Source organism: Daucus carota, chromosome 7 (genome assembly GCF_001625215.2).
Source record: "Daucus carota subsp. sativus chromosome 7, DH1 v3.0, whole genome shotgun sequence".
NCBI classification, from domain to species: Eukaryota; Viridiplantae; Streptophyta; class Magnoliopsida; order Apiales; family Apiaceae; genus Daucus; species Daucus carota.
Window position 1 is genome coordinate 31,419,216 of NC_030387.2, and position 115,547 is coordinate 31,534,762.

Genomic DNA, 115,547 nt, shown 5'->3' on the forward strand with positions numbered 1-115,547 from the left:
GATCTGGGAATGTTCCACCCAGGGGGGTAGACAAGGATGGAGAATTTGGCAATTCATCCAAGTTTCCCCCAGAAGCCTGTGAAGGCAATTGACCCTGAATAGGATCAGAAACAACAGTGTTTATCCCTGACATGGACGACAAAGTGTTAGCAACCGTCAATTCTTCAACTGTGTGTGCAACCTCACTGTGCATTGTAATATCATGTGGCTGAGGTGGTGAAGAAATAGACATGTCTGCAGTTGTCTCAGGTTCTATTCTCCTTTCCTGACTAGGAGACAGAGCTGCAGTTTCAGAAACAATCTCCTTATGTGGTGCACTTAAGGCACTTTCTCCCTCTCTCTCAGAAATATGAAGTGGTTGGCTGAGGGGTTGAGAAGTTTCTGCTACAATTGTTTGTGAAGTGGTGCCTTGGTTATGAATTTGGGGGATTTCAAATTCATTGGCACTTGTGATAGGTGGTGAAAGCTGATTGGAATCCAAAAGATTCTGAACCCAATCAGGTGCACTGAAGGACAAGTTGTCAGAGTCAGAAGGGATACCTGACTGTAGCAGTGGATTGTAAGTGTTGGTGAAGAGTTCATCAATATCCACCATCACATCAGCTGCAGTGGTTTGAACAGGAGTATTCACTTCATCCTCAGAATCAGTGGAGTTGTCTTGCAGTGAATCCTCTCCTTCAGATTGAGCATTGTCATCTGAGGATGTCTGTGCATCTTCCACTACCACTTGCTCTTCCATTTGAGAAGTTTGAGTCTCAGGGATATCAGCTTGATGAGATGACTCAGGGACTTCTGCACTTTGTGTTTCAGGGACCTCCTCTTCCTGAATCACTAGATCAGCAACATGTTGAATGTGTGGTGGAGGCAAGTTTTGATTGTTCAGGAATTCTTGCATTGCCTCCGGAAGTACCACATCTTCATTGTTTGTGTAGTTCTGATGATTCTCCAGCATAGATATCACCCTTGTAGTCATGAAAGAGCATATAACATTGTCTATATTTGGATAGACAGCTCTCTCAGCAGGAGTCAGCATTTGATTCAGAACAATCTGAAAGAACCGAGGGTAGAGAAGTACATTTCTGTTCTTTCTTAGAGAGTCCTGAAAAGCTCCCATTATCAGATGCCCCAGATTGATTCTTGTGTTCTGAGCTATTGCAATTCCAATTTCTTGATTGAAAATGGTAATTCCATGGAACCCTCCAGTCTTTGGTGCAAATACATGAGAAATGGAATTAAAGAAGAAATTCCATTCTCTGGGTAAATGCTTGACGTACATCTTTCCTGGAAGATCACCATTCTCCCTCTGGCAGTGAATAGCAAAGAAAAAATTTGTCCTTTCAGCCATGTCTAGAACAGCTTCAAAATTGTCAGTTGGCAGATGGAGTGCATTGTTCAGAGTTTGTTCAGTTATCATCAGTGTTCGTCCCTGAATAACACACTTGAGTCCAAATACCTGTCCTTCATTTACAACAGAAACAGAAGACAGAAAATCTCGAAGTAGAGATTTGTTAAGATAAACTGACTCTGTCATAGCAAATCTAGCAAATGAAAATTCAGACATATATCGAACCCAGCGTCGATAATTCGCTTGCGTAATTAAATTATTATTTTCAACAATTGTGAAATTTGTTTTCGGAATCTCAAAATTTGCAGCCATTTTTAATTAGAATTAAAAATGATTATAAATTTCGTTTCACGAAAAATAACGAACAAATTTCAACTTATGTCATGAAAATAATTAATTAATAACGCTCCGTAAAACCCTAATTCCAAGAATTTCAGATTTCGATGAAATTAAAGTATGTTGTACTTCTTGAAATTCTAAGAATAATGGGATCGGCTTCGCAAATTTTCGACACCTAAAACACTAACAAATTTGTCCAAGAAGTCGAAGAGTTCTTGAAAAAACCCTCTCGAGAAACGACGATGGATCGTTAAAAGATTTATATGAATAGAAAGCTCTCGTAAAGGGGATTCTAAAACAGGTCTCGTAACGAAAAATGGACAAGATTACGGCTGGGTTTTGTTCGATCAAAGGTTCAAGAACTCGGCAGTTGTTTGAATAAAAGAGAGGCTGAAGTTTGTGTGTATATACGCGTGTATGTCCTTGAGAATAAAGAAAAGAAAACTCTAAGTGTTCGTTTATATGTATACAGATGAAGGAGAGGCGCAACTTGGTTATTTACCAAGTTGCCCTCCATACTGAATACAGTGAAAGGCTGGAGGCGCGATTATGGAAAAGACGGAACTACCCCTCATACATAAACCATGTATGAGAGGCGCAACTCCAGTACTTGGAGTTTATTTCCAAGTCTACAGACCAAGTACACACATAGACATGAACAAGGCGCAACTTTTGACTTAAAAAAGTCAAATGTCGCGCTTAGTTCCCCATTCTGTCACTTAGAGACTTTTACCAGAATTCTCTTAGTAGCAGAATACCAACTTATCATTTTAATAGATAAATATTTCGATTAAGTCGAAATAATCTAATAAATTGATAAGAAAAACTCACAATAACTTTAATAGTATTTAACTATTAATAGATAGTTAAAATAAAATTAAAATAATTATGCTGCAAATATTTTAATTAAAATTCAATTAATGGTCAACTTAAAATAATTTGAATTGCTTCAAATCCATTAATCAAATATAATTAAAATATGAATTAAATAAATACTAATATTCATTAATTGAATATAAGCACTTAAATAATTCAAGAAAATTAATTCTAAATATCTACCACTTAGCAATTAATCACATAATCATATAGAATCATGCAAATCATATAAATCATGGCAAATAATTAAAACTAATTATCAGACAATTATGTAAAATACTGGATGCTCTTTGTAAATGCACAAGTCCTGAAAATATGTACATTTTAAAACTTGTGAACTCACGAACAAATTGCAGTTATTTCTTGTCTAATTAATTAGACATATTTAACATCCCAAGTTCACCAACCAGTCTAGAGAAAGTGGATTCGTCTAGTGGTTTAGTGAAGATGTCTGCAATTTGTTGATCAGTAGGTACGAAGTGTAACTCTACTGTTCCATTCATGACATGCTCGCGAAGGAAATGATACCTGATATCAATATGCTTTGTCCTGGAGTGTTGAACAGGATTATTGGCAATGGCAATGGCACTTGTGTTATCACACAGAATCGGAATTTTATCCAACATGAGTCCATAATCTTGTAGTTGATTTCTCATCCACAAGATTTGAGCACAGCAACTCCCAGCAGCTATGTATTCAGCTTCAGCTGTAGACGTAGATACGGAGTGTTGCTTCTTGCTGTACCATGACACCAACCTTCGTCCAAGAAACTGACAGCTTCCTGAAGTACTTTTCCTATCAATCTTACATCCTGCAAAGTCAGAATCTGTATAGCCAATCAGATTAAAACCTGTATCTTTAGGGTACCAAATCCCTAGATTGGGGGTTCCCTTAAGATACCTAAAAATACGCTTAACAGCTATAAGATGTGACTCTTTAGGATCAGCCTGGAATCTAGCACATAAACAAGTTGCGAACATGATATCTGGTCTACTAGCAGTTAAGTATAAGAGAGAGCCAATCATACCTCGATACTTCGTGATGTCAACTGACTTACCAGATTTGTCCTGATCAAGTTTGACAGCAGTTGGCATAGGGGTTTTGGCAGGAGATGCTTCTTCCATTCCATATTTCTTCAGAAGATCCTTGATGTATTTAGATTGGCAGATAAAAATACCGTCAGGCTTCTGAATAACTTGAAGTCCTAGGAAGAAGGACAATTCTCCCATCATGCTCATCTCATACTTGCTCTGCATTAACTTAGCAAATCTCTCGCACAAAAGATCATTAGTAGAACCAAATATAATGTCATCGACATATACTTGTACAAGAATTATATCATCCTTATGCTTTTTATGGAAAAGAGTTTTATCGATGATACCTCTGGTGAAACCATTTTCAAGTAAGAACTTGGAAAGAGTGTCATACCAGGTTCGAGGGGCTTGCTTCAGACCATAGAGTGCTTTGAAGAGAAAGTATACGAAGTCTTCAAATTCCTTGTCTTCAAACCCAAGGGGTTGTTCAACATAAACTTCCTCTTCTAGATCACCATTCAGGAATGCACTTTTCACATCCATCTGATATACTTTGAAGTTGGAGTGTGCAGCAAATGCTAAGAACATCCTGATTGCTTCAAGCCTAGCAACTGGAGCATAGGTTTCATCATAATCAATTCCTTCTTCTTGTGAATAACCTTTTGCAACCAGTCTTGCCTTATTCCTCGTAACAATACCATCTTCATCCAGTTTGTTTCTAAAAACCCATCTAGTGTCAACTATAGATTTTCCTTTAGGTCTTGGCACCAGTTTCCAAACTTTCTGCCTTTCGAATTGATTGAGTTCTTCCTGCATTGCAGATACCCAATCTGGATCACTTAGAGCCTCTTCAACTTTCTTTGGTTCTATCTGAGACAAGAATCCAGCAAAGTTGCATTCATTCTGAGTTGCTCTTCTAGTCTGCACTCCTGTGTCTGGATCACCAATGATTTGTTCAACAGGATGGTCTCTACTCCATACCCTTTGTCTTGGCAGATTCAATCTTGATGATTCACCAAAATCATAGTTGTGTTGAGTGTGATGACTAGTAGATCCACTTTGACTTACTCCCCCTGAGCTGATGTAGATTCTATTTGATGATCCTCCACTTTGACCACTGTGATCATGATGATCATTTGTATTGTTACCAATACTTCCTCCAGATGGTTCAGGATCAGCATTTCCTTCGTTTGTATTAGGTTCCCTTATATCAGCTTCAGGTTGATATTCTCCCAAATAGATGTCTTCTAAATTCTCAAATTCCAGAGAATCAGATTCATTTTCCTTTTGTAGACTTGGGAGTTTGGTATCATCAAATCTTACATTGATGCTTTCAATTAGTTTGTCGTCATTAATCAGATAAACCCTGTAGGCCTTAGACTCCAAAGAATAACCCAGAAATATGCCTTCTTCAGCTTTGGCATCAAACTTTCCCAAATGCTCTTCTTTTAACACAAAGCATTTTGCACCAAACACATGAAAGTAACTCAGTGATGGTTTTCTGTTGGCCATTACTTCATAAGGAGTCTTATCCAAATCCTTGTTAATCAGGGTACGATTTTGAGTGTAGCAAGCAGTGCTTACAGCTTCAGCCCAGAAATAGATTGGAAGTCTTGATTGACTAATCATAGTCCTTGCTGCTTCAATCAAGGTTCTGTTCTTCCTTTCTACGACACCATTTTGTTGTGGAGTCCTTGGAGCTGAATACTGACGAGAGATGCCCTTATCAGTACAGAAGTCATTAAGAACAGCATTACGAAATTCTGTTCCATTATCTGATCTGATTGCCCTTACTGGCAGATTTGCTTCCTTTTCAATCTTCTTGATATGATCAATGATGACGAGTGCTGCTTCATCCTTTGAATGTAAGAATAATACCCATGTGTATTTTGAGTAGTCATCGACGATCACAAGAGCATATCTTTTCCTTGATATAGAAGGAATGTTGACTGGTCCAAACAGATCCATATGAATCAGTTGAAGGGGTGAACCAATATCAGTCATGCCTTTGCTCCTGTGTGATGCTTTCTTTGACTTCCTTTTTTCACATGCATCACAGAGTCCTTCTTGACAGAATTCTTTCTGTGGCAATCCTCTCACAAGTTCCCTTTTGACTAAAGAGTTCATAGTCTTAAAGTTCAAGTGTGAGAGCTTCCGATGCCATAACCAACTATCATCAGCAGAGGCCTTGGTGTAGAAACACTTGACCTCCCCCTTACTTGTTGAGTCTATGTCGGCTATAAACAAACTTGATTTTCTTACACCACGAAGTGTAAGATCCTTGTTCTTTCGGTTCTGGATTAAGCAAACTTCCTTCTGAAAGATTACGTCGTATCCTTTGTCACAGAACTGACTGATACTCAGTAAGTTGTGCTTGAGTCCTTCCACCCGAGAGATATCTTCAATGATGACATTTCCAACTTTCAGCTTACCATATCCCGTTGTAAATCCTTTGCTGTCATCTCCAAAGATTACAATTGGGCCGGTTCTCATCACCACATCTGTGAGCAGGGACTTTTCTCCAGTCATGTGTCTTGAACAACCACTATCAAGAACCCACACAACTTTACTTTTCCTTCCTGTGCCCTGCATTCACAAATGGATTAAACTTTCTTTGGTACCCAGACGTTCTTGGGTCCAGGTGATTTAGTAGAAACAGGATTATCAACAGAAACTAGTTTAACATGTGCTTGTTCAGGGGTGACTGGACTCTTCTCCTTTTTAGTCTTAGCAGAAGTGCTTTTAGACTTGGAGTTGGGAGTTTCCTTCTTCTTAGAAGGACTAGCAGTCTTTGCCACAGGGGCAACAGAAGGTGCAGGCATATTCATATTCATGGTAGATGGTGCAGAAAAAGATGCATTCAACATGGTAAAGCATGCAGACATCATATTCATAGCACATAGCATGCAACCTACTCTACCACATGGCAAATGAACAGCATTCATGTTAACAGTATTAGGCATGCTAGAAACAGAATTATCTACTTTAATCACTTTACATGCATGAGTAAGATGATTAGTAGAATTGCAATTATTACAAACCTTTCTAGCATTAGAATTCCTAGAATTGGTGTTCTTAGGATCTAACTTGCCATTCATGTTGTTCTTCTTTTTGTTGGAACTAGTACTTCCTAATCCAGTTTTATCTGAGTCATCTCTGACATGGGAATTAGAAGGTACATCTTGTGATTCCTGTTTTACTTGAGGCTTAACAACTTCCTCATTTTTCAACTCTTCCTTGATGACAAGGTCTTCTTCTATCAGAGGTTCTGTTTGTGCCATTCTAAAGATAGGGGTCTTGGTGTTCTTCAGAATTTTAGGTATATTTGTTCCTTCAGGAGCATTCTCAGTTCCTGCTGAAACAAATATGCCTTCATTCTCTTTTCTCTTCTTTCTTTTAGCTCTTTCCAAAGAACTATAGTCAAGGCCAATAGCAACCTTCTTATCAACCCTTTGACTATCCAAGATCTCTTTCTGTAGAAAAGCAGAGTTCTGATAGGCCCTAAGCTTAGTTTCTAGGTCAGCAATCTGAGACCTAAGGGACTCCTCAATTTCTGCACTACACTTCTCCTTATTCTCTAGATATTCAATTCTATCTTTAAGGTTAGTGTTCATGAGTTTCTCTAAAGCTAATTCATCTACTCTTTCTTCAAGTTTAGCTATCTTTAGAGAAAGACTACAGTTATCCGATTCTGAAGCTAATAAACTAGTGTGCAAGTTATACATCTCTTGACCTAGTTCATTTATAGTCTTTTTATAATCAGCAGTAGTCATGTCATCAACAGAAATTTCAGGAGATACCTGAGATGGAGATTCCTCGACAGTGTCAGCCATTAATGCAAATGCATAATTGCTCTGGACAGGTTCATCATCAGAATCTGTGTCATCCCAGCTTTTTCCCTCAGCAATGTAAGCCCTTCCTTTGTGCTTGGCCACCATTGCTTCCAACTTAGCTTTTAGCTTCTCATTCTCTTTCTTCAGATCCTCATAAGAATTCTTCTTATCATATGAGTTGCTTCTGACAGGAGCTGCTTTGGGTTTCCTGCACTCTGTTGCAAAGTGTCCTAAGTCATTGCAGTTGTAGCATCTGACCTTGCTCTTGTCGTACATGTTTGGTTTGAAACTGCCAGTACTCTTTGAACCTGACCCTGAGTATCCTCCTTTACCCTGAAACTTGTTTCCTGAAGCTTTCTTGTACCGGGGGTTCTTCCTGAACTTGATATGCTTGAACCTTGTAGCCATATAAGCCATTGACTTATCTTCCAGCTGCTCCAGCTCTTCCTGAGTGTAGAACTCATCCTCCGGTTCTCCAGAAACTTCATCAATTTCAGCTTCCACAATCTCAGTATTGGTAGAAGGACGGTCAGATTTGATGGATGAACAATCACTCTGAGCAACAGTGTGATCGTTGATACCATATTCAACTAATTGTTGATAACCAAAGTATGGTTGATCAGCAATAAGTGCAGTGGTCTTCTGTAAGGCTATACTCTTGGATTCTGTTGATCCACCACCATATATAATCTTTCTTTGTTCAAGTTCCATCTCAAAAGTCTTCAGTTTTCCAAACAGCTTTTCCAAAGTCATAGTTCTGAAGTCGCTTCTTTCCCGGATGGTTTCTGTCTTTACAACTAGATGGGGTGGCATCACAAATGAGAACTTTCTGTTATCTCTTTCTGTGGATAAGTCTTTCCATGCAGAGTGAGTTCATTCAACAACAGCATGAACCTCTCATAGATTTGAGAAATGTTCTCTCCAGGTATTGCCTGAAATGCTTCATATCTGGCAATTAGCATATCGTATCTATTTTCCCTGACTTCTTCAGATCCCTCCATCAATGCCTCAATAGTGTCCCACATCTGCTTTGAAGTTTTCAGACTTAGTATCAGATGTGTCATTGTCTTGGTCATTGATTCAACAATTATGAGTTGCAGATTATGATCATGTGCAACATATTCCTTATCAGTGTCAGTGTATTCACTTTTCTCTTTGGGAACAGACTTCTGTGGAATACGAACACCATTTTCAACAGATTCAGGAATAATCTTCATAGGCACAAATGGACCATTTTCCAGAATCCCAATGAACATGGGATTAGCAACTCTGATGTACAGCAACATCTTCATCTTCCAGTTGTTGTAGTCATCCTTGTCAAATGGAGGTACTTTGATTCCTAACTTGTGTGTCGACATTGTTATCAGATAAAATTACGATTGTACGGACAGCTAGCTTTTCAGATTGGTTACGGATCTCAGATCTGTATATCGATCAGCTAAGCTCTGATACCAATTGTTAGGTCCAATCAGACGTAGAAGGGGGGGTTGAATACGTCGTACCAATTTCTTCGATTTAATTTAATTGCGGATAATCTTTGTTTCAGTCCATGTTAAATCAATCGTAAATAAATAACTCCAGCAAGTCGGGGAATATTCTTATATTAGAAATAATCCTCGGGTGCTACAAATTCCAACACAAGTGTCGGCTGCAGAGACTACAATCACTCTATTACAAACTCTCGATAAATACGATCTTCTAATTTAACTCTCGAGAACGTGTATAGTGTGTGCACTTACAAAGTGTGTAGTTGTTTTCAAATGAAAACATTAAGCTCTATTTATAGGCTTACCAACAACTAACCATGGTTAACGAGTTCGTCCTGGACGACTTGAGTTCGTCCTGGACGGATTCGATTTATGAAAATAAATCTAAGTCTGAATATACACCAAAGTTGCGCCTGAAAATGTTTGGTCAAACATGGCGCCTCCTGTGGTCAAAGGTTGCGCTTGTACAGTGCAACTATGAGTATGTTACTTAGAAAATTAACCAAGTCACATATACTGAAGCTTTGACTTAGTCAAAGGCTGCGCCTTGACTAAGTCAAACTATGCGCCTCAGGGAGAGTTACACAGTGGAATATATGAACTTAGAAAATAAAATCTAAGTTGAGTTGCGCCTTCAAGGGAATAGATGTGAGGCGCAACATTTGACTTTTGGTCAAATGTTGCGCTTCAATCTTCAACATACAGTGTTCTTCAGTTGTACTTGGAGAATTCTTTGGCCATCCAAAGTTGCGCCTAGGATGAGTATTTGAGTCGCAACCTTTGACTTGGTCAAAGGTTGCGCCTTTGATACTCAGTAGTGTATCTTTACTTAGACACAAATCCTTCAGCCTTTGACTAGTCAAAGATGGCGCCATATAGTGTATTGATACACTGTCTTGACTTAGACAAATATTGCCTTATACTCCCATTTGCATTACTTATTAAAATATATATATATATATATATATATATATATATATACATAAAATTAATTGTGTTTAATTAATTACTTGAATTATTTATGTTCAAGTAATTCACAATTAATATATATATATATATATATATATATATATATATATATATATATATATATATATATATATATACATATGTATATTAATAAGTTCTTTGGAGATATCTTGGAGCAGCTCAATTGACTTGATCAATTAATTCGTTGATCGAATCCACTGAATACTTTCGTACGTCCTGACGTCCCGTGCACTAGTCTGGTTCACGAACGACTCGAACTGAAATAATTCCTTGAATCCTTTGCTTGATAATATACTTGATCAGTCATTCCGGGTTAGGTGTTGCTTCGATAAATTTGATTATAAATAATCAAATTAAATATACTGGAATCTTCTGGTCTTTGATACTTGATTTTCAGGCAATCTTGATAGCAGAAACGTTTTGAACTTTATTCTTCACTGAGGCTTGAACATGTAAATGAACTTCTTCCAGTGGACGGATGCTCGTCTCAGATATCTTGATTGTCTTTGTCTGTTCGTATCGAATCTCCAACCTGTAGATTCCTGTATTATACTTACGTATTGTTTCCTGTCTTTTGATGTGTTGAGTTATCGTAATTACATTTACGTTACATTATGCTTTACACAAATGTTCCCGACATACTAACTTAATATTATACAGCACTCTATAATGCCATTCTTAGCATACTGTGATTTTAAAAGAGGCAAAGACAGTTATTGTATGTTGAAAAACATAACAATATAGACTTCATGTAAAATCACATATCTCACCTTACATTAAAATAACAACACACATTATGGAAATCAACCAACTGTACCAAAAATTAATCAAGTATCAGCAGCTAATGCTAAAACAATTTGTAGTTCAATCTTAATACAAATTTGAGTTATCGGTACACGAGAAAAAGCAATAAACTACAAGATAAATCATGTCTAATGCCAAGATCAAATAAAAGGGCAACATAGGCTCGGACTGTAAGCGATGTGAAATACTATAAACCCTAATGACCTAAAGTACATTAGTCTAAAACAACGAAAATTAGATAACAGAGGTGATAAGAGGCTTATACATATGTTCCATATTTTATCAACATATATGAGCTTCTAACTTTGTACTGGGTTTTTTGGCTGGGAAAACACAAGTATGGCAATCGCAAAAGGAACATTGGGGTTTTTGCTGATCAAGCTTTATTACCTGATTAGGTTGTGCTTCCACCATTTTCAAAGCCGATTGCATATCCTACGTAGCTGCTTCGCCGTAATATCGTCTACTTCCCCTTCTTCTTAGTGTATCTAATAGCATGCACAATACCTTTTTTGGACAGACTCTGTTTTTAACCCCCTTAAAACGATTCACCTACTTTAAAACCCTGAAACATGCCATAACTTATGTTTTATCCTTTTTTAGCTATACACTGGATGAAATAGAATTTATTCAATGCTATTAATGTTTTATAAAAAAATACTATTACGGTTCTTGCCGGATAAGAATTAGTCATTTTCTTATTTGCATAACAATGAAAAAATGCTCCAATAAGCTTTGTCTGTATAGTAAGCTACGAAAAATGTAGGCCGAATGCATAAAAAGTGTAAAGGTTTAAAATTTTCCCAAATTTTGGGTATTTCTTCCTGAGGAGTATGACTTTTTACCAAGGTAAATGTGTTTTTGGTTACTACAAACTTAATCAGTTTTGTGTCAGCCTGTGTTTTTTGCCTTTTTTAACATAGGAGACAAGTTTATAACGTGTTGCATTCTTATTTATTACTAGCCTTTAAGCGAAGCACGGGCGACTATATAATTCTTAATTTATTATTTATAATTTAAATTTTAATATTATCTTAATATTATTGATTAATGAATTGGATTTAATTAAATTATATTAATCAACTAATTTTATTTTCTCATGAAAATTTAACTTTTATAATTTATTATTTATATATATATGAGGATATTGATAAAGTTTTTGCCATATAATACAAGATGAGTATTTTTAATATTTAAAATTGTTTAACAATCTTGATATGTTGTAGACTTGTAGACTTCTAGTTCTATAGAAAGAGTACCAAACTAAATAAACACAACCAAACCAAAAATTTGTACGACTACAAATTATACATATGTTGGCTTATTATAATATAGTATAGATTTATTTTCTTTAGGCTGTCACAGAGGACTTAAATACCCCCTAAAAGTTATCTCAGTCCTCAACTTTTTACATGTTTTTCTAAGTACGTAAATTCTACGATATAACTATGCTCTCAAATGGTTTTTTTTAAAGTTGTTTGATGGTCACCATAATTTTTTTAAGCACCTTCTGTGCATAAAATATGTCCTGTGTTTTGTATTTTTTCAGCAATAATAAAGATTATGAATGGCTGGATTATATTATTTTTTTTCGTAAATACGCATAAACTTGATAAATATTAATTTTTTTCGGAAGTATGCAATTTTTTTTTGGGAGCTCGCGTAGCGCGGGCATAATTCCCTAGTAAAATGTTAATTTGTAATAGCTTCATTTTATTTTTTGTGCTAATATGTCAAAAATGGACCAAGTTGGGCGGGTCTAATAACTAGTGCAAGTGCAATTAGATTGATTTTGTAAATATTTAGTCCAGTTTATAGAAAAATGATTCGAAACCAAACTCGTAGAATGTATTTCGGTCTGGAATAATTTGAATCAGATTGACCGATTTAATGAATACCAGAAACAAATAAAACTCAAAAAAAATGATAAGACAAATCTTGCGAGAAGAATATATCACATAATATTTCAATTTCAGTATTAATACAAAAATTGTTAGCCTCACTTAATAATTTTTGTATCAAACACACCGTACAATATAATATACTAATAAATATCGTATTGATATTATATGAAATTAAACCTTTAAATCGGGTTGATTTGAAATAATTAAAACTTATATCCAATCCATTAAAATCTGATTATGTATTTTTAACTAAAATATTTGAAAAAAAATTATTTAGATAGATCGAAATATGTCGGTTTGGATCAGTTTTGCCGGGTCGTATACACCTCTAAGTCCGGACCTAGTCCAGAGGCTGAGCTCAGGAAACTGGCTAGCATTCTACCAGGCCTGCTCAGATTGGTAATGTTATGTAGCGCTGAAGACTTCCTTGATTGGACAACAATATATTCAGATATTCGACACAGTTTGTTAAGTATTCAGATACATACTAAACGTCTCTGCATTAAAATATGTACTCAGATTCAGAAATTCATTGTCTTGCAATATAGTCTTTCCTTCTGATATGGTTCATGACTACGAGTACAAGTTGCATAGCAGAAAGCTTGTTGTGAAAATGTGAATACGTCGATTGTGATTTTTCACTAATACACATAAACGAGAGTTGCACCAACTGAGCGCACCCTCTCCAACCGCCTCAAGGCAGAGGGCAGGGGTTTGAATTCGAATAAAACCCTCCCCAGCCAGTGAGACAGAGCCACAGAGGGCAGGGATCCGAAATGTGAATCTTGTGCTAAGCAATGTGTGTGCAAACGTAACATAAGAAACTAGTATGTCACGGTTGAAAATGAGTCCATCTAAAATCTTAAATTGTCAGCAGAAAACCCTAAATGAATTTTATGTTATATTTTAACACTCCTCTTCACTTGAAATCTCATTCAAATTCGAGGCCTCAGTCAAACATGAATCTGATATCATGTTAAGAATCGGTCCATCTAAACTTTTAACAAAAACTTTTGTTTGGGTGAAAATGAAATTCATGATGTGAGATGTTGAAACTAAAAGGAGTTTGTTCTGTTGCAAAGGTGAAATGCAAGTGAAATGGTAACATGAAAGGAGGCAGTAAGAAATGATTAGTAACAGAAGAAATGTCAGGACTAGTGCCTAGTTATGTTAAGACAGAAGCTGCAAAGAAAGACTTTGAGCTCCTTTTCATCATAAATAACAGCACAACACTGTTGCTTTCATTTTCATTCCAAACCACCCAGAATCAGACAAAAGCTTCTCCAGAGAAACAAAGAAAACACCTCTCTTTTTTATCTTTTCTTCTTAAAAAGTATTCCCATGTATCTCATTTCTCTTTGTATGTATACTTATGTACCTTTGCCTACTTTTCCATCATTGTTTCACTACTGAAATGATTAGTCATTTACTGTTACAACTGGATATGTAACTACTAAATATGTAGCTGAAAGATACTATTACTGTTACTTGTCATATACTCCCTCTGTCCCAGTCAATTGTATACGTTTCTTTTTCACTGCTCGACACGCTTTTTAAGACTCTTATAAAACATAGTTCCACAACTTATTTTTAATATTTTCTTTTTTTGTATAAAAATATAAATGTTATACTTTTATAAAAAAAAGAAAATCTTAAAAATAATTTACAGAACTATACTATATTGAAGCATTAAAGTCCGTGCCGCGCCCCCGTCCCCCAATGTATACTATTGACTGGGACGGAGGGAGTACCCTTTCTCCTCACACCCATATCCCCTTCTTTAACACTCTGCCCGAACGACGGGACGGATCTAATAAGAGGTATCGGAAAGTGAGTTCTTTTTAAAAAGATAAAATTTATGATCCTTAACAAAAATAAAAATAAATATGAGGGAGTCGCCCTAAGATTAACTCAGTAACTTGTGAAGAATTATTCCTGGATCAGCCACCCCACCCCAAAAGAAAGAAAGGGCCTTTCTGCTACATTTGAAATTATTGTGTGTTATAGTAATTTTTAAAGGTCATGTGAATCAAAGGACACAAATAACAGCTTTGCACCAATTTTCCTATTCATCAAGAACATGCTCTGCCATGTATTCATTTAGTTTTCGAATTTGTCATGCAGAGAAGCAGCATCATTTTTTTTTCTTATTCTTTTTGATCTTGAACAGCCACAGTACAACTGTAAAAGTGTCCTCTTTCTACTTTCTTTTAACCTCTGCTTTATTTAACCAACAGCCATCTTTCCCTTTTGAGTCCTTAGCATGGGTGACAATATCAGACCGGACTTCAAACATGACGCTAACACAATCTGGCTTATTATGATAAAATCTGAAAGTGAAACGAAAATACTCGGTTAACCTGAAAATTAACCTAGTCTTAATTTTTGAATATGCTGTTGCACAACATTTTCATTTAAATATCTTGTTTATCAGTTGTGTAGAGTCCAAGTAGGAATTCCATTTTGGCATCACAATTCAATACTACTTATGAAGTCTTGTAGGAAGGAGTGGAGTTATATCATAAATGATGTAAAGCCCCATAATATTTATACATTTATGTCATAGTTACAAATCTTTATTTGAATCTTTTATTTGTAAATTCTTTTTGTAAATAACATATATTACTATATTGAAAATTGAAATAGTAAGCAACAAGAAAGGAAAGTGAGAGAAGAACTGAAGTAGGTGCTACTTTTCTTTGAGTAAATGCAATAAAGTATAAGTGTAGAACAACTAAGTGGTCTATCCTATGATTCATAAACAGCAGCAATTTCACATCACAGAACATATGCAGATAATGCAGAATCTTAAGCTCTTTTTGATTTAGTGCTCAATTTTCAAACAAGTAAACATTAAAAACAAAAAACAGACTTTTGAAAAACATATGATATTGGGGGTGTGCGGCTGGGCTTATAAGTAAGAAGCACATCTTATTCGTACCATTTGGATAAAAAGTTTATAAGTCGGTTTTCAACTTATAAACTAGAATATAAGAAGTTGAAAATCCTAAACTATTTTAGTGACTTATTTTTATTTTTGAAATTTCATTTTACGAAAATGTTGTTGCCAATGCGAGAGGGGTATCGGCGCCAATCTTAAACATCAATGCTCTGGTTACTTCTGATATGTAGTTAATGTATACATATAGCTGTATGATTCATGCATGACAGATGGGAGATGGCTGTGGTACTTCTGATCATCATGCAGTTGAAACTAAAAAAAAGGAACCAATTCATTTTCTTCTTTTGATCATAAGAAGAATCTGCCCCTTTAGTGTTGGAAGAAAATTTTGCTTTCTATTCAAGCTATCTCTATCTAATATATTCTTCTTGTTTCTCCTATATAGATAAAAATGTGACTTTTCTTCAAAGTAAAGAATCAAATTCCCCTCATCTTTCAAGATTCCTCATTGTTTTTTCTTTCTTCATGAGATAAAAGATCTTTATATTAACTGCATAATAGATTTGTTTTAAAGATATAAAGAAAAGAGAAAGCACTTTACAAACACAAAAATAGTTAAGAAAGAAACATAGCTGCAACTTCAAGATGTCTGAAACTACATCATATCTATTGATGTCTTGCTCATTTTTTTTTTTTTTTGCACCTACCTAATGGCTGCACATCACTAGTTCAATTTTTGTCAATTTTTCTACCTATGACTGCACATATCCAGAAGCTTTTTCCTCCCTTCAACTATTTCATCAAAGAAGTCATCAATTTGCACAACAATGTTCTCAGCTCCACATTGCAGAACCTCAAAGCAACTCTTCATGTTCTTGACTTTGTCACTGATATCTTCAAACATAACTGTTTGATTGAACTCCATGCTTGTCCCCATCTCAACTTTCAGCTCTTCCATGGCGTTTTTCGCCATCAAGAACTCGTAAAGAAGCACCCCGGGCCGCTGTCCTTGGAGTTCATCCATAGTGGATTTCAGGCTTTGGTGCAATCTTGATGCAGAGACCATGAAGTCTGAACCATACACCATGTGCCCATTGTATTCTCCTTCACTTGAAAAACTAGTTTCAGGGCAAAAATACACCAGCCCACCAAGTAAAATCATTAAAAGTAATGAGTTGATATTTCTCAGCAGAAACAACACTCCCCTAAAACCATTATAACCATTGAACTTGGATTCAATCAATAAATTTTCATCGAATTTCAATGATAGTGGTTGGATTCTTGTTTCAATTAGGCTCCTATTGTCCTCTTCCAGCCCCACAATCTCCCTTTGACAGCCCGAAATTGCTCGAAAAAGCTGTAAATATCACAAAACAAGAACTTTAGTAAAAAAACAAATTTTTGTATGGTATAAGTTATAATATTGAATTCTTGATGGGTATTAAGTAAAAATACTAATCGACAAACCTGGCGGGAAAGCTGAGCATTCAAATTGTGCTGATCATGAAGAGTGGCAGCAATGTTTGAACCAGTTGCATAGTAGTTTTCCATGCCAGAGACAGCTGATTTGAGTACATGGCAAACTTCCCAGAGCCTAGAAGTTTCATCCATGTACTCATCAAGCCACTTCTCCCCTAGTGGCAGATGCAGTTTCTGCACCAAAATGCAGAGCTGGGAATGAAAAGATTGAAGAGAAGAAAGCACATGCTGAAGGAACTGAATAGACATGAAGTTGTTGGAGTGAAAAGAGTGATCAAGATTGTTAAGGCCTTGAGTGATGAAGTTGTAGAAGCCACTCACAGAGGAATTAGGATGATTCATCATGTGGGGAGAGAAGAAAAGAAAAGCAAAGAAAAGAGAAGAGAAGAAACTAATGGGGAGGAAGAAAAGGTGATGGAGATTGATGGATATATAAAATGAAAGGATTTTAAGCTCAAGGATGAAGAGAGAGTTGAGGGCTAAGGTTTGTGTATGGTGAAAAGAAATAGTGGTTGGATGTAATTATGGATGTTTCTAATAGAGTGGAGGAGATGATTGGGAATCTTCCATTATCATTGTTTATTGGGCAGAATTGTACAGAAAGGCAACAAATAAAGGTTATGGGTTGTGTTATACTGTATATGTTACTTGTGTGCATTTTCTATGTGTGTGTTTTGTATGGGTTTGAGAGATTTCAATTGAATTCCTAGAAACAAACTTGGGAGTTACAATGGTTGGCAAATGGCAGGGAGCTGCCATATCTCATAAAAATTAGAGTAGCCATCATTCTTCATAGATATGGAGTATGATAGTTGAACTAAAACAAATCAAACAGAACTTGTTCTTGCTTATCCAAGCATTGGATTCTAGTACATAGTCTGTGTTCTTTCGATAACAAGAAGTTGATGGTCCGAGACTCGGTAAAAAACCTGAGTATCCGCAAATTTATTAATTAAGATTTATAGGTATAATAAAGCCTAAAATGAAAGTACTGAGTAGAGGGTGAGGGAGATTAGAGTCCCCATTGGGCACTTACTGAGTCCCCAACAAATAATTTATGATGATTAAAGAGAAAAATTACAATCTTTTGCATCCCTTTTTTTGTCTGCTACTAGATTGCATTTCTTGGGTTCTAAAGGCTTGACCACTTGACTGAGATTCTTGGTCCCATTCTTCCATTTTGATTTGGTTTGGTTTGGATTAGAGTGCTGTTTGTGTTTGGCTTCTTCAACTTTACTCTCTCTCAATGTAATTGTTGTGTTGGAAACTTCATGGTACACCATTACTCTAACTTATATTATTGTTTTTAATCTCTTTTGTCTAGTCACCTAAAGCAGTTTAATGATGAACCCTCCTTGTGTCAAAATTATTATGAGATTCTCTCCTCCTTTTTAAGGCCCCCTCCTTCTGTTTTTGGTCAATATATTATTATATTATCACTTTCATCTTGTTTACTTAAAACCTGTATAATGTGTGTAAAGAGAGTGCATGATATTTAATTATTATCAGGGATTATTCTCCATAAATAATATCAAATACTTATTAGGGATAAAAAAACAGTAAAGAAAGATTTAGCACAGAAATAAATTAATCAGCTCTGAACCAAAAAAAAATTAGATATGATACAGATTTTTGCTTTACAGGGTAGTGTTTATGAGTTTTTGAAACTATAGGAGATTAGGAAAATGAAGACACTATAGGAGATTAGGAATGATGATCATATAGTAGATGGGATTGATTGGTCCCATCGAAAGATGGCCAAAATCTTAATTTGAAAACTCCAACTTAGAGCTGTTTGTGATGATTGTTCTTCTTTGTTTACTTAGATATATAGTTTGGTCACTGTTCCATAAAACTTGAAACCTGCACAGCTCTCATTAACCATAACATTCTTTTTGAAAACTGAACATAGTGCTTGACTCAATATTAAGGGCCGTTTGGGTGAGTTTAAAATAAGTGTTTTTTGTTTAAAGTAAAAAAAGTAAAGCAGAACTTAGAAACTAAGTTAAGACTTATAAGTGATTAAAATGTTTGAGAAATAAGTAGAAGTCATGAAACAAAAGCTAGCATTCTCAGTTTTTATAAGTCTTATAAGTACTTCTTGATTTTTTACACAAACGGTACGAATAAGTGCTTCTGCCTTGTTAATCCAGAAGCCGGGCTTAAAATCCCGGCCAAACACCCTCTAAGTGTCTGCTTGCAATCAGTTTGGTCCTCAAGTGTCTGCTTGCAATCAGTTTGGTCCTCAGTTTATAGTTTAAACGACGGAAAATAATCACTGAATTAAAAATTAAGTATAAGATAGTGTGCCGTAAAATCATCCTGATAAACAAAGAAATTAGTCTTGCCCTGCTCATCCAATCTGTGTAGAAATTTGGCAACTGGTCACCCTGTAACTAGAAGTTGTAGCTACAAATACAAGAAGTGTAATAAACAAAAATGTCTGTGCTTGAGGCTGCTGATTGAGAAAATTTAGATTGTAATCTGGTTTGAAACCCAACAATTAAAACTCATGAATTGCATGGACTACAAAGTGCATCTAGTACCTGCTGTAACCTAAAAAAATTGAGGAGGTCAGGTCACATTTGCAGAAAGAATGTCTCCAGCTAAGTGCTTTAAAAAGACATGCATGGCACTACTATTATTATATTCTTTCAGAAGAAATATAATTTGCTGTAGAGGAAATCATGAAAGGAGATGAGATACAATGATCACCTCTCCCTGTTTCTTGTGTTATGTCATATGTGAATGTAATAAATTAAACCATCAATCAAATCCAACTTAAGGGAGAAAGTATCCCTAACAAAACTGGATTTTGAGAAAGGTGATTACATATTCAACATTTACCCATCAGAGTAACTATATTGTGGACAGATCACAGAACAATAGTAAATTATACTCCCTCCGTCCCAATCAATTCTATACAGTTTCCTTTTTGGGATGTCCCATCATTTCTATACATTCCCAAAATAGCAACTTTTTATAATATAAAACACTACTCCACCCACTACATTCTCCAACTATCTCCATTCTATAATAATAAAAACACTATTACACCCGCTACTTTCCTCCACTACCTCAAATCTATTATTAAAAAATATGTGGGTCCCACCACTTTATCAACTTTCCATCTAACTTTACTCATTTCTTACACTTTTTCTTCGTCTCCGTGTCCAATCCCAATGTATATAATTCATTGGGACGGAGGGAGTACTCATTTTTTCTAGTAGCCGACCCGGCAAGACCAACTATTTTTATTTTCGGGATAAAATGACTATTTGGTTAAATTATGGCCCAACTTGAAAATAAATCATCAATTAAAAAAATCACATTTAAGTAATTGAACTATAAATAATTCACAGTTTAATCACCAAAAAATTTTAATATTTTGGACTTGTTTAAATTTTGAATGAAATTTGTTAAACTATTGTAGAGCCGAGCTCACAATTCATGTTATGGGGCTGTTTGTCTAAAATTAAAAGAGGTGATTTCTTACTTGAAATAAAGAAATGTGATAGAAGTGAGAATCAGAAATAAAACGTAAGTGTTTGGATAAGGTGAGAAGCAGAAGGAAAAAATTTGGGCTTCTAACTTCTCAATTGGTGCTTCTAAAGATCGAAAAGGCGGTTGATTTTTTTTCCCAAACAGCCGTCTAACTTATCAATTGGGCTTCTACTTAAAACAAGCCACTGCTTCTTCAATCCAAACAGACACTATATATATATTAGCTTATAATCCGTGTACACACATAGATGTGCATAACTTATTGTATAGTACGGAGTGAGATACATAAAATACAAAATCATAACTGATGCCTTTGATTATAGCTAGTGGTTGTAATTGTTAAAAAAAATTGTAACAATCGTAATTTATATAGCATATTTAACATTCTCCCATTAAATATAATTTAGAAAGTAATAAAATAAGAATAATAAGGACCTTTAGATTAAAAACAATAAATGATTAAGATGGTTTAGAAGACTACAATGAGGGACGGAGGTAGAATTTGGAATTAAAAGACCACAATGAACGACGGAGGTAGAATTTGGAATTGGTGGGTGAAAAATATAGAAGAGCTATGTCTTCGGGTATCGAACTTGCTCCTACAGTGAGAACAAAAACACCTTAAACCCCATTCCCCCACCCTCCGTCCGTCCATGCATGACTACAATACTATGGTGAAAATGTGGTATACAAAAAATTATATTCTTATTGAGTTATTTACAAAGGTATTATATAATACTGTGATGACAGAAGGATATAAGAGCAAATTCAACGATGTCCTAAGTTAATATCTTAAATCAAAATTTGAGGTATTCGAATCAAAATAAGATACATTAATGAGTCTTAAGGTTGATGTATTAAAATGTTATCCTAAATCATCACTCATTAGGACACCTATTTTACAATATTTACAAGACATCTGTTAGGATGTTGTTGTAATTTCTCTGGATTTACCGGTTTTTAGTCTGAGTCTAGTAATTTCGCAAACGTGATTGCTGATTGCTAATAGTTTATTTTTTACTTTTGACTTTCAAATGCAAATTATTGATATATATATATATATATATATTTATGTATAGTAATGTTTTTTATGATTACATAATATTTTGTATGTGAAAGTCATTTTTACAAAATAAATACAAACATTCCACCTATGATAATTATTTTTATTATATTTTTCAATATTCATTAATATATTTAGACCAAAAAATATTTATGTAATTTAGTCTTATAAATTTCATATAATTTTTGACGAACATCGTACTTTTTCTGTTTAAAAGCACAAATGATTTTTTTTATATGAATTTACAAATTTTTTGATCAGTTAAAATTATTATTTTAAAAATTTCCTTTTATTAAATTATACTAAAACTCTAATAATTCATCCATTCGGACAATTCCGCGTTGAGTTCTCTTTGCTCTCAGTCCCAGTCAACAAGAAGAAGGTACCGCAATTCAGTAGAAATCATATACTTCCATTTCTATTACTGCTGTGATTCTTGTGTATATATATACTGATGGAGAACCAACTGTTCTGCTAATGCCTCTCAATATTTCGAAAAATTTACATATGTAACAGCATCTGTAAAGTTCACAAATTTGATGTAAAAAAGATCCAATTCAGTACTTTTGATGGCAGGGCTAGTTTATAGCGGTATGTTATGTACTGGGGTTTAATTCTTTTGCTAAATTATGTAGTGGATAAGAGATTTCAGAGTTATGAGCTGAAAGGGGAAATAATTAGGTTTGAGGGAAGAAAGGTGATGGTTTTATTTGGTTTTAGAATCGGTTTTCAGTCAGGTTTTTTTGCGTTTTTGTTTATGACTTTATGTAATGCAGCTAATTTCTCCGTAGCGTTTGTAGTATTGGTGATTTCCGGGATTTGGACCATGTACCTAAACAATTTTATTACTAGTATATGGTAAGTACGTATAGAAAAGCTTAAGGAATAAAAATTTATTAAAATGAGTTATTTTGGGGTCATGTACGGCTGTTCGGGTTAATCGTGTCATATCATTTTCGAGTTTTCTCTCTAATTTTTGAGTTTGGTCTTTGTAAGGATTTTGATAATTGACTTGGGTTCTTGTTTGTGTCATACATTGTCACCCCTATTCTAGTTACATGTTCTAAATTGGATGAGAGTTCTGAATAAAATGCAAAAAGGAATAGTGATTCGAATCTTAGGTTGTCACGGTATTTTTAGTTATCTTATTATGACGATATCTACTATACGAGTAGTATATATTTTTAGTAATCACCAAGTAGGGCCATAATCAATACACAATGATTGGCTACAAATGATAACTCGACACGAACATGAAACTGCAACTTAGTGTTGGGGTCTCAATCTTTGGTACATGAAACACAAAAGTACACAAAATAAATATATCTATAAATAAAGAGGTATATTTTTATTTAAAAAAATATGTGTGTGTGTAAATTATATATACATTCACAAATTTTTATAGAATTTTATGTATATATAAATATTAAAAATATATTTCATAAAATTATAAATATAACATATTTTTAATATGTTTTTTGTTATATATATATATATATATATATATATATATATTGTACATGGACGCGACACTAAATCGACACGTTTCGGATCGGCTATGTGTCTCAAATTAAGTACACAATTTTTTTAATAGATCGGATATGGGTTTTACATTCAAGTACAAGAAAGACTAAGGTGCACAACACGACACGGTTGCAAGGTCTAATTAATCAGCCAAAAATGGAATTTTTTAATTTGTCTCATAAATTGGTGTTTGGTAGGGCCTAATATGTATAACTAAGATATGTTTCCTTCAAAGTTCAACCCTTAATAGTTGATCAAACCGGTTAATATGTGATGTTGAATCAGTTTGTTTCATTTCCAGAACCAGGCCAGATGCAAGCTTTAGTACTAGGATTTCAGCCAACTAGGGTCTTGAATCTCAAGGCAATGTACGATACTAATGTTTCTGCTGCAACAAGTGAATCCATTAAGGAAAGGATGCCTCATGTTTTGAGTGTTGCAGGCTCCGATTCAGGAGCTGGTGCAGGAATCCAAGCTGACCTTAAAACTTGTGCTGCTCGCGGAGTGTATTGTTCTACTGTTATTACTGCCGTTACTGCACAGAACACTGTTGGGGTTCAGGTCAGATTGCATAATTGATAATTTTAGTTTTATTATACTATCTTGGAGTTAACATATTGGCATTAATCTCATTTCTGAAAACTCTTATTCTATGATTAGGGTGTGAACATTGTGCCCGAGAAATTTGTTTCAGAGCAATTGAAATCTGTTCTGTCAGACATGAATGTCACTGTTGTAAGTCCATACTATTTGCTTTTAGTTAAATGTCATCATGTATGGAATATGCATACATTTGTTTTCGGTGTTTACTGGTTATGAATATATATTTGAATTATAGTAAACCGATCACTTCAGCAAAAGGATATCAGCTGCTAAACCTATCCCCTGATATAATCCAAAAACTTCCCCATCTTTAACATATTAATTTGGAATTTTTCTTGTTTTGAGTTTCCTTTTTTCCCCGTTGGAATGCACTTTATGGAATCTGTCAGACTTTGCATCATATGTATATTGTATATGATATTCATTATAGGTAAAAACAGGCATGCTTCCCACAGTAGGGATAGTGAAAGTGCTTAATGACAGCTTGAAGCAATTTCCAGTTCAAGGTATGTAGAGAACTAGAGATTTGTTTTTCTTGTTGCAGTGTTGTGGATTCAGAGCTAATTTTTAGATGGATATATGAAGGCAGCTTTGGTGGTTGACCCGGTCATGGTATCAACTAGTGGTGATGTGCTGGCTGGTCCTTCTATTCTTGATATACTTCGGTAAGAGAGCTCCCACTAAATGATAGTTATATGTGGACACAAAGAGCATCAGTTATCTTACATAAAAAGCTAAATATGTGGTTCCATCGGTTATACAATGTCATATTGCTAGTATATGCCTTCTCACATGACATGTCTATACTCCCTGTTTATTACTTGTTCCATTATTTTTTTTGTCTACATTTTGTGCGTTTTGAGATGTGCTCGATGAAAATATGTCATGTTTGAAGATTGTTGCCTGTATGAAATCTAATCTGATGGTTGAAACTTAGACTGTTTTTATAAGAAGCGAACAAATTTGTGTAGGGCTTCATAGTTGCTTAACTTTTCTTTCCCAAATCATTCCTCCAAATAAGTAGCACTATGATAAATGGCAACAAACTCGGGCATTCTTATATGGGTCCGGGTCCCTGGCATATAATTGCCAGGGACTGTTTATTCAGCCCACACTTTCTGGGCCGTTGGATGCATATCCAGCGGCCAGGATTATTTTAAAATTTTAACATGTCCAGCGCTTTTTTATCGCTAGACGGGGGTATTTCCATACAGCGCTAAAAAAGCGCTGTACGGGAATATCCCTGTCCAGCGGTAAAAAAGCGCTGGACATGTAAAACTTTTAATATAATCCTGGCCGCTGGATATGCATCCAACGGCCAGAAACTGTGGGTCACTTAACTCCTCCACAGCCATTAATGGCTGTGGACCGCTGCCCTTCTTATATTCAAGCCTTCAATATATGACTTGTTTGGAATACAGTTTTCTGCATCCGCCACTGGCTGCAATGAGGTTGAATCTGTTCCTTACAATATATAGATTTAGCAATGTGGAATGGAATCTGAACAATTTTTTTGCTATGTGAGTTGTGGTGAATTATTCAGCCTGCTGTGAACTATTTAGGCGCCTTTTTGTCCCCAAGTATTTATTTTTATTATTTGCTACCTACACAAGATATGCTTATATATTTTTTACATTTCGTGGGGCACTTGTGTTTGTGTTTATCGATTGGTATTAGTTAGAATTGGCTGGTGCTGCATTGAATTAATGACGGGCATACAGATTATGTCTTGTTAGCAAGTGTAGGTATTCAAGGTTTGTGGTATGTAATTACAGTGAACAGCTTCTTCCCATGGCGGACATAGTAACCCCTAATCTTAAAGAGGCTTCTGCTTTACTTGGTGGCATAAAATTGCAAACAATTTCTGACATGCGTTCTGCTGCAAAGTCCATACATGACATGGGTCCAAGGTTAGCTTTTGCTAATGGACTTCTTTTTGAATCTCAGATACTTAAAGCATTGCAAAAGTTTAGATATAGTATTCGAATTAGATGGAAGACACTATGCAATTATCTGGAAAGTGGAAATAGTGTCGAACATATTGTCCATTTAAGATCTTTGCTAATTAACCAGAAACATATCCAATTTTTTTATATACATATAAAAAATTCTTATCATTTAAATATTCTTTACATGTTATGTTCCTTAATATTTCATGTAAATGAAACAACTTCGGTAAAATTTGAAAGGCTATAATTTGCAGTAGATGCTTGGGAGTACTATTGAGTATTGTAAAATTTTGAAACAGGAAATTGGAACTCAGTTGCATATAAATATTAATAGGGATTGTGTTGTCACTATTGGTGTTTCTTTTCATATTTATATAGTTTAGGATGTTAAGATGTCATGTAAATTAGAATTTAGAGCAGCCTGTAAAAACTACAAGGCTACGCACAGCAGTATTGTCAAAGAAAACGTTTGCTGCAATGTAACTCTTTCACAGCAATATTATATGTGCATCCTTGAATATATTCCTTCCGTTCTGTCTCGTTCTCAAGAACATATGTGCTTCTCATGCATATCATTACTGTGGTGGTGTTACTAACAATTTGTTAACTTTCCCCTAGAAATGTTCTTGTTAAAGGTGGTGATCTTCCGGCATCATCAGATGCTGTTGATATTTTCTTTGATGGTGTGTTATATACTCTTCCCTACTTTGAGAGTAACAGTGATCATGTATGGTGCTTCTACACAATTTCCTTTCTTGCTCACATACACGTCTGATTGGCTTATCTAGGTGTGGAGTTCTGTGAGCTGCGGTCCTTACGGATACAAACTCAAAATAGTCACGGTACCGGTTGCAGTCTAGCTTCATGTATAGCAGCTGAACTAGCAAAAGGTTCCCAGATGTTGCAAGCTGTTAGGGTAGTTACTTTTCTACATTTTAATCAAGGGCTAGAATATAGTTTAGTGGTGTATTGATGTCTGGTTCAGTTAGATATAACCGAACATTGGTCAAATGCAATCTAGCTATATATACACATTACTTAATTAGCGAGAAGAAACACATACACAATCACATAGATCAGTGCACTCTTTCTGTGTCACCCCTTTTCTTATTATAATAAAAGAAAAGGAGCTCCCATCATATCTGAACTTGCATACTCGGAGAGCAGCTATAAAGTGGCAGTTTAGTATGGTTGGAAATATAGGTAGATATGCATGTATGTGTAGCTTGTCTTACTGGAGATAAAGCTGGTTACTGATTTGGCTATTATCAGGAAAGACTTGGATTGGATAACTTTGTATGAGTTATAATGGAGACAATTGTATATAAATAAAACATATAGGTGGATTGTAAGATTAAGAATAGCACATAACCTCAAGATACTAATAACACTTTACCTTGAGTTGTACATGTAAGGCTGTACCAGGGTTCAAGATATTTAGTAGATATTTAAGAGGTTAGATGCATCTTTTTTTTTTCCCTTTCTATTGCGATGATTAAGCAAGTCAATGTTAGAACATATAATATAAGATATTGATTTGCAGTTTCTTTGCTGTTGTTTTAGTTTTTTGCGCTACATATGTGTCCTGTCATTTTGTTTACTGATGTACAAAAATTAATTTGTAATTGTTGGTAGGTTGCAAAACACTATGTTGAAACTGCATTGGATTATAGCAAAGATATCCATATTGGAAATGGGCTTCAAGGTCCTCTTGACCACCTGTGTAAGCTTAAAAGAAATGTTCACAGTTCAAGTAGACTACAGAGATTCAATCCAGATGATCTCCTATTGTATGCTGTGACGGACTCAAAAATGAATAATAAATGGGGCCGCTCGATAGCAGCTGCTGTTAAAGCTGCCATAGAGGGTGGTGCGACCATAATACAGCTGAGGTTTGTAGCCTGTTTTGTTACTTTTGTCCTTTATTATTTGATTAGTAATATTCCATCCCCTTTCTAACAGTCCGTACTAACGTGAGGGAACAGAAAATGAAATGTGTGCTTTTCTTGACTGATATCAAATAGTCATCCTTGGAACCGCAGTTGCCTCATTTTTGAGATTGCTTGCTACTGTACTATCATCTGGGCTTATTTAATGCTTTATTTGATATCTGCAGGGAAAAGGATACTGAGACGAACAATTTTCTGGAAGCAGCTAAAAATTGTCTGGAAGTTTGCCGTTTACACGGTGTACCTATGTTGATAAATGATCGAATTGATATTGCTCTTGCTTGCGATGCAGATGGAGTGCATGTAGGCCAGTCTGATATGCCTGCACATGTGGCTCGATCTCTTCTTGGGCCCCAAAAGATCATCGGCGTGTCCTGCAAAACACCAGAACAAGCTCATCAGGCCTGGGTTGATGGTGCTGATTACATAGGTAGTGGCGGTGTGTACTCCACCAATACAAAAGCAAATAATTCAACTATCGGTTTAGATGGCCTTAAAACTGTATGTTTGGCATCCAAGTTACCAGTTGTTGCCATCGGAGGCATCGGTCTTTCAAATGTTCGTTCAGTGGTAGAATTAGGTCCAGAAAATTTAAAAGGAGTTGCAGTTGTATCAGCACTGTTTGACAGGGAATGCATCGCCACCGAGGCACGGAAGTTACATACGTTGGTGTCAGAGACCCTGAAGACGACCTCTGCAGCTTCATGATAAGAAATCCCACAACAAATTTTTCACGGCAGATTCAGCATTCTGATCTGAATGTTGCATCATTTGGAGAACTTCTGTTACTCAGTTTCAGAAATGCCCTATTAACTTCTTGATGATCATCTTGATCTTTCTTATTGGTAGTTTAAGGATCTGTTTGCCTAATATTTACAAGTCATAATAAATTGCCACAGAGTATTTCACTTATTTTGTTTTCTTTAAATTTCACTTATTATATTTCCGAAACTTTCTTGAACGAGACAAACTCCAATCTGATTATATCAGATCTGATTATATTCCGATGCAATGTATCTACGGAAATTATTTTCCTCAATTTTTTTTTATTGCCTGCATGGGTACTACTAATCTGAGATTTTGTTGAACATTACTGTATTTTTAATCTTAGATTTTGATTAAGACCTGCAATAATCACCATCGCAATCATCTCAACAATACATGTGATCTCATTAATGTCCGCAACCCATTTTGTTTTAGATCTGAATATACCTCAAAACCCTATTATCTTTATCAAATAAATCTCCAAAATTAAATAATACAATATACCAAATAAAACTGCTTTATTTTCCTAAATACTCAACATTATTGAACTGTTTTTAGGGCAATATACTTACAAAATAACAGACACGCGTATAAAAATGAAAAATTGTCGGAACAAACAAATCGTAGATACATACACTATAGACACACTCTTTCTCTCTCTAAGATGTTTACTCTATTGCTCTCTCTCTGTGACTGCTTCTCACTCTTCAAATCTACCTTCTAGTCTCTCCCACCGACATACACATAATTAATATATACTTACACGCAGCTCCGTTACTTGTAATTACTCTCCCACGATCCCCCATTTTCTTGTTTTTTCATCCCCAAATCTCTCCTAAATCTCTCTGAATCTCTCCAGTTTCGCTTGTTTCAGCTCAATATCACTTCTTTTTGCAAAACCCATCTGTAAAGTTTCGATCTTTGGGTGTAATAATCATAAAGTTTTGATCTTTATGTGTAATTTGATATAAAGATTTGATCTTGACTGTGTTTTTCAAGATGGTGTTGGAGAGGTGTTTCGGACAGCGGCGGAGCCGACAGCTTCATCGGATCCTGCGAAATGGGAAGCTGACGTTGTTGTGTCTGGTCTTGACTGTGGTTGTGCTACGTGGCAATCTGGGCGCCGGCAAGTTCGGGACGCCGGAGCAGGACTTGATGGAGATAAGGGAGACTTTTTCGCATTATCGGAAACGCGCGGAGCCGAGGCGCGTGCTGGAAGAAGTGGCATCAGGTGAAGAAGAGAAGGTGAGTAATAATTATGCTGAGTTTGATATAAATAAATTGTTTGTTGATGAAGAAAGTGAAGAAAAAAAAGATCCAAACTTGGAATATAGTCTTGGGCCTAAGATCTCTGATTGGGATGAGCAGAGAGGGGAGTGGTTGAAGAGAAATCCTAACTTTCCTAATTTTGTGCAACCCAATAAGCCTAGGGTGTTGTTGGTAACTGGGTCAGCTCCGAAACCTTGCGAAAACCCGGTTGGGGATCATTATCTGTTGAAAGCTATAAAGAATAAGATTGATTATTGTAGGTTACATGGGATTGAGGTTTTTTATAATATGGCTTTGTTGGATGCTGAAATGGCTGGGTTTTGGGCTAAGTTACCGTTGATTCGGAAGCTGTTGTTGTCACATCCTGAGGTTGAGTTCTTGTGGTGGATGGATAGTGATGCTATGTTTACGGATATGGCTTTCGAGATACCTTGGAAGAGGTATGAGGATAGGAATTTGGTGATGCATGGGTGGAATGAGATGGTGTACGATGAGAAGAATTGGATTGGGTTGAACACGGGGAGTTTTTTGTTGAGGAATTGTCAGTGGTCTTTGGATATGTTGGATGCTTGGGCTCCGATGGGGCCGAAAGGGAAAATAAGGGATGAGGCTGGGAAGATTTTGACTAGGGAACTTAAGGGCAGGCCGGTTTTCGAAGCTGATGATCAGTCTGCAATGGTGTATTTGTTAGTGTCGCAGAGGGACAAGTGGGCCGAGAAGGTGTATCTTGAGAATCATTACTATTTGCACGGGTATTGGGGGATTTTGGTGGATCATTATGAGGAGTATATGAAAGATTACCATCCTGGTTTTGGTGATCATAGGTGGCCGTTAGTGACTCATTTTGTGGGTTGCAAACCTTGTGGGAAGTTTGGGGATTATCCGGTTGAGAGGTGCTTGAAGCAGATGGATCGGGCATTTAACTTCGGGGATAATCAGATTCTGCAGATGTACGGGTTTACACATAAATCACTTGCTAGTCGTAGAGTTAAGAGAACACGAAATGAAACTAGCACTCCTCTTGAAGACAAGGATGAGCTTGGGTTACTTCACCCTGCATTTAAAGCTGTGAAGGTATCATCAGCTTGAAGTCACAAATCCACGGAACCAGCTAAGATTAAATTAATGTCCTTTTACAATTTATTTGTGTACCTTCGACTTGTGGTACTTTTTACTTGTCTTCCTATTACACGTCACTTTTCATAGCTTCAGCTTACTGTATCCTTAGTTTATTTCAATCTTTACCTTATTGGCCTTCGAAGTTATATTTTTAATTATGAATGTGAAAAGTACAGTTGATATTCTCTTTTTATGTTCGAAATCCGCTGGTTGGATGCAAGCCACCAATTTTTCAAGTTTACTGTATTTTTTAAAAGATTACAGTTTCTAATATTGATATCTTACAGGATATAGCTTATCGGTTATGTTGGATCTTTTGAGACTTGTTATCATGGATATTTCTCTTGCTGTTGTAAGTCTGTATGATTTGATGTTAGTTTATTTATTACAGTAGTATTAAAAAAACAAATTCACTCTGGTTTATGTAATATTTTATATATGTGATGCACCTTTCATTCAGCATTTCTCATGATATTGGAGTATCTGGCTGATTCTTTAGATGAGCCATTAGAACTATAAGGTTAACGATATAGGACAAGCAGCACCAAATTGGTAACTAAGGATACGTGCAAATGTTAAAGATTAAAATTGGTAGATAGCAACATGCACAATGTTCACACAAAAAAAAAGGTGGAAATAAGAAGTCTGCATACAATTCGTGTGATGGCCAAAAGGTGAGGATGTAAGTTGTTCTTTTTGGTGCAGAACAGACTAGGTTTCACTATATGCTCTGCTCTTACTGCCCTAAATGTTTCGCCCAATCCTCTCTTTAGAAAATTTCACTGTCATGGTAGTAGTTTATCAGTTGTGACCGGGGGGGTATATAATAACCATGTTTGTATCACCATTAAGTGTTCAGAACCTGATTCCTGTTTAAGTTTCAGTCAGGGGACCAACTGCCTGTTTTTCTCTCTTCTTTCAGGCAATAGAAGGAAGTTGCTAGCCGAAGTGCTTAACAAACCAGGCAGTTATTATTTTCAAACTAGTAATCTCGGAGTTAAGTTTAGCACGAGAACAGATTGGGTTGCTTTTGCAAAACTAGCTTATGCCTTCTATTTTGCAATTAAGCATACTATATCTGCCGCTAGTTCAGCCTATAAAGATTTCAACTAGGTACTCGAGATTACTCTCCAAATGATAGAATGAAATCGTTAGGGAGATTTGCATACCTGTATCTGTGTTCACTAACAAAGTATGATAGTGCAAAGTCTAAACAAAATATGTAGATTGAGGGTAATATTTTTTGATGAAATGGACTTCAGGCAGACAGCAGAATATTTAACATAATTTCTTGGAGTAAAATTAGATGAACATGTTTCGAAATTATCTTTGAAGAATAAAGCAATTGTGGAATATAAATACCAAAACACTAATGCCAAATACTTTCAACTTAATTTGAATTGTTATTGCATGGTAGAAATTAATTAATTGAGTTCCTCACGAATTTATACAAACCTATAATTTTCCAGAATACAAGCAATAATCAATCTTATATATTACCACTAATTCGTCTTTAAAGGATGCTTTATTGATGTTGTCTCTTGAGCAGGAGACTTTTCAGCTTCTGTGATCTTCCTTTATAACCAATCTGGGGTTGGCTACTTCTCAGACGCAACTTATGAGACACTCATAACAGAATAGCTCATTTGATCGTGGGAAATTTCAATAGAAAAGAAGGAATAATGTGTCTTTTTTGTCGGGATTTCCCGGAAAAAATCGTCTCATTGAACATGATAATTCTGGGTTGTTTTCTCTCATATATATTATAAATATTTTATTATTATTTTATTAGAATAATTAGTTGATAACCACACAACACCAAATTTTTCAACACATTTCTCAATTACAACATGTTTGGCACCCTTACTCTTCTTTTTATTATTGGCTTATGTTTTTTATCGGTTTCAGAAATACTTATAAAAAATTAAGTTGATGGGTTTTTGATTTTCTTTTTCCATACACCCATTAAATTTTTTAGCAGAATCTTAATACATTTAATAAATAAACTTGATGATTAAAGATATTATATTATATTATATTATATTATATTATATTATATAGGGAGTTTTCTCGTAAATATCTAAATCCAAAATATTTTTTGCAAAAATAATACATCATTTTTTAATATTTTTCAAAAATACTAAAATTTTGAAAATATTTGTAAAATTACTGTAGGCAACACGTTGCAACTACATCAACTATACTTGCAACTAAATGCAATCATACTTGCAAACCCTGCAGGGCCAATTAATTGAAGTTGCATCTAGTTGTTGCACATCGTATTTTTCGCAAATATTTTGTAAAAAGTTAGTATTTTTGCAAATATTTTTAAAAATAGTAAATTCGTAAAAAAAACTTGGGAAAATGGTAGTTTTGATAAATTCCCTATTATATATTATTAGCAAAATCCATATTATAATTTTATTAAAATTTTTAAAAAACTTTTATACACAGTAAAAATATATTAAATCTTGAATGTCATTGTATAGAAAGTTTAATGCATCAATTAGTAAAATATGCACTATTATTCACAAAATAATTTTAAATCAAATTCTAATTTGTTTTGAGAAAAACACATAACAAAAACATATATCATATATGACATACTAATGAATCACCTAATACAATTTTTTAGTAAAATTGTAATATGCTCATTACATACATTTAATTATGATAAATTTTATATTGTTAATAGAATCTTTATTATAATTTTAATAATATTATTAAATGTATTTATACAATTATAATATATAAAAAATCTCTTACTAGTTGTTCTAATATGTTAAATTAATTGAGTAACGAAACATTTGATAATATTTTTAAAAGGATATCTTCGATATATAATTATTTATATATTTGTTTCGGTATTTGTGACAAACATTAAAATTAAATTCACCTAGTAATCCTCCCAAATAGGTCATTAATTTATTTGATTAATTAAAAGTGGAAAGTTATTTTTGGCAAGTAATTTTTAATCTCTAAATCTTCCTTTGTATCAAAATACATTCATTTTAAAGGAAATTTTTCTGATTACGCAATAGTGGCGCAGAGGCGTTTCTTGAGATTACGATTACCTCTTTCTTGCTACTGCAACATTAAATTACATGAAGCTCGAAAAAGGACTATCAAGATTTGATATTCTTTAGAGTACTCATGTTACATTATTTACAAAATTTATATTTAAAGTAATTTATTCCATATTTAAACATTTATTATCTCTCGGAATAAATTAGTTTAAATCTTTCAAAAAATTATTAAATCCTTCATTCCTCAAGATTTATTTTATTCAAGGAAGGATTCATTTTCTCCATATTAATATTTGTCTCTAAAATATTTATATCATGTTTATACCTCTTCTGGAATATTTTCTCCCGGTCTCTCAAATTCAGTATTTTTCGGAGAAAAATATTCGCAATACTTAGAAAGCTCTTTCAACGTATCAAATTCATGATTCATCATGAACAATATTTTTCTAAGTATTTTGGTATCAAAACCTTCGTCAAGTATCCTTCTCTGTTTTCCAAAAGACGAAGTGTTTCGGTTTTTCATAAAACGGTTTTTATCTTAGAAAATTGGTTTAAATACCTTAAGATTATTCCCGTCCCTCAAAAGTATTTTATCTTTATGGGAATATATTTTAAGTATTTATTCAAGTTTTAAGTTTGGCCATAATCCGTCTCTGATAATTTCAAAAGAATTATCGTATTTTATTTGAAACCCGAAAACCTGATTTATCGTTTTAAATTCAAATAAAATACTTCCACTTGCTAAAATGACTTGAAACTTGAGATTAGCCAATTAAATATTATTCTTAGTGCATGGTTAAATTTTCGTAATTTTCCGAGAATCTTCGTTTCGGAGCGTTTTCTGTCTGCCGACCCGATCACTGGCTGAACGTTTGACCAAGCTAGAGTTGACCAAAAATTACCAAAATTTTCAGAATGTCATTTTCTAATATTCTAAGATTTATCATATTTTTTACGGAATTTATTTCGCACGTTCGAAATATCGCGTTTTTAATGTAACGGTTTTTATCGGTATCTCGTAAAGCGTGTCTGTCTTCTAGTGCATTAAATGCCCTGAATTTTTAGTCCAAGATGCTGGTCAAGAACACCTTTTTAGGTGTGGGGGACAAGGGGACAAAGTTGAGTAGTGGCCAAGGTATGGTTAATTACCATTTGCATTTTTACTTCTACTTTTCTTACATTTACCCCACCCAATCTTGCCTATAAATACACCCCTCCACCCATTCATTTTTCCTAAGCTAATAGCCAAGTATATGCTGAGATTTTAGAGAAGAAACACTCTCCCAAAGTTTATTCAAGTGCCCACTTCTTCTACTTCATCTTTAAAACCTTCGATTCTTCATATATTCCGATATATACAAGGTTTTAAACCCCGAAGCTTCGTTCCACCTAACCAAGCCTCGCTCATCTTAGCATTTTCATAAACCACTCTTTTCAACCTCCCGAAGGGCTGCCCAAATTCGTTCGTGTGCTTAAAGTCGTATCGAACCTCCGACGAATTTCTCCGGCGAACTTTCGTGCATTAATCGTGTAAGTGGTTTCTTTTAGCTTCAATTATCCGAGTCTTAATCGACCATTTTCAAAGGGCTTTTCAAACAAATTTCTCTTCATCTTAAGCTCTCTTGATTTCAAAATACTCGAGTTGGCCACTCGTTATTATCGGGAATATTGTGCACTAACCTTACTTGCTCACTAACTCATAATTTGTGCTCCCATTCCCATCACTCCCATACCCTTCTTGTTTTAGTGAGAAACCCATTTTTCAGCCCTGTGCTCGGTGGAGATATCATTAAGATTAGATACGTGGTATTACGTGTTTATTTTCCAAACGTGTGTGTCGGGTGTGATTTTACTTGTTTCGGTGGTAAACCCCGTTTGGGCCTTTTCGCTATCGCGGGGTGTTATCCGAACAAGCTACTTGGTTCAAAATCCGTTAGTGTGAGTGTGCGTGATATATCTTGCTCGACTTCGACTCCGTCTTTTCAAAACTCACTCATCACTCGATCTTATTAAAATCAACAACTTATATTTCTCCGCGCGATATAATTTGTTAAAATCGAACCAACGACTTAACCACCATACTTAAACATTATAATCGACTAATTTCAACGTGGTTAAAATTGAACTAAAACTTGCGGAACCAAAACTTTTATAAAACAAGGATATATTTGTTTGTGGATATTGTGTTCTAACTTTTGCAGTGAGGTGATCTTCGTTCTAAGACCCAAGTCTTTGACATATTGACGGGGAGTTGATAGTCATCGCACCGTGAAGAAGAGGAAAGACCCAAGACCTAATACCTAAGATCCAAGACCGGCGAAAGGTTTAGAAGTACAAAGACCACTGGAGGTGCAACAACTTTGAGGAAGTAACAAGGATAGTTACGTTCCGAGACAAGTCTTGTTATTTACATTTATAGTGAGGAGGTAACGAAGAGTTACGCTCCAAGATATATATTTGTAAAGGCTTCTCCGCCTACTGTAAAGGAGTTCTTTATAGTAGAGAAAATCTCGAGTCCGGGGAGGAGCTCGGGGACTGGACTAGGGGTGTGTGGACTCCAAGGGTTGAGTTAGCCACCGCGAACCAGGATAAAATCGCTCGTGTGATACTTTCCTTTTCTTTTCTTACACTTCCGCACGTAACTGCCAATACTCTCGATACAAGTTCTAAAGAAGGGGTGAAAACTTTTTAAAACGACATAAATATTTTTAATTGGTGATTAAGCTATTCAACCCCCCCTTCTAGCTTAATTAAACCATCTATCGGGACCTAACAATTTTAATATATACGAGGGAATCATATAAAGAATTATAGAATAAATATATTTAATATTAAAATGGTAAAAACCTGATATTTTTAGTGAAAGATTTAATATAATCTTAACATTATTAATGCGACATTTACGGGAGTGTATTCAATTGGGATTTTAATGGATTGTTTTTAGTCTATGGATTTTAATGGACTGTATGGGATTTTGATTTTGTGTGGATTTTTGATAAAATGTCGCAGAGTTGATAAGATTTAAGTACAATGCCTCAAAATCCCATTGATTTTGGTGGGATTTCAAAAAACTTAAAATACACTGAAGAATGCCACAAAATCCATCATTTTATGAAATGAAAAAAAATCCATCAGCATTTGAATACCATAGATTTTAATGGATTTTAAACAATCCCAATTGAATACCATCGGATTTTAAAGCATAATTTAAAATCCCAATTGAATACCTCCAGATTTTGTAGCATAATTTAAAATCCCAATTGAATATCTCAAGATTTTAATGGATTTCAAACAATCCCAATCGAATCCCCTCGAATTTCATGAATGCAAAAAAATCTTTAAAATCCCAATCCAATACACCCCTCTTAGTAGAATATCAATAAATTTTTTAATAGAATATAAATGTATTTATTAACTAAACTTAAACACATTAAAAAGATTATATTAAATTTTACATTATTAGTACAACTCTTATAACAATATTAATTAAATTTATTAAAAATCTATAATACAAAATAAAATATATCAAACAAAAGATATAGAGGATATGGAAGCATTAAATAGAAGATAGGGAAGATATGAGAGCATTAATAGTATTGAGGATAAGAAATCTTAATAAATATGATAATAAGTTCTCATTGATTTTTTTATTTTGTTAGTACAAAATACCCCAAATAATGGATATGATTGATTTTATAAAAGATAAGATTCTACGATATCATTGAATTGTAGAGTGGTTCTTTGATTCTCTGGATTATTTGGATTATTTTTAGAATCTTCCCCTCCCTCTCTCAAACACATTCAATTTTATATATTTTAAAAGTTGGAGTATTCATTTCAATTGAAGATCCAAAATTTGATATAAAATGTTGTATTTTTATTATGCATATTGTTTACACACGTGTTAAAATTAGTACTTAATGAAAATTATATTTGACAAGAATTAATGAATGCAAATAGTTTCTTGATAATTTTCGAATTTTCATTTTATCTCTATTTAAATTAAAAAATTAATAACTAAGTACTAAATAACAAAAGTATATAATACAATTGATCTTTCTTTCTTTCTTTTTTTTTGAATAACAATTGATCTTAGTTCTTAAAATTATCTACACACCAAATATATTAATGGTAGTTAAGATGAACATATAAGAGAGAAATCTGGGAGATTTTCAAGTTAATTATTGATAACCATACTTAATCAGTTTTATTTATATTGTCATAAAAAATATGTGATCTTATGGATATATTATAATCTTGACTTTAAAGTGCCTAAACTAGAAGTGACAATCCTATTAATTATCAATACACCATTTTTCAGCTATAAAAAGACTCGATGTGAAAATAAAATCATAACATAAAGTAACCAACATCATTCTATAATACTAAATATGGCTATTTCTTCATCTTTGAGACCTCTCTTTCTTATTTTTCTCATTGCCTCCATTATTCAAGTTTCAATGGTTTGTATGCCTTCTTCAACTTCCTTTGTTATCATAATATATTTTTAGTGTTGTGGTCTAATCATGATTTTATTAATGATATGTATTTTATATATAACAGGCTGGACCATATTCATGTACTCCAGAAGGTATACATTAAACTTTTAAATTACTATTAGTATTACAAATATAATATGTGTGTGTGTGAATTGTAGGCATACTAATTATGAGATTATTGTTTAAGTGTAAATTCTTTTCTTTTCGTATGTAGAATGTCCAAGTAAATGTTCTTTTCGATGCTCTGCCACTCATCACCCGGGAAATTGTATTGACACATGTCTTGATTGCTGTTTAAAATGTCTTGAAGTTCCTCCTGGCACTTTTGGGAACAAAGAGTTGACTCCATGTTACAATAGCATCAAAACAAAATATGGGGTACCAAAATGTCCTTAAGAAACTACTAGAATTTTGTTCTCAAACTTTTGAATACGAAATTCATTGTAATTTCTATGTTAAATTATTGAAAATTTAAGATGCTTGGTTCATGTTGATATCCTTGTGTTGGTATATGTTTCATATATTTTCACTTTACAATTATTTAAATTAAAATGTTGATGCATGTATTTCAGTGTGTGTATATTACATTTTAAAGTTTTATAAGATATATTAAAATTTATGTATATTAACACTTTCATATCAAAACTATCCAAATAATTTGATATCGTCATTTTAAGGATGAGTACTTTTGTATTAATAAGCACATATGTATGACAATTAACAATCGGGGACAACTTGATAATGGACGGTTTAGAACATATTTCAAAATAATACTCGCCACGGATTAATAAGGCCAAACTTAGAACAAAGTATATTTCATAAATACAAAAAAAATCGAACAAAGTAAAGTCGAATTTATTTTTATCGAATTTAGAGTTCGAATTTCTTTTACAAAGTTAAACCCAAACTTTATTAGTTTAGTGATTAATTTCTTCTTTTCAAGCTTGAACTTGTTAATAATAATATCAATTTCGAGTTATTAAAGAACTTTTGAGTCGATGTCGAGTCAAATTGAGTCTGAGCTAGCTTTATTTTTAATTGATGTACTATCCACATAGAAATATATTTCAATAACAAACATGCATAGGAATATGTGTATGTATGTATGTACATTAATATCTTCTATGTGTTAATATAAGCAGCACACAATTGTCACGCGCACCCATATAATATTGAGGATTTATTAGTGATCAACTTATTAAGAGTGACATACAAAATATAATGTAAAAATCATATAAGATAAAACCGTCATAAACTCATAAATTTGTAAAATAAATTATATGCCTACAATGTCACTCGGAGAATAAACTATTATACTAAGCTAATCACACTTATAATATGAGAATTTTCACACTGGACGTGTTATTTTATGTACTTGAATATACTGAAAAAGCACACACACCACACACTATATATTTAGTTCGATCTTACACAAAAGTGAAAGAAAACATTCATATCACCTAACACAAATAAAAAATATCTCGTCAATAACTATAATAAATTAAAATTATTATATAGGGAAAATGAATTTTTCTGTCACTAACCTATTTACTTTTTAGAAATTTGCCATTGAGTAAAATATATTTTTTCATTATAGACACTGACGTTATATCTTCATTCCCTTATATCCATTCCGTTAAAAAACTTAACGAAAAATTCAAATCTTTTTTTAAAAAAATTCAAATTTTTTTTTGACAAAAATCAAGAAAATCTTAAAAAATCACTTTTTTAAAAACAATACCAAAAAAAATCTCATTTTTAGTTTACAATAATAATTTTTTTTTTTGAATTTCCCCAATTTTCTTTCAAAATTTTCAAATTTTTTTCGAATTTTTAAATTTTCTTTCGAACTTTTTTTAATTTTTTGGGCTAAATTTTAAAATCACAGCTCAGATTAAAATCTGAATATTTTGATTGGATTTACAATCCATATTTTTCAATCTCGTCAATAATAAAATTCTAAAATTTATCTAAGAACTTTTATTTTCAATCATTTATGTCATTTTCTTATTTATAGTTCAAAAATCTATTCAAAATTTGAAGTATTGATTTTACATTATAAATGAGATCATCTCTGTCATATTTTTTTAGATTTTTTGAATTTTCAGATATTTTTTATAAATGAGATTTTTTTTAAAACTAACTTTCTAAAGATATTTCCTGATTTTTGTCAATTTTTGTTTTGTTTATGTTTTGAACTTTTGAACTTAAAACTCATAATAAATAGTTTGACTGCGTCGATTACCCGTGAGATTTGGGGTTAAGTTGATAAAAAATCAAAGAATTAATATCCTTTTGTGTAGCACGGGAAAAAAACTAGTTTGTTAAGTTTATAAGTATAAGTACGGTTACAAATTGCATCAACAAATCAAAATATTTTGGGGTATGTTGCGAGTTTGTAAATTATCAAGGTTGTCGAATGTGGTGAGCTTGTAAATTACCAAGTTTGTTGCATTTGGACCTTTATATTAAAATTTATATTGAAATTAAAAATTTGAGACATGACTCACTAGATCATTGAAAAAGATTTAAAATTTGATCCAGACTATCACATGAACAACTCCGAGAATAATCATACTTCTAACGGATACAAAACTAGATAATGATTATGTAACAAATATTGCACCTTCTAACGGGTGCAAAACTAGATAATGATTATGTAACAAATATTACACCTGAACTAAATTCGTAATTATATTAGATTAATACTTTTAATTATTTTAAAAGAAATTAGTAATTTGAATACATACCCAACCAATTTCGATATAAATGTACACCTTATATTTCTATCAAACTTAAATTTAACCGTAATATATCGATTATATAATTGAAAGAAACCAAGTACTAACCTAATTAGAAGCATATTTGATTATTTTCCAAATTGCAATTACAATAAAATAAGCAATTGTATGTTTGTTTTTTAAGAAAAAAAACTTTTGTATGTCTTGTTCATGCATTGATGCATACATAAACTGGTTACGCCTATAGTCTACAAAACAGCTAGAGCTTCTAATTAATCGAAAATCTCACAAACCCCAATTTATTAATTAATTATATCGCCCAAATAATCACCGTTGTCAGATCTGATTCACCGCCGGCGATCCGATGTGGCTCACCGTCCGATCACTCCCTCTCCTTCTCCTCGCTCTTCACCTCATCGTCTCGCCGGCGTACGCTTCTGAGTCCGATCACAAGGTACAATTTTCAACTCTCTATAACCCTCATTGTCTACTTAATTATATTGATTTTGTTATAATTGAGCTCAGAATTAGATCTTATAATTTATTTTGATTATGTTTTTGTTTAGATCCGTGTAATGTGGTGTTTGTTTGTTGATATTCGAGCTGTTTCTTGAGCTTTTGATGTAAAGTTTGTGCCTTTTTGTTGTTTTTGGATTAGTGTGATGATTATAGATCTTACCAACATTTTATTATGAAGTATTAAGCCCGTGGAGTTTGTAGTTTAGCCTGTTGGACACATTTTGATCATTTTGACTCGAACTATAACTTACGGAATTTTCTTGATTTATGGCTGGTAATAGACAGGCAAGTACTTCCGTGGTGTTGCTGCATGTGTTGAATTTTGCCTTGACTATGTATAATGTTCTGAAAACTGAATGTGGAATTTATTCCTCGTGGTCGACTATTATATAACTTTTAGTATTTTGTAGACATCGATTCACATGTGGCAATGTTGTGAACACCATCGATTCACTTGTATTTGTATCTGGTATCAAGTAGACAGGTTCAACCTGTTAAATGGTGGCCTTACTGCCTGTATTTCTAAAGGTTTACCCCTTATTTTTAATCAGAATCATTTGTGCCCCCCCTTTCCCCATTGAATTTTTTAATATGTTCACCAACTGTTGCGTGATCTATTCTTAGCCTGGTAATTAAAACCTCTTATACTATGCAGTATGTGTGTTTCATTATATTGTTCTGGCTTAATATAATAATACATACAAATATATATTATCACAATCTTAGATTAAAAATATATCTATAAAATAAAATTAGCAACACTCTGGTTCCTCTTAATACTTTGTGTGCGATTTTTAAAGGAAATAGGAGGTTGCATTTTGAAGGGAAGGTGACACCACTTTTGTATATTAAAGCTCTATCTCTTAGCCTTGTATGAAACTTGACCATATAAGCTTCTAGGGTTATAATATGCATTTTTTTTGGCCTGTTCTAGGTGTTTGTTGTAGGTGTATTCCTCTTTAACTTTGTTCTCTTAATAGTTATACAGATGGGATCTTGGTTTATTTTAACTATGCTCCTTTTTCATCTGGCCATGTTTTTTTTCCTTAATAGTGATTGCTAGTTACTTAAATTTCTGTTAGAATTTATACTTGCAAGTTTCAATATCTGTTTGGATAGTTCAATTAATGATGAAAAACTTATAAATTATAACTATTGACAAAAAAAGGGCCGTAATGACATGCATAGGGGGTTTATTACAAGTTTTTGTGAATTCCAATTTCAAACTTATGTATCCTACTTTCTAAGGTTCGACTGATAAGTCAGTTATAACTTATAAGTCACAATTTATTTGACAAGCATGCCAAATAAGTTAAATTGGACATGCAGATTAAATTTCAACTTGTGTGTAAGGTGGCTAAACAGGCCCAACATGTGCAATTTTTTTAATTGAAGTGCTTCAGTAGCTGAGAACTGTTTTTATGACATGCTCGTAAAGCTTTTGTGGGTAGATTTTTGCTTTGACACTATTCAAATCGTATTTCCGTTTCTGTTTGTAAATGTGTCTTATATGTGTTTTAATGTTATAGCAATGGCATATGTATATCTATTTTTCAAGTGGGGCATTTATTTTCATTGCAGTATCAAGCAGATGAACATGTAAAATTATGGGTGAATAAGGTTGGGCCTTACAATAATCCACAAGAGACATACAATTATTACAGCCTGCCATTTTGCCATCCATCTGGTCACGCTGGTCACAAGTGGGGTGGTCTTGGTGAAGTTTTGGGTGGAAATGAACTTATTGATAGCCAGCTGGACATAAAATTTCAGAGTAAATATCTTTGAGATTATATCTCAAGAGTCTTTTATGTATCTTTCGTCTTGAGGTTATCTCAATATTTCAAATGTTGCCTGTTACAGAAAATGTGGACAAGAGTACCATCTGTGAACTTGAGCTTGATGAAGCAAAGGCCCAAAAATTTAAGGATGCTGTTGAAAATAGCTATTGGTTTGAATTTTTTATTGGTATGTTGTGTTTTTCATCCTCTTATAGCTGCCGATATTATTATCTACCTGCAAGTAGAAGTAATTTTCTTCTTGCAAGTTGTTACCTGTTTGGATAATTATATGTACTGTATAAAATATAACCAGAGAAAATGCTAGAAGTTACATTCTTAAATGGATATTATTCGGTTTTATTAAGTCAAATTGCAATTCAAACTTACTACCTCAAATAAGTGCCTTACCTATCCACTTCTTAGAATTCAACGGCATTTACTTTTAACAGAACATACCAATCATTACTTTGAACTTTTTTATTATTTAGTTGTTACTTTCAAGCCAAGACAAACAGCCCTAGATATGTTACGTATAAAGACAGCTACAGTGTCTTTATGTACAAACATGTAGTTTTACATGCAAATATGTGTTTTGTTTAGGAACTAAGATAGCCTTTCTGAAAATAGTAAAACAAATCATTGAAATCTTGGGGAAATTATTTCAGTTGCCTTCTGGAACTAAGACAATTTGGATTAATACTTTCGTTGTGGTCTTGAATTATTGTCTAATCCAAATATACACTCAAGAACCAAACTGTTTTTTCAATAAATGAATGTACTGTTTCCTTGCTACTAATTTAGTTTTATAAATTATAAATTGAATAAAAATAAATGCAAGTATAATCAAGAACCTACATAAACTGGAAAGTCAGTTGAACGCAATTTTGAAGTTCATGTTCCTGCTCTGTTGTAAGCGTAATGGATTTTTAGAATGTTCTAATCTAGGAAAGTTTGGTAGTCTATGCTAGCTTTTTACTGAAGCCATAGCTTTAAAATGGTATGCAAATTTTGAGAGAATCTATGGACTTTTAGACTGGATTTGCAAAAAAAATTGGATGCCCCATGCATGGCCTGAAGAAGATGTGGCAGCTTATATTAAGCATTTTGTGAGAATATGCTAACAGGCCTATATTCTTTATCTGTACTGTAGTCTTTAGCAGCTTCCTAAATACTATTCATACGAATGTCAGCTCGTATCTCATCGCATGAGATCTGCTTGATTAATTATTTATATCTGTTTTGCTTACATAAAGTTTGGAAGTGTCACTTTCCCTTCTTTCTAATACATTTTCCTTCTTCTTCAACATGGTCTGTTTACAAGCTCAGATGATCTGCCATTATGGGGTAAGCATTCTTGTAACTCTTCTAATATACCTTTTTGACATTCTGTTATGAGATTTTTGGCTTTAATTCGTCACCTCTCCTATTATATAGGATTTGTTGGTGAGCTACATCCTGATAGGAAAAGTGATAACAGAAAGTATATTCTCTACACACATAAGAATATCATCATGCAGTATAACAAAGATCAGGTTTGTAGTCTCAAACTACAGTGCTCCTTTGCGCAATCTTTTTTTTTCCTCTTATCTATTCAATCATTTTTTTTTTTCCTTTTTGCAGATTATTCATGTTAATCTCACCCAAGAGAACCCAAAGCCTCTGGAAGCTGGGAGAACATTGGAAATGACATATTCTGTTAAATGGGAACCAACAAATATCACTTTTGCTCATCGTTTTGATGTTTATCTGGACTACCCTTTTTTTGAGCATCAGGTGAATATTTACTGTATAATATTCTTTTAGGCTGAACATTCTCTATCCCTGATATGGAAAATGACTTGATGATTTTTCTTGTTAAACTTGTGCTTTCTTCTAAAGAAGATCAAGTTTTCTGGTAGAAATATATATATATATATATATATATATATATGTATATGTATATGGTCTTCGTAATGTTTTTTGCTTAAATATAGTGCCTTGACCTGAAGAGATGACTTTCGTTGATTTGTTGTAATGCTAAATTTATTGAAGATTTTGAAGGAGATAATTGATTAATTGACTTTAACAGATTCATTGGTTCTCTATTTTCAATTCGTTTATGATGGTCATCTTCCTCACGGGTCTGGTATCAATGATATTGATGCGAACTCTAAGAAATGACTATGCTAAGTATGCTCGTGAAGATGATGATTTAGAAACTTTGGTAAGTACATCCTCTTTAGATTGTATTTGCTGCTTTCTCCCACTCTGTTTTGTCTATTAATAATTTCTGTATCATATTAACAGGAAAGAGATGTAAGTGAAGAGTCTGGCTGGAAACTTGTTCATGGAGATGTTTTTAGGCCGCCTCACAATTTGGTATTACTCTCAGCCGTGGTTGGTACTGGGGCCCAGCTGGCTACACTGGTTCTTCTTGTTATCTTGGTTGCGATAGTTGGTACATTATACGTCGGGTATGTATAATTGACACATATAATTTTCATCAACTGAGTATGTCTTATTAAAAACTATATACTAAGCAATGGTCAGGAAAACTCACTTCTCACAAGTGATTTGTATAATATTAGCTTACATTAGCGTGAAGGAATCTGTCATTATAAGTTTTTTATTTCAGTATGAAATTTTACAACATTGTATACACATTTGGTGATTATGTGACTTGTATAGACTGAATTGATCATCTGCAAGAAGACATTTCCAGCCCAACTGAATGATAGCACGAAAAAAGTCCCTTTAGATAACAAAGACCAGTAGCGGATTAGCCTGAGTTAGATGGATGTTTTACTATTTGACCATTGAACTGAACCTAACCAAGGAAAATCTCAACATATGTGCAAACTTGTGTTATTGTAGTTTGGTTATTTGTGTCTGGTTCTAGCCTGGTCACATCAAAGTGATTCTGCTTAGCTTCGTATATCTTGTCTTATTAATCATAGTTCAGTCTATCAGTTGGCATAAAAGATGTCATGTTTTTCCAGCAGATGTCTACTCTTTGATTTTCTTATGCCAGTTACTTAATTTCTTATGCAAACTTATACAATGTTACAGGAGAGGAGCAATTGTTACTACTTTTATACTGTGTTACGCCTTCACCTCGTTTATTTCTGGTTATGTAAGTGGTGGGATGTATTCACGAATGGGGGGTATGTATTATCTTGCTTTATTAATTACTCCTATATTCCTAATGTTGAACATGTATTTACTTTCAAGTTCTCATCCTTCATTACAGGGAAGAACTGGATAAAGTCAACGATCTTGACGGCGTCTTTGTTTCCATTTTTATGCTTTGGGATTGGATTTGCGCTGAATACAGTTGCTATATTTTATGGTTCTCTAGCAGCTATTCCCTTCGGCACAATGGTGGTTGTTTTTGTCATTTGGGGTTTTATCTCCTTCCCTCTGGCTCTTCTTGGCACAGTTGTCGGAAGGAACTGGAGTGGCGCTCCAAACAATCCATGTCGTGTGAAGACAATTCCTCGTCCTATTCCTGAGAAGAAGTGGTATCTCACACCGTCTGTGGTGTCAATTATGGGAGGATTGCTACCCTTTGGCAGCATTTTCATTGAGATGTATTTTGTCTTTACTTCTTTTTGGAACTACAAGGTAATATTAACAATATCCGTACAGTTTGGTATAGCAAGTGTAGTGCCAATTATTGTGAGTCTTGATATACTTAAAATAGTGCAATACCAATTATCTATAAGAAACAGTGTATAAGTGTCTGTTTTCACTAAGCAGACTTCACTAAACCTGTACTTAGTTTATTTGTTTGGTATCAATCTGCTGACGGAATTTAATATTTTAGTTGTGTAGAATGTGAATGGTTGGGAAGTATTAAAGAATGAAAAGGGAAATAATGTTATATGTGTGACACTGTTGGAAACTTAAAATATATAGCTGTTAGAATAACATGATCTCCATAATGTGCTAATCTCTCCTCTCATTTAAACAATTTCTTTTCTGCTTTTTACTACAGGTGTATTATGTCTATGGATTTATGCTGCTGGTCTTTCTGATTCTCATTATTGTCACTGTATGTGTGACAATTGTGGGGACATACTTTTTGTTAAATGCTGAGAATTATCACTGGCAGTGGACTTCATTCTTCTCTGCTGCTTCCACAGCTGTTTATGTGTACTTGTATTCAGTATATTATTTCTCTGTGAAGACTAAGATGTCGGGATTTTTCCAAACCAGCTTTTACTTTGGATATACCCTGATGTTCTGCCTTGGTTTAGGAATCTTATGTGGTGAGAATAATAGTTGCAACAGTTCTGTCAATTAAATATTATTATTCACTCATTTTTTTTACCTAACATTTCTCCATGCCTTTGCATAAATGTTTCAGGAGCTGTTGGTTATTTGGGATCTAATCTTTTTGTAAGGAGGATATACCGGAATATCAAGTGTGACTAGTTATTTTTAAAAAAGAACTCAAGGTTGCTTCTTCATGCTCGCCGGATACATGTGGCAGCTTTTTTCTCTTCTCTTGGAAACCTAACATCCAACACAAGTAATATCCACAACCATCAAGGTTGCATGCAAATGTTCAATTTGGAAGAGCCCATTTTTTCAGTATTTTTTTTCATTGGGCCGTTGAAGAAAGCCTTCTTACTTGAATTAGAATCCAGAGATTGTCTATTATAAAGGTAAGTATTAAGTTAGAGGCTTATATGTGATGTAATTAGTGTCCCCCCACAAAAAGAAGAAAAGAAAAGAATTGGAGGCCATCTGTTGTACTGCCATGGTTTTTATGTTATTTTTCATATTATACTGTTTATTACTGTGAAACATTAAGAGGGACGAGACAATGGATATTATGCCTGTAAACAGTTATATCTTTACATATTTCATTACATTAACATGACCATCCATGCTTCATGCGTTTTTTAAATCTGTATCAAAGCACAGTTTACTCTAAATTTACTTGACACATATAATTTTTGTATTAAGCATTCTTGTGATATTGTCCATTGATTGCTCTCGTATCTGGAAAAGTGGAAAGAACAGTTGTACATGAGTCCTATATAAGTTCCAGATCAGGGAAACTACTTGCGTAGTGTTGGTGAATTTTGTAGTTATTTTTTCTCATCTTTCTTATGAAACTATAAAGTTGCCCGTGGAAGTGCTGAATTAACACTAATTTCTTGAGTATGAAAACAATGAGTTGATCATTGTGTAATTTTGGTGAATACTTTAGGGCTGTGTGTTATCATTGTATCTATTTGAGTGGTTTAGTGTGGCAAAATCTGTGCACCTAAAAACAAATATATGAGCGTGATGAGAGCTCGAGTGGTAAGGTTTATATCTTGTCGTCTCAGGTACTGGGTTCGATTTCACTTGTAAAGCATATAAGCCTAAATTGTAAAAAAAAACAAAAAAACAAATATATTGGTGGAATAATATGACGTCTATCAAGCCATAAACATCATCTACGATCAATTAAAGTAAACATTTCATATTTGACATATAAATAAGATATAAACGTATTTAGATCGAACTATCAAATCCCTGAACAAAATATATCATACAAAAAAAATTAATATTTATAATAGATTAAGCTCCAAAAATGTGTTCTTCTTGTTTATAAAATTGTCAGAAAAAAATTAAAATATTTTTTTAATGTACTACTAGTTTTAATATATAACCACGATTTTATTGGAATAAAGGATCGGTTTTAACAAATTTGGAGATGCCGTGTAACAACCTAAGATAATTCTAAGTTATTAATTTTTTTACACAAAATTGGATAAAATATGTCATAAATACATATTATAGATAATAACAAAAAATTCTCTTTTTTAACACGGTATTCTCTTGTCAAAAATTTTAATCTAACTTGTGATATTGATTATATTACCTAATAATTAATGACATCCAAAAAATTAAAACAAATTTTCACATTATTCATGATCGTAATAAAATAAAATATTTTAATAATTTAAAATAATTATATTTAGATTATAATCAATTATTATAACCAACTTCATTTGTTGGAGTAGATTACCTCACAATCCAACAAATTTTACGTAATACATATTTTATATATAACTAGATATTATGGGCATTTCATTGGAGTGTATATCCTTGCGCAAATTATATTAAAACATATATTTCTTTAAACTAAATAATATAGACCGTCATAATAATTAAAAAAATTAAAAACAAGAAAAAGTATATGCATAGAGTAGTATTCTAAAAATTCCCATTTATGTGGCGATCTATCTGATATTATTTAATTGATTGGGAGCTCAAATTTTCTTTCTAGATCCCAAAAAGGGAAGAACAACCAGATAATTTACATTAAGATAAAATACCCACTTTTTAAAAATTAATCTTTCCTCTATGCCTGATTGAACATATTCAGGTACCTGTACAATTTGTTGTCCATGTCCAAATGTGTCTGTTTCTATGTAATGTAATGTGTTTTAAGCATTTTACATGAGCATGCAATCTTATCTGTTGATTGTTTCTTCAAAAGATTTTTGTTTTATTAATGCATGAAGTGGTTTGGCCTTTTATTTGATTGATCATCTCTTTAGGAAATGTAGACATTAAAACAATTTCCCAAGCTTGTTTTCGAATGGTATACTTGAGGAATTAGGGGCTTATATGCGTATATTCATGCTCCAGCATTAGCTTTTCGAAACCAAAGTCTGATTGTGGATTATGTATTATGGAACCTTCAACCTTGTCAATGAAATCCTGGTATTGAGCCGTTTGGATGAGGTTGTGACTTTTAATTTAAAAAAAAGTTTAAAAAAACTAACTTCTGTCGTTAAGTCGTTTGTTTCCGCTTATCCATAACTTTAAGTCAATTTGTGGCTTATTACACCAACATACATTTTTCAGCTTAAATTTATACTCTAAGCCCCGGGTTAAAGCCGGAGACAAACAGGCTCATTGTGTAGCCTACATACGAAAAATACTGTGTTAGTAATGTGATAAGAAACAGTAAGCATTAACTTAAAAGAACAGCTTGATACTAGTATCTCATTCTTTAAATTTTCATATGCAGGTTGCAGCCGTTGCAATCCTCTATCGCTTTGTAGGCCTTCTTGAATCACGGACCTCATTGTTGTCAAGTCTCTTGAACTGGTAATGTCTGAACAAGATTTATGTATAGCAACTTGAATTTTCCTGTGCAGCCTTTGTAATCCTGTAGTATTGTTTTTGCGTTTACCTCAATTATATAACAATTTGTTCATTGAAAAAAGAGTAACAATATGTTTTTGGTAATGTCTGAACAAGATTTATGTATAGCAACTTGAATTTTCCTGTGCAGCCTTTGTAATCCTGTAGTATTGTTTTTGCGTTTACCTCAATTATATAACAATTTGTTCATTGAAAAAAGAGTAACAATATGTTTTCCAGATATTGAAGGATCGTGTCCAGATGTCATAGTTTACATGCCTGTAAATGATTTTAAGATATCATTGCCAATCTAATCGGGTTGTGATAAATGTTGGAAACATTTTTGGGCTCGATCTTTATGCTTTATCGATGTCACTATACCTTACTGGCTACGATTTCTAGGTTTTAGGGCTTCCTGTGAAGGAGTTTTATGTGCTTTCTTGAGGTGCTGTGCCATGAATACTCATGATTTTCAGAAACTGGTTTGGTCTGAGCAGTGTTGCATGGGTCGTTCGGGTATGTGGTACGGGATCGGGTACATGAAACATTAGTTTTTATGAATCGGGTATGATGACCTGCGAATCTCGCGGGTCGATATGATGATCCCTCTCTAGTGATTTTTTAATAAACAATATATAGTCTATTTATGGTTTTTGCAATTAAGACATTTATGTCACTCGAAATATAGAATTAAGTAATCAGAAAATGAAATTTTAGGTTACCTGTAAAATGGTGATGACCTTCAATACGATTTTAAAAGAGGATCTAAATCTGTTTTTATAATCAAGGCATGCCTCGCGTGTCTTTTCTTTCATCTGCATTATCTGCCCAATGTTTTCTTTTTCTTATTTATTTTATCGAAGTAAATTTAAAGAATAATTACAAAAATGATAGTATCAAGTTATCTTCCTTGCTTATATTGCCAAAGTTTAAGGTGGATTGCCGAAGTCAGGGAACTGGAGCGTGATCCTTAGTGATCCGGGTCAAAGAGGAAATGTGTTCCGGTACGAAGGAACTGGATCGCATTTCCATAGGCTGACCCATGAACCATGCAACACTGTGTCTGAGTGCTTGTTTCTGACATGTTTTTTTAATGCTGCTGTCAGTCCAATTTACACTCTTTTCTTTTGTCAATCAACTATTTCTGATTGTTTTGAATTAACGTGACATGCCTCTGTTTATAGGAAGTCACTTTCTAAGGCTCAATAGCTTACTAAAGAAATTCCAATGTTAACCTTTGACAGTCAGACAAGTGTTTGATGATTTGGAATCTCATTTCTGTATTTTCTGGTGTTTCAGAAGGGGGAACCAGGATCATTCGACCATTCTGTATCTAGTCTTAGGAATGTGCGTAACTCCATGTCAGGGTACATAGATGCTTGTTTGTGATGGCATGACATCCAGGTTTGATTAGGAACAAGGAGATTTTCAATTGAGTGTAGAAAATTTTCAATGACCGACAGTATCTGGTAGATGATATATACTTCTTTTGATCCCCAGGCTACTAAAGGATCACATAAATCTTAGGTCCCTATGTTCCACTTACGGTTCGCATTAACAAAAGAAAAAGAGAACTGATATATAGAGTGGCCGTTGTCCGTTCCAGATGGCTCATCACACAGCTCGTCACTCAATAAGTCGCTCAATGGACTGGCATAGTGCGGCAGACAGGAGGGCTGACTCTTCTAGTATACCTGTATTTTTGCATGGAGATCTCGATATATGGATTAAGGAAGCAAGAGCTCTTCCAAATTTGGATCTAGCTTCCGAAAGGATGAGAAAATGTTTTACGATGTTTGGTAGTTGTGGTCCTTGTGGATGTCAAGTAGAAAAAAGAAGTACGTCTCCAGGTAGGCTTTCAGGAAGGTCTCCAGGTAGGCTTTCGGGAAAGCAATCTGTAATTACAAGTGATCCCTACGTGTCCATATGTCTCCGAGGGGCTACAGTCGCGCAGACTAGAGTAATTTATAACAGTGAAAACCCGTCATGGGATGAGCATTTTAGTGTGCCAGTTGCTCATCCTGTAGTAAATGTAGAACTTCAGGTCAAAGATAATGATGTTTTAGGGGCCCAATTAATAGGTGTCGTGAGGATACCTGCTGAGAAAATTCTGTTGGGCGATGATATTGATGGTTGGTTTCCTATAGCAGGACATTATGAAACAACTTCAAACTCTCCACCTGAGTTGCATTTTTGTGTTAAATTTCAGCCAGTAGAGGAAAACCCTCTGTACAGAGATGGTGTTGGTGCAGGCCCAGAATACACAGGGGTGCCAAGCACTTATTTTCCCCTTCGTAAAGGAGGAAGTGTGACTCTTTATCAAGATGCTCATGTACCTCAAAATATGCTTCCTGAAATTCCACTTGATGAAGGAAAATCTTTTCGACAAAACCAATGTTGGGAAGACATATGTCATGCCATGACTGAAGCTCATAACCTGATTTATATTACTGGTTGGTCAATATATCACAAAATCAAACTTATAAGAGAGCCAACAAGGCCATTACCCTCTGCTGGTGAACTCACCCTTGGAGAGTTGTTGAAATACAAGTCGGAAGAGGGACTCCGTGTGATTTTGCTGGTTTGGGATGACAAAACTTCGCATGATAAATTTCTTTTTAAAACAGTAAGCCTCATTTTTTATTAAAGAACTTCTTTTATCCAATAAGAGTAAGTGACGATTATGACTTTTACTTTTATAATCACGATGATTTTATCTCATACAAATGGGTGTAATTTTTCTGTTTTGCTGAGATGCACACTTTGCATTAAATTGCCTGTACCTGAATGCAGGATGGTGTTATGCAAACTCATGATGAAGAAACCAAAAAATATTTCAAACACTCGAGCGTACATTGTGTGCTTTGTCCTCGATATGGTAGCAGTAAGCTTAGCATTTTTAAGCAACAGGTGAGGAAGTTGCTGTATTTTGGCCCCAAAACATTGTATAATTAAGCTGTATTCATAAAATTTCTGTTAATGAGATAAATATTTATATAAATTTGCCTTGACCAATCTACCACCTCAAAGTATATATATTTTTTAATTTTGATAGAGACCAGTTCCTTTACCTGATATAGATAAAATGCTTTAGTCCAGGTTGTGGGGACCCTTTTTACGCATCACCAGAAGTGCGTTCTTCTTGACACCCAAGCGACAGGGAACAATCGGAAGATTACTGCTTTTATAGGTGGAATTGACCTATGTGATGGTCGATACGATACTCCTGAACATAGGCTCTTCAGCGATCTTAGCACTATTTTTAAAAATGATGTTCATAATCCTACTTTCACAGTAAGTCATTAAAGGTTACAGACATTTTATGCAGAATATTTATGTCATTTTGAACTTAAGGCAAAGCTTTAGAGATATGAAAGAGTATTCTAGATGTTTGTATTAACTCAATTGAAACTTATCTGAAATTCATGCTATATGATTAATTTTGTGACCCACGCATCAATGCATGTTACTAATCGCATTCTTTATCTTTGAGGCTTTTGGATTATATTTGTGATCTTGTCTGAAGTAGAAAGGTTAACTGCGTCAGGATTTGTGTGTCATGGTCAACTTAGTACTCAAGTAGAAAGTTTTATATAATAAGTTCTGTAAGAGCATCCCCTCCCATCAATTCGTCAATTTGTCAAATAACTTGATGAAGTTTGTTACTATAGAACAAAAATTAACTATTTTGGTATATTTTATGCTGTGGTTGCAAATCAAAAAGAGTTAATCTGTCTCTTGAATCAATGAATTGATGGAATTTATCAATGCAGCAGCTGTTTATAGGTCCATCAATCAAATTGCTGGTCTTCAATCCATCACCAACTCCATCAATTTTTGATAGAGTGGCTAATGGATTGATGGACCAATAAAGAACTGCTGCATTAATAAACTCCGCCAAATCGTCAAACCGTCTAACAGATAAACAATATTTTCTTGTTGGTGCATAGGCTCAAATTGAGCAAAGTAAAAAACCTAATTGGGTCTAATTAGCCGTCTGTTCCATTTTATCAGTAAAAGCTAACAAACAGGAGAAGCAAAGTAATTTTGGAGTTTTAAATGATTTTTAACGAATAGACCCTGATCTTTTGTGAGAACGAAATGTTATCTTTATAAAGCACAGGCTTAAAGGTATGTCTTTTAATATGCTGATGTCTTCACATATTATAATCTTTCTGTGCAGTCAAATATAAATATTGTTCTTGAAGTGCTTCATATTTTCGATTGGAAACTTACTTTTTCGTGTATTGCAACAATGTGTCAGTCTGTTATCGGTGGACCAAGGGAACCCTGGCATGATTTACACTGTAAAATTGATGGTCCCGCGGCTTATGACATAATGACTAATTTTGAACAAAGATGGAGAAAAGCTGCAAAATGGCGCGATATCAGGTTTAGACATGTCAGACATTGGCACGAGAATACTTTGTTAAAGATAGATCGACTTTCTTTCATACTAACGCCCAAGCCAGGCCCTGATGGCGACCATGCTGTCCGTGTTAACACGGAAGAAGATCCCGAAAATTGGCATGTGCAGGTTGGTGATTACAGTTGCCATTGTGAATCTTTAGTAGCTCCGCAAAATCTGGTTCTGTAGAGAAGAAGATAAAAAAGATATTCTTATCTGACTGTTCTCATAAGTTATTTCTTCTTTACAGGTATTTCGTTCCATTGACTCTGGATCTGTTAAGGGTTTCCCAAAGGGTTCCAAGGAAGCTGAGGAGCAGGTTAAGGCTAATTTAGTTTTAAGTTAGAGTTGTTAACAATTTAACCCAACAGTAGTACTAAATGTCCACAAAAACCAGAAACCACTGATCTATGTATGCGTATATCCTGACACATTAATACTATAACATGTATATCTAGGCCCTTTAAGATTGTCAAATTTGGATCCCACGACCATAAGTATCAAGTCATTGAGGAACAAGAACGTCTCCTTTGAGTTGAAACATTTGTTTTGAATAAGATTTCCATAAACTAATACTGATGTGTAATAGTAGTTCTCATAAAACATGAGAGTTAGTTTATTTGATTATTTTAAATATATATTTTATGAAGAAAAAAATGACACATAGGTAAAAGTTCACTTTTTTAATGGTACCATCCACAAATCAAAGCATATAGACAATACGATTTTCAATAAATAAATCAAAACTTAACAGCTTTGAGAAATACTTTCTCCTGCCAATTTGGTCTGCAGAAGGTTCTTAATATACATTTGACAAGGTTAAAGAGTTGGGCTTAAGAAAATTTAGTTCAAGGTTTCATATGCATATTTGGTACTACTTTAGGGTTAACTGTTAATATTACTTAATAACATATATTATTACGATGGGATGCCAAAGTTTTTCAGGTTTAGTATGTAATCTTCTAAATCCTTTTTTATTGCAGAGCCTTGTCTGTGGCAAAAACTTAAAGGTAGACAGAAGCATACATACCGCATATGTAAAAGCAATTAGATCAGCACAACATTTCATATACATAGAGAACCAGTATTTCATCGGATCATCATATTACTGGCCATCATATAAAAATGCAGGTGTGAAAGAGTAGGTCTCCTTTTGGTTGTGTTCCTCTCATTTATCATGCAAATAAATGATAAGTTTGTGTTGTCCATTCATATTTCACACCTCCCTCACTTTTGAATGAGGATGATTGCTTATAGGTATATGCCTAGACAGCCGTAGACCCTAGTAGATTTGGCTCCCTTATATATCACTCGTGTTTCATTAACATTATTTGGGCATCAACTTAGCATTTAAAGCATGAAGTTCTAGTTCTCTGAGATTAAATATGTCCTTATCAACTGTTTTTTTAGTGTATTGCTGTAATTGTTTAAGTCTACGTTGACAAGGGTTCTAGCTCAACTAGCTGCAATGGAATTACCTTTCTTATATAAAGCACGTTTTAGACTAAAAATAACTCTATGCTATTATTAGATATTAAATGCAACCTGAAACTTAAATATATATATATATATATATATATATATATATATATATATATATATATATATAATTGATAAAATGACACAATACAGAGAACTCTTCAAATTATAGCTTAAATGGTGGATGCAGGTGCGGACAATTTGATCCCTATGGAACTGGCCTTAAAAATTGCTAATAAAATAAATGAAGATGAACGCTTTAGTGTGTATGTTCTGATTCCAATGTGGCCAGAGGGCATTCCAGCCAGTGGTTCCGTCCAAGAGATATTGTATTGGCAGGTTAGTTTATCATCCCATATCTCTTCAAAAAGTCCTTTTGGAAGTGTTTGCATTCTGTTTTAATTGTAAATATGTAGTTAGATAACTTGCGTTCAAGAGAAGTAGATGCTAATTCAGGATTTATCTCTGACACAGGGACAGACGATTTCTATGATGTACGGTATTGTTGCAGAGGCTCTTGAAAAAGCAGGCCTTGCTGAGGCTCATCACCCACAGGATTACTTGAACTTCTATTGTCTTGGTAAACGAGAAATTCTATCTCCAGACTATATATCTCGTCATAATGGTCCAAATGAATACCCGGTAAAGTAACTTTTTCACGCATCTTTGTTTTATCAAGGTTCCTTCATAATCAATAAGGAGTTCAGATTGAGGTTATCAGGGGTGCATGCATTGACTTAAAGCTTCAAACTGTATACGCCAACCCATATTGAGTTATCAAATCTAAACATACGATAAAACTTGGTTCAGAAGTTGCCACCCCCCCTTCCCCCCGGGAGTTGATGTATTTTTACTTCTTATTTTCAGTCTCCCCCCGGGAAGTTGATGTATTTTTACTTCTTATTTTTCAGTGGAACTCATCCGATTCACAAATAAGCCGAATATAAACAATACGACAGTAGAAGCTATAATTATGAGAAATGTAATTAATATTAAAATCACTCATGCTTTGACAAACATAATTAGGTGAGGATGAAACAAGTAAAGCTGTGTCCCTGAGACTTCTTTATTGCACAATCTGAACTTCAGGAGACATGTATACACACTTGTGACATTAATTGTTGCTAGCCTTGTTACAGAAATTATCTCAGAAGTATGGAAGATTTATGATCTACGTCCATGCCAAAGGAATGATAGTTGATGATGAATACATTTTGATGGGATCAGCAAACCTAAACCAGAGATCTTTGGACGGTTCAAGAGACACAGAAATTGCTATGGGTTCTTATCAACCAAAGTACACATGGGCAAGTCAAAACAAGCGTCCACGTGGCCAGGTCCGCCATTTCAACTTTTCTTAAACCTTGAATAAGCTACTACTAGAAGATGCTATGGTCAAGATAAATTCCATTTTGTAGGGAAAATGCAGAAAGACGATAACATATACTGAAAATATTAAAAATTCATTTTAGAGATGAGCTTTTTAATAGAAGTTTTATGAAACATAGGTATATGGATATCGCATGTCCCTCTGGGCTGAACATCTTGGGAAGCTTAAGAGATGTTTCGAAGAGCCTGAATCACCTGAATGTGTAGAGTATGTGAACAAAATTGCACAAAGCAACTGGGATGCTTTTGCAGGAGAAAAGAACATGGAGTTAAAGGGACACTTAATGAAATATCCAATTCAAGTAAGTAGAGATGGGAAGGTTAGTTCATTGCCTGGACATGAATCATTTCCTGATGTTGGTGGTAAGATTCTTGGAGCTCCTACAAATCTTCCTGATGTCCTAACCACTTAAACTACACGACTAATAATTATAGCTGACGCTGGTTATGGATCAGCATGTAATCACCTCGATTGTGTCATGGCGTTGATAAAGTCTATGGTCAGGACCTCCTTGTAAAGAACCGACACTGCATTTTGAGGGAGGCTCTGTACTTTATAGAGAACGTTCTATGTTGTTACCATTTTTAATGTTGAAAATAATGTAAATGTTGGAAAAATTATAACTTGTATGTTAGGTATTTTTGATATTTGCTAGATGTTGATATCTTGCTGTCTTATGGTATTTTTTTGTAGTTTCATATTAGATGGAATTCATAAATTTATAAGTTCTTCGTACTTGCTCTTATCTAGATTTTGAGGAGGTTGAATAGTATGTTACTCCATACTTTGTGATTCAAACTCTGCAAGAGCCATCTGGTCATGGTCATCAACTCATCATCATAATAGAGAGACTATTTTGGATGTTTATATCGTATTTCAATTTAATAAAAACATATGGATAACGGGAATAAGTGTAACAATCTGAGCTTGATGAAAAATTTTCAATAAAAACTACTCCCTCCGTCCCAGTCAATTGTATACAGTTTTCTTTTTTGGATATCCCATCATTTGTATATATTCCCAAAATATTAACTTTTTATAATATAAAACACTATTACACCCACTACTTTCTTCCACTATCTCCATTTTATAATAATAAAAATACTATTACACCCATTATTTTCCTCCATTATCTCAAATCTATAATTAAAAATAAATGGATCCCACCACTTTACCTACTTTTCATCTAACTTTACTCATTTTTTACACTTTTACTTGGTGTTCGTGTCTCAACCATTTGTATACAACCACTTGGGACCGAGGGAGTATGTACTTTCGGTTTTGTTTTTCTTAACTTTATAAGTTAGATTTCTTTAAAAAGACTGAATATAAATATAATTTGTTTCTGAAGTTGAAATTGAAAAATGAATTTTTTAAATTATAAACAACATTATAGAATTATAATATAAAATACAAATACTAATTTTAAATAAACAAAATTAGTCATAAATAGATATCAAAATATAGATTTGTCCTGTTAAATTTATCTAATTACATAACTTAAATTCTATGTATTTATAAAAATAATATTTCAGAAAGTAGGATATACCTAGTAGTATCATTATTTATAAATTCTTTGAATGCATAATATTTTTCCAAAATTCATTGTTTTTTAGTATGTATAAAGTATATGGAGAAGTCAAAGCTAATTACAATTTTTGCACTAAATATATACTCTATATTTTTATCGAACAGTAGGAGTCTCCCCAAACGACTCTCTCTCTCTCCCTCTCGCATTTTCTCAATTGTAATTATGCTAGGGTTTGTTCCAGATCAATTCGTTGGCTCTTCTCCAGCTCCCAAATCAAGTAATAACCTTCTCCTCTGTTATTTAATTGCGTCAATTATATGTTTATGTACGTATGTCCATATACTCCTGTCATTTGTGAATGTTTCGATATGTTTTACGCGGGTTTTGAAGAATTTGCGATTATAACTAATGGGTCGAAGTGAATTTGTGTTGTTTTAATGAATTAAGATTATAATTTGAGAAATTGTGAATTTGAGATTGTATGATTATATGTATATGTGATGCACTGATTTGCTATTGTGGACCTTCCTGATACCAGCTGAATTATGACAAGTTGATAGATTAGCATTGACATAATCACCTATTTGTTTGAGGAATCGATTTTATCATTTGTAATTACTGTACATACTAATGGAAACGAAAAAGTATTTACGGGTTATGATTAACCGCCTCGGGGGAGAAATCCGGATTATCGATCATTTCAACTGACCCTATCTTGATCTATTTTTGTTGCCTTTAGGAATGAGAAGAGCGAGATCTTTGAATGCTGCTAGTCAAGGGCGGGGTGAGTGGACTATCAGAAAGACCCTTACTTTGTCCGATGTTGATATTAGTCATCCATTCCTTACACTGCCTCGCCAGCCGGTTGAAAACTACATACTTGTGCATTTGACACAGCTGGAGAGGGATCAGTTGAGCAATAGAGAACAGGTAACTGTTAGTACTCGGGATGATGATACTGGGGAGAATTATGTCATGAAGTTGAAGTGGTGTGGGAGTTACTATAATCTTATTGGAAAATGGGGAAAGCTTGTTCGAGCTAAGGGACTTGATGCTGGAAGAGAAATAAGACTGCGGTGGGTTAATGGATGCCTACATTTCTCAGTTCCGCTGCTGCAGGTTGCTGCGGAAGCACCAGTACAGATGATTGCACCACCAATACTTCGAGAACATTGGCCTATTAGAAAAGTATTATCGCTGTCTGATGTAGATACTAGTCATTCGTTCCTACCATTAGCCCGACGAACAGTCGAAGATCATATTCTTATTCATTGGACTCAGCAGCAAAGAGAACTTTTAAGAAATGAAGAACAAGTTGATGTAAATGCTCTAGACGTTGATAGTGGTGACATGTATGCGATGAAATTAATATGGCGTGGAAACTATTATAACCTTATTGGGAAATGGGGGAAAATTATTCGGCGGAAGGGAATTGGTGTAGGAGAAGAGATAAGAATATGTTGGTGCAATGGATGCCTCAACTTTTCAGTTCCCTATGAACGAAATGTCCTGCTCCTACCAGGACAGGAACAATGGCCAATCAAGAAGGCACTGACGTTATCCGATGTAGATACCAATCACCCATTTCTCACTCTGCCTGGAAAAGCAGTTGAAGATCATATTCTATATTACTGGACCCTTCAAGCTCGCGATCAGCTGAGAGTTGAACGTCAGCTCAATGTTAATGCTCGTGATGATGACACAGGTGATCTGTATCTTATGAAGCTAAAATGGCGTGGGAGTTATTATAACCTTATTGGCAAATGGGGCCAGATTATTAGAGGGAAGAGGCTTCAGGTCGGAAGGGAGATAATGGTCCGGTGGGATAACGGGTGTCTAGTCTTCTCGGTTCCTGAATCATAGCCACACCCATGTTTCGTGGTGTATAGGTAGAAGTTTATGCATGTACTTTTTGCTTGTGCAACAGATAATATTATAACTTGATGAGTATATACATGTGCATGAAGGATTTGTACTCAAACAAAAAATCTCTCTAGTTTTATGGATTTAGATGGGACTGAGTTTAAAACCCTTGTATGTTCAGAAGTAGTTTAGTTTTTCTCCCCTTTAACTGTGCACTTGGCAAGAAACATATGAGTGATGAAATCTTAGCTGTAGAAGTCTTGGTGATAAGATGCAATGGCCTCTGATTTTAGTCATTGTACATAAAAGGTTATGAAAGCGAATCCCCAGTTTAGTTTTTGGATAGTAGATTCATCTTTTGAAAATGATGATGTGATGAAAACATCAACCGAGTAGGATTTGTATAAACATGGAATCTTGCATTTGAAAGTGGGCTTTAGGTATCAGAAAGCATAGGGCTTCATATCATATTTTGGCTTCGAACAAAAAGATTTATGTCATGTTAATAACATTTACCTTTTCTTGAAAAATGTTAATTCTTAGGCTAAATTCCCTTTTCTATTTTTTTTGGATTTTTATCATATTTTTTTATTGTGTTAACAAATTCCGTTAAATTCAACTGATACTTAACTGGAGTGCTCACGAGTCACGGTAGTTATCTATATACAATTTTTGATAGTTTAGTTAATTAACCAGCGAGTTAAATCTAGATTTGTGATCCGTTTGTAAGTTTTTTGAATTTAGTGACCAACAGCAAGTTATCTTTCGCTTATTAGCCCAAAAAAAATTATTAATACATTTCTTTTAATAACTTTACGTGACTATGCAATTTTGGTACTACAAACTACAAAGTAGTAATTCAATATTACAATAATATCAAATATTATTAAGCCTTCCGATGATCATTCTCTAGTATAATTATGCAATTTCAATACTACAAACTACAAAGTAGTAATTCAATGCTACAATAAAACCAAATATTATTAAGCATTCCGATGATCATTAAAGGAAAGCATTACTATTACTTAACATAACATATGAAAAATAAAAAATATTAATGACATGATGCCTTATAACCACTTTTTAACAATGAAAATGAACCTTATAGAAAAACAAACATGTTTTGCCCAGTTAAAATCAAATATTTAAAGATATATATAACAAACAACATATTCCTTATCACCACCATTCATGTTGCCGAGAAACTCATCATCTCTGGTAACTCATGGAGTATTTCTTCACTGCTTATTTCAGTTAGTCACACGTAACAAATTATATGACTTACATATTAAGCAATGAAGAAAATGCTCCACGAATTACCAAGTTGAATAATTTATAATCTTCATGAAAACTAAGATATATGGTACTGTGCAAAACTAAGATATGTAGTGTGTGCGGTAGAGGAAAGGTGAAGAAATATATGAAAAGCTAAATTTCTCTTGTATATATATACACGATGGATGAATACTGACAAAGAGAATATAAATTTTATTATCATTTAATCAAATAATAATAACAATATCCGCCTCGAATCTTATCAATAACACCCACATAAATAAGTTTAATTCCTAATTATCAAAAGGAAAAAACATGCAATTCCTAGGAGTGCATTTAAGATAAAGTGATATCTGGTGTTTAAAAAATTTCTCAGATAATACGATTTTAACTGTGATGTTAGGTGTTTTAAAAATTTCTCAAATAACAAAATTTTAGATAAGTTAATGATTTTAGAACAATTTCCGAGTCTCTACTATTTTATTGTCCTTTAACCGATGGTGTCGTATCATGAAGTTAGGATATTAACTTTTTGTAGGGCCTTATATCAATATTTGTAGATATAATTGAAATATCCGGATTTCGTTGTGATTCCTGAGTGATTCAATAAACAATGGCTATATCAAAAAATCTAAAAGTTACACAATCAGAGATATTACATGGAAATATATTTGCTTAATTACAGTATTAATAACAAATAATTGCATTTATTACTTAGATTTGGTGGTTGATTTTGGTTTATATTATACTTTGCATATTTTCATGACATTATATTTTAATAAAGGATGTTTTTTAGTTGAAACTAGTGTTCTAAAAATCGATAGGCGTCTTAGGACGGTAAAGGTACCTTTGAGTGATTTATCCATAAATCGAGAATTAATTGAAGGATTGGTCAGTCATATTTCAAAAAATAATATGTGTGTGTGTGTGAGGGGATGAGGAATAAAACGAGAACGCGTCACATATTTTAACGTTCCTCCAATATATTTGAATTTTTATTAAAAGAATAAAAAGTAAATTATAAAACTATATTTTATAAGAGTAATAAAGTGCATGAGGAGTAGAGAAAGAAAGAATACACGAGTGGGTTGGACGGACGAAAGTATATCTTTCAAGAAAATCGTCAATAACGTTGGGCATAATGATTGACTAAATTGGATCCGTAAGGTTTTTGTAAAATTTGTTAAATCTGTAATACACTTTGTTTCAATACTATTGGTTATATTGATTGGCTGTATTTTAAATATAATATTTTATTAATATTTAAAATTATTATAAACAAAACGTATTGTTTTAATATGATAATTGATGATGTGACATTTACTACAAGTCTGTAATATTTGACAAATATATTTATTTATAGAAATTTGACTAGAATTATAGATTAAAAAATGACTAAAGTGTGACATTTCATCAAATTATTTATATTAATATTTTTTTTACATTTCAACTATTTTTTAGTTAATTACTTCTTTGTTTGGATTTAATAGCCGCTTGATTTTTTGCACGCATTTTTAAAGGTTTTGACCGCACACATAAAATTATTAGTTTTAACTTTTTTCTTTCGTGAATAAAAATATGTCACTAATATTTTTGTTCATCATTTTTTAAAAAATAATAATTTTAAATGTGCTGTCAAAATTCTTAAAAATACGTGAAAAAATAATTAAAATACTAAACCGAGGGAATAGTTCTCAACCCGGAAAGCTCAGTGTATCCGCAGTTCCGCACCAAAATCGAATTCCCAAACAGTAACTTAAATATTCTCAACTCCTGCATTCGTCGTTATTTATCAAACCCTAACCCCATCATCTTATCACTTGATTATAAAGATGGAGATGCATACGCATCATAGCATCTTTGAGAGACGACCCATCATCAAATCCAAGGCTCCTGCTGTCAAATGGTTCAAAGAATGGTATATTTACAAACCCTTTTGCTTTATTGCAAACTCAATTCTAAGTATATGTGTGTGTATGTATATTTGTGTGGAAGTTTTCGATTTTTGCATTTGATTTATCAAGAAACTAAAAAGGGGTTTTCTGTTTAGCTTAATTAATTGGGTTTCTGTTATCTGATCTGGATAATTGATGAGATTTCAATCTATTCTACAGGGCAATTGTAGTTGTGTCAAAATTTATGTATTTTATTGAATGAATTTATAGCGGTTAATTAATGATTCTGGAAACAGTGAGAAACATTGTTAGTTGGGAATTGGGATGTAGTTTGATAGTTCTTTGGGTCAAATTAGTAAAATTTAAGTACAGCACTCCTATGTTACAGACTTACAGTCATGGTATAGTTTGAATAAATCATGGTGAGTAATGAGATAGACGCTAGAATTAGACCTAAAATCTGTCGGTTGAAGGGTCAACTTTTTAATAAAACAAATAATTTTGAATAAAGAAATCTGTGTTCTGGGTGACCGCTGGGTTGTTTGTGTTCTGGGTGGCTGCTGGGTGGTTTTGTTGATGACCTACATTGTCAGTTTCGTTATTAAGTCTTATTGCCAAAACAGGTCATGGGCATCTCTACTTCAAAGGAGAAAACCCAACTCTTTTTAAAGTTATATGTTTCACATACCTTATGCAATCTTTTCTTTACACTTAGCTATATATATTTTCTGGCTGTTGTAGGGTACCACAAGACGTTGTTGCAACAGGTGGCAAGTGCCTTGTTTTGAAATGGGTCACCGGTGAGATTTGGTTCATTTTAGTATGCATGTATCAGTAATTGTAATTTGCAGACGAACATGTGTGTGTGTGATTTGAAAATGAGCTGTATATTGGTTCCTATGTTTCTCGGAAGGCGTTAAAAAACAAATTCTGGTTGGTAAAATGTTTTAGGATTTTATTGTTGTTTAATTGTGGTGACGTCCTGAAAATGATCCTGGAATGTAAGTTTTCTCCTGTATTTGTTTTGTCATAATCATTTATGTGACTACATTACTATCAGTTAAATGACATACTTCTTTTAATGCATTGTTGTAAAGTATTCGGATTTTTCTATATGTTATCTTTATTGCTTAAATACTATCTGTTAGCAAAATAAATGACATACTTCTTTAAATGCATTGTTGTAAAGCTAGAAAGCGGGGATTCTTCACTCATCCGCCGCACCACGCACTTGATTCTCGGGGATTCTTAAGTGCCCGGGGATTCTTGTTAATAATTAATTCTGTAATAAGCTGAATATTTTATCACTTGACTATTTATAATGCAATAATTGTGTTATCAAATAATAATAATGTAAATTGTTAAGGATATTGAACTTATTTATCTGATTAAAATATAGATGTAACTCTTGAAATATATACATAATCCATATTTTTTTAATATATTAAAACTTGTTGAATCCCCACGCACCCGAATCCCCATATTTCTAAATATGCTGGATTCTCGTATCCCCACACCGCGCACACCCGTACCTGCACTCATGCTTCCTAGTTGTAAAGTATTCGGATTTATTGTATATATTGTCTTTATTGCTTAATTATTAGTAACAAATTTATGTTGCTTTTTGATATATTAGGAGTCTCAATTAGACCTGGCCAACTGGGCGGCCCGGTCCGCTCTCGGTTTGCGAAATATTAACTCATATTCGACTCGTTTTCAGCTGCGATTCGTGGCGATTCGATTCAAGCCCTATTTGTGCCGAGTTTTAGCGAATTTTTTACCGGGTCGGTTCCGAGCGGGCGTGCCAGAACCGCCCGTTAGGCCAGCTCTAGTCTCAGTCTCATTATGCATTCTTATTCCAGTATAAATCTTGGTTTGCCAGAATTTTTGTGCACCTCAATGATGGATAAATGTCAGCTTCTTGTTCAATATATCTTTGATTACTTTAGAATGTGGGCTCCACCTAATTCTCTTTACCATTAATTATAGAGGCAACATTGAAGGCCTTGAAAGAGAAGATAAAAGAGCCAGATACTGCTGAACCGGAACCTGAGCCAACTACTGAAGTTCTTTTCCTATGCAGTTATGAAGGTTGTGGGAAAACTTTTATCGATGCAGGGGCTTTAAGGAAGCACTCTCACATTCATGGAGAGAGACAATACGTTTGTCATTATGAGAACTGTGGCAAGGTACTGCATTTACAATTATTCAGAGTTCAGCTTATATCGTTAATATGTTTTATTTATATGTTTATTTTACCGAATGAAAGGAGGTCAAGAATTGAATGGTGTGACTATTAGCTTTGACTTGATACATGAGATAACAGTATCCTCCTACACACTCAATAAACAATTTTCTACAAGTCTTCTGGGACATGATTCTGTTTTTAACTCCTTTAGGAATTACTTTACAGTCTAGTACTCCCTCCGTTTCAGATAGTAGTCCATTTTTAGACAAAATTATGCATATTAAGAAATTCTAAAATTGATAACAATATTATATGTATATTCATATTTATTGCATTGGCCTGCTTGATTGAATAATTGTTTGTGGTGTAGATTTAGTCTTGGAAATGTAAACCAAAGATTGAATAATTGTATGTGGCTTAAACTTAATCATGGGAAAATATAAGCTAAATAGTACTCTTTAAAAACTTGCATTGAAAATATAAGTGGACAATTATGTTGAATCAAACTTTTTCTCAAAAATGGACTAGTATTTTGAAACGGAGGGAGTATGTTATATACTTTTTTTAAGTCACTAGTATTTAAAATTATCCAGGAGAAACCTTAAAAGGAAGGACTATAACTGGTGACAAGGCTTGTAAATTGTACCTCCATAAAAATAGAGGGCAGGGGCCTCTTCATGAAGGAAGAAACTAGCCTATTGATGGACCGCGGCAGTTAAAGAGGCTGCGGGATCTGATATTTGATAATAATGAAATAATACTAGCTGTTCATTAGAATATAGGGATTATAGTTGATATTTTTCTCCAGTGTTTGTTTAGATATATTACATATAGGGATTAGCTTTTGTCATTTAAGTAGATTGACCAAGAATTATATTGATTATCGAGTTTATGATTCTTTGTGTAATTACTTTTGGAAATTTGTCTCAACCATCCCCTCACCTGCCCTGGGGCCTTTTTTCAATTATCAAATCAAAGATGTTTATCCAGCCATTTTCTTCCTGCACCTGAATCCTGCCCTTTCAACAATCTCAAACGTACCTGCAACACTTTAAGAAATTCTTACTTTCCAACTCACTTTCTGAGTTTCTGTCTTAAAATCTTGTCCAAGATGTTGTAGGATCTTGATTATGTGAAAGAGTTCAAGTTCGAAGTTACTAAAATTAATACACTCGTGGAGATGTGTTTATTAATTGGGTGCACAACTTAAAAAGTTTCTTATAAAATTATTTTGCTGAGGCCAAGTATCAAGGTAAGCTTCTGTCATGGTTGCACTTAGTTCATGGAAATCGATACCTGACCAAAGCGAAACCAATGTTAAAATACTATCATTGATTTTGCGGTGACATATTCCTTTTTTAAAACTTGAATAATGTACGTGTCATGGAAAGTTTACACTGTATTTTACCCTTTTATATCTTCAGTTGCCTCTTGTCAATTTCCTTCCTACTTCTCTTTTCCCATCAAACATTAATGATCAAATTATTATTATTATTATTATTATTTTTGCAGAAATTCTTGGATAGTTCAAAGCTAAAAAGGCACTTCCTTATTCATACTGGAGAGAGGGACTTTGTTTGTCCGCATGAAGGCTGTGGCAAGGTGATTATTTTGTGAAACCTGAAACATCCGTAACTTGCTTTTGCTTTCATTTTGGCTGCATTATGTTAGTTCTGATTGTCATAAATATTTCAAAAAAAGTTGTGTAGTATTTTTTGTTTTTTTCCCTCTTAATATGTGCCTTACACTTCCATTTTTTATGTTCCAGGTCTCATTGTGTGTGTAATTCATTGTTCTCTGTGGAATCTTGTAGAAGTAGACTGATATTTTAAGCCTGATTCCTGCATTTATCACTGTGATTGTGGAGTGGCTTAGCAAATTTAAGTGTGTGGTTACTAAATTTAAATTTTCTAGAAATAATGCTAAGATGATGTCATTGCATCACAGTCTACATGAATACTTTATATTCAGAGACCCTCATTGTTGTAGTTTTAACTTTTCATCGAAAGATCTCATCCACATTGCTGCTATAATTTTTTTTTTTTGTGAGGGTCACAGCGTTAATAAAAATGTTCATGACTTCGTAATTTGAATTGAAAATCATTTTATGTCCTGTGGTAACCTGGTAAATGGTAATGTTTGAACTGTGTGTTAATTATTTAGGGACATTATGATCATTAACAATGTATTAGTTTGCATTTTAGAAAAGACACAGGTGTTGCTCGTTGTGTATATGTCCATTTATAAATTATAATACTGTAGCTGTTATGTTTATGTTTGGCTGATCAGTATGTTAATAGAAAATTCTTATTACCGTGTTAGTAGTGAACTAAATTCCATTATGATCATGGCAGGCGTTTTCGCTGGATTTTAACCTAAGGTCACACATGAAAACGCATTCCCAGGCAAATTACCATATCTGTCCATATCCAGAATGTGGAAAGAGATATGCTCATGAATATAAATTGAAGAACCATGTCATGTCTCAACATGAAAAGGTTGGTCTTTGACTCTTCTTCCTTCTTCTCAAATTGCTACTAGATATATAATAATACGACTCACTTGTCTTAAGGTTAAATGTTTCAGTATGTTGGATGTTGTTCAATGTTACTCTGACTCTTCTATTTAGGTTGCCGTTTCTTTGTCGGACACTTGGACACTCGGACACGACACCTTTTTCGTGTCAGATCCTTCGACTAATATGTGGACACTTTGATCAATTTTAAAATCAAATATGAGTCAAACTTACAATTCAAAAGAAATATGTGAGGAAAAAGAAAGAAGCAAGAATGGGATTAAAGTACAAAGGACGTCTAATTTGCAAAATCATTTACAAAATCATGTCTAATTTGAGTTTTATTGTTACTTTTTTTTAAGATGTTTAACTTACCATACTCGTTTATTAGGATACTACGATGTGTCCTGTACCCGTGTAAAATAGTACGGTGTCCCCGTGTCCCCAGTTTTCAAAGTTCCCAAGTCCGACACTCGTATATGTGTCATGTCCGACAATCCTTACCCGAGTCCGAGTAACATACTTGGTGGTAGTTTTCCCTCCGTTTCAAATTAAATGTCTAGTTTTTAACCTTTTGTGGTCAAATGACCCAATTTTGATTGAATTCACAAATAAATTTTTATAGTTCCAGGAATCTGAAAAATATATTCTAAAGTATATTATTTATATATTTTTTAATAACATCTATTATTTTATTTTTGTTTCAATTATATAATATATGTAAATTTCAGTTAAAAATTGGTCAACTTAACTTGAAAAAGGTCAAAAGAGGACATGTAATTTGAACCTGAGGGAGTATCAACTTATCAGAAATTGTCCAGTAAAAGTTTGCATGGCAGACCCCAAAACAGTTTTTAGTAAATCTCATCTTTCAGGTAACTTTCTATAGGCTTGACATCATGAGTCTTCCTAACTCATCATTTTCATAAAAGAACACTCCTTCCTCCCTTTAGTATATCCTAATTTAACATCGAATTAAAGTCAACCAAATATACAATCAAAATGGGTCTGGTGATCTGATACTATAATTGTAAAAGTGTACAATCATAGTAAAACTTTGACCGCAAATCCTATTATATCCAAATTAGAATTTCAAATAAACATACATAATTATGAAATTAAAAATTGGTCTGGGTGACCATAAAACTCAAACTAGGACAATTAGTTAGAAATAGTATATTCTACTGACCAGCACCATTATCATTATAGTAGTACTAACTTAATCCTGTTATTATTCCTGTAACAAAAGTTACTCCCTCCGTCCCTTTTTAGTTGTCCACTTAGCAAAAAACACATATATCAAGAAGTATTAAATTATAAAATTTGTTTACACCTTTGCCCATATTTATTGCACAAATTAGTGGGAGTAATTGTGAAGTCAAATATTGAAACTTGGAATCTAGGGGTAACTTAGGAAAAATGTGTTAAAAAATGCTTTGGAATTCTAAATGTGACAACTATTTAGGGACAAATATTTTTTGTAAAGTGGACAACTAAATAGGGACGGAGGGGGTAATATTTTAAATGAGAACGTGCTGATAACCTTTGAAACTTTGTGCATGAATCTGAGGGTATTTACCTATTTTCTTCATAATGGTTTCAGCAAAGTGTAGTAGATGTGCCAAAGTATGTGCCACCTCCGGCTCCAGAAAAGCCTGCCAAAGCTGTTAAAGCTTCTACAACAACTCATGCTACTGCAACAGCAGAGCGTCCTTATGCATGTCCATATGAAGGTTGCGAGAAGGCCTACATCCATGAGTACAAACTAAACCTTCATTTGAGGAGAGAACATCCTGGCCATTTCCCGGATGAGAATGCCAAGAATGCCCAATCCAATGCTGACAATGATATGGATGAAGGAAGTGATCAGGATGTTTATGCTAATAAACGTGGAAGTAGCAAACCGCAGAAGCAAAACAGGCCGAAACCCAGTATAAAGCTTCCTCCTTCAAAGGTTCCGCAGCGAAAAAGCATGACTGCTGCCCCCACCAACATGAATGTAACTGTTGTGAGAAAGCCATGGCCTGTGAAAGAAGAAAGGTACGAGGAAGAAGATAGTGAAGAAACAGAAGAAGATGGTGAAAACGATGATGATGATGAGCAAACTGAATATGAGGACTAGGTTTAGTAGTGGAGCTCCTCTCCTACATTACATGCAAATTAGCTGGGATCCAAATTGGGATATTTCTTCTTGAAGGTTTAAGTTAATTTAAGTGTTCAGAGTTCCCCAAACGATGAATTTTCTCTTTTTTTACTGAAAAATTATACAGAAGTTAGAATGATAATTGTGTTGTGAACATATCGTTTGCCAAATGTTTTACTTTAATATTTTCCATTATCCCGCCCCCTGAATAAATGAATAATTATATATATTGGGAGACGGGGGTGAGGACACGTATTTTAATGCTTATGTTAAATATAGTTCTATAACTTATTTTTAGGATTTTCTTTTTCTGAATAAAAATTTGATATTTAAATTTTTAATCAGAATAAGAAAATTTTAAAAATAGGTTATAGAATATCATTCGGATTTACCTACTTGTGTTGGCTATGTAGCTAGTCGGCAGGTTTCTAACAAAATCTTAGGCAGGCAGGGTACCCTATAATATGTCTTTTTGAAGAACAAAATCTTAGGCAGGCAGGGTACCCTATAATATGTCTTTTTGAAGAAAAAGTAACGTATAAAAATGAGTAGGATGGAGGGAGTAGTTGGGTTGGGTGGAGTCACGGAGGAGTATATGGGGCAGAATCACGGAGTAGGAATGAGTATCACGGAGGAGTAGGGGTGTGTATGGGGTGGAGTCACGGAGGAGTAGGAATGAGTATCAAGGAGGAGTAGTGGTGAGTATGGGACGGAGTCACGGAGGGGAGGAGTAGGGGTGTGTGTGGGGTGGAGTCACGGAGGAGTAGGAATGAGTATCAAGGAGTAGTGGTGAGTATGGGACGGAGTCACGAAGTAGGAGTGAGTATGAGACCGTTTGAGAGAGTTTAAAATAAGTTATTCTTAATTAAAATAAAAAAATGAAGTAGAAGTTAAAAATAAATCAAGACTTATAAGTGATTAAAATTCTTGTGACTAAAGTTTTTGGGAAAGAAGTAGAAGTTCTAAGATAAAAGCTAGCATTGATAATTTTTAATAAGTGTTTCTGCTTTTTTACACAAACAAATTAAGAAAAGCAGAAGTCACTTCTTTGGAAGAGAAGTACTTCTCTCCCGGTCCAAACAGGCACTATGTGACTATTAGATGGATATACATAAAGTAGTCTGACTATTAGATGCATATACACAAAGGTCATGTTAGGGAGTTGGTTAGCGTATTGAATTAAATATTTTTATTAGTGAAATATTTAGACTAGCAAATTGAATTAGCATAATCTTGTAAAATTGTTTGGTAATTAGTTGATTGATTATCTTTTTCTAACGCAAACTAAAATTTCTAACCTAAAAAACTCCTCAATGTAGTTTTTTCGAAATTAGCTTTTTTAATCTAAATCAGTATTTCAATCCGTTAACTACCAAATATTAATATTATCGTTTTGTTAGGATTAAAAAAATAAAACGCTACACGATCTAGGTTTTTTTTGAATTGAAAATGTTAGATTATCCGATATTACCGACTGATATTCAAGACCTATTTTCTGATATTCAAGACCTATTTTTTATTTATGTTATTTTGAGTACTCCATCTGGTCTTTTATATAAGGCACCTTGACTTTTTACACATTATTTTAGGAGCTTTGACCACATATTTAAAATTAATATTTTAAAATTTTCTTTTTCTGAATAATAATATCTATGTTATATTTTTATTTAGAAAAAGAAAAATTTAAAAATATTGATTTTAAATATGTGGTCAAAGCTCCTAAAATAATGTGCAAAAAGTCAAGGTGCCTTATATAAAGGACCAGAGGGAGTATTATATATATAATTTTAATATATAAACCCCGTACACACTCCAAAACTCCATACCATGGACCTCAAACACTTAAACAAAACCAACAATAAACCCCAAACCACCGCCGCCACAGCTACCGTAGCTCCTGAGCACCGCCACCGCCAGCACCACCAAGTTGATGAAAAATCATCGCCCCTTAACATGGCCCTCATCTCCACCCAGCCCACCAACCCCAACCCAATCACAACCCCCCAAATCAATTCTTCTCTAGCCATCCCCACCACCGGGTCCAATCCAATCATAGCCCAGACCGTTCCCAAAAGGCCCAGCAAGGACAGGCACACCAAAGTGGACGGCCGTGGCCGCCGCATCCGAATGCCGGCGATGAGCGCCGCCAGGGTGTTTCAGCTGACCAGAGAGTTGGGTCATAAGTCCGATGGAGAAACTATTCAGTGGCTGCTGCAAAAGGCCGAGCCTCATATAATTGGTGCCACTGGGACTGGGACTGTTCCGGCTAATTTTACAACACAAAGCCCTGTAGTGAATTCCAGGGGCTCGTCTTTCTCCGTGGCTTCTTCGATGTCTGCAGCTCCGCAATATGGGCCTTTTGGTGTTGCACACAATGGAGGGTATTCGCAAATGTTACAGAATGTTTTGGTGCCTGATCAGATGTCCCGGGGAATTTCGGGGATTCGAGATGATCGTAGTGGTAGTGGTAATGATGAAGGGGGAATTGAGAATGAGACTGTGGATGATTGTTCAAGAAAAAGATTTCGAGGGAATTTGTTTAGTGGTGATGAACAAGTGTCAGGTGACTCGAGTTCGGCCTCTGATAAGAGGGTGAAGAGTTGTTTGGAAGAAGCTGGGGGTTCTGATTTGAGCCAATGTAATGGTATGGTGCCAATGTGGGCAGTAGCTCCAGCGGCTAGCGCTGGATCGGGTAACATGTTCTGGATGTTTCCTTTCACTGCTAATGCTGGTGGTGGCATAGGAGATGATGGTGTGTGTGATAAGGTTCCGATAAGTCCTTTTACTCCTCCTTCACATAATGTGAAGAGAAATGCTCGACAGCCAGCACCACATTTTATGTCAAGGTTTAATGGCCAGGGTAATGTTGAATTGCAAGGCGGAGATGCAAATGCGTTGCAACTAGGCTTAATGTTGGAGCAACAGCAGTCTCAAGAGCAACTTGGGTTTGGAATGAACGAGACCAATTTGGGGATGTTGGCCTCTTTTAGTGCAAGAGGCGGATTTGATATCAAGTCGGAGCAGAAACAGGCCTCGGAACAGCAACATCAGGATTCTCAAGCAAGTGATGGTGGAGAAGATGAGGCAAACAGTTGTTAGTGTTAAACTTAGTACTTTTGAGTTGCTAACTATTACAGTTGCTTATATCTCTTATCTCTATGACTATGCATCTAGTGTTGTAATATGAATCATATAGTTTTCGTGAAACTTATATGATGAGACACATTGATTGCAGAGTTTCAATCTTGCAGCTTCTGTTTTTTATGTTCTTGTGGAGATTTTGAGTTGTATTGTGATTGTCAATTTGGTCGAAAACTAGGACACTGCACTATAAGTGATTACAGAAGATTGTTATGAGATGGTGTTTGACTATTCTTTTGAAAATTTAAATAAAATAAATTTCAAAGATAGCCAAAATTTTTGAGGAGACAAAACTAACCAGTGTTCGCTTAAATTTCTTGGTTGCAAAAGTTTTGAAGGACATCAGTAACAAAGGAGAGAAAAAGGGGAGAGAAAAAGGTCACGGGACTAAGATAGAAATGTTATTTAAGAAAATGAATGAAAAGTTATGAAAGTTGTGGGACAAGATAGAAATGTTATTTAAGAAATTGAAAAATTATGAAAAGTTACGAGAATAATTTATATGTAAGAATAATAAAAATAAACTATAAATTCTTATTTTTTCCAAAAATATTTTATAAGTAAATCTAGCCAGTAATTTGTACTGGTATGCGACTCCATGAAATATATGCCGTTAACAAAGATCAAACAATAACTATAAATTTTTCAATAATTTTCACGATCACATCAAAGAGATTGAACTGTAATTACAAATATTTTCTAATGTATTATTTATATTTAAAATAGATAGTTTGACACGCATTTTTTGTATTGATGAATTATTTATATTTAGAACATATATTTGCATTTTGAAACTCTTATTAAGTCCGACATTATTAATTATTATAAATTTTTTCTTTTCTAAATAAAAATTTAATATTTAACTTTGTTTGAAATTAAAATTTTAAAACTAAATTATTAAAGTATATTTAAGATATATGTTAGATGCATATCAAGCAGTTGGAAAATGATAAAAATAATAGGATGAGAATGTATTATTAACCTCGAACTTATTATTTTAAACGTTTAAAAAAATTATAAATATTATAAAATTGTCATACATATAAACAAGAACAATAGGGGAAAGTTGTATTTGAGAGAAGGAAACTAGGAAAGATGGCGCAGAAGCAGAACAAAGAACCATGTAAGCAAGAGGCCTGCAACATCCAAGCTTGCCTCTCCAAGAACAATTTTCTACCCCAGAAGTACCTTCTCAAAACCCCCTCTTTTTTTCTTATTTCCCATCTGGATCATAACAATTTCTAATCATTTCTTGTTATATTCTTTAAATGCGAAATTAGGGTTTGCTCTTCATTTCTTGAATTTCATACTTTGACTCTATGTATAATGCCCTTTTATCAGTGGTTTAGTAAGTTTTGTGAATTTTTGTGTTGCTGGGTTCACAATAAGGGAATAATCTAAGTATGCTAATATCCATTGATGAAAAACTATGTTTAGAATTACCCTTTTGATTTATCTGGATACCGTGATCGCGTAAAATTGCTTTGTACCAGCCATTTTGTCTCTCCTGGTCGAATAGAGAGCCTGTGAATTACAATTTTGTTATTATTATATTTGAATATATCACGACTAAAGTATAAAGTGTTTGATATTGATATTAATTTGGTCCCGTGTTAAGCTATTACAATAATAAAAGGAACTCCTTGATAAAATGAAATCCTGTCCCGCCTTTGGGGACTTAATCTAGCTTCTAATGGATACTTTGCACTAGTATAGAGTTGGATGTGTGTTATCTTGTGGTGTCCAGAGTTTGATAACCGGCCTTCAAATATTTTCCTCTAAGGTGTACACCAAGTTTGTGCTGAATTTCTGTCAGATGTAGTTCTATACATCTTGAAGATTGTTCAATAAAACTAGTTAACATTCTATGCAAAATGACTACAAATAGCCTTTCTTTATTGTTAGAAATTTGCTGATATATTAAACTACCTCAGAACTATGTACACACGAAAACTAACCAACAAACGTTGACTGAAGTAAGCTGCATTTCTTTTCTCAGCTTTTGAGTTGTTTGCAGAGTACGCCCCATCTGTAGTTGTTTTAAAGTTATGGTAGGCACCCTTTCCTTTATTTCAATTTACAAGAAGAAATAATGTTCAAGGGTTGTATATAAAAACGTATGATATTTTCACTTAACTAAGTGTTAATCACGTAATCTGATTGGAAGCATTTAACACTGTGCTAATATGTCTATATAATGACTTCGGTAGTAGTTATCTTGCTTCAGCATATCCCTGTTCTTTTTCATTTTGGAAGTTATTAGCTTAGACATGATAAGTTATCCTTATCTTTCACCATCTTACGTATCTTATCTCTACACTGCAAATGGTGTAGGTGTGTCAGAGTCATCGAGTTGCTACAATCATGCTGTGAACAATGCAAATACCAGTCGACCCACTGTGCCTCAGTAGCTGCTCTTCTAAAGCAACACAAATAAGGGCATAACTGCATTTTATTCGAATGTGACACATGTTGTACCAGATTTTGCGTCTGCGCTCTCGGAAGCTATGATGTATAAAATTGTCTTTGAACACGTATATGACCTGAAACTTGTATCATTCAGTATGGTTTAGCAAGTTCATTCACAAGCTAAGATGTATCGAAGGCATGTTAGAGAAATAACCCAAGTGCTCGTGACTTGTAACTTGTGAGTAGAGAATCCACAAAATAAAATCCGCATGTACCAGTTTTACAATACTGTACTCTTGTGTACATAGCTCCTAACTGAAGCTTTACTGGACAACAAAAATTTGTTAATTACTCTGTTATATTAAATATTAAAGTATTGAACTTGTAAGATTGTGACTATATGGTACAGTAATATCATCATTCCTGGCTCCGTTCGTCTTAGGTGAACTTATTTATCAAATAAATATGTGAAAATTTAACTTTTTCTGATAATAAATGACTTAATTTCTATACAAGGAATATTAAAAGTCTATTAAAAACATAATACTAAGAAATATATTGTCTTGCCCAAAATTTAATTTGAACACTGTAAATAAACTTTTTTTTCTGTCTTGCTGAATTGATCAAGGTTAGGTGCTCCGGATAACTGGAGTCAACAACACAAATCACCCTAAAGCCTTTGTCTTTCCAAGTCAAACTAACAAGAATGATACATTTTTGTAAAATCACATCCTTTCAGTCTTACATTGGCAATTCTCCCTTCTACCAAGAGAGGGCACTTGCAATTTTTTCAATCTCATTGTAAAAGAACCTGTTCTAGCCTTTCCTTCGAAAGAAAAGAAAAGGGTTAAGCATACAAAAAGAATTTCCATGTTAGCGTCAATACCATTCCAGAAAAGGATGATGCATGCCCAAAGCTCCAAAAAGAAGGAGCAATTCTGACGCTTTGGGTCTTTCTTGTGCATCAACAATAATGAGAAGGATTCATCACACTGATCTCGATGCTGTTTCTTGTCGTCTAAGAGGAATACCTTCATCCTCGTCCGTGTGTCTTGGAAGACGCACTGGTAGAGGCGCCGGGCCTGTACAACATTTGGCAGAAATATCATTATACAGAAAGTTGATAATACGCCATTGCAGTTTAAATCCAATGTTTAAAAATCAAACATTTATTAACAACCTCAAGTAAAAGTCTGCTACATTCGACCATATAATAACTGAGAGCTATATATGAATAGTAACTTGTCTATATTTACTTCTCGTTTTTGGCTAAACAGATCTAATATGTTATTTGGCTGCACAACTGCAAGAAAAATACAAAAAAGCCATACCATCAGTCATGTCCTTCGTTCTGTGAAGCAAAAATGTTCCTGAGAGGATTGTCACAAACCCACACATCTCCGTGACAATTTGTGTTGGGCTCTGCCTATCCCAATCCTGTTTCCCCCCAAGAACAGAGTAAGATAATATTAAAAGGTGAAAATGTTGCTAACCAATCCTCAAAACAGAACAGTTGCAATCTAAACCAACATCAGTGGCACACTGGCACTAGTGTTGAAACTGCCTAGTTTAATACATAATTTTTTTAAAATATTCATCAAATAGATGTGTTGAGATGTACTTGAGGTGCAATAAAGATGGCCCATACAAAGCTACGAAAGATTTATATTGTCAAGCATCCCACTACTTATATTATGTGCCCATGTTCTATAAACAAAAGTATGGATTCGAATTAAGTATTATCATGGATGATTACAGATTTAGGACATATATTGGTGTCACTGTGTCAGCACAAGCAAGATTTGTGGTAGGATAACAATTCTCAGTTAACTTTGGTTTTCTACCCAAAATCTTAAGCAAATCCTTGTTGCCAAGATGGATGAGATTAATGACGACATCCGGGACAAAGTATCTTGTCCCATTATATCATCCTCACAGATAGGACAAGAGCAGGAGTCTGAAAATTAAAATTGTAGAGAGACCCCTGATTCCTGATCAGGTCGGTGCAAGACAGGGTATATGAAATGCAAACAGTCAGCGAAGACTAGTGAATTTAGTGGTTCATGTCAAGAATTCTCGGTGATCAAGAATTTAGATATACAGGGTCTACTCTACAAAAGTTTACATATAAAGGAGAGAGGTTACGTCAGCAACAAATTCAAGACAGTTAAAATGGAGAAGAACAGATGGGATTTAAAACATCCCACAAAATGTTGACAGAAAAATTCTACAGAACTTCTATTAATCCAGTACTACGTTACAAGACGGAAGGTTGAGTTTCTACAAAATGAGTGTAACACGCATGCTTTGTTTAAATGTGCAGCCACATGAATAGAAATGTAAAAAGAAATAAAAAACACATCAGAGCTGAGATGGTTAAGTCTCATAAAAAAAACATATCATTTGTGATGGTTTGTTCATGTGTAGCATAAACCTAAAACTGTGGCGACTCATCAAACTTTTAATCCGGGTAAATTTAAAAGAACGAGGCGACCAAAAAAAGACTTGGTCAGAAGTTATTTGCAATTATCTGGAAGAGATGATAAACCGTAATTGATTTAATATTTTAATTATATTTGACAAATACATTACAAGGAACATTCAAGACTATAGTAGAAGAATAATAGCGAAGAAAATGTTTCCTTAATTAATATAAGGTAGCATACATATATACATTTAACTTGTAAGGATTAGTTTTAGTTTCATTTACATTAAGAGTCACTTGGCATCCAAAATATATGAATTTTATAATCTCCAATATTCACAAGAATCTAAGAAAACTATAAAGGGCTTGGAGTGTCTTCCCTATTAATATATATTGACAAATATTTGATCAATATGAGGAAAAGGCTTGGTTATGTTGTCTATTATTACAGATTACCAGGCATAACATGACACCACGTTCTCTTGACATTGCCAAAGTTCCACTACATATAATCAATTCGGATGACAATATTGTATATTAGGACTCAAATGGTTATAGTATTTGCATATGCTAGTGTACAGGTATTTCTGCATAAATATAAAATATTAGCAGTGGTGGAAGACAAGAACGAAATTGCGCACACCCCTGGGGGGTGGAATTGTTTAAAATACTCGTTTGGAACTTGTCAATCAAGGGGGAAAAACATAATAGCCAAATATGCTTGTAACGGTACTTGCAAAAAGATATTACTAAAGGAATTATTATTTTACTGGAGCATGACTGTGCTTCTGGCCAGTATTTACCTTAAACATTATCACACTTGCCAAAATAGTTAATGATGTAAACATAACGTAGTATATCGGAGAAACAACAGCCGTATTAAACGTGTCCAGTGCCTGCATTGAAGAGTCAACCATGTCAAGTTGATTGTTTAAAAAAGAGGAATCAGGGAAATACCATTAAAAAACTAACGAAGAATAGAATGTTAATGTATATCAGTTGTGCAAATATATATGTGTGTGTGTGTGTGTGTGTGTGTGTGTATTAAGCCCAATTGTTTATGGGCCTTAGTCCGTTAGGTTGTTTAATTAGGTTTTTTATTCCCTATAAAGCATTTTAATCCCCCACATATAATCTTAGCTTTGATGTACGAACATTGTTTTCTCTGAATAGGAATTCATTATAGTTAATTTAGGGACTTAAACTTGGGGTAGTGATTTGAAAAAATTGCGAACACCTGAGGGTTTGTTTATCTTAGCTTTTGCTATCTTGTCCAACATCATTCTCATGATCACACAACAATGTCATTCAATTTCAAGTGAAGGCATGTAACTTAAAAGATGTAAAAAGCATGAACATCTTCACAATGTTAAATAAATGATTAAATATATTTGTAGGGCCTAAACTTGATGTTCCATAAAACTTATAGGCCTGCACTATACATTAAACCAAATAATTCATGAAGTTAATAATCCAAATTCCATGGGTCATTATCAATTGAAGCTATACAGTTACACAGTGCCAGTGCGATGTAAACTTATGCATCCATAAATCTTTAAATTGCATTAGATCAAAATAGTGGAACCTTTCTCAATCTAAAGATGACAAAGGTTCATAAGATAAAACTTGCATCGAAAAGATACCAACTAGTACTACACTGATTAATACAAAGTTCAATAGTCTGCCCAACTAATAATATACTGTTTAATACGTGCATGAAGGGATTTGAATAAATGAAAGCAAACTTTAGGAAATCCCAGTGCTAAAGCTAAGTTTCACTTAAAAAGATTAATCCAGGGCTGGCTACATCTAAGCTCACACATTTACATAGTTCTCTTATAAAATTACCACCTCATTAAGGGCCAAGTAAAAATCACAACTTGCCGACCATTCACAACATGAAGAAAAGATCAAAAGATGGGGAAGAAAATTACAAGGCTTCTTTTAGTTATTCATTTCACCTTGTTTAAATAATTCATCTGTGTAAGCACACAGAGGATAACCACCATTGTAAAAGCCCATGTCTGGGGAAAAATAAGCTGATTAACTCCCGATAATGTTAGCTTTAAAGCGATTCCAATTGCTTTGACACTCATGACCTGTTAAACAACACAATTTAACAAGTCAAACATGCTACTCAAAAACTTTGTAGGTATGACTTATATAAAAAAAATTAGTAAAAACTTTGCATGTACAACTTGTGAATAAAAAAAAAAAAGAGAAAACAATAACAGAAATACCACAACGTACTGAAATAGAACCAACTAGTGAACACACTCCGATGTAACACATTATATGTGTCTGGCCATATTGTGGAACATAACGGAATATAAGTATGAAGACAGCTGCTAACACCACTGATACATACAAGAGAAAACCTGCAGGAAGTGTAATATGTTTAGCAGCAAACTTTAGCTGGACATATAAGAAAAATAAAAGGAAGCCTACACATACAGATAGTAAGGCGCAATTATACAGGTGGATAATCACGTCTTACTTAATATAGCAAATTCAGCTGAACTACCAGGACACTAGAAGAAGCCTATACAAACAGATAGTGGGGCACATTTGTATATAGGTATATATTAACATTTCACATAGCATAGCATATCATGATAGTCAGTAAACCTGAAAAACAAAATACCTGGCTCTGTAGCAAGATCCCACACTTCCTTTACGGACTCGATAGCACGTTCTTGAGGAGCATGCAGAACAATGGTGGTTGAGCCCACGACACACAAGATGCAACCAAGAACACCAAAAATGTGGAGCTTCTCTCTTAAAATTATATGTGCAAGTACAGCGCTGCAGAAGGACAGATGATCTTAGCAGTCTATAACAAGAACATCAACTAAAATTCACTTATGTGTTTTTTCATGCCTTATAATAATGCTGAGGGCACCAAGAGGAGTGACTAGAATGGCTGGTGCAAATGCATAAGCTGCAAAATTTGCTATCTCTCCAACAATCACTATGGCAATATCAAAGAGCAGTTAGAATCCAAATTCCAAATCAGAAACACGTAGATGGAAATTGTCAAGTGCAATTGAAGATGGACAAAGAAGTTGTGCTTGTTACAGTGATCTTCGATATTGTATAATCATACTTTTTGGTACAAAGATATTCATATAAAAAGGTAATTAGAAGCACAATCAGATGTTTATAGTCCTACAGGAAGAGCTATACAGGGTTCCCCTAACAATCAGTACAGTATCTAGGCAACTCTTGGTTATGTATAAGTTAATGCTCCTCTCAATGGCTACATCAGAAATGAGGATAGCTGAAACACCAATCAAAAGTTTAAAACACATAAGGCTACAAAGTGGGCATAAAGGTGGGGTCTAGCATTATTAATTTCACAACATGGTTAGAGGTGTATCATCTGCTCCTACACACATATAAACTTCTACTAATACTACAATTCTTCAATATTTACAATCCCTACTAGTTTATTCTCTTTCAATAGTTACTAGCTACATAACTAATGTACTCCAGCCCTCTTCTTATACAGTATCCATATCTTGAAGTGGTCCCTCACTAGTCACTTTACTTGTGCTTTTACAGGTTATGATTAGTTTAACGATGGAGAATCAGCCACCTTCGCTTCCAACTGATTTTCATTAACAAGTACATCAAGCCTGCATAATTTGAACATAACTGTGCAATCTTTTTACTCTTCTTATGGATAGATAATATCCTACATTTTGTTTTCCTTTGAAAAGGTCAAGCTTCATTCATTTCCTCTATATGCACTAAACCAGTTTACTCCATTAAACACTATTAGACTTGTGAATGGTAATTCAGCGTCCATATGAATGAAAGTTCAGACAATAACTAATTCTAGAGTGATTAAAGCTCAATATTGGTAATATAAACATAATGACAGTGATGAGTGATCTCAGCATATTAAGTCTCGCTACCCAGCGGCAAGAAAATTATTGTTTTTTGCATGCAAACTGAGCCTCCTAAAAGTGAATACTTGATGTAAGCAATACACTGAAAACAATAAAAAAACAAACATATGAACTCACTTGTTATCATTCCCACCCACCATAGTGGCTCATATAAGTATGAATATCCTCCAACCCCTGTAAAAAGAGAGTTTCAAAAAGATTTCAACAAACTATATCAAACTTCTAATCATAAAGTATGAGCTGTAACAAATAGAATGGGTTTGGGGCAGGCCGGTAGGGGATTTTAAAATGGAATGAATGACCAAAAAGTAGCTCGAAAATATATGAGGAATGTAGTTAAGCCATTAGCCATCAGTTATAAGAGTTCTAATTGTCCTATTATAAATAACTGAGCAAGGTATAGCAACCAGCAGATTTATTAATATGCATCCTTCTGAAATAGGGGAAGATATAAAAACTGATCATTGATGCAATTAACTTCTACAACTCAGCTTTAGTAAGCAGAAAATCCCTAACCAGCAACACAAACATGTTATCCGATGCCAAACACAGCTACAAGATCCCATGCATACATTTGGAATCCGGGGAACCCATATTGCTAAATAACCCCTTACAACATACGCTTTACATAAGTTATCAAAATAATTATAGCAGGTGATAATAAGCGATGAAAGTAATATACCACTTCCTGATTATGACAACGGTGCATAAAGAAGTTTGACAACAGTGCATAAAGAAGCTTTAATTATAAAATCATGATATAGGATCAGACAATGTGGATATGATAAGTCTCTAAGATAGATATGCATATATGAATTGAGATTAGTCTGTTTTACCTTAAGACTTACAACTCAATTGATATACCTAAATAGGTACTTGTTCAGACTCAGCTGAGAACGTCTGCAGAAACTCTTATGCTAAGAACCTACATAAACTATTTACATCAATTTAACTTCACGACCGAGAACCAGTAACTCACATACATGTGTCCATCTTATTAATAGCTAAACACGTAACCAATTCTCAAATCATCAAGAAATAATCAAACGACAACAAAATATATATATTATGCAGGGCAAAAGTGCATGATATTATTTAAGTGTATGCAAACAATGTCTTAAGGCCTCTAAATGAACCTATAGAAGATCACTGGTTCTCAGCCTGTTAAAAACAAAGGTTAAAGACATATATTCCAAAGGGATGTTGTTTGCCAAAATTATAGAGAGTAAATGAATTTACCAGCCTCACAAAATCATATTTGAGCAACGACTAGTAACTGTTAAGGTCATATATTTTAATCTGATTATGCATACAGTTTTCATAAAAACAAGATTTCAAACAACACCAAAGTACTATCAAATTCTTAAATCACTATTTGTGCAAGATTAAGCACTTTATCTGCCTAAAATCCGTCAATGATCTAAAATTTTAACAGAAATCACTGCATTGCACTGCACCCACATAATTCAGCACTTATAACACTCAATAAGTCAAACAACACAATCATAAAAATTCATAGAAACAAAAAACCCAGAACTTGGTACCTGCTCTTACACCTGAAGCACCAGCTCTTTTCAACCCTTTTTTCTTAACAATAAAGCTAGCACCGATGAACAAACTCGAAGACAAAGCCAAAACTAAACCCTTCACATTATCAGAGGACATTCCCCTATATGAATCTCTCCAGCTATAATTTTTCACCTCTTCCATAGCCATAGCAATCACTACAAATTCTCACAAATTCATCTCATCCGGGCATGCCTTAAACCTAAAAAAAGTCACAATCTTTGACCCAAGATCACTTAAATTTGTGGGTTTGTACCCACAAAAACATATATACTGATTGTATGGGTAAAAAAGATTGAATTTTGAAGCAGAAACACAATGAATTAGAGGGAAATAAAAGAAGGGTTTGTTGGGCTGAGTATAATTTGGCGTATTGTTTCTTGTTTGCAAGTAGATCGGAAAGAAATGACAGTTGGGGAGGTTTGAAATGGTGAAAGTTAAAGACTTTAAGTCTTGTGTGACTGTTTGGCGTGTGTGTTAACCAGGATTACAGACAAATAGACAATCTTCTTCTTTACTCAATCTGGAAATTGCAATCATCGTAAGATAGATGCAACACTAAACTAAACAAACTCGCTGGGAAAAAAAAAACTAAAGAAACTCTATTCTCGTATTTTCAAAAATAATATCAAATCACTCAGACAAAATTTTCTTCTTCCATAATAGAATAATAGGCAAAAATCGTTACATAAAATTCAAAATAATGATTCATTTCAAAAATAAAAAAATAATGCTCAGAAAAAAACAAGAGAAAATTAATGATTCAAATTTCAAACTTATCTTTTTTTTCAATTCTTTTAAATACCGGACGATCCAAATATTCAAAATGTTAAATATTATGTACATAATGCTCTCAACAAGATACTTATTTTGACATATCAAACAAAATATATAAATTTATTTAAATATACAGATCAATCGGCTAACTTTATCTATTAATAAATTTAAATTATTTTTTGAATACGAATTATAGTATAATACAAATTTTTTTTGCCAAGAATAGAAAATAATTCTAAAAATAAAACATACTATATTACTATACTAAAATATCAATACTAATATATATTAACTCAAGCGAGTTAAGTTCAATGGAGACCACATTTTTTCTAGAGACCTGGAGACCACATATGTTCTGCAAGTAAAATATTTCATAAAAACATTGCAAAACTTATAGTTTTACAAATCATGTTCTACGAAATCATTGTTTCATTTAAAATCTTGAATATCATAAAAGTTTTACATGTGGAACATTACAAAATGTTTTATTTTATGAAATATGTTTAGTTTGCAGAACATTTGTTCAACTTGCAGAACATACATTATCTACTTATTAAACATAGATGATCTTCAACAGTTTTAATGAATACATGATATTTGTAGAACATATTTTACAAAATCATGTATTTTATAGTGTTTTGATTGCAGAACATACGTGGTCTTCGAGGTCTCCGATGAAATAGCGGTCTCCATAGAAAGCTAGTATAATATAGAACTCGAAAGAGGGAAAAGGGTTTAGAAACTAAAAAATAGAGGGGGTTGAATGGTTGATTCATGTAAATAGGGATGGCAGTTTTACCCGACCCGATGGATACCCGACCCGTTCCGACCCGATTGGGTCTACCCGAACCCGATTTTTTTGGATCTGGATCTGGATCTGGGTCTTATTTTTAGACCCGAAAGAGTTTGGATCTGGATCTGGATCTCAGGTATTCCGAACCGAGACCCGACCCGAAACCCGAAACCCGATTTAAACCCGATCCGAACCCGAAACCCGATAAAAACCCGATGCAAATATTATATATATATATATATATATATATATATGTATGTATATATATTATGTTTAATGTAAAGTATATATATTGAAATACTATGAATTATAAGGTATATATGAATATTAACATTTTACTTAATTTTATATGCCCAATATAGAATTTATATTCATTTCATTAATATTTTTCTCAATTATTGTGCATTCAAAAATGTAAATATAATAAAAATATAAAATATAAATGATAAGTTGAATGATTGTATACAATTAAGTTACATGTTTCACGTGTTTATTATACTAAACGATACTTGTAAAAACCTTTTTTATATTCCTAAATTTAAAAAAATCAATCATCACAATTTTTTTATAGATTTATAATTTTTTTTTAAGACCCGAATTAGACCCGGACCCGAACCGAAACCCGAAAAAACCCGATGGATCGGATCTGGATCTTCATTTTCCAGACCCGGACCCGGACCCGAACCGACCCGAAATATAATGGATCGGGTCTGGATCTCAAGAAACCCGACCCGACCCGACCCGTTGCCATCCCTACATGTAAATCCAAAAATGACGTGGCAGCGTAGAAAAAGAAACCCAGCATATAACCGATTCCACATACAGTAGTATCTTCTCACCTGCTTATACACTCTCTCCGTCTCTCTCTCTCTCTCCCTCTCTCTGTCTCTCCGCATAGCTTTCATCTCTTATCGTTGTTATACATACGGAGAAAGTAGGTATAAGATGGCTCTGATTCAATCATTTCCTCAATTGCGCTCATCTCCATTCAATTCGCTGCCGCCGCCTTCTTTTCCGACTCGATTCGCCGTTTTCCGCTGCTCTATCGCTTCTCCGTCCGCCGTCGTTAATGTCAGCTCCGAAGATATCGCGACGAAGAGGAACAATATACGTCTAGGCTTGCCTAGTAAAGGGAGAATGGCTACTGATACTCTCGAGCTTCTCAAAGTACCTACCCACTTTCATTTCACTTTGACTTATATTATTCATTTATAATCATTTGTATTATTAATCTGTATTATTTTGTTTGTTGTGTGGGGATTTAGGATTGTCAATTATCAGTGAAACAGGTTAATCCTCGCCAGTATGTTGCCGAAATTCCGCAGGTCTGTGCTCCTAAAATTTTGATATAGTCCAACACATTTGTTATTTGGACTGTTATTATTGAACTTTCTTAAATGCTTTTAATGATTTGTTTGGGTTTGACTTACTTGGTTTGTGCGCTTCTTGTTTTATTCATAAAATCTCGTTTTAACATGAGCTAACTTTGCGATTTATTGGATGATTTTGAATGAGGTGGAATTAGGATGAGGATATGTGATGGGAAATAGAGGTGGAAGAGATGGATAACTGAGAGGAGAATACATTTATTAGTGCAAAATGTGATTTGTGAAGAATGAGTAGGCACAGGATAAAGGAACTCGTATGTATTTGTAAATATGTGGTGTTAATATCTAGTTTAATCTGTGGAATGGAATCGAGGATACAATGAGTGTCATGCATAACAAAGGTTTGTGGATGTGCATGATTTATATAACTAGCAAACTCTTACCTGCATTCGAAGGAGATGACAGTTTTGCTTATTGTTTGTTGTAGTAGAGTCCATGCTTTTGAAATCTTTTAGTTTTTCATTTTGATGTTTCATGTTATGTACTGTAGTCGCGTCCATCTTCACAGTTACTCATCTTTCTTTGCAAAAATCATAGACTCGTATTTATCATAAAAAATTAAGATCTTAAACTCATATTTATCATACGATTTACAACTGCAAATGTCTGTTTTATACCTGGTGTAATTGTGAACTATGTTTCTTTACTTTGTTTAACACTTTGCATGACTTTACTTTCTTTTGCAGATTGAAAACTTGGAAGTCTGGTTTCAACGACCAAAAGATGTTGTTCGTAAATTGGTGTCAGGAGATTTGGACATTGGTATAGTGGGTCTTGATACTGTTAGCGAATTTGGACAGGTATGAACTAAGCTGTGCTGTAATGTAATTCTTGATCTTGAGGAAAATTTGTTTTGGTCATGTGGACAGTGGAATAAAATGTGAGAAACAATGTTTTGTATGCAATGGCGCAGCCACAGTAGGAATAGGACCACTGTGGGAGGGAGCTGTCACTAGTTTTCGAAATTTAGTACTAAACTTTTAATTATATAAGCTACTGTATAATTTATGTATCTGTCTATGTTACATCGTAAGAAAATATCATGAGGAGGCTTGATTTAAGTTCAATGTAAAAATTGTAACGTGTCTCTGTTATGTCATATTTCATGTGATAAGATTAAATTCTGTTATGGTAATTTAACTTCAAATTATGTTAAACTTTATATCTTTTCCTTCAATGATTCAAAATTTGGTAATACTTTTTTTTTTCTTACTGGATGTTGGCATGTGTAAATCAGGTTAATATCCCAAACAGTTTTTAGAATAGAACACCCACCCTTTCCCAGGGGAACACAGTATCCGATGTAGAGACTTTATACAAAATTACTTGTCCAAACATAAGGGAACAGCGTATTGCGCTGCTAATTTGGATTTCTCTTACGTTAATGCTGGTATATATTTAAAAATTATCCTTTAACATGTATGATTGCCAGACAAATTTGTGTTCTGGTGCAGTGGCATGTACACTCCTCTAGGGATCAACATTTATGAAGGGAACCAGAAAGTGATTCTTTGTGGAGCTATGCTTAAATTTTCACCTTCATGTTTCATAATGCAGTCTATAAGGAGTTTTTTACTGATAACATGACTTGCACATATCTGCCCCTCTTCTGCTTTCAATTTATTAACAGTGGGTGGTTTGGAGCTTCCTTTTGCTTGTACTCACTTTAGGCAATCATATAGTTAGCTTGATTCCTATCTTTTGTTTAGGTAAACATGCGATGTGTCAACATAAAGGCTTTTTTTTTTATTTGACTATTTAAATTGCATTTGGCAGGGAAATGAAGATCTTATTATTGTTCATGAAGCACTTGGATACGGAGATTGTCATTTGTCACTAGCAGTATGTCCTTCTTTCTAACTTTTGCTTACTAATTGGAGTGCTCTGATTATCATATTCTGTTATTATATTTGTAAATTCATTACTTGTAAATCATGTGTCAGATACCCCAATATGGGATTTTTGAAAATATTAATTCACTGAGGGATCTAGCACAGATGCCGCTTTGGACTGCTGACAGACCCCTACGAGTTGCAACTGGCTTCACTTATGTATGACCCCACATTATTTTCCTTAAAGCACACTTGTAAAAATAATTTATTCAACAGTTTATTATGGTTGTAGAGACACTCTTAAGTGGAATTGTGTTATAACTTTGTTCTTTAACAGCTGGGTCCAAAATTCATGAAAGAAAATGGACTGTGTCACGTTACATTTTCAACTGCTGATGGAGCTTTGGAGGCAGCTCCTGCGGTAAGAATAAACTCTTTAATGTTGGGATCATTATTCCATCCCTCACCTAATGTATCTATTAAGCACATTATCATAGGTTTTAGGTGAGTGCTGTAGTGGTAGACTTGTGATGAAGGGGACAAAACCCAACTGTGGTGAGATAAAAAGTGTGAAACAAGAAGTCAAATTAAGCTTTCCAGAATTTTCTTATCCCCCCCCCCCCCCCCCCCCCCCCCCCCCCCCCCCCCCCCCCCCCCCCCCCCGGTGTTCAGTTCTCAATACTCTGGGTTAGTGATTACATAAAGTGGAAAAATGAAAAACTTATCTGAGTCTCTCTCGTTTAATTTCTCAATACTTTTGTGGGGTTATTAATTACATAAAGTGGAAAAACTTATCTGAGTCTCCTGTAGTCTAGCTTCAGCTAGGGGCCTAAACCTTGTTTTATGAAAAATTCCTTTTTCTAATATTTCCTTCTTTTTTCTTTCAATAATCTTATACTTTAATCTGCTTCAGTTAAAATGGTAAAAATCAATCCAAGTTCAGTCTGTCAATTCATTCACTTTTTATGCAAAAAATCAGGTGAATAAGAATTGCACTAATGGTCCACGCCCTACAGCATTATGTGCCAAAAACCAAGGACAACTAATAGCACAGTAACAACAATAATATTACCACTTTAGTTTACTATAAGAATTATGAACAAGGACCCTACAGAACTTGGCTAAACCTCAAGGATTAGTAAAAATTGTCTGGGTCAGTTAATAATTTTCATCCTGGATATTTGGAATGGATTTGCCAGCTTCTCAATCAAATTGCAATACATATACTATAATTGAATCTATAACTCTTATGATATATTCTGTAATTTTTTGCGAAGATTTTAAGAATTTTAGATTTACCCAAGTTCAGTAGAGCCACCTTTATTGATTCTTTTCCAATTATTTAGAGGGCTGGTCCAAATTTGTTTGTTATTAAATTTCAGGCATGTTTCTGGTTAGTAAATTGTAAGATATATGATGAAGTTTTTTTCTGATTTTTTACAACTTAGATGGGTACAGCTGATGCAATTGTAGACCTTGTTAGTAGCGGAACTACTTTGAGAGAGAACAATTTGAAAGAAATTGAAGGCGGAGTTGTTTTAGAAAGTCAGGTGGATTCTATAGTTCATGAAACTTCAACATCTTTTCAATTGTTATTAGAAGTATTTAGAGCAAGTTCGGTACAGCTTATTGTTTTCGACATTGGATATACATATTTCAGGCTGTTCTTGTTGCCAGTAAGAAGTCTTTGATCCAGCGTCAAGGGGTGCTGGACACGATACATGAAATCCTTGAGAGATTCGAGGCACATTTAAGAGCAGCTGGTCAATTTACGGTGCGTTTAATTTGCTTAGTTTGTTACAACGTTATCACCGTATTTTTTTGCAGTCACTGGCTTATTAGTTCTTCCTGGCAGGTAGTTGCCAACATGAGAGGAAGCAGCGCAGAGGAAGTAGCTGAACGAGTATTGAGCCAACCATCGTTGTCTGGATTGCAGGTGAATATTGTTTCCCAATTTCAATTAATAAACATAATATAGTCTGAGAATGCGTATTTTGTTCGTGGCAATTCGTGATTAAATCGTCCCATAAATTTGAATGGAATCTTAAAAGTTCTATATCCCTATCTGCTGGGAATAGAAAATTGTTGACATTGAAATTTAAAGGATACAAAGATTTTCACCTTGACACTAAATTATGTTTAACAGCAGTATTGAAGTACTGGCTAAATTCATTATTCCTGTCGTTTATAAAATCTTCTTTGACGTTTTTCATGTTTAATCCTCTCCGTATATTGAACCTGTTTCTTTCCTCTCATGTTCTTGTATGCAGGGGCCCACTGTAAGTCCAGTTTTCTGCAAACGTGATGGGAAGACAACTGCTGAGTACTATGCTATAGTCATTTGTGTACCCAAAAAATCTCTTTACAAATCTGTTCAGCAGCTGCGAGCTGTAAGTTTATCTTCTCCTTTAAATTAATTGAACTGGTTATTATTTAATGCTGTTATAGTGACTATTATCCTCTTCCCTCCTTTCAAGTGTTTTTTTAATGTTCAAGCTATCTAGCAAAAAGGGTTTTATGTTTAGAAAGCCCCAACTTGTTAAAAAAGGCATTGTTTTTCAAATTTAACTGGTTATTAATTTTTTTTATCTTCAGAAAGTTGTATTAAGGCACTTTCTCAAAGCTTGAATTGATTTTCAGAGATAGACTTCTACTGCATTATATAAGAAGTAAGAACGCATAACAAGCAATCATATGCTGAAAATATTAATCACGAGTGACTCGTAATTAGTTTACAGTGTGTTTTACTTTTAGAATTGTAAGACAGACTTCATCTTTTAGTGATGACAGGTCTTCGTATTTTCTTGTTTCTCCAAGACGAATATTTTATGATAAAATAACAGTTTGTGGTCTAGATCTCCTCTTTGAAGATAATGGCAATTTTGTTTCAGTAGCTTCAATGCTGTGCACTAAGTTATGTTATAGGAATTTCGGCTTTGTTTTTCAAATAGTTCTGGTGACATTATTGTGATGTACAGATTGGAGGCAGCGGGGTCCTTGTTTCTCCCTTGACCTACATTTTTGATGAAGAAACTCCAAGGTGGCGTGAACTTCTTTTGAAGCTGGGGCTTTAGCGATTTGATGTTTCGCGGTTTATCTAGTAGAAATGTTTGGGGACAGGAGACTGGAAATTGAGGCTTCTCAGTAAGAGATCAAAGAGTTTGAAATTTTGGTACTTCATAGTTTTAGATATGTATCTTCTGCTGTAGAGTATGTTGTATTGCTTCAAATTCAAAGTGTTTCCTTGGAATCAATTTCTTTCTGTATTTTCCTCTTTAAACATTTGTTTGTGTGAGGCATAATAATATCAGTAGCTTCTTAAGAAGATAAGATGCTAAAATGTGTTAAACATTTCTTTTAGTTGTATCTGTGACATAAATATATGCCCATGGGGTTTTGTGTAGGGTTGGTCTCGTGCTTTCCCGGACAGGCTGGGGTCGAATGATCTTAGAACTTTTGGCAAACCCTGGGGCTGGAAGTGATCTTAGAACGGCCTCTCGGGTAGGTATCTGGGTCCCCTAGTTTATTTAGTGGAGTAATGATAGTAGAATAGTGTTTCCGACGTCCCTTAGAAAATGCAGCAAAAGAGTTCTTAAAATGAAAGGCAAATCTGCTGCTAGCACTTCACAAAAAAATGATCTAAGCAACCAAGAAAGCAAATCAATCCATGTAAAAACGAGTATTAGAATACATGGTTTTTAAGTTTTTTTTTTTTTACAGTTTCTGATTTTTAATTTTTAATTTTCTTTTGCATTCCTGAGGACGTTATAGATAACTTTGATAGCTAAACTTTTGAAACAGATTTATCACTGAAGAAAACACAAATTCTTGACACAATATACACCACCATCATAAATCACACGAAACTAAAAACATTTGTGGAGCCCCTCTTGATCATCAAATCAGCTGCTGTTGCTGCTGCTTGATTCTAGACCCTTAATTCCAGTGAACACTCGGAGATGAGTAAATAGGATTAAGAACACTAGTCGATGACCCTTTCTTCCTCCAAAACAAGTCTCCCACAAGAGGAATAATAGGCTTCTTTTTCCTCATACTCTTCCTCTCTTTCTTTCTCCCTCCAAATAACTCCTCTTTCTCTTCCTGAGAGAAACTAAGTATCTGACTCAAACTTGGCGAACTCCCCATCTTCACAATCCCATCCCTCCTGCTCTGACCCTCACCCTCTCCCCCAGACTCTGCAGCCTTCCGAGCCGCCATCGCCTCAGCCTGCGCAATCTTTGACATGTTCTTGTGAAGCTCTGCATTCAACGAAGCCAGAGCCACCTCATTCTCCGTCTCCCTTTCTTTCAACAACTTCACTTCTTCCTTGGTCTCTTCCAGCTCACTCTCGAGTTTCTTTATGGTCTCCGCCAGTGTAGCCTCCGAATCTCTATCTTTCCACGCGGTCTGTTTCGATGCATGAGAGTAAGTAGGCGAAGGGGTTGGCGTGAAGAAATTCCATGAAGAGGAATTGGAGCTTTCTTGTTTGGGAAAAGAGAAGGGCTTGGGAGAGTAGACTGCAGGGGTGAGAAAGCGTTCTCCAAACACGGCCACAGCTTCTTTCACAGAGGAAAATGGCCGCGACGTATCGACATTGGAGTGGTAATCTGTGGATGGTGTCTGCATGGTTGCGAAAGTATTGATTTCAGAAGAATGATTATGACGATGATGATGGATAAGTAGGGAGCAACAGCTCTAGTTATCTTTGCTTGTACTTCAAAAGTTAGAGAGGGTGACAAATAAAAAAAGAGAATTATATACATAATCTGTAGGTTGGTGAGATATATGGTATATGAGATTTAAAGAATCGGCGAGGCCATGTAAAGAAGAGGATAGCGCAACTACTTTTGTCCAAGAAACAAGTAAAAGTTGACACTTGATGATAAGCTTAATTAACTTGGTTAATTACCGGAAGTGAATGTGAAAGTGAAGTGCAAGGAGGTGTGGGTCTCACATGCACCAGAAGTTGTTAAGAGCACCTAAACAGATTTGTGTAGAAGTGGTGGGAAAATTGACCTAGAGTCTCGTAGCGGGAATTATCACACATCATATTAGCCAAAATAGATCGGTTAGTGTGGAGAAGAAAACTTGTATGTTGGGTCTTTTGGTTGAGTACTGTTTTGGACTTGTTCATGGCATCAAAGCAAATTATTGAAATAACACGAGAGATGAGTAGATGATCGATCAGCATTTTTTCACCTGGAGTGTTCGGTGGTAGGCATTCGGCTTCCGTCGTATCACCAACTCTCCCTTTTTGCATATTATTTATTTTTGAAAAATGTCACGTATACAATTTTGTATGGATTTTAATTGAAATCACTCATGTATTCACATTAATCAGCTCGATTAAAACATTCCACCATATTTATTATGTACAAATTTTATATTACTTGTAACTATACATGGCACTACTATTTAATTTTAGCAGGATAGCATAAATGGATTATAGCAGTACGCATATCAGAAATAGTACAAAACTCCCTCTAATCTATTATATATAATTCATTGGATTTTTTACACATATTTTTTAGGAGTTTGATCACACATGTAAATTGATATTTCAAAATTTTTATTTTTCTAAATAAAAATATAACATAAATTTAAAATTATTTTTTTTAAAAAAATAATTTTAGATATGTGATCAAATCTTCTAAAAATACGTGTGAAAATACCGCTTGTTCTTATTATTGAAGGGGTAATCACAATAATTTGATTTCTATTACTTTAATCAAATGTTAATTTATTTTTTACAAGATTTTGACATTGGAATAGTAGTAATATATGGTGAAACAAATATATAATGTTTAATTGATTTTGACTAGGTTTAAAAAAAACGACTTCTAAATATTGGAATCAACTTATTCGTATTATTTATGATAAAATATTAGGCATGTTTGGCTGACCATTTTTGATAAGTCCTTACGTTAGAAAAAAAATTCACAAGTATAATTTGTTCAATATGTGTTTAACATTTCTTACTTGCAGAATTGTATCACTTATTTTAAAAAAATATACATATTTACATATATTATTCTGACTTGTTTCTGAAAAATGAGAAAAGAGGCACCATCATTTTAAGTCAATTTCTAACTTGCTAGAATTCGAAAGTTAAAACTTTTAACATTTTTTTGACTTACTTTTATTTTGAAACTTAATTTTATAATAATCTATAACATAACTTTCAAAAATAATACATTTATAATTATTATAGCGACTAAATTATAAATATTGTATACACAGAAATTAATTACATTTCACTTGAAGTACTTCTAAAATTATCTACCGTCCTTGAATCCACTTAAATGTTTCTGAAAAACAAAAAATAGCCGGGTCCATAATAATTCCTTTTCAACGCGAACAAAGATCCAAGACAAAAGAAGTTGTATGATTCTTTCATAATCTCCAGACAGATCACACTACAACATATGGAGAATCACGGAGATCACTTCCATGAAGCTCAATACACCGACCAAAACGGTGTACTACAAACCACCAAAATCCCTGTAGTTCAAGAGCTAGCACGTAAAGGAATCACCAACTTGCCACAAAGGTTCATAACTTCGCCACAAACTCTCTCTGCCACCACCCAAGTCGAGGTTCCCACCATAGACCTCCTCAAATTGCGAGTCGAGTCGGATTCGAGTCGATACCGTGAGCTAGCGAAGCTGGCTGGTGCAGCTAAAGAGTGGGGAATGTTTTTGGTTGCGAACCATGGGGTGCATGATTCGGTTTTGGACAGTGTTAAGGATGTTGTCATGGGATTTTTTGGATTGTCGTTTGAAGAAAAGAAGAAAAGTGTGGGATCGTTTATGAGTGTGGATAATATGGGGTATGGAAGGAATTTTGTGAGGTCTGAAAATCAGCCGTTGGATTGGATTGATCGGATGACTATGGTTGCGTCTCCGGTTGACGATGAGAATCTTCGTGTATGGCCTAAGAAACCACACAACTTCAGGTCAATTTATTTATGACTTAAGTTTTTGAATAATTAGTTAATTATCTGTCAGTTTCTGAATTGATATGAAATTTCCAGCTTTTCGATGACTAAGTTGATACGATAACCAAGTTAAATCAATTTTAAAATTAGTGACTAATTTGATATATTTGAAACAGACGCGGAAATGTTTACCCTTAAGTTTTGATCAGGCGGAACCATACTGTTTTAGATCTTGTTGTTGAGAATGTCGGGATTACTTCCTTTTAATCCGAAAAGGAAACTATTTTTTTGAATTAATATGAGTACATGATCACATGCCGGATCTTCTCTTGCAGGGAAGTGATGGTGAAATACGCTGAGGAAACTCAAGTTATTTTCAGTGATTTACTCCAAGCCATGGCAGAGGCTCTGTCATTGGATAAAAATGCTTTCTTACAGCAGTTTGAGCCGAAAAGAAGCGAGCTCAAAATCAGGACAAACTACTATCCATCCTAGACCCGACCTAGCCATCGGCATAACTCCACATTCTGATGCCAGTGGCCTGACACTCTTGATCCAGTTCGGAGCCAATGACGGGCTCCAAGTGCTTAAAGATAACAAATGGTTATCCCCAATCTGGCCTCAGGATATGCTTCTGGTGAACATTGGAGATTTGATGGAAATTATGAGCAATGGGAAGGTTACTAGCTCATGGCATCGTGCCACGACTAGTACAAACTATGAGAGGTTTTCAGTGGCGGTTTTTTATAATCCGCCACCAGATGCTGAGATCGAGCCAATGCGAGGTGAGAATTCAGGCGAAGGAATGTACAAGAAGGTGAATGTGAGGGAGTATGTGAAGCACTATTACAAAATCAGTCCAACAGTTGGTAAAGAAGCCATTCTGTATGCCAAGGTTGTGTAGTTGAGGTTATATTCATTTCATCAATTAGTGATGCTTTGTTTATGTATTAAAATTAAAATGAGAATAATTCCTGGTCATTAAATTTCACTTTACTGTTGTGAGCACACTGACCGGGCAAAAGAGTCCCGTTAAATTCGATAATTTTATGTTTTTCAGACCAAGTCCCAGTTTGCAGGAGAAACACTGGGAACAGTTGACAGGTTAATAATCAGTGCTTGTACGTGTAAATAGAGGTTTACTAATTTTAGATACCGAGACCACATTACCTTCTATATAAGGAAGTAGAGCTGAGGAAAGTATCCTATTGAAGTTTTTTTTTTTTTTTTTTTTACAATGTCTTCCACGTTAGTTGTTATATTCGGTATAGTTTTGGTGATCTCCGGTGTGGCAAATGCTGATAATGTTGCTGAGCGCCTTGGCCTTGACGCGCATACTCATATAAAATATGATCGTCGTGGCCTTTCAGGAGCAACAGCAGCACCTGCTGGCGGTGCAGCAGCTGGGGGTGCAGCACCTGGTGGCGGTGCTGGTATTAATGTGGGAAACTGTCCCGGTGCCAAGGGAGACGGAGCATCTGATATGACTGCTGTGAGTCGTCGAGTTTTGGTTACATATAAATTGATTTGTGAAATTTAGGACACAGAAAGTGTAAAACCTTCAGAGTTGGATTTGTTTGTCAGGTTATACAAAAGGCTTGGGATGATGCTTGCGCTGGTGGACAAAAACTTACCATACCAACAGGCATATGGTTGCACGGAGCGCTTAACTTCAAAGGGCCATGTCCGAAACCTATAACGATCGAGCTTCTGGGTACATTGAAGGCCAAACCAGACGCCACGTCCTTTCCCGAGATGAGGCATATCAGTTTGTATTCAGTTAGTGTTACTCTTACGGGCGGAGGTACTATTGATGGCAATGGCGTAGCATTACAGAAGACTCGAAAACAAACTGACAAAAATCTTCCAGATGTAAGCGGAAGCTGCTACTTATTTTTAACTTAACATACGTCGATGCCAACTGATCTAACTCTGTGTCTGCGTGCAGTCTATGGAGCTGATGCAGTGTCCTGACTCTAGCATCGAAGGAATCAAATTTGTAAATGCCAAAGGATTCAATCTCAAGGTAGTTCAATCTGATAATTTCAAGGCTCACGGCTTGAGCATAACGTGCGGGGGGGAAACCTTAAACACCGACGGTATTCATCTTGCTCGATCCAAAAATGTGTGCATAACTGACTGCAACATAGCCGTAGGCGATGACTGCATTTCAATTGGCGATGCCTCTGTTGACGTGACCGTCAAAAATATCCAGTGCGGTCCTGGACACGGTGTCAGGTGATTGATGGATCAATGATCATCACAATGTACACACTCTTTTCTCTTCTCTTCTTTTCTTAACTCTTTTCCGATGTGATGTTGCAGTATCGGTAGTATTGGTAGATATCCAGACGAGAAAGATGTCAGAAACGTCGATATCTCTAACGTTACATTCATTGGCACCTCAAACGGTGCACGGATCAAAACGTTCCACAACTCGCCAGCAATAGCAGTGTCCAACATTACATTCTCAGACATCACCATCAAAGATTCATTTAATCCCGTCGTCATAGATCAGCATTACAATTCGGGGTTCACAGCAGCAGGAGGGGTACCTACACAGAATTCATTCCAGATTATTTAGCTTACAATTTGTATTGCTATATACTAATTAGATCAAATTTAACAGGTTTCCAAAGTGAAGATTACCGGAGTTACTTTTAGAAATATCAAGGGCAACTCAATGTCGAATATGGCAGTTTCTTTGAACTGCAGTAGCGCTGCCCCGTGTGAGGGAATTACTTTGGAAGGCATTTCATTAACCTACACCGGGAATAACAGTCTCTCCAAAGAACTCTCAACAAATTGCGAAAACGCTAAAGCAACAATTACCGGATCCACCATTCCAATGTGCGGAGCAACAGGAGGAGCAGGCGGCGCAGCAGCAGCAGGGGGAGCAGCAGCATCAGGAGGAGCAGCAGCATCAGGAGGATCGTAAGTCACATATATCTTTATCATAACTAGAACTAGAAACAGTGACGGAACCAGAATTTCAAAATATCAGAGGTTATATGCTATTGTCCGAGTTATTTAAATATGATTCTTCCATGACAGGAAACCAAAATAGAGCGGTGAAGACAAATTACGAGCTGAGCACTAATAATACAAGTCATATGCAAGCAGGACAGAAAACGGACATACCAATACCTACAAGGGTCGAAGCGGACATATCAATAACAGAGAGACCTTTTTTTCAGAATTATGTTTTGTAAATGATCACATATACGATCATGGTTTTACATGAGATGTAATACGGATCCACAAAAATCATTATACCTACAAGGATCGAAGATTCTAGTGTTAATTTTAGTTGGTTTGCGACCATTAGTCATATGTTTATTGAATTCTATAATTGCAAGTCGGGCATGAGTTGATTTGTTTTCTCTGCACTTACGACGTAAAACTAGCAGAGAGAAAAACCAGTTATATCAAGTAAGAACGAACAATATAGTAACTATTATGATCGAGGAACTCTGCCAACTCATTATCAAACATACCAGGAAGCCGCTCCTGCACAATGAAGCCAGCGGTGTGTTTCCACATTCTTGCTGATCCATATCATCCACTCCTATTCCAAAATCCATTGATTGTATACGAAACTGAACGACCGACCTCCCGACCACCCTTGCTCTTGCTTCCTCCGACAACTTTCGACTGACCTCCTGACCACCCTTGCTCTGGCTTCCTCCGACAACTTCCTCTTATTCAACCCGGTATCCACTGCACACCCCAATCCTTCACTCAGACCATACAAATTTCCAGATTCCCTTCTGTAATTTGATCCGTGATCATAATTATCTGCCTAGAATGAGACAAACACATCTGTAACATCAATTTCTTTTGGAAATTTTGGGTCTGCACTCTGTAAATTACATTATCAAAACACGCATCTCAGAGATGTGCATCACCTTCCACCGACATACATATGTCCTCTCGGCTCACACAGGACAAATACTCCAGTACAAAATTTGCATCTTCTCTGCTATACATGTTGAACATACTTATTCCATCATTTAAGTAATTACACATCAAAAATTTCTTAATATACATAATTCAGAATATGAAACACAAACACAAAATTTAAACATGGGACTCCTCATCAAAAGCACATAGGCTACGATTACATTGTATTCTTTTACAGTTGAACCCATTACCTGCCTTATATATTCCAGATATGATTTGTCTACATCCCCTACCCCTGAATATCAGAATGTCAGTTATTTCCCTTGTCCATTCATACTGTATATCTGAAAGTAAAGGAATGTATAGTAATCTATACATAGAAAGTTAACATATTGAACCTCATGTTCATGGCAGATTGTAACTCAATAAAGGTGGAAGCCTCTCAAAGTATACAAGTAGACACACGGAGGATCTTCAATGGTGTTGCACCAGCCCAAAAATATTAGGATCTTTTGGAAAGTTCAAGGAGAACCTGTTTAGGGCATGATATCTTCATAATAGTCATGCTAATCAATTTCAGTAGTTCCCATGCACATCTTTTGAGCTTTACTATCATCGCAGAAAGGAATCGAGATTTCCCCTAAAAACTGAAGAAATTGAAAGGGAAAATGAATCAGTTAAATTGGAAAATAAATCAGTTTATGTAGGACTTTTATTTTGTGGAGCAGACCCATGAACATCAAATCTGCATCTCTCTCAGATATGGTGATACCTTAGTGCTCGAGCTGAAGTGCAGAACATGTTGCACCAAACAAACCATAATTCGTCCAAGTTAACTGCATGCAAGGACACAAGCATTTATCCATTTATAAAGCACGCACTGTGAGGAACATTTCTAATTTTATGTAAAACTCATGAATGCATTATACTTTATATTACAACTCCCTGGGCTATGGATAATAAATTATTAACCCCAGTGTTTATATTTTATATTGATATAGATGACACGGGAGAGCATTCTCATTAAGCATAATCTAGTGCATTTATAATGTGTTATGTTCAATTTTTATACCTAATATGATTCATTCTTTACGATAAGTTATCCTTCATTTCATGAGACCTTGGAGCTTTTGAGGATATATGCTGTCTCGACAATGTCTCAGCAATCTGTTGGGCGCCAAAAAGTTTTGAGTTTTTAAGGAGCAAGTTTCTTGTTGAGGAATCAACAAAATAACCTTTGTCAGGCATCCATTGCAGCAACTGGAGAAGAAGATCCTTCTTTTCAGGTTGGTCGATATACCTTGATATGGCCATCTCAAATAAACCCTGCAACAGAGAGCAGCGTACACAGGATGAGTCTAGGCTCTGTTTGGTAAAGCAACACAAGTAGAGAAATTTCAAAGCTAAATTACTCTCTGATTGCTTTTGCAAATATAGGGAGTAAAATAGAAGTCCAGACTCCAGAGGCTGCTTCACAAATTATTATTAAGGCTGTAGTAAAGTAGGTGTGGAATAGATGCATGGACAAGTGTTCGAATAGCAGAGAATACATGCATTAACTCACGGAAAATTAAAAACTTTATGTTTCTTAACATTAATACAATTGATATCTGTATCTACAAGCATAAGAATTCAATAACTATGTTGACTTGAATTTATCACAATAATCTCTAACAATTAATCTCTTCTCATAAACTTTTAATGTCCATGAACATAGGTAACTTGATTCTAGTTTTGATAATACCTAACCATTTAGATCTCTAGGTAGAAACTCTTAATATCTACCTAGTATAAAATATAATCCAGAAATATTTAGAAAGTCTCATGGGCTTCAGAAGCAAAGTATATTGATCCACCCGTGAGTCGTGACCCCACAAACACATCATATATATGCAGTCTCCGTGATGGAGACAAAGCTGAGGCAACATACATATTCTCTATCCTCGACCTATTTGAGGATATGAAGTAACTTTATATAGATTCCTTAACGAGCTGTACATGGAAGGGGAAGTGAGGAGCGAGAAGAAGTAAAGTCAAGCCAATAAAAATATCCACAGATTCTTCAGAACAGTGTATTGCATTAATGTTCCACTACCAGTCTACCACTAAAAATAAACTTTTCAATAGGTTGCTTGCTTAAATTGAAACCATCAAATTACCTGATCAATCTTGTGCCCAGAACTGTGAAGAGCCTTGATCACATCATTTATTAAGTTAATATTACCAAATTTCATAAAGGATGCTGCAAATTTCTTCAAAGTCGATCTTGGAATCGACCTTGCGTTGTCCTGCACATACAATAATAAGAGTAACTAACTTGCAACAAACATTTACAAACTCCACAGGAAATATATACAGCATACCTTCACAACCAGATATGCATCTTTGAGAAGTCTTCCATCTATAAGAATGTGAAGAATTTTCCCATGAAGGGTCTTGCACACTGACCTCTTGCCATATCTCAACATATTGTATACAGAAAATGCTTGTGAATGTGCTCCTGTTTTGCCGAGATGAAAAATCAAGGAAGAACACAATTCCTGCAAATAAGAACCTCTAAGAAACCTCTTTCTAAAATCATCCTAAGCAAATCAGGAAGATACCTCAGTTTTCAGTATTGAAATGAATTTTAAGTCAATTAATAAGATATCATATTGCTAAGATGTTGTAACCTTGCAACATATGTACTTGCAGAGAACAGTGAGGATACTTGATGATTGTGCTTGATTTTCTTTTCAAAGAGATTGCAAATGTCTAACTTTGCATTGTCGGGTAATGGGTCTGGTTCGGGATAGGGGTTTTCACCCGGTCCTGTTCTTGGGTCGACCTGAACCTGAGACAGGTTGAAAATTTCAGCCTGAACCCGACTTGTTCAGTACCCGATCAACCAAAAAATGGCCCGTTTTGACCAAAAATTTAAAAATTTATTATTTTTATTATATAAAATTATATTTTATTATAATATCTTAAAAAAATATAAATAATAATTTTATAAGATCATAAGTGGATAAATTTGTTTAAATAATATATAAATATATCACAAATGCATGAAACTTTGTAATGTTAATTTATATATTGTACATAATATATTATCTATAAAACAATTTCGGGTCGGGTTTGGGTACTCTGGGTTAACCTGAACTGACTCAAGTTTTTTGGATAAAAAAATTACCCGACCCAATATATAAAAACCCTGACTCTAATCCGTACTTTTCGAGTTGGGTTCGTCGTGTTGGATTTTGCCACCCCTACATTCTATTAGTACATTAACTTTGACTCCCACTATTGTCTAACTTTGCATGCAATTACTACGGAGTACATTAACTTTGACTTTCTTAAAAGCTCGAGGCAGTAGACTGTGCATTCATACGGATACAAAGTCCAAACAATCAGGCAAAGGCCAAACTCGTTATATTTTAAGAGAAATGATATGTATAAGAACCTAATATCAGATTTCATTACCTCTTCAGTACCAAATTACAAAAGGACAGAACACGAATGGGGAGACGAAGTATGGAAATGGAAGGCAGCCAACACAAGTTTTCAGAAAAATACTCAATGTATTACACAATATTATTTGGTTAACAATGAAAAGAACCACTTAACACAACTCGATACACCACACAACCAAAACATCTCGCTTCACACATCAGAGTCACAGAAAGTACACTACGTTAACAAATTAACAGATTTTTATTTTATTTTTTAACTGACGAACATGTCAAATGGGACCCACTATCTGACTGGGCGCTTTGCTGGACATCCAGCATGGCACATGAGGTCTGATAACACTCTTTTGTGAAAAAACAAAATCTATACAGTACATGTGCCATAAACATCATAATTTATAAATCTTCTCAATTACACTTTTCAACATGCAGCACTTCTTACGGTGAACGAAGCCAGGATTATGAACTTGGATACATTTGATAAGAACTTAACAATACACCACAAGGGAGAATTGAGACATGTCTTGGTTGTGTGGTGATTTGAGACATGTATTTGCTAAGTAATGACTTCGATAATTAACCCTGATATTGGGATAAATATAAATCAGGTTGACTGCAGATGGCTAATATAGCGAAGTAGGGAATTTGGAAGTCTTAAGGTAACTGTTCCTTTGAAATGTAGCGGTTAAGGTTAACCACAAGAATGTTCATGATGTATGCACACTTGATATATACACACTACTGATACTATGAAAGTTAGTTTTGGGTGCAAGGAGTAAAATACCTCCTCTGGTTGGTGTCCTTTCTTGTGCATGTCTTCCAATGTTTGATAAGCAAGCATATATATCTTCTCCTTACAAAAATATTTGACCAGAATGTGAAAGGTATTCCTATCAGGGGTTATTGCTAATTCGTCCATTCTCCTTAACATTATCATTACATTTTCCATTTCTCCTACTCTGCAGTAGGCACATAGCATCGTATTCAGCAGGACCACATCATAGCTTTTATATTTGGCATCAACCTGGAGAACTAGTTCCTTCGCCTCTTCAAGTAGGCCAGAGCGACAAAATGAAGAAATCATAATGCTGTAGGAGTAGCCATCTAGAAATATTTCACACGAAGTAGGAATCTTAACACTTTGTCTGTACATATATAAGCCAAAATCTCTGATTCTTACAGCAAAAAAAGAAAAGAAAATGAAAATGAAAAAAGAAGAAGTAAGAAAGATGATTTAAACAGTATAGAACAGATATAGAAATACTCTAACATATATAATAAGAACGCTGATGGTAAATTAACGTTGCATATAGCAAGGTGCATGAGAGAGATCTTGGTCCTTTCAAGGTATCAAGTCCCTCAGACTACTAGGTAATGTGGGGTAGCGGTACATCATAGTAAAGGTTACTAATATTGGTACATCATAGTAAAGGTTACTAATATTGAAGATGTACCAAACTGGATCCAAATGTTGTCTTACTATTCTTTAGAGCAAGCAGGAAATAAGGAAGATGCACCAGCTGCTTCCATTTACTTAAACGAATAAAGGTATATATAACTAATATTGTGTTACATATAATGTTAGGCCCTTCTTTCGTCATTTCATCGGAAATCTCGATCAATTCCAAAAAGATGCATTATAATCAGAGCTAATTCACAATCAATTCAGGTACTTTTACTTATTTACAAACAAGTTCCATTGTTTCCCAATTTTCTGAAGCCAACGGTGACGCCTTATCCATGGCACCTCACACTCACAAATTTAAGGGGCTCCACCCCTAATGTACACACCATGCTAATCACTTAGAAGATCCTCTTTATATTTATATCAAGTGTGAAATCTACTAAACATATATCGTCTTGAGCTGTGTCAGGTAGTGGCGAATATTAATTGAAATTATGTTCTCATGATATTCATTGGCCTACTCTCTGGTCTAATTTATTATAACTTATGGTAAAACAATCTCTAATTATTTTATTTCTTTATTGCATTTCAGGTGTTACTAATTCAACTAGTTGTGAATTATATGTCATACTACACGAGGGTACCATTTTCAAATGGCGTTTTTGGCCATATTTGAAGGCATATAGACCATATACAATGGTGATTAAATGTAATTTACGATGATTATGTTTCATTTTTAGGTGACTTTGATAGCGTTCATGGTATTTTACTAAATTATTACAATATTTTCATCTTTATTTTATTTTATTAGGTGTCTTTACTTTTTCGAGTTAAATTCTAACTTTGAACTTCTTCACCTATTTAGATAGTATCATGCGCTAAGAAAAAGCATTTGATTATTTTATTTACTGTTTTATGATTGTTTATAAGCATTGCAACTTTTATGCTTATAACTTATTTTCTTTCTTTTGTCTCCAGGTACACTTTGACCCTTTTCGGAGATAAGTTCTATTATCTAAATTTCCGGGGACATCTTGCATGTCCTTTGGTCAGATAATAAACTTTCTTTGATGGAATTTGTTCCTCTAAGATTACAATCTTGTACGAGATGATACACCTTACAAAAACCTAATGTAGGTATATGTAATGCAGCTGATTCCTTTCAATTATAAAATAGAGGTACATGTTATACAACCTATATCAGTGAAAGTTTTGATTATATAACCATAATTTCTTTCTATGTTCATCTTGTTTACAGGTATAAGAGTATAATGCAAAAAAGAATTTAGCTACTGCATCTGTCAGAAGCCATACCACTTTTCACATTTTTTTCATTCATCTCATCAAATACTGATTTCGCTTCTTGTATCTGTCCAGCCTTCGCTAGGCCGTCCATCAGTATACAGTAAGGAATCTACAACGAGATTGCAATGATAAGCCATACAACTCTTTTTTCAAAAAAGGAATATCTATACATGGTGACTGTGTTTAAGGAAAAAATTGTTTAAATAATATTTTAAATTTTGGATCACACCACAACATAAACAGCTCTACAAGTTACATACTGTCCAAGTACAATATGTATTAAAGCAAGACTGGAATTTTGTAATTCAAGGTCAAGAGTATTGTAAATTCATAAAAATGGTTAAAGACCCGTACTATGAGAGGGGTTGTGTAAAGGACAATTTCACTATGTGTACCTCATTTTGAGCATGCCCCGCAGCATCTAGATCATTTAGTAATTCTCTTGCTTTGTCAAACAAACCTCCTTTAACATAAACCTTAAGTAAACTAGTCAATATAACCTGCAAGGATTAACCACATTGGTACATATCAGTCACTAGGACAGACGCATTACACACAGAGCTATGCCCCCATAAGACACTTCCACTAGGTTAGGAGAATAGGTGAGGAGTGGGGTGCTACGAAACAAATATAACTTGAACCTAAACATATCTATTCAATAAACCAACAATTATTACTGAAAAAGTTAATACCTTAGGATAGTAAAAAAATGTTATTACACGAAAAAAAAATAGTTAAATATTTCAAAAAATGCCTTGGTAAGTATTAGACAACTGACCTGCCAAACTGAAGGAAAACACAGCATAAGAAGCATAAAAATCCATGCAACATATATCTAAAAGAGAAGAATACCATAATGACATAGCAGCACGTCAAGTTGAAAGAGAAGAAACAGGGTTTATCATTAAAAGAACTACCGCATGTAAACTTAATACGTTAAGACTTAAGAGCAACTCCAAGAGGCTTCTAGTGCATTCCTTGCATAAAATAAACATCCAAGCTCTTAATGATTTAAGACATTATAAGGTATTGCAACTCCAACAACACTCCTTATTATATTTCTCGTTAATATTATAATATTAAATTTAAGTGAAATAGCAAGGGAAGAAGATTAAAGTTGGTGGGAAATGAATATTTTATTCATAAAAAATAGTATAAGGGATGACTAGGAGCTCTTGAAAACAAGGAAGGGGAGCTCTTAACATTTTAAGGTTTTATTAGGAGGCTGTTGCAGCAAATTTTTGTTCTTGACTGCGTAAGGAAACAATTTTTTTAATATGCAAAACCAATAACAAGGAAGAAAATATCCTCAATTCAATAATAATCAAAGCCCTCTTTCAGCAAAAAAAAAATTACATCTCCTTCTAAGGAGTAATCCTTATTTCCTAAATTTAGCCACCCAAGTGAATGACAAAGGAAACAATTCCTATTCATATTCTCTACCAAAGTCAAGAATATTCTGACCGATATCTATCTATCATTTTTTATATAACTATTTTGTTGAAATAAACTTTAAACCAATGTTTAATAAATTCGCCATGCCCTTGAAAAAACTCATCCACAAGTTCTATAAAATTTAAGAATCAACAAAGAGATGATACACCAGAGAATTTAAAGCCATCCCATCTTGATTTTTAGAAACATACTTTTGCCAAAAGAAATAAGAAAAGGAAGGAGTTGGGAAGATGACACGGATCAAAGAAAAAACACACTGAGACATGCCTTGATTACAAAAACACATGTCTTGATTATAAAAACGGATCAATTGAAGATCCTCACCATTTTATAAGTAACCTTAAAGTGAATTCAGTTTCTGATTAACTTACTTCTTACTTCTATATTTTTTAGGTAAAAGAAATATTTTAACCATACATAGTTCATTAAAAGTCACTAAAAAGGATCCTCATATCGAGCGGCAAATCCAATTCACGGGTCATCGTACCCGATACATAAAACCTAACATTCCATGTACCCGATCCCGTAACACGTACCCGAACGACTCCTGAACCATGCAACACTGGACCTAACCGCCTGAATTATATCAGTTTCATGGATAAGGGGAACATAAAAACAAACCTTATTTGGTACAAGCCCCACATCTTTCATGTTTACAATCAACTCATCTGCCTTTTTATAATTCCCTTTCACTGAGTAGGCATTGATCAAAGAGCCATAATGGAAGACATTAGGAGTGTGGCCTTCATCCTTCATAAGCTCAAAATACTTCTCGGCTTCTTCACACTGATTATTTGAAGCGCATACATCTAGAAGTGTCCCATAGGTAATACTATCCATGACCAGTCCATTATACTTGAGCTCCTGAACTAGATCCAAAGCCTTGGAGTAGCCATTCTGGATCTTGGAGCAGCCTGCAAGCAACTGAAGTTTACAAAAATAAGAAAAGGAAATCTGAGGTGGTTATAAGGGTCAACCAATGCACGATGCAGTCCATATTCAGCAAACCCTAAATCTAATTACAATGCTTCCTCTGTTCATATTGAAATATTCCATTGGACAAAGTCTATTTGACCAAATATGATCATTATATTTTTTTCATATTTTTAATATGTAAGATAATATGCATATGAAAGTATATTTGGTGACGGTCACCCACAAGTTTTTAAATGTCACAACTATAAATCAATAATTTTTTGATAGAAGTCAGAGGTTGGTCAGTTCGACCAAAATATTGTCCAAAGGAACATTAATAAATGAACATAGTATGATTTAATGGACTTTTGCATAACATCGAAGCTGATATGCATAGCATAAGACAAACTGAATACATACCGTACTATATGTAACAATATCCGGGCTTAGACCATCTCGCTTCATCTGATGAAATAGTTTGACGCTGCTATCATATTTACCACTCCTCACCAGACAACTAAGAACTGAATTACAGACTGAGACATGATTCCTTGTTGATTCATCTGTTATGCTATCATAAATTTCTAATGCCTTAACAGGATCAAGGCTCTTCCCCATATGCTTTATATAACTGCTATAAGATGCAAAACTGATCTTCCTGGTTCGTTGCATCCACGCAAAAAGCTGCAATAGTTACATTCAGTCTATGTTAAATTGTCAATAACTTATACCATCAGCCGCAAAAGTACCTTTGGGGAGTCACATGAGCAATTAAGTGTAATCTTGAGAATGTTAAAGTTCAAAAGCTTTAAACCATCAACTTACAAGCTATAATTTTCAACACGCTATAAGTTTCAAATGTTTCATCGTGAACACTTAAATGTATCTTAACAAAACTTTAGAAGAAAAGAAAAGCAATCTCTTCACCAGATTGATAATGGGCAGGCCCAAATAATTTGACTGGAGTAGTTTCTGAGTCTACTTATACAACGGAGAATTAATATGCGTGCATCAAACATCTATTTTAGCTAAAAAGTTGCCATTTAAATATTACAAAAACAGCCCTCTATATTAGCTACAAAGTCATCATTTATATTTTACAAAAACAGCCTAGACAAAACTTCCGTAGTTGGTGCATTAATTTAGTTAAAGTGTTTTCATATTATATATCACATAGTCCCACTAATTATAGACATGCATTTATGACTGAGTTAACTTTGAGCTAAAGGGTCAATATGTCCTCGACATATAAACAATCCTATACCAATGCCACAATTCTATATAACCATAAAAATTGTTGCTTCAAAGTTATAAAAATCATAATCAGTTCTGATATTTACTAAATCCTATTAATTCCAAAATAATAAACGCTCCATTGTTATAATTATTATATGCTAATACATGCTAATCTGCTAAAACAAGTCAAAGTTATAATGTAGAATACAGCTTTAAAAAAAACTTTATATCAACTCAAGTTACAGATAAAAATGCAAATGTATGTATACAATTAGCAGTTGCAAAGTAAGGCAGTTTTCAAGATGTGGACCTGAGAAAGCTCCTTCAATTTTTGTGACTTCCCAAAATGACGCAAAATAGTATTCAAGTCCTCCACCCTCAAAATTCCTCCTGACCTGTGAAACAGAATGTATGCGAAAATACAACTGGAGGTTCACGATATAGGCTTTTGCTTCTAACAATAACATCCCGGTTTTAGTTAATTGGTTGAAAATTAGAAAGAAAACAAAAGCGGAACCGACATGCGACATAATAACAAAAGCCACATTAGTTAGCTGAATGATGCGCATGTTTCGGTATAATATTGTTGCAATCAATTAAACCAAACATGCCTTATATTAGAGTAGGGTCTTGGGAGGATCGAATGTACGTAGATCCAACCCCATTTCCAGGAATAGGGAGGTTGTTCCATAAACACTTCTGATTTTGAAAATAATTAATTTCGGTAACTTGTCACAATAAATATCCAAAAATATTAAAAATTATCCAATTTATTAGTTGAAGGGACTAGGATGAATAAGCTGGTAAAGATAGTTATTGGAAGTCATTATATAACCATCTTTTAGGAGTGGTTATCACTATGTACTAGTACATATGGGACAAACTTATGTATCCAGAACCTTATTAGCAAGAGTAATGAAATCTTTCTTTCTCAGTATAGTTTCTTCTTTTGTTAAGACAAACAAAATTACACTCACACACCCTCCTCCGCAAAAATTAGAACCCTCAACCTAGAGAGAAGTATCTGCTAGGCTAACGCTTGCAGACAGAATGCAAATGCTTGTAGATTCCTAGACGGGCGCCCCTCTCTTAGCATAAATACAACTCAAAAGAGAGTACACAATGCATAAATAAAATCCCGCTACCTAAGGAACATATTATGTTGTTCTAGACAATCCTACTGTCCAACTTTATTCCAAACACCTGTCAAATTTTAGCTTCCAACTTGATAATCATTGAAGTAAAGCAATTAAATTTCATACGAAAAGAAACTTGTTTTTGTCACCAAACACATAATGAGCCACATTAACAGTGTAACACCCATCTCAAACAAAATAAAATGTAGCTGACACCAAATATCAAACACCTAACAAGCAATACAGACATACAAATATTCACACAAAATGCACACAAAAGCAATACCTTGCAAGAGCTGAACCCAGATCAGAAGAATGCTGGATATCAAGAATTGCATCATTTCGTCTGGTTTTGAAGGAAAGAGATGATTTCTGGGTGGAAATATTAGTGGGTCCCAAGTGAACAGCAGCTGAAGTTGTTGATGAAACACGAGGGATGAAACTGGGAAGTGGGTTTGTCAGAATTATGGGGTGAAATCTATTAGTACCAAAAACACATGACATCTCCAATGTCTTTCAGGATAGAATTATGTATGTATTACTAGCGGTTAGCAGTTGTGAATAAAAGATCAAACATCTTCAAACCCGTTGTGTCTTCAATCTTTTTGCCCATTTGTAAATGTGCCCCTCCATTTTTAAAATTTTCTCAGTTTCATCCCTATATTTTACAAAGCTTTTACATCCGATAGTAATGACTCCAAGCCTACATATAAGGCTATGCTACATATACCAAAAAATTTCTTTAATTTTTTTATCATGGCAGATAAGTAAAAAATGTTGATTAAGTGATTGATGCACATGTAAAGAGGTTTCATTATTATTGAAATAAATGCAACCAATCAGAATTTTACACATTATTTGGATAAAAAAATTGGGACAGTATTTTGGGTACTTAGCATTTCCCCTACATATATTATCTTTTTAATTTCATTTGACCAATTTAATAACATTTATGAAACTTAACTGGTAAAGAACCTTTTTACTAATTTATTATTTCTTCAATTTTTTATGTTCATTTTAGAAAAAACATACATATTAAGGAATACTTAGTTCTGTAATTTTCTAAAAAAGAATATCTTGATTAATATCTTAAAGATGGTGAAAATTGTGAAAACAATGGGGCCTCTTTGCTGGGCTGAGTTGTGGGCTTCTGTCTCGCTTTAGGCCCAAGAGAAATGGTAAATTTATCTGCTTTCATCATGTCGTATAACGAATGCTTTTCAAGCCGGAACAAAATAATTATTGGTCATGTTTCAAGGTTACAGGGTAAAATTTGAGGTTTGGGGTGATTCAGAGATTTGATAATTTCAATCCGCTAATGTTAGTGTCTGATAGTTAGCGGATTGAAATAAAAATTTTGGTTTAAAAAGTTAATTATCAAAAAACTACTTTGAATAGTTTTTTGGTTTAGAAGTTTTGGTATGTGTCACAAAAAACTAATTATTAATCAAACAGTTTTGTAATAAACCGCTAATGCAATCCGCTAATCAAAATATCAAAACATCTAATTCGATCTGTTAACAGTTAACCGCTAATTACCACGGTCATTTATCATACAATTGACTGGGAATCCGTCCCATGCGGATTCGTTGTGAATCTTGTGATGAGCCCAACGAAATAGACAAAGGCGCGGTCATACTAGCATGGAACATCATTCAACAGAATTTCAACGCCCCAGTCTTATCACTCGGCAGTCTTTCAACTTCCAACCTATGAATTATCTAATTAATCATGCATGCACCATTGGCCTATAAAAGTGACACAATATAGCATCATGTTAAATTCTATAACGAATCTTGAGGGGTAAAAAACAACCACTTGGCCCACTGGGATGCTGCAAGATTTTCCATGCATTTATTGGTTTTCATATGATACCAGCGATGATTTTTTCTTAGAATTACATGTCTACGCCGACAGGCGTATATGGTCCGTAAGTAGAACATGTGATTGTGACCATGAGGGAAACACGTGATTCTCAAGTCAAACGTGCGATTGATCCTGCAATGTTTGAGAGAGAGTTGCAGCAAATCAAAGAAGAGAAAACTTGTCAGCTGGTTGTCTGCCTCCGATGAGAACCGAGACTTTCGTAAATCATAATGTTTTTGGTTCATGGTTGATGAATTCGATTAACGGGAATCATAATTGTTTTTGTTCATGATTAGTGAATTTGGTTAACGAGAACCAAAATCTTAACTTGGTGTTTGAATAAGTAATTTTATGATATGAAATGAGAATCCTAATCGTTACATTTTTTTATCATACTCATTCTCATATTCTTTTTTTCTTAATTTTCGATTTTCATTTCCACTCGCGATTCACACAACCCTTTATATTTAGAGACCTGAAGAAGTAAAAAAATTATGAATGAGTTAAGATTTTTTTTTGTCCCTAAATATTAAAGGGACATTGGAATGATAGATAAAAATGAAAATGAAGGATAAAAAATGAAATTAAAGAATATAAAAATGAAGTATATGAAAATGAATATCTCAAGTAGGGTGAAAAGAATAATTTATCTATCAAATAAGAATGAGTTTTCATTCCATATCACAAAATCACAAATATAAATACTAACAAATGAGTTAGGTTTATTAACGAGACTCATTTAAGTATCAGCTAAACGTCCTCTAAATCTGTGATAAAATCTATATTTAATCGTTAGTCTGCCCGAATTTGTTAAATTTATTATTTTATTTTTTTGCCATAAAAATCGAAGTTCTTTAATTTATTTTAGTTTCTATCAACAAAATTGTTTGACCATCTATATTTTCACAACCAATCTTTATGATTTAGGCCTGACTGAGCACATGCATCCTGCATGTATATTTAACATGTCTCATTCGGGCTTTTTAAAAAACCAGCAGTCTCCAGCAAAGCAGAACGTCCGAATTTCATCATCCAACTTGCAAGCGGACCACCAATGAAAATTTCGGCTGCTGCGTCAATACATTTTCAACCAGCCATCTCTATCTAAATTGAAAATTACTACATTATCACATGTTAGTGTTGAAATAATTAGTTAGTTGTGGTGTATTTATATTCATCATTTTATGCATGTTATTGTATACTCAGTCCATCCCATTTAATTCGATATGTTCACTATTTGGCATGTACTGTAAAATTTGTATAAAATAGAGTTTTATAATTTATTTTTTTGAAAAAATTAAATAATTAAATTTTTATTCAGAAACAAAAATTTCATAAATAAGTTATAAAATTATACTTTAGACAATCATCAAAATGCGTGGCGCTCTTTTGCCTATACAACTCAAAATATATGCCGCTCCTCTGCATATAGAGCTCAGGGAAGGGAGGGAGGATATATTAACAATCACAAATCAGATAGTTTTCGAGTGGATTAGTTCTCCGTTTTTGACATGCCTCTAGCTGCTAATATGAATGCGGTTGCAGCTATGCAATAATTGATTCTGATTTCGGCGATAATGGCCTCTCATCATTTTCACTCTTCACAAATTAAACGTTTAAATGGATTAGTAGTAGACAGCAAGTTGAAAACTAGACTTTCTACTTGCTATTTGCTAATACAATACATGCAACCATATCTTCAAGTTGACAGTTTAACTTTTCCGAGTGGTACTTTTAAGTTTTAATTATTGAATAGGAAATCTATTTGAATTATTGTGTATTTAGTTGACTAAATGTAAAATCTTTTAGTCCCTGCTAATTTACATGCAGGGTAGAAAATTATCACTTTCACTCTATGTATTAACTAAGGTAAAACTTCTAAATGCCCTTGGTCTATGAAAAGTTATTATCTTAATTAAGATATTTGTTTATCGATGAATATTTTATTTATTATTAATTAATTTACACAATATTTCATAACATATACAATCACTTTCGGAATTCAATATACTTCAAATATATGTCATATAATTATTAAAATTGCTAGGCTCATATAAGAAAATAGAAAATTAACTAGTTTATGTATTGCAAACAAAATCAACAAATTACAAATTCTCTCTCTATATATGTGTATTTTTTCACGCGCATATCTGATTAAATTACTTTCCGAATCTTAATTATTAAAATTGGTATTTTGCGTTGGCGCTCATTTCTGTATGGTTTTTCCATTGCTTAGTGTCAGAACTCTCCTTCTCAAACATATATTTCATCAAGATGGAGAGATTACAAGGATATATATACTTAGTGGATATATATATGCGTTTCATTTAGCACAAAATATTTAGCATGTTCACAAAGTTAGTTTAGTAACATATAATCTTTACTTATATATATTCGACTTTGTGAATATGTTATAAAAATTCCATATGTGCGTTTCTATATTTAGCACAAATATATTATATATAATTAAAAAATAATATGTAAACCATTAGTCGCTTACAAAAGGGGTAATTAACAATGTGGAGCAATTTGCCCACATTTTAATGTATCATTTTTAAATCTGTTTTTGA

General features: G+C 34.3%; 14 protein-coding genes and 1 pseudogene across 19 annotated transcripts; 11 read left to right on the forward strand and 4 right to left on the reverse strand.

The window, feature by feature from the left end:
- Window positions 1–16,129: 16,129 nt before the first annotated feature.
- LOC108195345 (uncharacterized) lies at window positions 16,130–17,750 on the reverse strand. Its single transcript, XM_017362307.2, has 2 exons — window positions 16,982–17,750; window positions 16,130–16,871 (listed from the first exon to the last, which is right to left on the reverse strand). The coding sequence occupies exons 1-2, from the start codon at window positions 17,336–17,338 to the stop codon at window positions 16,263–16,265; spliced, it is 966 nt and encodes a 321-aa protein (XP_017217796.1). The 5' UTR covers window positions 17,339–17,750; the 3' UTR covers window positions 16,130–16,262.
- A 4,112-nt stretch (window positions 17,751–21,862) lies between these two features.
- Window positions 21,863–28,624, forward strand: LOC108193421 (thiamine biosynthetic bifunctional enzyme TH1, chloroplastic). Of its 3 annotated transcripts, none has more exons than XM_017360070.2 (10): window positions 21,863–21,942; window positions 23,386–23,645; window positions 23,745–23,819; window positions 24,118–24,193; window positions 24,277–24,352; window positions 25,463–25,597; window positions 26,255–26,319; window positions 26,425–26,552; window positions 27,272–27,528; window positions 27,753–28,624. In XM_017360070.2, exons 2-10 carry the CDS (start codon window positions 23,397–23,399, stop codon window positions 28,291–28,293), a joined length of 1,602 nt encoding a protein of 533 aa, XP_017215559.1. In that variant the 5' UTR covers window positions 21,863–21,942; window positions 23,386–23,396; the 3' UTR covers window positions 28,294–28,624. The 3 variants fall into 3 exon arrangements, with proteins under 3 accessions (XP_017215559.1, XP_063938228.1, XP_017215558.1); XM_064082158.1 differs by having other exon boundaries at window positions 21,900–21,937; window positions 23,384–23,645; XM_017360069.2 differs by lacking the exon at window positions 21,863–21,942 and adding an exon at window positions 21,978–22,151.
- Window positions 28,625–28,961: 337 nt separating this feature from the next.
- On the forward strand, window positions 28,962–30,923 carry LOC108195902 (xyloglucan 6-xylosyltransferase 2). The gene has a single exon (XM_017362918.2). It carries the CDS (start codon window positions 29,350–29,352, stop codon window positions 30,706–30,708), a length of 1,359 nt encoding a protein of 452 aa, XP_017218407.1. The 5' UTR covers window positions 28,962–29,349; the 3' UTR covers window positions 30,709–30,923.
- Window positions 30,924–41,219: 10,296 nt separating this feature from the next.
- LOC108195900 (transmembrane 9 superfamily member 1) lies at window positions 41,220–48,174 on the forward strand. Its single transcript, XM_017362917.2, has 12 exons — window positions 41,220–41,458; window positions 43,105–43,297; window positions 43,387–43,491; window positions 44,631–44,648; window positions 44,739–44,836; window positions 44,925–45,077; window positions 45,373–45,507; window positions 45,591–45,757; window positions 46,353–46,447; window positions 46,534–46,907; window positions 47,281–47,554; window positions 47,653–48,174. The coding sequence occupies exons 1-12, from the start codon at window positions 41,369–41,371 to the stop codon at window positions 47,718–47,720; spliced, it is 1,770 nt and encodes a 589-aa protein (XP_017218406.1). The 5' UTR covers window positions 41,220–41,368; the 3' UTR covers window positions 47,721–48,174.
- A 3,405-nt stretch (window positions 48,175–51,579) lies between these two features.
- Window positions 51,580–58,317, forward strand: LOC108195258 (phospholipase D delta). Its single transcript, XM_064081035.1, has 10 exons — window positions 51,580–53,064; window positions 53,232–53,348; window positions 53,538–53,732; window positions 54,703–54,975; window positions 55,097–55,165; window positions 55,830–55,977; window positions 56,516–56,664; window positions 56,800–56,967; window positions 57,465–57,662; window positions 57,834–58,317. The coding sequence occupies exons 1-10, from the start codon at window positions 52,045–52,047 to the stop codon at window positions 58,125–58,127; spliced, it is 2,631 nt and encodes an 876-aa protein (XP_063937105.1). The 5' UTR covers window positions 51,580–52,044; the 3' UTR covers window positions 58,128–58,317.
- Window positions 58,318–59,385: 1,068 nt separating this feature from the next.
- On the forward strand, window positions 59,386–61,277 carry LOC108193886 (uncharacterized). The gene is made up of 2 exons (XM_017360731.2): window positions 59,386–59,523; window positions 59,986–61,277. The coding sequence occupies exons 1-2, from the start codon at window positions 59,469–59,471 to the stop codon at window positions 61,107–61,109; spliced, it is 1,179 nt and encodes a 392-aa protein (XP_017216220.1). The 5' UTR covers window positions 59,386–59,468; the 3' UTR covers window positions 61,110–61,277.
- Window positions 61,278–64,080: 2,803 nt separating this feature from the next.
- On the forward strand, window positions 64,081–71,281 carry LOC108193211 (zinc finger transcription factor YY1). The gene is made up of 6 exons (XM_017359779.2): window positions 64,081–64,302; window positions 65,021–65,079; window positions 66,269–66,468; window positions 67,980–68,069; window positions 68,822–68,965; window positions 70,586–71,281. Exons 1-6 carry the CDS (start codon window positions 64,217–64,219, stop codon window positions 71,102–71,104), a joined length of 1,098 nt encoding a protein of 365 aa, XP_017215268.1. The 5' UTR covers window positions 64,081–64,216; the 3' UTR covers window positions 71,105–71,281.
- Window positions 71,282–72,933: 1,652 nt separating this feature from the next.
- On the forward strand, window positions 72,934–74,542 carry LOC108193897 (transcription factor TCP8). Its single transcript, XM_017360744.2, has one exon. It carries the CDS (start codon window positions 72,953–72,955, stop codon window positions 74,222–74,224), a length of 1,272 nt encoding a protein of 423 aa, XP_017216233.1. The 5' UTR covers window positions 72,934–72,952; the 3' UTR covers window positions 74,225–74,542.
- Window positions 74,543–75,329: 787 nt separating this feature from the next.
- Window positions 75,330–77,063, forward strand: LOC108195197 (uncharacterized). Of its 2 annotated transcripts, none has more exons than XM_017362150.2 (2): window positions 75,330–75,450; window positions 76,601–77,063. In XM_017362150.2, the coding sequence occupies exons 1-2, from the start codon at window positions 75,362–75,364 to the stop codon at window positions 76,701–76,703; spliced, it is 192 nt and encodes a 63-aa protein (XP_017217639.1). In that variant the 5' UTR covers window positions 75,330–75,361; the 3' UTR covers window positions 76,704–77,063. The 2 variants fall into 2 exon arrangements, 1 of the variants encoding a protein (XP_017217639.1); XR_010285640.1 differs by lacking the exon at window positions 75,330–75,450 and adding an exon at window positions 76,213–76,317 and having other exon boundaries at window positions 76,601–76,799.
- A 156-nt stretch (window positions 77,064–77,219) lies between these two features.
- LOC108196819 (probable magnesium transporter NIPA4) lies at window positions 77,220–85,155 on the reverse strand. The gene is made up of 9 exons (XM_017364264.2): window positions 84,559–85,155; window positions 83,132–83,188; window positions 81,981–82,071; window positions 81,745–81,905; window positions 81,351–81,478; window positions 81,062–81,199; window positions 79,904–79,996; window positions 78,007–78,112; window positions 77,220–77,757 (listed from the first exon to the last, which is right to left on the reverse strand). The coding sequence occupies exons 1-9, from the start codon at window positions 84,728–84,730 to the stop codon at window positions 77,663–77,665; spliced, it is 1,041 nt and encodes a 346-aa protein (XP_017219753.1). The 5' UTR covers window positions 84,731–85,155; the 3' UTR covers window positions 77,220–77,662.
- A 1,781-nt stretch (window positions 85,156–86,936) lies between these two features.
- LOC108196870 (ATP phosphoribosyltransferase 2, chloroplastic) lies at window positions 86,937–92,773 on the forward strand. Its single transcript, XM_017364347.2, has 11 exons — window positions 86,937–87,317; window positions 87,416–87,475; window positions 88,225–88,338; window positions 89,315–89,380; window positions 89,482–89,589; window positions 89,708–89,791; window positions 90,819–90,920; window positions 91,031–91,144; window positions 91,226–91,306; window positions 91,641–91,760; window positions 92,349–92,773. Exons 1-11 carry the CDS (start codon window positions 87,096–87,098, stop codon window positions 92,442–92,444), a joined length of 1,167 nt encoding a protein of 388 aa, XP_017219836.1. The 5' UTR covers window positions 86,937–87,095; the 3' UTR covers window positions 92,445–92,773.
- Window positions 92,774–93,123: 350 nt separating this feature from the next.
- LOC108196871 (WEB family protein At2g17940) lies at window positions 93,124–94,125 on the reverse strand. The gene has a single exon (XM_017364348.2). It carries the CDS (start codon window positions 93,994–93,996, stop codon window positions 93,307–93,309), a length of 690 nt encoding a protein of 229 aa, XP_017219837.1. The 5' UTR covers window positions 93,997–94,125; the 3' UTR covers window positions 93,124–93,306.
- Window positions 94,126–95,795: 1,670 nt separating this feature from the next.
- On the forward strand, window positions 95,796–97,315 carry LOC108196209 (protein SRG1-like; annotated as a pseudogene).
- Window positions 97,316–97,544: 229 nt separating this feature from the next.
- LOC108196208 (exopolygalacturonase) lies at window positions 97,545–99,493 on the forward strand. The gene is made up of 6 exons (XM_017363388.2): window positions 97,545–97,799; window positions 97,892–98,179; window positions 98,256–98,545; window positions 98,633–98,858; window positions 98,937–99,241; window positions 99,362–99,493. Exons 1-6 carry the CDS (start codon window positions 97,545–97,547, stop codon window positions 99,372–99,374), a joined length of 1,377 nt encoding a protein of 458 aa, XP_017218877.1. The 3' UTR covers window positions 99,375–99,493.
- An 890-nt stretch (window positions 99,494–100,383) lies between these two features.
- On the reverse strand, window positions 100,384–111,758 carry LOC108196207 (pentatricopeptide repeat-containing protein At1g10910, chloroplastic). 3 transcript variants are annotated; one of them, XR_010285585.1, is made up of 12 exons: window positions 111,398–111,758; window positions 110,286–110,370; window positions 109,160–109,423; window positions 108,446–108,748; window positions 106,765–106,869; window positions 106,379–106,478; window positions 104,444–104,706; window positions 102,574–102,750; window positions 102,370–102,498; window positions 101,283–101,536; window positions 100,983–101,046; window positions 100,384–100,857 (listed from the first exon to the last, which is right to left on the reverse strand). XR_010285585.1 is itself a non-coding variant. In XM_064081240.1 (11 exons), the coding sequence occupies exons 1-10, from the start codon at window positions 111,613–111,615 to the stop codon at window positions 101,300–101,302; spliced, it is 1,938 nt and encodes a 645-aa protein (XP_063937310.1). In that variant the 5' UTR covers window positions 111,616–111,757; the 3' UTR covers window positions 100,384–100,857; window positions 101,283–101,299. The 3 variants fall into 3 exon arrangements, 1 of the variants encoding a protein (XP_063937310.1); XR_010285584.1 differs by having other exon boundaries at window positions 104,444–104,763; window positions 111,398–111,756; XM_064081240.1 differs by lacking the exon at window positions 100,983–101,046 and having other exon boundaries at window positions 104,444–104,763; window positions 111,398–111,757.
- Between the last annotated feature and the right edge of the window lie 3,789 nt (window positions 111,759–115,547).

Bases quoted from the DNA above. Each gene is read 5' to 3' on its own strand.
- LOC108195345 (XM_017362307.2), bottom strand. From the start codon at position 17,338: ATGATGAATCATCCTAATTCCTCTGTGAGTGGCTTCTACAACTTCATC. The intron at 16,872-16,981 runs GTTTGTCGATTA...TGATATTTACAG, and splicing joins ATGCTCAGCTTTCCCGCCAG to CTTTTTCGAGCAATTTCGGG.
- LOC108193421 (XM_017360069.2), top strand. From the start codon at position 22,130: ATGGCAGGGCTAGTTTATAGCG. The intron at 25,598-26,254 runs GTTAGCTTTTGC...ACTTTCCCCTAG, and splicing joins ATACATGACATGGGTCCAAG to AAATGTTCTTGTTAAAGGTG. The intron at 26,553-27,271 runs GTAGTTACTTTT...AATTGTTGGTAG, and splicing joins AGATGTTGCAAGCTGTTAGG to GTTGCAAAACACTATGTTGA.
- LOC108195902 (XM_017362918.2), top strand. From the start codon at position 29,350: ATGGTGTTGGAGAGGTGTTTCGGACAGCGGCGGAGCCGACAGCTTCAT.
- LOC108195900 (XM_017362917.2), top strand. From the start codon at position 41,369: ATGTGGCTCACCGTCCGATCACTCCCTCTCCTTCTCCTCGCTCTTCAC. The intron at 41,459-43,104 runs GTACAATTTTCA...TTTTCATTGCAG, and splicing joins CTTCTGAGTCCGATCACAAG to TATCAAGCAGATGAACATGT. The intron at 45,508-45,590 runs GTAAGTACATCC...TCATATTAACAG, and splicing joins ATGATGATTTAGAAACTTTG to GAAAGAGATGTAAGTGAAGA.
- LOC108195258 (XM_064081035.1), top strand. From the start codon at position 52,045: ATGGCTCATCACACAGCTCGTCACTCAATAAGTCGCTCAATGGACTGG. The intron at 54,976-55,096 runs GTTGGTGATTAC...TCTTCTTTACAG, and splicing joins CCGAAAATTGGCATGTGCAG to GTATTTCGTTCCATTGACTC. The intron at 55,978-56,515 runs GTGTGAAAGAGT...TGGTGGATGCAG, and splicing joins GCCATCATATAAAAATGCAG to GTGCGGACAATTTGATCCCT.
- LOC108193886 (XM_017360731.2), top strand. From the start codon at position 59,469: ATGCTAGGGTTTGTTCCAGATCAATTCGTTGGCTCTTCTCCAGCTCCC. The intron at 59,524-59,985 runs GTAATAACCTTC...TGTTGCCTTTAG, and splicing joins TTCTCCAGCTCCCAAATCAA to GAATGAGAAGAGCGAGATCT.
- LOC108193211 (XM_017359779.2), top strand. From the start codon at position 64,217: ATGGAGATGCATACGCATCATAGCATCTTTGAGAGACGACCCATCATC. The intron at 64,303-65,020 runs GTATATTTACAA...TGGCTGTTGTAG, and splicing joins GTCAAATGGTTCAAAGAATG to GGTACCACAAGACGTTGTTG. The intron at 65,080-66,268 runs GTGAGATTTGGT...CATTAATTATAG, and splicing joins TGTTTTGAAATGGGTCACCG to AGGCAACATTGAAGGCCTTG.
- LOC108193897 (XM_017360744.2), top strand. From the start codon at position 72,953: ATGGACCTCAAACACTTAAACAAAACCAACAATAAACCCCAAACCACC.
- LOC108195197 (XM_017362150.2), top strand. From the start codon at position 75,362: ATGGCGCAGAAGCAGAACAAAGAACCATGTAAGCAAGAGGCCTGCAAC. The intron at 75,451-76,600 runs GTACCTTCTCAA...CAAATGGTGTAG, and splicing joins AACAATTTTCTACCCCAGAA to GTGTGTCAGAGTCATCGAGT.
- LOC108196819 (XM_017364264.2), bottom strand. From the start codon at position 84,730: ATGGCTATGGAAGAGGTGAAAAATTATAGCTGGAGAGATTCATATAGG. The intron at 82,072-83,131 runs GTGAGTTCATAT...ATATTGCCATAG, and splicing joins GTGGGTGGGAATGATAACAA to TGATTGTTGGAGAGATAGCA. The intron at 81,200-81,350 runs GTACGTTGTGGT...GTTGTTTAACAG, and splicing joins CACTAGTTGGTTCTATTTCA to GTCATGAGTGTCAAAGCAAT.
- LOC108196870 (XM_017364347.2), top strand. From the start codon at position 87,096: ATGGCTCTGATTCAATCATTTCCTCAATTGCGCTCATCTCCATTCAAT. The intron at 89,792-90,818 runs GTAAGAATAAAC...TTTACAACTTAG, and splicing joins CTTTGGAGGCAGCTCCTGCG to ATGGGTACAGCTGATGCAAT. The intron at 90,921-91,030 runs GTGGATTCTATA...TACATATTTCAG, and splicing joins GAGTTGTTTTAGAAAGTCAG to GCTGTTCTTGTTGCCAGTAA.
- LOC108196871 (XM_017364348.2), bottom strand. From the start codon at position 93,996: ATGCAGACACCATCCACAGATTACCACTCCAATGTCGATACGTCGCGG.
- LOC108196208 (XM_017363388.2), top strand. From the start codon at position 97,545: ATGTCTTCCACGTTAGTTGTTATATTCGGTATAGTTTTGGTGATCTCC. The intron at 97,800-97,891 runs GTGAGTCGTCGA...TTTGTTTGTCAG, and splicing joins GAGCATCTGATATGACTGCT to GTTATACAAAAGGCTTGGGA. The intron at 98,546-98,632 runs GTGATTGATGGA...GTGATGTTGCAG, and splicing joins GGTCCTGGACACGGTGTCAG to TATCGGTAGTATTGGTAGAT.
- LOC108196207 (XM_064081240.1), bottom strand. From the start codon at position 111,615: ATGTCATGTGTTTTTGGTACTAATAGATTTCACCCCATAATTCTGACA. The intron at 108,749-109,159 runs GTATGTATTCAG...TGTAAACTTCAG, and splicing joins ATATTGTTACATATAGTACG to TTGCTTGCAGGCTGCTCCAA. The intron at 102,751-104,443 runs GTATTTTACTCC...TCTTATTTGCAG, and splicing joins AAGGACACCAACCAGAGGAG to GAATTGTGTTCTTCCTTGAT.